The 144,179-nt window shown below is 37.6% G+C and overlaps 1 protein-coding gene across 1 annotated transcript; it reads left to right on the top strand.

Annotated features, from left to right (window-relative positions):
* Positions 1–45,980: 45,980 nt before the first annotated feature.
* TFAP2D (transcription factor AP-2 delta) lies at positions 45,981–122,024 on the top strand. Its single transcript, XM_027838298.1, has 8 exons — positions 45,981–46,019; positions 47,136–47,633; positions 51,020–51,080; positions 63,296–63,461; positions 63,655–63,773; positions 89,395–89,536; positions 99,064–99,177; positions 121,805–122,024. Exons 1-8 carry the CDS (start codon positions 45,981–45,983, stop codon positions 122,022–122,024), a joined length of 1,359 nt encoding a protein of 452 aa, XP_027694099.1.
* The last annotated feature ends 22,155 nt before the right edge of the window (positions 122,025–144,179 follow it).

Raw genomic sequence — 144,179 nt, 5'->3', positions numbered from 1 at the left:
ATTATGGTAATTTAAGGTACTAAAAGTATTAGTGGGCAATTAGAAAAAATGAATATGAATAATTCATAGAAACATGGAAAAACATTATGACCCAATGAGTGACTATTACGTCAGATTTAAGTTCCAGTAATAAGCTTGTAATGTTATATATAAAAGAACTTGCTCCTCTATGGTATATTTTAAGTAAAAAATAAACAAAAAAGATGTTTATCTGCACACATATGTGGATATCTATGTGATTTTTTTGTTTGTTTGTTAAATGTTGAATAACAGATGTACTTCACAGATATACCCATATGTATATGAATACATATAACACACCCACACATATGCCTACCTGTTGTATCTCTGAACTTTGTGAGTCTTCATTCAGAAGACAGCTACTTGTGAGGCTACATAATGTCGACCTCATATGTTTTCAGTGTATAATAGCCTTGTATCCAATAAGCTATGGGAAGAACCAATCCTGCTTTTCCCCTTTTGACCAATTGTAATGTCCACAGACCCCAAGGCATACATCTACAAGAAAGACAAAAGATAGAATCTCATTTTCTCACCAATCAAAGCATGTCAAAAACAGAGACTCAGAAGTGAAGAGCAAAATATAATACCCCAAGAAGTAGTTTCCCAAGGTATAAAAGCACAAAATTCATCTTGCATGTTATACTTCCTATAAGTACATCATACTTTGTACAGTGGAAGATACAGAGCAGAAAATGTGCACTTGGGAAATTGAATGTAAACATGAATTGGGGAAAAGGGTCAAGAACAGCCACTTTTCATAACTTGTGGGCAGATGTTACTGAAATAAAGTAAAGAAAGAATACCTAAGTGTGTGACATTTTCATTTCCACACTGACAGGGAATACATTTTTCACTGTGCTAAGATTCAGTAGGAGGACGTGACTGATTGACTCCACTCACCTTGACCAAGGCAGAGCAGAAAGCATGCTCAAATATGTTCTTAGAGACTCTTGTCACTAATACACATGTGAAGTTATATCAAATGAAGAAAGATGACCAAAAGTATGATGGACATACTGACTGTCACTCTATAATTAAGGATTCCAATGACAGCAATAAATTCATGCAATGTACAGGGAAATGAACAAAGCAGATTATGAAAACATGAACATGTAGGTGATACTGTATTTAAGTTAATATATGAGTTGTCCAGGTGTCCTAGTGGAGTTTTAAGCTTTAATAATGTCAGAAGTATAAATGCCACAAACATACAAACATACAAAGTTATTTAAAAAAATAAACTGCTTATATATTTTTATTAAATTTAACATAACCATCATCTTGTGGCATACAGTGCTTTAGTCAATTTTCAAACTTTGTAAATCTTCCATCAGTAACTTCATTCAGTAACTGAAAGAATTGCACTTATGATTCTAACCTTAAGCTCATCCAAAGGATTAGGTTTTGATGCATAAAAGACAGCTTTGACATAAGCCCAGAAGAACAAGTCTACTGAATATAGATCAGGTGACTGAAGTGGCCAAGTAGGAAGACCTTGTCTACCTATCTAGTGGGCTGAGAAAGTATAATCCAGAAATTGCACACACAGAATACATAATGACAAGGTACCAACTCTTCTCAAAATTAAAATTAAGGATTCAAGACTTGGAGAAAATAAATAAGTATAAAAGAAATTTTAAAAATTAAAGTTTCAAATGACACTCTTTTTAAGTTTGTCACACTAATACTTTGGAAGTTATTAAAGGTTAAAACTTCACTAAGACTTTGAAGTTGGAATTAATAATCAGTAGACAATGGAAGTGAACTGCTTGGACAATCACTTTACCTTTCAGGTGATGTTTTGTTGTTGCTTCATCCTGAACATTTATTTTTCTTATTCCCTTTTCTAATGCTTGTTTATATATGTATACCTATACTTTTAAATGGAAGTCAAAATAAAATTTGTATATATGAAAAGAAAATAGATTTTGCATCATTTGTAACAGTATCCATAACTGCCATTGTTATATTTTGATGGATAGCAAGAACTTCCCTCTATGAATGTTAATATATAATCCTATGCTTGGGAGACACATTAGATTTCATCTAAGTGAACTGCCTAGTCAGTGTATGAATCCATTCTATAAGATCTCTAGTGAGTAGTCATTCAGTCTGAACCTGAATACTTCTAGTTTCAGGAAACTCACTACCTTATTAGGGAGTCCATTTCATTATAGGAGGTCTCTTCCTATTAAGAAGTTCTTCCTAGGGATGAATTTTAAATTCAGAACCTAAAATGACTGTTCAAAGAACTGAAGATAATACCTACTTAAAACAAAGGAATTATCAGCTATTTAGAAACATATGAAAGACAGCTCCAAATTACTAATAAAAGATCGATACTAATCAAGAAAACTCTGAGACTTCAGCTTATGCATAGCAAAATGCCAGTATGACAAATGATGGGAGTAGTCAATGATAGTAGTCACAGAAACACAGGCACAGAAATAAACTATTGATGGAGCTCTGAATTTGTCCAACCATTCTGGAAAAAAAAAATTCACATTATGCAAAAAAATTACTCACATGTCCATACTATTAGATCCAGACGTCTCACTACTAGGAATATACCCCCAGGAGGTCAAAAAACAAAGAAAGATCTCATATACACTAAAATATTCATAACAGGTTTTTTTTAGGTAACAAAGAACTAGAAACAAATATAATCTCATCAACTGGAAGAATGACAAAACAATTTGAGGTGCATAAATGCAATGAAATATTACTATGCAATAAGAACCAATGAATTTTAATAACATAGAGAATCATGGGAAGACTTATCAGAACCAGAACCAGGAAAATAATATGCGCACTATCTACAGCAATGTAAATGAGTAAAAAACCCCAACTGAATAAGGTGTAATTATAATGACCAAAAAGCTTGGCCCAAAAGAAGAGTTGACAAAATATACTTCCCTTCCTTCTTTTCAGAGATGGGGACTTACATGACAAGGAAAATTACCTACACTGTCAAACTCCATGATGTGTTGATTGATTTTGCTGAACTGTTTTTTTTTTCCTCTTTTCTTTCTTTATTCTTTGTTACAAGGGGTGGCTTCAGAATATGGGAGATAAGTATTCAGAAATGGAGGTGATATAAAAATAAAATATGAATAAAATGTGTAAAAGAAAAAGAAAAAAGTTTCATATTTAAGGTTTTTAGGTAATCATATCACATCATTGATTCATTTTGAACTTACAATTAAAATCTTAATATATATTTTCCATATTAACTGCTATCTAACCAATTTTCACCAGCCATAGACATGCATTTGATTTATTGAGCTCCAAGGCACACTTAACACTGATAATTCACTGGATTAGATTTAATCTATCTTTCCTTCTAATTCACCCAGATTTTCTGATGCATAATTCTTATATCCATTGTATTATCTGTCCAATCCAACTGCAGTCATCCACAAATTTGCTAAGTATGCAATGGGGACAGGCATATGGACCAGACCTTTAATTTCACTGGTATAGGGAATTATCAGGTAAGGGGACTTCCTCTACTAAGTGCACTTGCACCTGTTCTGCAATTTACAGCCTTAAAGAGAAGCCTAGAGCACTGAAAGGTTAAGTGATTTGCACAGGGTCACATAGCCAGTATGTGTTGGAGGTGGACATAAATGAAGGTCTTTTCAGCTTTAAGACCATGCTTCCTCTCATGCAATATGTCTCATATAAAAATATTGAACAGAATAGACTTGAGAACCAAGTCGTGTGGAATGCCACTAGAGTCCTCTCTCCAGGTCAACCCATAATGACCATTTTTAAGATCACTGGATCATAAATTATTTCATTTGCTATCTTGAACTTCAAGTGAAGAAAATATTTCCATCAATTTAAAATGACAACTTTTCTGCCTTCATAGTCTTAGATTGTTGACTGGTCACTGAGAAATTAAATGACTTACCTGGGATCTCAAAGCCAGAATATGTCAATGATAGGTCTTAAATCCAGCTTTTCTTAACTCTGAGGACAACTTTCAATAGGGCCATGCTGTCTGTCAAAAATATTGTGATTATAAGTATTTAATGTATTTTGTAATTATAATAATTACATTATAGTATGTTTCTTCAATAATTCAAGGATCTAACTCTTGAGTAAATAGTTGAATAAATTTCCTGGGTTACCTAGTTTTATGAATAAACTTAGAGTACCTAATATACTGCTTGGTATATAGTAGGTGCTTATCAAATATTTGTTGATTTTTTTAATGAGCTACTAGATGGATATAATCAGGATAAGGACAAAAATCTACAAAATAACAGCATTGTAAGGACAAACAACTTTGAAAGACAAGAATTCTGATCAATGTAATGACCAACCACAATTACAGAGGACTGATGATAAGGCATGCTGCCTGTCACCCAATAAAGAGGTGATAGACTCAGGGTACAGAATGAGAGATATATTTTTGGACATGGCCAGTGCAAGAATTTGTTATGCTTGGCTATGCATATTTGTTATAAAGATTTTCCTTTTTCTTTATTTTTCCCATGAGGTTAGGGGAGAGGTTAGAGATAAAAAGAAAAAAGAGATCTTTGTTAATTGAAAAAAAAATTTTTTTAAATATAAGTAAAATGAGCTACTGGACAGGCTGAAGATGGGAAGTCCATCATTTGGTGGCTAACTTTCTTTTGATAAGCCTATTGGAACTTAGCTTGACTGGTTCTCAGATAACAGTTTACTTTTTTTTTTTAATGAAATGACCCAACTTCTTTATTCCCCAATGCCTAGGTTGTAGGTAATAATGTGTAAATTATTATAGGGAAGACAACTGAGACCAGGAATGTACTTGAAGCCTTCCTAGCTTATCAGAATCTGCTAGAGTTTGTATGTGACTGGCATAGACTCTGAAAACCCAGGATGACCTTCATCCACACCGTAGAAGAATTTTAGCACAAGTTAAATCTATGTATGACTATAATATAATGGCATTTTTCTGCCAGGCACAAACTAGCCTTTACTCACTCTTTACTGTGCAAAGGAGAACTTACCACATTAGGGCTGATTTCTTTACCTGTTTCCTGAGATTGCTATTATACATATACATTATACACATATGTCACATACATTCTGAAATTATTATTATACACATATTACATACATTACACGAAGATAATATATTGTTTTAATTGTGCATTGAGAAGCCTGGAGATTACAGCTAAAGCAATGGGAAAAAAATAAATTCAAAACTTTAACTACACCCCAGATTTTAGAGCATTAGAGAAAGGAAGCATCTCATTATTTAACATAAGTAAACTCAAAACTAAGGAAAATGCAATCATTATTTTTTCGAAGGGGGAAAAAAGTTTGGTCACCTTCTGATGATTTCTTAGCCTGAAGGGAAGCTTCTGAATATAAGCTTCTGGAGCGACAGTAGAGAATTGAAGTTCAGCAGAGCCAGGAGGGACTCTGCAATATAAAGAGAGTGAATATAAAAAGACCTGTGAAATTAGCTCATAATGCAGTGGGCCAAATGCTCATGTCTTCAGGTGAGATGTTACATTAGGGCTGCTAAAGCAAAACTCTGGTGCTCTGTTTATATTGTGAGTTGCTCATTGAGATTTTCAGAAAATGGAAACCTATCTTGCTAACTTCTCATTTGCTATTTGTGTTATTCTAATCCTCCTACTTACTGATGCCATGTTTATGTTTACTGTTAAGTAAATCTGGAAGGAAGAAAGACTAGGAGACACAGAGTTAAAGGGTCTGGATTCTAGTGTAAGTTCTGCCATTATCACTTTGGACAAATCATTTTGCATTTCTGGAGTCAGTCAACAGGCACTTATTAAGCACCTGCTATGTACTAGGCACTGTGTATTGTTTCCTCATGACTGTTCAGACTGGCTTGTAAAAGTCAATTGTTAATTTTTCAGTGTGAACATTTATACCTTTTTTGTTGTTGTTCAGTCATTTCAGTCATGTATGACTCTTCATAACCTCATTTGGGGTTTTCTTGGCAGAGATACCAGAGTGGTTTGCCATTTCCTTCTCCAACTCATTTTACAGATGAGAAAAGTGAGGCAAACAGGATTAAATGACTTGCCCAGGGTCACACAGCTAGTAAGTATCTGAGGCCGGATTTGAACCCAGGTTCTTCTGACTCCAGAGCCAGTGCTCTATCCACTGCATCACCTAGTTACCCCCAGATTTTACAATTACATGTCTAGTCTTTTCCCAACATACCACAAGGCCCCTCTAAATATAAGAAAGTTGAACTTGATGATCTCTAAAGGACCCTCTCAACTCCAATAGTCTAAACACTATTTCAGTATTATTCCCTCAGCCCCATGATGTGATGGGAATAAAAGTTCATTTCTTCAGTGGGATCATAGGTCACAATGTTCAAGGGACTTCAGATCCATCTATCCTGACATCTAATTCAACCCTCTCATTTTATAAATGAGGATATAGAGGCCCAAGGTTAATTGAAGTGAGGTGAAGTGAGGTGAGGCGAATTGCCTAAGGTCACATTTAAGTCATAAGCACCAAAGGTATGGCACCTTTGATGAAAGGAGAATGAAATAGAGAAAGAGAGAAGAGAGAGAGGGAGAGAAAGAGAATATCTTCATTTTTCATTCCTTTCCTTCTTAGCATAATTCGCTTACTTGTGTTTAAAGGGAAAATTGTGGTGCAGGGAAGAGAGTGTTGAACTTACAGTCAGGAAGACAAGAGTTTAAATCCTTCCTCAGACACTTGCCAGCTATGTGATCCTGGGAAAGTCACTTAAAACTCTCTATCTGTTTCCAAATATGTAAAACAGAGGTAATCACAGCACCTACCTCATGGGATTGCTATGAGGATCAGATGAGGTAACATATGTAAAGTGTTTTGAAAACTTTAAGGTATAAATGCTAGTTGTTATTATTATCTCCTCCGGTAGAATGAATGTATACTAGAATTTCAGTGTCTACTCTATCCCCATACTACTGCTTAAATGGAACCATGGTCTAGGGGAAGAGGGGATTCACAATGTTACTCTCTTTGAAAAAAATGTTCTTTATTGCCTACCAAATTATGCCCACACTACCCAGCCTGGCACTCAAAACCTTTCTTAGTATGGCCACAAAACGACTTTCTTGCCTGCTCTCCTTCCCTCACCTATTCTACATCCTTCTATACTCCAGACAAACTGAATTATTCACCATTCTCAGGACATGTCCTGCACTTCGATGCTCTCCTGTCTCTGTGCTTTTATTAATGTTTTTTTTCCCTTCTGCCTCAAATGACATCTTGCTACCTGAGAAAATCTTCCTCATTTTCAAGGCCCAAATCAAAGCCCCTCTCCTTCATGAAGCTTTCCCTGATTATCCCCAATTAGATGGGATTGTTCTCCCTCAAAGCAATACACTATCACTACTCTTGTTACATCGTATCCTGTCTTGTACTCTCAATAATTGTGTATCCCTTTAATACTAAATCTTAAGCTCAAGGACAATAGTCTGTGCCATTCATCTCTATATCTTTCCCACTCACTCACCCCCTTAAGACCCAGCACATGATCCTGCCCTTAACACCTGCTTCAAAGATTTCTGACTTCGCTGGTGAGGTAATTCCCTCCCAGACCCAGAGCTCAGTCCCTGGTCACTATGAGTTTCTGGTGATGGAAAATTCCATCTACAGACAATCTGATGATGAGTCTCTCTAAACTTAGCTGGGTTAGTCCTTGATGATACTCAGGCAGACTATCATATTTGAAAACCATCCAGCTTGGTAGAAAGTACCAGGGTTGGCATTCTACTAGCAAAGTCTTGGGGAACCAAGGTTTATCACTACACCATAATGAGACATCAGAGGAAAACTTGGTACAACATGTTGTATTTGCAATAAATATTTGCTGAATTGAACTGTTTGTTGCAATATGCATGGGTCCCAAAAGCTTTTCCTTGAAACAAATATCCATCTTCTTAATATTAATGTTTGGGAGGGGATATTGTATGGCTGTAAGTTAGGAATACCATCATCTCCACAGAACTACAGGTTATTCAAACGGAATGAAGAAACCCATAGTTAATAGCACTTTCATGGTAGAAGAAATCTGTAAAGGAAGAAGGTGTCCATTGATTGAGGAATGAACAGCTTATGACATATACATCTAATAGGATATTCCAGAACCATAAGAAATGACAAACAATTCAGAGAAACTTGGAAAGGTGTGAGTGAGCTAATACAGAGTAAATTAGGCAGAACCAACAGAACAATAGCCATGATTTTTTGTAAAGGAAAACACAATAAAAATCTGGTCTCAGATCAATGCAATGACCAACATTGACTCCAGAGGACAGGGGATAAAATAAACCTGCTTCTCTGAGTTAGAGAGGTAGGAAATTTCAGCTATAGAGGAATAAAAGGTATGAGTAAGATCATTGGAGGTAACACCCATATTGAAGAGATCACAGATCCACTGAAGAGCTGATATACTCTCAACTCTTTGTGTAACTATTACATGGCTATAACAATATAATTTACCTCTAAATCTTGCGCATTTATGTGCATGTATGAGCATATGTATATGTATGTGTGTATGTGTATGTACACATATACAGAAGACAAAATGTATGTATATATATATAGACAAATAGAATAACTTCCAGATAGTTTATATCCTCTTTCCACTTTCTTTTTCCATTATACCATGCTGTCTCTTCATAATATCTTTAAGAGGATTTGACTTTGGAAAAAAAAATAACCTTCTCAAATGTGAACAATGACAACCAAAAAATTCATTACTGTATTTATTTGTAACAGAGGCAATACAGAGGAGTGGAAAGAGTATCAGATGTATAGTCAGAAAGATTACAGAGATGCCACCCTCAATGTGTCCAGTCTCATTAAATCTCAGAAACTAAGCAAGACCAAACTTTTTAGTATTTAGATAGGAGATTGTCTGGGAATACTGGGTGCTGCAACCTTTTTTGTGGGGAGAGAGAGTAACTAAGTGCCATATTACTTAGAACAGTGGCCTTGGAGTCAGGAAGGATTGATTTTGAATTCTGCCTAAGACTCTGTGACTCTGGGAAAGTCTTTTAACTTCTCCATAGCTCAGCTTCCACATTTATAAAATGAGTGAGTTGAACTCTATGGTTTCTAAGGCCCCTTCCAATTCTATATCTATGAGCTGTGATCCTGTGCAGACTTGGGTTCGAATCCTACTTCAGACATTTACTATCTCTATGACACTGAGCAATTCACTTGACCTCTCAGAGCCTCAGTATCTCCATCTGTAAAATAGGGACAACAATAGCACACATTGTTGTGAGAAGAAAATAACTTGATGTACATAAGGTGCCTTGCAAGCCTCAAAGCACTTAAATGCTTAAAAAATGTTCCTACACAATATCTTCTCAATGAATTTTAGCCATCAGAGAACATAGAAGTGAGCAGAGTTCTAAAGGAAATATAATAAAGAAGGGTCTTCAGAAGTATCTTACTGAAGGAAGGAGAACAAGAAATGATATCCCAGATCATTTTCAACCGTAGTAGGTATGACAAAGGCCAGAACCCTCATGACAACATCAGCCTCTTCCGAAGGTAAATAGTGGGCACCGTGACCTGCAGAAGCCAAAGTAAGGATTATCTCTTCTCCCTCCTATACATTTTGCTGAATTTTTATCCCTCCCTTTCTCCTCCCCCCTCAAAAAAGTGTTGTCCTTTTTCCTACAATGAATGGCACACAATAATCTGCTTGCTTCTATGGAATGGTAATTCTTTGACAAACTCTTGTTGAAGCTAGGAATTGTGGTGCTCGGTTAAGGTGAACAAGGCCCACAGAACTCCTTGGTTGTCATATTGGCTTCGACATTGTAAAAGAGTTTTCTAGATCTGGTATAAACCTCAGCCTTCTTCTTCTTTTTTGTTTCTAATCTCAGAAACAATAATGTGTTCCTGCAAACACTGAAGGAGATTAAAAGCTGTTGGGATCATATTTACAATATTAAAAGCACAATGAGTGCCCCTGTCAATGACATGTAAATTACCAAGTCATAATTCAACTTCAGTCAGCTTTGCAGATGAATTGCAGGAACTAAATTCTGTTATCGCTTAGAAATCTGATCATCCAGCAGCTTGTAAGAAATCAGCTTTAATCCTCTTTTAAATGTCATTCAACAGGTTTTCTGCTGCACAGGAGATGCAAATGAAGTTTCCTTATTACATCCTTTCTGATTCATTTTCCTTCCACCGGACATCCTTAGAAATAATTTAAGCTTGGACTATGAAAAATTGTAGCAATACCGAATAACGCATGTTTAAAGCATATCGTTTCTGCAGTTAGCAAATCACTTCTGAGTCTCTATTCAAAAGCAGGGATCATTGTTAGACATAAGTAAAAGTGAACCAAGAAATGGTTCTGACAATATCATGCCTCCACATCAGCTCATGCACAGATATTTCATTATCAATTCAAGATGGGGAAAAACTCTAAGCATGGCTTGCATTATTCACACAGAGCCAGATTTTCTCATAATCATATGGTCATGACAGGAGATACACTATTTGGATGCTATATAGGTAGACCAATGTTCTTTCACTGGAAAGAAGAGAAAAAAAAAACACTGAAGCTCTGGTTACAAGATAGTTAAGAGATAGATAATTTGGAATATGCTAGTCCAAAAGGTTATAAGAAGTGTATCTATCAAATCTGTAGAAGACACTAAGCCAGGAAGCATAACTAACATGTTGCAGACTGGAATCGTAATCAAAGACAACTACCAGTAACTGGTGGGATGATGGCTCAAATCTAACAAGGTGAAATTTAACAGGGATAAATGAAAAACCCTGTACTTAAGCTCAATGTGTTATGATGGAAAGAACACTAGATTTAGAATCAGAGGTCTTGGGTTTGAATCCATCCTCTGCCACCTTGCCTATGAGACCTTAAATCATTTCACTTTTAAGTAGTTTCCACATATATAACTTGGAGGTTCAGGTAGATGACTTCTAAGTTACCTTCTAAATCTATGATTCAGTCTTCCTATGATCCTCAACTGCACAAGGGGAGATTTGGCTTAATAGTAACTAAGATTTGAGGGTTTTAATTAACTATAACATCAACATATATTAGCAGTATATTATAGCTATCCCAAAGGTTAAAGCAATCTTCCAATTAATAGAAGGACACTGTCCAGATCAAGGGGGAATAATTAATACTAATCATAACTAGTACTTACATAGCATTTTAAAGTTTATAAAGTTCTTTTCACCTATTACCTAATTTGATCCTCACAATAACCCTGTGATGTAGGTGCTATTACTATCCTTATTTTACTGATGGGGAAAGTAACACAGAGGGAGTTTAGTGACTTGCCCAGGGTCACAGCTAATGAGTTATCTGAGGAAAGATTCAAACCTAGATCCACCTGGTTCCAAGTCCGGCACTCAATTAAGTTATACTGCCTTCCTCTAAATCGGTCTGTAACATTTTATTTTGTTCTGGAGCACAACATAATTAGAGACATTGGAGCAAGTAAATGGTACTGAAGAAGATATCTAGGGGTACATAGAAACATTGCACCTTATAAATGAAAGGGAACATAAAAAGGAATATAATATGGTGGAGTAAGCATTGGATTAAGATGCAGGAGTTCCTAATCTTTTTGTTTGTTCCATGGACCCCTTTCATTATCTGGTAAAGCCTATGAACCTTTTCTCAAAATAGTGTTTGTGAATATAAAAAATAAAATTAATAAGGTTACAAAGGATATAAACTATACTGGAATACAGTCATCAATGTTGTGTTTAACAACAAATTCATAAACCACAGGCTAAGAACACATGTTTTAGAGACAGAATACCTGGATTGAGGAGGGACAGGAGAGCTAAACTTCTCACCAGAAATGTAACCTTGGTCAAGTCACTTGACATCTCTTAGTCTCAATTAATTGATTTAGAGGGAGCAGAAAATAAATTATTTTTAAAGGTTGAATCCAGTTGCTTCATTTTATAGATAAGGAAACCAAGGCAGAGATTAAGTGACACGCCCAATGTCACACTGTGAATTAGTGACAGAATCTGTACCAAAACCCATGTTCCCTTGACTCCTGATCAAATTTCCTTTACACTATAACTCATTGACCTCATAGGATAAGGGTAGTGTCAAAACACATCATATGAAAATCAATGCAAGGAACTGGAGCTAGATGACCTGGCTGAAAAAAAGAAGACTCAGTTGGGACGTGATAGTTGCCTTTACATATTACTACTTTTGTGTAACCCTAAGATTATGATCCTGTAGTTGGTAGTTGCAAGAGCATATTTTGACTCAGCATAAATGAAAATTTTCCAATAATTAAAACCATCCAAAAGGAAACGAGCTATCTTGGGAAAATGAGATCCTCATCCCCTGGAAGTATTCAAGAAAAGTTGTCTGAGCATCCTCAAGGGATGCTTAAGAGGACAGTATTGCATATGTTATTAGAGACTGGTCTCAATAGACCGTAAGGCACTTTCCAACCATTTTAATTTTAGGTGCCAATGTTCTATACTGCTTTTTTCTGTGAAAGAGAAAAAAAACTTATATGAAACCATGGAAAATCTATGTCTGTTAAAATTATTAAGAAATACACATCTTGAAAAGAAGGCAAATGGAATCATATTTGAACTTATTCATATCATCAAACTTCACAAATTAGACACTTTCAAAGGAGAGAAAATGCAACAAGTTGTATTTTTGAAAGCCACTGTATAGTCTTTTGAGAAGGCAGTTAGGTGAAACAGAGGATAGAGTGCTGGGACTGAAATCAGGAGACCCTGAATTCAAATCAGACCCCAGACACTTACTAGCTGTGTAACCCTGAGCAAAGCATTTAACTTTGTTTGCCTTAGTTTACTCACCTGTAAAATGAGCTGGAGAAGCAACTGCAAAACCACTCCAATATCTTCATCAAGAAAACCCCAAAAAGGGACATGAAGAGTTGGATACAACTGAAAAAGACTAAACAACAACAACAATAAAGATAAAACATTCACAGACCTATGGTATGTGTATGTAGCAGAAGTTAAAAATAAAACAAGGGAAGTATAGATGAAGCATTATGTTAGTTCAATGAAGAAAATAAAACATCATGAATGGAATAGCAGTTGATCTGTGCCTTGATGGATTGGACAATTGAGTTTAAGGACTAGGACAGATGAAATTAGGGAATTCTAGGTAAATGATATGAACAAAAACATGTAGATCTTAAAGTATAGTATAGTGGGAGGGTCATGGGATTTTAGAACTATAAGGGACATAAGTGGTCTATTAGTCTAGCCTCCCCATTTTACTGATGGGGAAATTGCCACCCTGAGAAGGGAAGTAACTCCCACCAGCTGAAAAGTGACAGGACTTGAATTTGAGCTTAGTCATTTGGTGACAAATAGTGCTCTTTCCAGGCCTCATCTTAGATACAGGAAACCCATATTCAAGCTCCAACTCTGAAACTCATTGTGAAGTTCTGGTCTTCCAAGTATTTTACCTCTCAAAACCTTGGTCTTCTCATTTGTAAAACAGAGATGGTAGTACTTTGAGTTTCTACATAATTGTGTGTGTGTGTGTGTGTGTGTGTGTATGTGTGTGGCAAAAGAGCCTTACATGATTATATCCTTCTGATATTCAATATTACTCCACTGTATCCTTAATCTGTTCCCTCCCTTATTGCCATTAATAGCACTTCCATCTGCTCCCATCCCTTGCTTGGTTGTCATGAATAAATGGATCAGAAAGTATTTTCTAATACAGAAAAAATGATCACTGAGAGCTAAATATTACAAATAACTCCTCTGAATCACTGGGCATCTCTATGGTTTGTATTACCCTGCCCAATCACCATCCCTTTCTCAGTATGACTTCAATAACTTGTATCCTAATCTTGAGTGAGAATAAAATGGGTAAGGAAATATTGATGATATTTATCTCTTACCTTCTGCAAAGGAATTTTTGTGGGGAAGGGTTATATAAACAATTATATGACTCTTTAATCATGGATGAATCAGTAAACCATTTAGTATTCTGAACAATTCTCTAAAGTGACAAGGTACAAAGAAGCTGCATTTGGTAGAGGCAGTTTCATTTACCTGGGAATTCCCCATATCAGTGAAAACACAGATTTAGTCATCATCATTATCATCATTATCACCATCTCATGAAAGAAAAAAAGAGCACTTTTGGACAATGTAGTAGAATGATTGAAGTAAAGGAGAGAAATATTTTTAGGATTTCTTCCAAAATAGTATTTAGTCCAAATGACTTAATATATGCTACTAATTGAACTATTTAATACAACAAGCACTTCTTAATCACCTACTATGTAAAAAAAATATTATAAAGATTAAATACTGTGGTCAGGTTGTATACATACCAGGAATCCATATGTGGTTTAAAATTAGGAAAATTATGAACTTTATTAACCATTTTAATAACAAAACCAACAAAAATACTATGATTATATCAACAAATTCTAAAAACACTTTTGACAAAATACAATACCTATTTCTATTTAAGAAAAAAACTACAAAAAGGAATAAATGGACTTTTCTTTATAATGTTAAATAGTATATATCTAAAACCAAGAGCTATATAATATATAATGGAGATAAACTAGAATCCTTTACAATAAAATTGGGGGTAAAAAAGGATATTCATCCATAGTCACAGTCTGTTGACTACACAACAATACTAGAAACTCAGGTTTTAGCAATAAAACAAGAAAAAGTAATTCAGGAAATAAGCATAGATGAAGAAGAAGCAAAATTATCAGTTTTTGCAGTTGACATGATAGTATACTAAAAGAGTCTTAATGAGTCAACTAAAAATTTATGGAAACTAACTTTTGAGGATATAAAATAAATTCACACAAATCATCAGCATTCCCATAAATATGAATAAAACAGCAGGACGAAATAGAGAGAAAAATTATATTTAAAATTAATATAGAATATTTGAAATGCTTCAGAGCTACCTTCTAAGATACACACAAGAACAATATAAATATAACTACAAACAATTCTTTACATAAATAAAGATAGATCTAAATAACTGGAAAAATCTTAATTGTTCATGAGTAGGATGAGCCAATATAACAAAATGACAATACTACCTAAATTAATTTGTTTATTCAAAGATATACCAATTGACTACCAATGGATTACTTTATCAAACTAGAAAAAGTAATAACAATATTCACATGAGAGGGGATCAATAATCTCAAGACAAATAATAAAAAAATTTCAAATAAGGAGATCTAGCAGTACCAAATCTAGACTTAATCTACAAAATACTAATTATCAAACAATTTGGTACTAGTTAAAAAATAGAAATCAATCAGTGGAACAGATTATGCACATTGTATATACAATATACAAAGGCAAAAGTATCTATTAACATAGTATTCAGAAAACACAAAGAGCCCAGGTCCCCAGATAAGAACATCTATTTGACAAAACCTGCTATGAAAATTGGACATCGGAGTGGAATAAAGTAGATTTAGGCCAATGCTATACATCTTATATAGAGATAATCTTCAAATGGGTACATGACCTAGTTAAAAAAGGTCACAGAGTAAACAAATTAAAGAAACCTGGGGGGAAATACCTATGAGATCTATGGATAGAAGAAAAGTTCATGACCAAACAGGGACTAAGTAAAATCATAAAAGATAAAATGGATAATTTTGGTTACACAAAATTAACCTTTTGCACAAATTCAATAAATCTAAGATTAAAGGGATAATAATTAACTGAGAAAATCTTTGAGGTAAGTTTCTCTGATAATGGTCTCATTTCCAAGGACTTGACTCAACTGTTTAAGAATAAGAGCTATTTCCCAATTAATAAATCATCTAAAGATAAAAGGCAGTTGTCAAGTGAAGAAATCAGTTATTTATAGCCATATGAACAAATGCTTCAGATCACTACTAATTGGAAAAAAATAAAAATTAACACAGTTCTGAGATTCTACCTCAAACTCATCAAATTGGGGGAAATGACAAAAAAAATAAAAAGATACACGCTGGAGGGACTGTGGGAAAACAGGCATATTGGTGAACTTTTAAGGGACCCATGAGTGGGCATAACCATTCTGGAAAGACTTTTGGAATTATACCCCCAAAAAAGTCATTAAGCAGTGCATGCCCTTTGACTCAGCTATGCCACCACTAGGCATGAAATCAAAAAAGGAAATGTCATTTATGTACAAAATTATTTGTAGCAACTCTTTTTGTGGCTACAAAAAAAAAATAGAAACTAAAAGGATGTCTCCATCAACTGAGAAGTGACTGAATAAGTTGTGGTATATGAATATGAGAGAATGCTATTGTGTTGTAAGAAATGATGAAACAGATTATTTCAAAGAGACGTAGTCTAGGAACTGATACAGAGCAAAGGGAGCAGAACAAGAAGAACAATTTATACTTTACAATACAATACAGTTTATTAAGCACCTACTTTATGCCAGGTACTTTGCCAAGCACTTGGGACAGAAATAAGAGAAAGACAAAGATCCCTCAAGGAACTTACAATGTAATGGAGGAAGACAGCATAGAAAAAGAATATGGGAAGAGGAGAGAGTGAGGGCTGCCAGGCATTACCTGGCACAGAGGGACATCTTGTTCTGTGTAGTTGAAACCAAGTAGAGCTGCAAATGAGAAGAGGAGTGAGCTGCAAAGTTCAGGTTCTGCCCTCTATCCTTCTAGCCCTCCAATCAGAGGGGAGAGGTGGCTGTGGGAAGTAGGAAAGTGTTGAATATTCAAGATTGAGTTAGCAGCATGTGATGAGATGTGAAGTGGCCAGCTTATCCTGGGACATGCATCTTGTTCTGTGGAGTTGAAATAAAGCAGGATTGCATATGGAAAATAGGAGAGTGACATCATAAACACAATTTTGAAGATTTTAATAAGCTGATGAGAATGAAATTAGTAGAGACAGAACAGTTTATACAATAAAAGCAACACCGTAAAGACAAATAACTTTGAAATAAGAGCTATGATCAATGCAATAAACATTCATGATTCTAGAGAACTGCTGATGAAACATACTGTCTACCTTTTGACAGTTTTGATAAATTTAGGATACAGAATGAGGCATACACATACACATGTATATGCACATATAAGGGTTGCTGTATACATAACAAAGCCAATGAGGGAATTTGTCTTGCTTAACTATGAATATTTGTATAGATTTTGTTTTTCTTTTATTTTTATCAATGTGATGTGGGTTGGGAGGGAGATAAAATAGATTTCTGTTTATTAAAAAAACAAATGGGGCAGCTAGGTGGCGCAGTGGATAGAGCACCAGCCCTGAAGTCGGGAGGACCTCAGTTCAAATCCAGCCTCAGACCATACACTTGACACTTACTAGCTGTGTGACCCGGGGCAAGTCACTTAACCCCAATTGTCTAAGAACAAAATAAATAATTAAATAAATAAAGGAGAGGTGGGGTGTTATGAATATGAAATGTTGCGTGCATTTTGAGATGAGGTCATCGTATTATTAGTTTTACTTAATTGCTTTACTTTGTTACAAGAGACCTCTCACAGACAGTAATCTGAAAATATTTGCACTCTAAAAACAAAACATGTCAATAAAACTTTTTTTTGAAATCACCTACTATGCAGCAATACTGTAATAATATGAGATTTATAGCAAAAATGACATTCTAAAGGTTTTATGGTTTTCTGCCAAAAGCAAATAAATTTGTATAGTTTTGGTTTAGAAGATTCTTTAAAAATTCTCACTGCCAATTAGCTCAGTTAAAACATAGGGCTAATGAGACCTAAGTCACAAGCTTGATGTCCATAAGAACCAGTTTGTTTCTCACTTAGAAAGTCTTTTACAAACCATACAGTGCCCCACTCAACCTAACCATTTCATAAAAGCGGGAGTCGATCGCAAAGGGAACTGTGCAAAAGAAAGCAAATAATTCAGGGCAAAACCATCTTTGATACTAGAAAAACAAATAGCAAGTTCATATCCTACTGCTGGAGGTCAGAAGTACAAATGGAAAAGAGCACTGGAAAGGAGGAAGAAGAGTAGAGTTAAAATCCAAGTTAAGTTGGGCCTCTTACATCTTATGTAACCTTGTGAACAGCACTTAACCTATCTGAGACTGTTTCCTCTTCTGTAAAAATGAGGAGTTCGATTAGATAACTTCTAATATTCCTCTTAGCTCTAAGACTACATGTATATGTGACATGTTTATTAATCACAGAATGTTATAACTGGAAAGAACCTTAGAGATAAAGTCTAAACCCCCCACTGTATTAATCAGGAAAGTGGGGCCCAGAAATGAAGTGACTTAAACAGAGTCACAGAGTAGTAAGTGATAGAACCAGAATTCAAATACAGGTTTTGGGTCTATAAGTTCAGTGCTCCTTCTACTACACCAAAAAAGGACGGGACATTATTTTAGAATGTTAGTCAGTATATCATCTTTTAGTATAATCTCACTTTAATTACTTTTTTTGAGTCAATTGGGGTTAAGTGATTTGCCCATGGTCACATAGCTAGTCTGAGGCTTGATTTAAAATCTGATCCTCTTGAAGAGCTGATACTCTATCCACTGCCCTTTTAATTACTTTTTAACAAACATTTTTTTAATATGAATTTCAAATTCTCTCCCTCCCTCCTGACATTCCCCCATCTATTTGGCATACAATGTGACACCAATTATGCATGTGTAGTCATGCAAAACCTATTTTCATATTGTTCATATTGGGGAAAAAACTTAAATAAAGTGAAAAAAATACGCTTCAATCAATACTCAGTTCATCAGTTCTCTCCCTGAAGGAGGACATCACTTTTCATCATAGATCTTTTGGAAATGTCTTAGGTCAACGTCTTGATAATAATAGCTAAGTCTTTCATAGTTGATCATCATTACAATAGTGTTGTTACTATGTACAATGTTCTCCTGGCTCTGCTCATTTCATTTTGTATGAGTTCATGTAAGTCTTACTAGTTTTTGGAAACCATCCGGCTCATCACTTCTTAGAGTACAATAGTATTCAATCACAGTCACATATCACAACTTGTTCAGTTATTCTCCAGTTGATGGGCATCCACCCAATTCCTAATTCTTTGCTGATGTGAATTTTTTTGTACAAGTAGGTCCTTTTCTTATCTCTTTGGGATACAGACCTAGTAATGGTATTGCTGAGTCAAAAAATATGCATAATTTTAAATCCCTTTGGGCATAATTCCAAATAGTTCTCCAAAATGATTGGACCAGTTCACAACTGCACCAAAAGTGTATTTTTCCACATCCCTTCCAGTATTTGTCATTTTCCTTCTCTGTCAACCAATATTAGTCAATCTCATAGATATGAGGTGGTACCTCAAAGTTGTTTTAATTTGCATTTCTCTAATCAATAATGATTTAGATCATTTTTTCTGTATGGATAGCTGTAATTTCTTCTTCTGAAAATTGCCTATTCATATCTTTTGACCATATGTTGATTGGGAAATGGCTCTTATTTTTATAAATTTGACTTAATTTCCTATATATTTTCCTTTATCAGAAAAAAAACTTACTGTAAATTTATTTTTAGCAGTTTACTATTTTTCTTTTAATTTGGTTGCATTTGTTTTGTTTGCACAAAACCTGTTTAATTTCATGTAACCAAAATTATCCATTTTGCTTCTCATGATTCTCTCTACTTTTTTTTGGTCATAAACTTTTGTCTTATCCATGGATCTGATAGGAAAACTTTTCAATGCTTCACAATTTACTTACAATAACACTGTTATTATAACAAAGCTATTACTCTTTGCAGATGATATGATGATATACTTAGAGAATCCTAGAGGATCAAGCAAAAAATTACTTGAAATAATAAATAACTTTGGCAAAGCTGCAGGATATAAAATAAAAACATATAAATCATCAACATTTCTATATATTACCAACAAAGCCCAACAGCAAAAGATAGAAAGAGAAATTCCATTTAAACTTACTGTAGACATTATAAAATATTTAGGAGTCTACCTCCCAAAACAAACCCAGGAACTATATGAACACAATTACAAAACACTTTTCACACAAATAAAGTCAGATCTAAATAACTGGAAAAACATCAGTTGCTCATGGGTAGGCCAAGTTAATATAATAAAAATGACAATTCTACCTAAGCTAATTTACTTATTCAGTGCCCTACCAATTAAACTACCAAAAATTACTTTAGAGTTAGAAAAAATAATAAGAAGATTCATTTGGAAGAGCAAAAAGTCCAGAATATCAAGGGAACTAATGGAAAGAAATGCAGGGTAAGGTGACCTAGGCATTCCAGATCTTAAATTGTATTATAAAGCAGCAATCATCAAAACTGCTTGGTACTGGCTAAAAAATATAGTGGTGGATTGGTGGAATAGATTAAGTATGCAAGACACAGTAATCAATGACTACAGTAATCTACTATTTGATAAACCCAAAGACCCCAGCTTCTGGGATAAGAACCCACTCTTTGACAAAAACTGCTGGGAAAACTGAAAAAGAGTATGGCAGAAACTAGACTTAGATCTAAATCTCACACCATATACCAAACTAAAGTCAAAATGGGTTCATGATTTAAATATAAAGGTTGATACTGTAAGCAAACTGGGAGAGCAAGGAATAGTTTACTTATCAGATTTATGGAGAACGGAAGAATTCATGACCAAACAGGAGACAGAGAACATTATGAAAAGCAAAATGGATAACTCTGATTACATTCAGTTGAAAAGCTTTTGCACAAACAAAGCCAATGCAACCAAGATTAGAAGGAAAGTAGAAATTTGGGAAAGAATTTTTACAACCAGTGTCTCTGATAAGGACCTCATTTCTAAAATATATAGAAAATTAAGTCAAATTTATAAGAATACAAGTCATTCCCCAATTGATAAATGGTCAAAGGATATAAACAGGCAGTTCTCAGTTGAAGAAATTAAAGCCATGAATAGTCATATGAAAAAATGCTCTAAATCACTCTTAATTAGAGAAATGCAAATCAAAGCAACTCTGAGGTACCACATCACACCTATCAGATTGGCCAACATGACAAAACAGGAAAATGATAAATGTTGGAGAAGATGTGGGAAAATTGGAACACTAATGCATTATGGGTGGAGTTGTGAAATGATCCAACCACTTTTGAGAGCAATTTGGAACTATGCCCAAAGGGCTATTAAAATGTGTATACCCTTTGACCCAGCAATAGCAGTTCTTGGGCTATATCCCAAAGAGATCATACAAATGGGAAAAGGACCCACATATACAAAAATATTTATAGCAGCTCTTTTTGTGGTAGCAAAGAATTGGAAATTGAGAGGATGCCCATCAATTGGGGAATGGCTGAACAAGTTGTGGTATATGAATGTAATGGAATACTATTGTGCTATAAGAAATGATGAACAGGCTGACTTCAGAAAAATCTAGAAAGACTTGTATGATCTGATGCTGAGTGAAGTGAGCAGAACCAGGAGAATGTTGTACACAATAACAGCTATGTTGTGCAATGACTAATATTGATAAACTAAACCCTTCTCAGAAATACAAGGATCTAAGACATCTCCAAAGGCCTCGTGATGGAAAATGCTGTCCACAAAGAAGAAAGAACTATGGAGTTTGAACGTACATCAAAGCATACTATTTGCTGTTTTTTTTCTTCTGTTGTGTTTTGTTTCCTCTTTCTGGTGGTTCCTCCTATTGGTTCTAATTCTTACTTACAACATCACTAATGTGAAAATATGTTTAATAGGAATGTATATGTATAGCCTGTATCAGATTGCTCACTGTCTTGGGGAGGGAGGTGGAGAGGAAGGGGGAGAAAAATTTTAAGCAAAAAAGCTTATGGAAATGATTGTTGATAATTCAAAATAAATTAATAAAAAAGACATACAGTCTAAATCATTTACCCATTTTGACCTTATTTGGTTAACAATGTGAGATGTTGGTCTATACCTAGTTTCTGCCAAACTGCTTTCCAGCTTTCTGGGAAGTTTCTGTCAAATGATAAGTTCTTGCTCCCAAAGCTTGGATCTTTGGGTTTATCAAGCCCTGGATTATTATGGTTATTTACTACTGTATATTGTGTACTTAATCTATGCCATTCATTCACCATTCTATTTCTTAGCCAGTACTAGATGTTTTGATGATTACTTCTTTGTAATATAATTTGAAATCTGATACAACTAAGCCACCTTTGTTTACATTTTTTTCATTGATTCCCTTGATATTCTTGAACTTTTACTCTTCCATATTAATTTTGCAATTTTTCCCTAGCTCCATAAAATAATTATTTGGTATTTGATTGGTTTGGTATTGAATAAGTAAATTAATTTAGGTAGAATTGTCAGTTTTTTACATTGGCTCAGCCTACCCATGAGCAATTGATATTTCTCCAATTATGTAGAACTGTGTTTATTTGTGTGAAAAATGTTTTGTAATTGTGTTCAAATGATCCCTGGGTTTGTCTTGGCAGGTAAATTCCCAAGTATTTTATATTGTCCACAGTTATTTTAAATGGAATTTCCTATTTTAAATTTTTTTGCTGTGTTTTTTGTTGGTAATATGTAGAAATGCTGATTATTTATGTGGGTCTACTTTATATCCTACAATTTTGCTAAAATTATTAACTGTTCCAACTATTTTTAGTCAATTCCCTAGAATTTTTTTAAGTAAATGATTATGTGGTCTGCAAAGAATGATAGTTTTGTTTTCTCATTGCTTATTTTTATTCCTTTGATTTCTTTTTCTTTTCCTATTGCTATAGCTACAATTTCTAATATAATAGTGAATAATAATGGTGATAATGGACATTCTTGCTTCACCCTGATCTTATTGAGAAGGCTTCTAGTTTATTCCCAATTACAGAAAATGCTTGCTCTTGGTTTTAGATAGATATGACTCATCATTTTAAGAAAGACTCAATTTTTCCTATCCTTTCTACTGTAATTTTTAAAAGGAGAATTGTCAAAGTTTTTTCTGCATTTATTCATGGAATCATATAATTTTTGTGGTTTTTTATTATTGATATAGATAATTATATGCATAGTTCTCCAAACATTAAACCATCCTGGCATTCCTAGTACAAAGCCCACCTGGTTATAGTGTATGGTCTTTGTGGTATATTGCTGCAATCTTCTTGTTAGTATTTTGTTTAAAATTTTTGCACTGATATTTATTAAGGAAATTGACCTATAATTTTCTTTTTCTGTTTTTGCTTTCCCTGGTTTAAGTATCAAAACCATATTTGTGTCATAAAAGGAATTTTATAGAACTACTTTACGTGTTTTTCCCAGATAGTTTATATAGTACTAGAATTAATTGTTCCTTAAATATTTAGTAGGATTCACTTATAAATCCATCTGGCCCTGATGATCTTTTTTCCTTAGGGAGCCCATTTCTGGCTTGTTCAATTTCTTTGTCCAAGATAAGGTATTTAAGTATTCTATTTCTTCTTTTGTTAATCTGGGCACTCACTTTAATTACAAAAGAATCCTAGCAGTCACAATTATACAACTACTTTAGCCATCATCTCACTATATATTAACTAATTAAGATATTTTTATCATCTCTAAGATGAATCATTTTTTCGTGAAGATAATTCAGCTTCTCCACAGGGAAGTAATTTTCTGCATTCTCTCTCTGTCTCTATCTTTGTCTCTCTGTCCTTCTATACACATAAATGTGTATATTATATATTTCATTATATTTTTGAGCAAGAGAAACATTAAGTGAAAGGAATTTTGTCTAGCAGCTAAAGTTTATCTTGATATGTTATGCCAATAGTGCATCACCCCTTTTCAAACAATCCTATGTGTAAATGTTGATTTTTAGGGGCATCAAAAGGCCACTGTTGTCCAGAAATATCTCTTATAAAGGCCTGTCATTATTCTTGAAATTCCTACATTAGACACTTTTTTGGACTTTCAATAAAGCCTATATTAAATACTTAATATATGCCAGAGACTCTTTTGGGCAATGGGGACATAAAAAGAAAATCAAAAGTTTATGTCCTCAAGAAACTTATATTATAGAAAATCTATAAAGCAGATACAAGGTAAACTTAGAGGGAGAAGCATTAACAACTCTAAGGGCCAAGAAAGTGTGTTAAGGCTCATTTAAAAAAAATTTATCTGGTCTGATAATTGACTATATATGTTTGTTGTTCAAGGATAGGCCTAGCTAAGTTAAGAGTTTATCAACACGTTAACTTCAGAGAGCTAGTTGTTTTTGAACCAAAGCAACTACCAAAATAAAAAAAAAAACTAAGTAATTAGAAAGGATGCAGTCTATATAGTTGGAGGATATACCCATATTCTCAAAAGTGCAGATCTAGGAAGTATATCAGAGTATGTTATGCTCAAATGGTCCTGTTTAATGGTCATTGATTCAGAAGCTCCCTCCAACAATGTAAATTGCAACCCATCTATGCCTGCCCATCTCTGTGACCATTTTCCATTTCCTCTCTTGCGTTAGGCATAAAGAGTACATCTAACGCATAGAAAGCTTTCCTTACTTTATTTTAACATCACAAGAATGCCAATGTAACACTTTGACTGTCCAAATGTTATCCCTCATTTTTGCCACATCTTCTCTTCCAATTATAAAATTCCTTGATGATGTGTTTTAATTGTTTTCTTCACTTCCTCATTGGTCATATGTTGTAGCCTGTAATCAAACTAAAACACAAACCATATGCAACTCTATTGTCCCTTATGTAATAGTCATTTTTAATTCTTTGGAAACAGTTGTATCGTGTAACTTATTGCCATATAACAACAAAAGTAGAATGTTGGTTTAAAAAAAAATAGACCTTTGCTTTTGTGGGAAACTTAGGTGTCAGTAAAGGAGTGTTTCAATTTCCCAAAGGAAATCTAGACCTTTCTCCTCCTCCTGTTCAATTTTGGGTGCAACTCATTGTTCATTTGTAGTTTCTGATCCATAGACAACTAGGTAGCTCAGTGGATAGAATGCCAGGCTGGGAGTCAGGAAGACCTGAGTTCAGTTCTGGCCTCAGACACTTACTAGCTGTGTGACCCTGGGCAAGTCACTCAATCCTGTTTACCTTATCTATAAAATGAGCTGGAGAAGAAAATAGCAAAGTACTCCAGTATCTTTGCCAAGAAAACCCCAAATGGGGTCACAAAGAGTCAGACATGATTGAAATGACTGAACAACAAAAAGTCTCTGTTCCAGATATACACACTAATGCTCAAACTCTATCTGTTCTCCATCCAATGAATATTGAAATTTGGGCAATATATATTATCATTGTTTTTATCCTCCAAATGTTAGTAAATACCAAAGAGACCAAATTCCTTTGATTGATTTCAGATATCTTTTCATTGGTTCTGCAGTTTGCTGGGGCTTAATACAGTCAGCCCATTGTCATCTACAAACAAGAACGTATGGAGAATCTCACTATCCACTAAGAATCTCACTTTGATATGGATTTTACACTGTATCTTCTTCATTAAACTTAATCAAACACTTTTGGTGAGCCATACCAGTATCAAGCAGTCATTGAACAATGTGATTTCTGTTATTGCATATTTTAAAGGATTTTGAATGATTTTGAGGTACAGATGGAAGTTACCTTGTTGTTAAAAAAAAAAGCTTATAAGATGACATTTTACTTTACCAAATCAAAGATTTTCATGATCAACAAATAAGCACAATGAGACCTTATATTCTCTACATCTTCCAGTTGATTTTCAAATCATAAAGTGTGATTCATCATTGGACATGAATTGTTAAAATCTACTTTTTCCCTACAAACAAGGTTATATTGGTAAATATTTAACAACCAGCTCTCCTCTCCCTTTAAATATGTATGTAAAACATATTTTTAAGTTAAATTGCATCATTACCATCTTCTCCATTACTTTCTTATGTCTAGAAAATCAACAAAACAATAAATCAAATCCTGATTTGTAATGTTTACCAATTACCAAGGTAAAAATGCTCACACTGAAAATTTAACAATCAGCTCTTAAGAGTTATTATGAGCTGGTGCTAGCACAACCCTGCCTTCAAAGTATCTTCATAAAGGATGTCCTCAGTTAGTGAAGAGATGACTCATAAAGATTTTGTATAGTGGAGAGAGTATACATACAAGTCAATAGTTATTGATATTCTCTCAATCACCTTTTTTGATATTATTAAATGTGACCAGGGAATCAAAGCCCACTTGCATAAGATTTACCTCATTAGTGAAGGTTAATTACTTGAATTTGCATGGGGAACAAAGTTGGAGAGAATTTGGAGAAAGGAAAATCCTGATCTTCTGGCTTCTAGTTTCAAGAGATCAGACATATGATTCCTGATTCTGTTCAGGGCAAGGTCTCTGAAGGGACAGAGAACTCTAGGAAGATGTTAATAGGTAGAGGGGCCAGGCTTCAATCATGTCCCTTTCCCATAGAACTCTCTCTCTCTCTTTCTTTCTCTCTCTCTCTCTCTCTCTCTCTCTCTCTCTCTCTCTGTCTCTGTCTCTCTGCCTCTCTCTCTTTCTCTCAATCTCTCATGATTTTTTGCAAATCTTCATTCTGTAGTCTTCTTTTTATCCTCCTTTTCATCCTTCAATGTCCTTGGGATGATTTTGCTTAGTTGGGTATCTTGCCAAGCTTTCTTTAAACTAATTTTACCCTCCACTGCTTCTCTCTGTTTTATGAGACAATAATTCTCATAATCTTCTGTCATTCATGTTAATAGCTTTTATAAATGAGTTTACATTCAAATCCAATGTTGCTTTTCACAATCATATCTCTCCATTTGGTAAATGTAAGACTTTTTTCCAACTGAAGAACTATCTGGGAACTTTTGGTCTCCTTTGACAATTACTTTATATTAGCTAAATTTCTAGAATTATTTCTAAATCAGCTGTCTGTGTACAGAAGAAGAAGACGATGACGATGATGACAATGAAGACAAGGAGGAGAAAAGGAGGGGGAAAGAGAAGGATAAGAACAAAATGATTAGACAGATTAATTGACATGGAATTAAAACAACTTTAAAAGCAAAAACAGAGAAGTGAGCAAAAGAAGTGACACTGACAATGACTAGAATAATTTTGTCTGAAAGTACAATTATAATAGCTAACATGTATATAGAGTTCCAAGGTTTGCAAAGTGTTTTATATATAGGTAGATACTAAAAAAGTATACTAGGCATGTGAAATACATTAAATGAATAGGAAAACCATGATTGTAAAATAAATAAATTATACTTAAATATCTTATAATTCTATGTATTTTATCTTATGAAATTAGAACATAATTCTGAGAAGGGTTGCATAAGTTTCACCAGACTATCAAAGGGATCCATGACACAAGAAGTTTAAAAGTTCTGTTCTAGAAATAATTATGGGAGAGTGACATAATGAGAAACCCTAGGGCACCTGGGGGCAACATAAAACTTTGAGGCACCTGAGGGAGATTGTTGAAGAAAAGAAAAAACAACCGGAGAACAAAATACATCAAGAGGAGAGCTTGAGAAGCAACCAGTAACTCTCACTATATTAAAATTGTATCTATAAATAGCCAGTTTTCCTTTATTAAGTGCTTTCTCCAACTATTATATGATTTAGAATAGTATTGTCCTAGACCAAGAAGAATACCTGGCCAATTCCTTTGATTTTAAAAGCAATGAGACCCAAGAAAGTAGAATAGTCCTTGGGGCTTGGTATCTGTTATATCTAAATACCTATGTATGTTTTACTCAGACTCTAAATCTTCATCTATGTCTCCTCTTTGTTAGTGGTACTGAGTACCTTGCATGCTGATGAATAGATGAAAAAATCATCCAGGATACTATATGGCACATGCTATATATCTGTTTTATACAGTAATGGCATTCTTTGCCCTAAATTCTGTTTTCAGAGTTTGCAAATATGTTTCAAATGTAACAGACAGAATATATTAGCAAAAAGTGTTTAGCATATCAGGAACTTTCTCAAAATAATTGTTAAAAATACAAATGAGATGTAAATGTAGTATATTTTTGTATGCAACAGATGATATTAAACAGCCCTGTAGATAACTTCCCCCAAAATGTCTCTGCCCATATTTGCCAATGTTTTAGGAGTAACACACCTGATGGCAAGAAACAGCCTTAGCCTAAAAATCCAATTGAATATGTGTTATAGGTTATATTTTTATCTTTTCCCCCTTTATTGGTTGCCCAAAGATTAATTTATTTTAGCAAAGCCTAATTTTTCTAATTTCTGAGACTATAGACATCTATGATCATCCTTTTATAAGGATTGTAAGACAAGGTAACTACAAGGTAAAATGAAAATCTTCCTTATTTAGGAGGTTCCTAAATTGTCAGGATAACTTGAAAATGACCAGGTACAAACAAGATTCACCAAACTTGACTTTGGCCTTGTGCTTGTGGTTTGATATACTATGACCTGAATTTCTGCCCTAATGTAACTCTCTTATCTAGTTATCATCCAAGCAGTCCCAGGGGCAGTTTAGGTTTTTGCTTTGAATGTGAGAACCATTACCTTCTTTAGAACAAAAAAAAAAGCACAAGATTTCCTGGGGAAAAAAAAAAGGCTCTGTGTAAAGGGCAAGGTGAGATGATAACCATGTGTTCTCATACAAAAATAAAAGAAGAAAGGCAAGAAACAATCATTTAATAAGCACTTACTGTGTGTCAGGCACTATGATAAGCACTGAACAAATATTATCTCTTTCAATCCTGACAACAACCCTGAAATCCCATTTTATAGCTGATGAAACTGAGACAGACAAAGTTAAGTAGCTTGTCCAGGTCACAAAGCTACTAAGTTCCTGAGGCCAGATTTCAATTCAAGTCTTTTATGCCTCCAGTCTCAGTGCTCTATCCAATACACCACCAAGTTGCCTAAAATACAAGCATGATTAAATAAATATGTAAAAGGAGAGATGGATCAATGGAGAATTGATTGCATGTTATTTTCTTTAGCACTGATCAAAGGTTATTATGCTTCAAGGCCTAGCAAAAGTCCCACCCCCATCACTGAATTCAACTCTACAAACATATTAAGTACCTATTGTTATGTGCAAAGCACCAGGGACAGAAAGAAGAATAAGACAGAATCTCTGCTCTTGAAGTGGTTATAGTCTAATAGGACATAAAAGACACATATATAAATGACAACAAGACAACATAAAGCATGCTAAGTGTATAGAAGAAGCCCAAGGAAAATCATATAAGCCCTGAAGAGAGAGGCCATATTAAATTAAGAGGATCAGGAAAAGCTTCATGAAAGAGGTGACAATAAGACTGGGCTGTGAATTATGAGCAAAAGAAAGAGCAAGGAGAGGGAAATAAATGCATGAATTTTGCCCCAACTCTTTCCATTGGCTTACCAGGAGAGCTCTTTATTTTGACTTATCAATAGGGCTTTTTACTTTCACCATGAGTTTTGGCATCTAATTCACAAATTATTTTCTATGGATCATTCTTGCCTACCTGACCACATTGCAAGTTACTCAGAGACCAAGAAACACATCTTAAACAGCTTTCTCACATTCCACATTAGTTAGTACAGTGTTGGACACAAAAATAGAGACTTTAAAAATTAAAGAAAACTAAAATGAATTCATAAGATTGAAAAGACTAAACCCTAGTGTAAATGGAGCCTAATACTAGAAAATGAAATAGTAGGATCTGTCATTTTGTTTTTTTAGTAATTATTCTCTTCAATCTTTCAGATACCTAAGAACTCAATTTAGTGGTATAAGCTAGCTATAGTGGTATTTAGTGCTGCTGCATAGTTCAATAGTCAATCCATGTGTGGCTTGGGGAAATTATATTTTACTGAACAATTCTGGCTAATGCTTCAAAAATTAAAGTGTCCATGATTTTCCCCCCCATAATTCCTTTATGACTTAGTTGATGGTCTTCAGGAGTCACTAATGCTGAAAAGTGAATTATATCATTGTGGTAGGAGATTGTTTGGCACATCTGTGACTTCATCTTGTCAATATTTTTGGTGGCTGCATCAGGTGTGCCTTTCATATCTGTGGTGCTGGTACCCTCCTGTCAGCCCTGTTGGAGTCTTTTCCTGCTCGTTCCGGCCTACCAATTTTCCTCTCGACAACAATCCCCTCCCCTCAATTTTACATATCAGAAAGGACTTGGAAAATGAGGAGGAACTGACTCAGGGCTGGTCCTTTAAAGGAGGTTATTTGAATGTTTTGAGATATAAAATATCCAGATGAGTGAAAACAAGAGTTAGAAATTTTACCCCAATTCTTGCATCCCTTGAGAGAATGCTGAGCTGGTTTTAGAGGAGGAGGAGGAAGAGGAAGAAGCAGGAAGCAAGAAGAAAAAGAAGTGGAGGAGGAGGGGACTAGTGTTTTATTGTCACCTTGTACCCTTTTAAATTGATTGTGTTAATCTCTTATTAAGTAAAGTTGGTTTTGATTGAATTTTATAATCAATGAATGCCTAGTTACATTTTAACCCTCAAACCTGAAATTGCTGGATTATCCCAAATTTTTTTTTACCAACCTGGTGATGAGTTTCTCTGAACTTAGCCAGGTTAAGCAGTTTCCCTAAATTCACATATCTAAGTGTCTAAGGCAGAATTTGAAATAGGTCTTCCCGACTTCAAGTCTAGTGCTCTATCCAGTGGTGCTACCTAGCTCTCTGTAATATAGTGATATGATTCAGTTCCTCCAGTGGATAACAATATCACAACTAAAATTCTAACAACTTAATTATAAACTAAGTTAATAATTGGCATTTAAACTGTGGGATTCTTAGCACTTCTTGCCTCCTTTTCCACCACTCTGCCACCATCACTAGAGAAATGGAAAAGAATCATACAGAACTGGAGATCATTTTGTATTTTTCTTGGGTTTCATGGATTGTGATGGCCAAATAAAACAAAACCAAGTGTCCACCCTACAGGGTAGTGAACATCTCTATACCTAAAAGAAGACCCAGTCTATTGCTATGACCAGACTTGAAATTTCTCCACCATTATAAAACCTTCAACAGCTTGAGTTCTGCTGCCCTAACTTTCAAGAACCACAGCATAGTAGGACTTTATGAAATCTTGTTTTGTGAAATTGACAGTCTTAGATAGTAATTTATTGGTTTCACTATTTCTCACAGATTCCCTTAGTCAATTCCATCAAAAGGACTGACAAAAATAAAAAGCAAAACATCACTTTCAAATTCCCACACACATTTTTAAAACAAATACATTGAATTCCATCTTGTTCATGAGTATCACAAATTATGGCAAGAATTGTCCCAATTGAAAAAGTTTTATTTGTTTGTTTCTCAAATGTTTATTGAATTCATCAAACTAACCCCATCAAAAAGAAACTTCTTGCAATGGATCATTTAACTAATCAATATTTCTTGAGTTTTCATTACACACAAAGCAATATTCTAGAAACAATAGAGGATACAGTCAAGATCCCTGCCCTCCAGAAGTTTGCTATCTAGTTAGGAGTGATTCTGAAGATCACCTGGCAGGATAAGATAGCAGACACTGAGGTCCTTTCTTGAACTAAACTGCAAAGCATTCAAATTCTACTGCAGAGAGTGCAGCTCTGATGGATTGGCCTCATTGGTCAAATGCCAAATGTATGCTTGCCTCAAAGACTATTTTATGGAGAACATACACAGAGCAAGTGCTCATATGGTGATCAGTAAAAGTGATATAAGGACACTCTCAAGGCCTGTCTTAAGAACTTTGAAATTGTTGCATGATGTGGGAGACATTGGCACAGGACCATCCAGCATGGCATGCCCTCAGCAGAGAAGGTGCTGTGCTCTATGAGCAAAGCAGAATTGAAGTAGATAAAAGAAACTCAAGATGCACAAATTTAGAGAATCCACCACAAATGTTCATACAGACTATTTGTGCCCAACCTGTAGTAGAGCATTCTGAGCTCATATTGATCCAATCAGCCAGTCAGACATACTGTAACTTGACTCTAACATAGTGATGTCATTTTGGCCCTCTTCAAGAATGAAGGACAACCATACATGCATATCTAGTTAGGCATGGACTAAATTATCTCTAAAAAGCTCTTTCAGTTTTAGCTCCTTAAGACATGTACATAAACAATTACAGTACAAAGCAAAAGATGATAAATACCATAGGAACACGTCAGACAATAAGTATTCAGAAGAGAGAGAAATGCTCAGGGGTCATGTAACTAGATGCTGTTGCTACAAAGGAAGAGTATCAAAAGGAAATGAGAATGATACTGCAATTAAATCCTTTGAAAAAATGTATCATAGACCTTCATATAGACTGTCTTTGACTGAACTATTTGGAAGAGCATATCCTAGTGAAGTACAAAACAAAACAAAACTAACCCTTTAAAAAAAAAAGCACTTTCCTTATTACTCAAGGATCAAAAAACCCAAAAATAATAAAAATGCAGGCAGAAGTAGGGAAATCAAGATTTCCATTCATTCTTTCTTTATTTGTACCTTAAAAGATTCTTTGATATTTTTATACCTGCAGCCATCATCCAGTGTGTGTGTGTGTGTGTGTGTGTGTGTGTGTTAACCTCCCTCTGGACACTTGGGATATTAATATTATTCCCTGTAACAATCAGCAGTAGAAATAAGGCATTTACGTAAATACTGCAAATTAGATTAAACTGCAGTTCTGATGTAACCCTGTGACATACAGTTTCAAGTGAATTAAATGAAATGTACAAGTATTTAATGACTAATCCTTTTAGGTATTTTAATGCCCAAATGAAGATTTATTGAGGAGAAAAGAAAAGCATATGCAGTTTTCCATTAGAGCCTGCCTGCAGGCGGAGGATTGAGCAGATTGGCTTTTTTTAATTAATATTTCAGTTCTTTGTGTTTTGGCGGGCCAGTTACACGTGGCTACTTGGTACTGAATGGACAGCTCCTTTTAGTTCAGACTGTTTGCTAGGTGAGAGCAGGCTGCAGAGGGCAAAATTAGACCAAGAAGGAAGGGGACAAGGGTGAGGAATAAGAAAGGACAAATGAGGCACAAGTGTCCACTCCCTTGGCCCCACACAGCCATCAGTTTTCCTCCTCCAGAAATTAACCTACTGATCTTTATTGAGGGAATTAGTCAAACTAGCAGCCTGCTCAATTCAGTCACAGAAGAGGAGGAGAAAGCTTGTCAGATTCTCCCTCCCTCCCTTGGGCTTACTACAAACAACTTTCCTAATGCTGGGGGGGAGACCTTTGAAGATGAGAAAGGTATGTAAGCCTACATTTTAGGAATCCCTCCTGCAGATCAGTGAGTCCTAAACTAATGAAACCTTTAGGACCACTCTGTTTTTAATGTTATGAATCTTTTTCATTCTATAGTTACACAGACACTATAGATATGTGTATATGTATGTATGAATACACATGCAAGCATGTGTACACATGCATGTGCATGCACACACACATTTTGTTTGATCAAACAGCCAAAAGTATCAGTGGACTTCTAAAAAGCTTTATTTCTACTTAATGCATTTGCATAGGGCCTTCCAGCATTTGTAACTTAATTGTGAAGTTAGTTTTGATCTAAGAAGTAGGCATAAGGGATAACTGGACACCTGGCCCTAAAATATTCTATTTAGAGTGGTTGCAAATGCTAAGTAGTTATTTTAGGGATCTGAAAATGTCAATTTCACTGGGGCATTTTCTACACTACTCTTAAGTCCTAAATACTGATTTATTTCAGGATATTTTCAAGGGAAAGTTCTAGGCATATATTAAATGAAGTACATGTTTATCCCCTCCGCGGTATTTGAATTTAGATATTGTCCCCTCAGTAAAGAAAAACTCAAGCTACAGATGGTCTGAACTGCCATTTATTGCCCTTACAACATTGCAGAAGATCTGAAACTGATAATAGTTAAATGACCAGTTTCTCACCCTGGACAAGGAGAAAAAATTAGCAAGTCAGAAATCTTGATAATGGTGACAAAACACAGGTGTTCCTTTTCTCCCTCATCTCTTCACTGTAACTTGAATCAATGACTTTCTAGCACAACTCTACTTGAGTAAGAATTGGAAGTTTTAATGTTTCATTAAGGACCATAAAGATTATGGCATCACAGGATATGGGTGAAACCCTGCAGTGAGTCATTCTATTTATATATTAACTTTCTCTCTCTCTCTCTCTCTCTCTCTCTCTCTCTCTCTCTCTCTCTCTAATGCCTAGTCTAGTAAACATCTCTCTTTAGGCTCTGGCCCTGAGAAATGTCTAACCTACCTATAGAGAGTTAGACTTTGTGATTCCATCAGAAATCCAATTATTTAAAAGTATTTCAATTATTGTTCCACCTAGCCCTCCCCCAGATCATTGAAATAGGTTGAAACAAAATTAATATCTTTGTATCCTAAAAATGAAACATGACATTCAACCTATTTTAGTGTGAGAGACTCTATATGCCACTATTTTAATGAATTCTTCCTTTTGAACCTTACTAGATAATAGTTTTATTTCTCCATAAGGGCTATATAAGAGACTTGATTCCACATTGTCTGAGAATAGTTGATGTACCTTCATTCTGTCAATCAGAAGAAAGAAGGAGGAGAAAATATGATCCCACCAAGTATATAGAAATTACAGGTCATTCTTTGAACCTTGGGTGATTGAGCATCTTATACTCATGTAGGGTCATGAAGCAAGTATTTCCCCCAGGCTGTAGGATTTGGAGCTGAAGGAATCTTTAGAATTCACCTATTCCAGCCTTCTCATTTTACAGAAAACTGAATCACAAAGAGGTAAGACATCTTACCCATACAAGTAATAAGTAACACAGTTTTTTTTTAAATTGTCAGGTCTGCTGACTCCCAATCCAGTGTTCTTCCAATTACACCATGCTGCCTCTCTTGCATTTCATTCCTGCCTTTCTATTTGCTGCTTATGTGTGTTCCCTTTCCTGAGGTGCTACTGGCCTTGTCAATGCAAATAATTTTTAAAACAATAACTTCCCCTATCCCATCCATCAGGTCCCCAGATAAGTCAAGTAAAGGTTATCCTTCACCCTCTCCCTCCTTGACCCGCAACAAAAATTGGGGGAAAAAACTTGAATGTATTGGGTAAGACACCTCCATCTGAGTTGTGTTCAGGGCTCCATCTCTTTCTAAATTGTAAATTAATTCTTTTCAGTAAGAGATCCAATCTTAATACTGTTTCAAGGTGGGCCTCCTATATTTAACTAGAGAAAGAAGTTGCTCATTCTAACAGCTTATGCATAAATATATGAAGAGTAGATTGTGTTCAATCATGCTGTAATATTTATTGGAATATCTGCATTTATTATAGATAATTCTAATATAAGGTACATCTTTAATACATCAGAGCCTACAGATGTTTCCAGTTTCCTGTATCAGAGAGGTACCAGCACTAGATACTGTCTCAAATACAAAGGAGACAGGGAAAGTCTTTTTTTTTCACATCTAAGAAATGCCTGGGAGGGAGATACGCCTCCACACCTCTGTTCTTAAAACAATGACCCTGTATGGTCCATTCTCTGACCTCCACATGTTTCTAAGGTAAACCCAATTTGAAAAGAGTCTAAAAGGCAAGTGGAGGTTCTCTTGAGGGTGCCTGTTTTATTTCTTCAGCTCCATCTCTCAGAGGAAGTGCTTCTATAGTGAGTAGATAGAGATTTTTTCCATGGAGTTGGAAAGCAGAGAAGAAACTCATAGAAATAATAATCATAACAAAAACAATTAGTATTTATGCTTTAACATTTGCAAAGCACTTTATAAATGTTATTTCATTTAATCCAAGCAACCACCCTGGGAGGTAAGTGTTATTATTATCCTCATTATGTAGATAGAGATTAAGTGGCTTTCAAAGGGTCACATAGGCAGCAGGTTTGAGGAAGACTTTGAACTCAGGTCTTTCACTGATTGTAGGTCCAACTGTATTAACTGAGCCACCTAGTTAACTCTGAAGGGCAATGGAGTTGTGGAATGGGGGGAAGGCATTAGGTGATGGAGCTGTTTCTGGAATTCTATCCCCTTTGGCATACTCTGGAGAGGAAAAAAATGAGGGAGAGAGGGAATGTCAGACACTCACTAATTTTGAGTGGTACCAAAATGAGAGATAGTGGACACATAAAATGAGAGAAAGAGCCAGCCTAAGTTAAAGAAGAAAGCAGTGGGTTTGGAGGTCCTTGACATGGAGATCTGCAGAAATACATGTGGCAAAGGAAAGAAAGAGAGAGCAAGCTAGCAGTAGAAAGCTGCCATGAGGTAATTGCTCCATGCTCACCATGAAGCACTTTTCTTAATGGTTCTTAAGGCTGATGATGATTAGAGGGAGTCTACCAGCTCTGGATTAAACCTCAGGAAACAATAATAACAAAGATGATGACAACAACAACAATAATAACAATAAAAATAAAAAGTGATATTCATCTGGAGATGAGCTTGTTGGCCGCCAATAGTACAACTGGGACCAAATTGTTGGCCTGCTGAAAGGGCCTTCACTATCAGATGATATGTAAGCAAGGGACAAAGTAGAACAGACAACTGCACTGGGAGTCTGGAGAACTAGTTTCTGGTCCTGAATCTGCCACTAATTGACTCCATGATCCTGGTCAAGTCATTTCACTTGAGTCTTGGTTTTTTCACAAGCCAAACAGGATTGAACTAGATGGTGTCTAAGGCCTCTTCCATTTCTAGCATTGTATAATTCTTTGGTGGGGGGACAAGTAGGGAATATTTTGGCAGAGAAGGGGAAATAAATGAGGTGTGAGATATGATGGGGTATTAGGTAAATCAAAATAAAAAAGAATGGTTTCAAAAAGATTTAGTGTATTCAGAGACATTCTAGATAGCAGACAGAGCAGGTGAGACCTGGAAAAAAAAAAGGTTAAAATGGATGAGCCAAAAAATTTCAAAACACAACTATTCAAGGGTAAGAAAGACAGACTTGAGGTCTAAATAGCATTCATGAAGAGTGAAGATTGGACAAGATTACATAATGAAGTCAAGAGAGTGTAAAAGAAAATACCAGTGCAGCCAAGTTGAAGAATGAAAGGGCAATTGCACCAGAGACTAAGATAAATAAAATAATAGGATATTGTACCAGTACACAAGGAAGAAGAGGTCAATGAAAAAATAAAGGGAGCCTTTGAGAGGCTACTGAGATAATTGACTGGAGAGTCGAGAAAAGAATTTTAAATGTCTATATCTATTTATATAGATACGTATTTGAAACATTGGTTGATCCCTCCCCCAGGTCTCCAAAGAAAGAACAAAAGAGATTTAGAGACAGGACAAGTCTTAAAGACTACATCAAGACCCTAATTACAGTGGCAAGCTGTTCTAGGAGTGAACTAAAGAGAAAAGTTTCTAAAGACAGACAAAATTCACACATGCACCCTCCATTGGTCACCTGAGAAGCTTCCAGATGTCCTGGAGAAGAAAAAAAAAGATGAAGGGAATATGGGAGGAGATAATTTGGTCCATCTGATCTAAAGCTCAGTTCAAGATAAGGAAGGAACTCCATTACCAGAGGGCAAGGACAGTCACAAGGGAAACCAGTTATATACCTGGGGCAGACTGAGACACACAGGATAGAGTAAGGGGAGGAGAAAGGAGTGTGTATGTGTGTGTGTAAAGCATGGGATGGGGGCTTGGAAACATCGGTCTAATGTAGTTAAATACACTTGAAATAATAAAACAAACCTCTCTTAACTAAAGGGGGGAGGAGGGGAGAGTGCTTCAACCTTATCACTTTCCAAAAGGAAGGTAATTACAACCCAGGACTTGTGAAGCAAGTGGTTTTCAATAGTTCTGTCAAATTAACCATGTGCTTCCAACCCCAAGATCACAAGTTTGATCCCCAGAAGGACCAGTGAGTTTCTTTCTGGACCTCCAGCTACAGTCTTCACCCTTAACTCCACCAACTTTCATACACACATGCATGTATGTATACACACAGTCTTAATTCAATCCATTGCCTTGGCTGGTGTGAGTTCAAAGCTCACCTCTTGGTGAAGGGGACCTTAGCTTAGAAATCAACTAAATCCAACCTTTCCCTTTTACAGATAAGGAAACAGAAGACTAGAGGACTTTGTGAGGCAGCATAGAACACTGGATTTCCAGTCAGGGCTCAAGTTGAAATCCTGTCTCAGATATTTACTATCTGCTTGACCTTGGGCCACAGTTCCTTCACTTGCAAATGGGAGAGGGAGGAGAAAAGAGTGGACTAGATGGACTCTGAGATCCTTTCCAGTTCTAGGTCTACATATGATCCTAAGATCTATGACCCTATGACGAATGACTTTCTCAAAAGTCCTAAGGAGAAAAGCTAGAATTTGATCCCAAAGTCTGCACTGACACCCCCCCACACTTAGTGTTCCAAAGAATCCTACATTCTAGTTTTCTCTAATATAAAAGCAGGGGTGGGGGGATGCTATCTTAGTCACCTATGTGTCCTTCAGTGTCTACCATTGTGTTTTGCACATAGTAGGCTTTTAATAAATCTCTATCTTGTTGAATTCCTCCCCTCCACTGACCATCCAGGAGGTGCAAAGAAAGATTTCTTTAGAACTAGGGCAATTAAAACCCAACCCACTAAAGCCTCATCAAATACAGATCTGACCATGAAAGAAAGAGGGTCACAGGGATAAGGCTATGAAGCTACTTGCTTTCCTCTTTATAGTCATGCCCTGGAAGCAAAAAGGGAGATGAGGCCTGGACCCAGGAGGCTGGATTTGTATAAATATTAAGGGAAAGAACTGTGAGAGTCCAGATGGGTCTTAGAGCTAGGCTTGGGAGAAAGAGACTCTTCTGAGGTGTAAATCACCAGAAAGAGAAGGAGGCCTGTTAAGTTTTGGGGGAGACAGGGGAGAAGGGGAGAGAGAGAGAGAGAGAGAGAGAGAGAGAGAGAGAGAGAGAGAGAGAGAGAGAGAGAGAGAGAGAGAGAGAGAGAGGTCAACTAGAGGGCAGAAAGAGGAGAAAGAACTCATTTGTGCAGAGTTTTCTCAGGACCAGGGGATGAACTAGCTGACCTCCCTATGCCCAAGGATCTTCCAGGAGGGCAAATCACTGAAAGAAGGCATAGTGGAAGGAGAAAGAGAATTGTGAGTGCAAAGTGTTTATTTGCAGACAGATGCCGACAGAATTGTTCCATGGAGAAACAACACCCAAGAACCGGGCTAGCCCAATGGGGTTGGATTTCTGGAAACTGGTTACAGGGCCTCACAGTCGGAGTCTTTCTTTTAGCCCACATCTTCCCATCTCCCAGTTAAGCCAGCATGAGGAGTGCACGTGCTAGCTGGAAGGGGAAAGAGGTTGGCCACCAGCCCTCTGGGTCTTCCCAACACCCATGCAGACCTGCCACAGAGCCAGGCCCTCTTCTGAGCTAGGCCTGCCGGCCCCCTTTAGTACCAACCAACTTTGCTCTGGCACCGAAGGCTTAGAATGGACTTCGGAGCCTAAAAGTTCTAGTTATCAAAGAAATTATTTCAGACACGAGCCTGCCGCCCCCATTTAATTTTCTGCTAATATATTCGTAGCTCTTTTTAATTGGTTGCAAATGCATTTTCTTTGAACCATTACCGAACCCGTGTTCCCTCTCTGCTGCAGCGATAACGCGGAATACAGATCTAAGTTAGGCTTCTGACAGCCAGGCTGAAAGCAGCATTGGACAGAGCAGGCATGCTTTTTGGAGGGGGAGGCAGTGGAAAAAGAAAGGAGACAGGAACTTTAAAAAATCAATGACAACTCTTAAACAGAAATGACTGGAAAGTCTGTCAGAAATGTTAATTTGTACTAAATACCCTAAAGCTCTTATTTAAAAAAAAAAGGGGGGCGTCTACGTTCTTCCATTAGCAATTAGGTGATGCTCTGTTACCCCACAAACTTCTTCGTCAGCTGCAGAAGAATTGGGATGGGGAGTAAGACGACGGGGAGGGTCACATTACCAATGGGAGATGGATCGTTAACATCCCTTCCACCAGGTGAGCATCTTCGAAAGGGACGCCATCAGCCTTTGCTTAAAGTTCCCAGTCTGTTAGAAGAGCGCCGCACATTTCCCCAGACCAGGCCGTACACACTGAGCACATAAACGTCCACACTTCCTCCTACTCCAAATGCCCTGGCCCAGATAACCTCGTTAACTTCTAGTTCTCTAGCCCAAGTTTACAGATAGATTCCTCGAGCTTACAGCAAATTTCCTGTTTTAAGTAAGATTCAGATATTAGTGTATTCGACCCTGGCAACTATCCTGAATTGAGGAGGAGGTTTAGCTGCAAGCAAAAGGGTTCGGACTGAGGTTGGGTTGGGGGTGAGTAGGGGTTGGAGGAAAAGACGCTGCATGCCTACCTAATTTCCTGAAGGTTAACTTAGAAAAGTGGGGACAATGAGTTCCCACTCTTGGAAGAATGCTGAGAGCTGTTTGGGAACTTTGGGGAACTCACATTAAGCCTAGTTGAGGGAGTGGAGAAAGAAAGCGCTGCCTTGGAATCATCAAAGGTAATGTTCCATGATTCTTGGATATTATGGTAGCTAAGGCAAGTGGGAGGGAAAACACTTCTCTCATTGTGACCCCAGAAACAAACTCCTGCTTCTTCACTACCATTTCTTCCTAAGGATTTACCAACCGGTTGTTATTTCTCTCCTCTAATCTCCTGTTTTGTTTGCATCTCCCCGGCTGGACTCTGGACTTTCAGCCTGATTTTGTATTTATTTGGGCAAATGATCCAACTCTCTTGCCTAACCATAAACTCCTTGAGGGCAGGGAGTGTGGATTACTCACCTCAGGAGCTGTCCCAGTGCCTACCACAGTGTTCTTGCACATAATAGATACTCAATAAATTTTGGAATTAGCATGACTCTTTCTGTATAACTGCTTTAGTATAAATAGTTCCTTCAATGATTTGTTAGTTTTGTATACCTGTATTTACTTTACAATATCTGAATGGATTGTGAGATGTGTTCCAGGGTATACACACATTGATGAGATTAGAGATCTACTGAAAAACATACTTATTTACATAATGTGAAGAGAAGAAAAAAAGGTGCTGGAGAAATGTGTTTAGGATCCTATTTGGTATTCCTGTTCCTCATCTGATTATGTGAATATGAAACATCTATGGCTAATATCCTGAAGCTTATATTTCTAAGGTCTCACTGGTCTCCTAAAGATGGTTTTTTTTTCTCTCTTATTGATTAAACTCATGTGTTTAAGCCTGCCTAGGTGACCACACATTAACCCAAATACATTAAATTTTCACAAATGACATAGACTCCTGTAAAGTGAAGGTACACATGAAAATCATCCAAGAGTTTCAAAAGGAATTCTGAGAAATATTTTATTCTTTTCTTTGGATATTTCAGAGGAGGGTGTAAAGATTGGTATGGAGAGGTGGGGGGTTGTTTGTTTTTCCAGTACTATCCAAATAATTACCTCTGTTCTCTACTTCATCTTGCATGCTTCACATAACCACTGTCTGGATGAAACATGTGGGTTTAAACCAAGATGGAAAATATTTGGAGAAGGAAAAGTGCCTCCAGTAACTAGGAGGTGGGGGGAAAAAGCATGCCTAATGGAAATGACTTGAAAGAAGCAAAATGTATCAGTTTGGATTGTACAGCTACCCCTGAACAGAGGTGGCAGACATTTTTCTAATAAGAAAGATATGAATATCTTTAAGACAGCATTATGTCCATCTAAAATGGTTTAGCTATGATCCTTCCTGGAAGGAAGTGTGTGAAATGGGCAAAGGACTGCAGCCTTCCAGCTTTCTCCAAGGTACCTTCTAGCATCAAATCCTATGATTCCCCAGGTGATCAAAACCAGTTGCCTACCAGCTCCATTGACTAAGAGATCTGAAAGTTCTTCCAATAACCTAAGCAACCTCAGCTCTTAGGGGAGCTACCCACCCTAGGGAGGTGCTGGTAACAGATCATCTCAGGCTAGGAGGATCTCCAGCCCAGCTCTTACCACCCCTTCAAAAAACCACCAGCCACAGCACAGGAGCCATTGCTTCTGAATTAGCCAGAGGTTAGCCAAGAAGGGTAGAATGTCTGGAGGGGTTATTATCCTTGGGGCAGGAAGGCTATCGAATGATTTACCTAGTGAATTCAATTACTCCACGTGTTCCCTCCCATCTGTGTGGCCAATCTCTCACAGGGAGTGGGGAAGAGAAATAGGAATTAACTGCTGAAAAGACAGGCCTTTAGATTAATTAATAAGTGCAGCCCAGATTGACTCAGGCTATTAAGTGGGAGGGGGGGCCTGAAAGACATACACGCAACTGTCTAGATGCTTTTTGGGGGGGACGGGGAGGGAGACCTAAACAAACATAACGACAGATGGAAAGGAGAACTGACCAGTATGTGCATATGGCATGGCTGATTTCCTCAACTTTGCTTCAGACAGAAACAGCTTTTTTTTTGGTCGGTGTGGAATGGGGAGGGAGGAGTTGTTGGTGATTAGATCCTGTTTCCTCTCAGTTTCGACGTCCTTTCTATCCTTCTGGAGCTGGCCAGGAAGACGGGGGCAGGTGAGGGAAGTGATGTGTAACAGTGCAAATGAATTGTGGGTGACCTAGCAAAAGGAAGTCCTTATATAACTGTGGCCCCGATTTCGGTTATAGCTTCAAGATCTCCCGGTCCTTCAAGCCTTCCTCCCTGCTTCCCATTCTCAAAGAATGAATCCAAGTCATTGTTTGTATTCATTTACCTTTAGGTACTCCCAGGACCCCGGGTTATTCTCCATCCTCTTTTGTAAACTAAAGGGCTCCAGACTCAGTCAAAAGAGAAAGGGGGTCTTAAGGAAAAAGTCAAAAGCCAATGAAGACTATTTGCCTGCCTATCTGAGCACTCATTCTAAAAGGTCCCTCTCCCCAAATTATGCCAATGGAGGGAGTTTGACTTTATTTTTGTTTCCCATGATTCAGACAAAAATCTTGAAGATGAGGACTTAATCCCAAGGGTATCAGTAAAAGGTCTGGTTCCTTAACAGAAGACAAGTATTCAATGTGAGAATATAAACATGTAGTAGGTGCTTAGTTCTTGAAATAAATTGAATTTGATTGAATCAAATAAATTGAATCTAGTCAAAAGAACTCCATCCTTCTCAGTTTCTTTGTTATAAGGCCTGGAAGTCTTTCAATACCAAAGGATTATATTGTAGTGTAAATAGTACTAGACTGAGACACAGAAAACTTGTGTTCTAGTATTTCAGTAAAGGTGTGGTCATTGCTAAATCACTTCATTTCCTCTTTTGCAAAATGAGGAGAGTTGGACTAAAGATTTCTTAAGGGGTTTCCCCATTTAAAGTGCTATATGCTAGGGGTAAGATAGTTTCCTGAGGCCTTCAGTGGCAGTAAGTCTGAGGGGCAGCCTAATGTAGTGTCTTGGGTCTGGTATCAAGAAGCCCTGGATTTGAATCACCTCTTTAGACAGGTACTAGCTATGTGACCCTAGAGTCAACCTGTCTGAGTAGCTTCATCATCTGTTAAATGAAAACATTTGTAACAGCTATCACTCAGTATTTGTTAAGAAAATTGAAAAAGACAATGAGTATAAAATTCTTTATACATTTGAGGTATAATTATGTTTCAGCCATAAAAATGAAGGTGAGTCTAGGAAAAGGGTATACTTTGGATTAATCTGATGGCTCCCATAAAGCTCCCTGAGGGAAAGGATTATATTGTGTTTCTCTTTGAATTTTCAGCACTGACCACAAATTAGACTTTTACTAAGTGTTTGTTGAATATAATAACATTAACTATCTAGAGATTTATCTTCATACACCCTAGAAAAGATTAAAAGCCAAGATGCCAAATAACTTATCTAGTTATAGTTCTTTCTACCTTTGGAGAGGAGAATAAGTTGACCAGAACATCTCCTTTAGATGGTTTCAATGTGCTCAGAATTCTTTTGGATATTATTGGACAAGAACCTTCACAGAATCCGTTATGTTATTTATTTATTCCTTTGCCTGATGGCTTTGAGTAAGGTATTCATGTGACAACCAAATGTAATCAGCAGAAGAGCTCGGAACCACTCCTGGAGTATAATCAGGCCCTGGCAAACAAAGGCTCCTTTGCAGATATTTCAGAAATCATCTGATCACTGTCTAGCCCATAATCCTCACCACCACCACCCCCATTCAGTTATTCAGTCCCCCCTTTCTTTTTTGAAAAATGTTCTTCAATCTTCATTCCTTTTAAAAAAGATAACCACACACACACACACACACACACACACACACACACACACACACTTCTCTATCTTTATTAGGCCAAAATGAAGTGCAGTGGGGACCGGGAGAGGGAAGGGAAGGAAAAACTCTGCCATGATAAGAGGTAGCAAGTGTTTGCTGCTGACCCCTGTGCATGGCTGGATAATCGCAGTTTTCCATTTCAGACAATGCATTTCAATTCTTGCCGTGTGCCTTTGTCCATCTGTATAAAGAAAGGAGTGCTGAGTGACAGCTCTGGTTAGCCTGCATGAACAGATACCAATAAACCCTCCCAACCTGGACCTTAAAAAAAAAAAAAAGCCACATGCCTCCTAGCCCGCGGCTTATTATTAAGACACCTTCACAGCTTAAACACTTAAAAGCAAACCAAATTAAATGGCAATTAAGAGAGTGCTAAACCCTTTCATATCTACCAGATTAGAATTTGGAGATAAACAGCTTTTATCAGTTAAACTAGGGCTGGAGAGGCAAAGGGAACTAGTTCTCAGTATATAGCATGGATGTATTTCTCCTATGACGGTCCCTTTCCCCAGCCCCCACTCCTCAGGGGTGCCAGATAACTCAGTGGAAGAGAAGTTGGGGGGAAGAGAAGCAGAGTTTTGAATGAAGTGTAGCTCCAGTGTTGTTTGAAAATAAATAAATCCATCTAGAAGATGGATGTGGACGTGTATTATCTCCTCCTTGCCCCCTCTTTGAAAAATGTAACTTCCAGCAGCTTAAAGGTTATTTTGGTTAATGGTATTCACACACCGTGTGTCAGCGCTAAATGGTCTCCACGAACCCCCCAATTCATCGATATTTCAAAAAAGACAAAAAAAGGAGAACACAAAAGAAAGGGAGAAAATGGGTTGGGTGGGGAGTGGAAGACGTTTTACCTAAATTCAGGCTCTTGTCATATGTCTCTATTCTGCTTGTATTAAATATATATAGAAAGATAGATCTCACGGTTACACTATTTCTTTATGACGAGAACTTGGGACTGTCCATCAGGGCTATTTATTTTAAAAGCTTCCTCAAAGTGTAAGCCACTGTACCACGTTGCCTTTCAAAAGGGGGGAAACCACCCAAATTCGATGTAAATAAGGAAATGCCAACATTGTCTCCACTTAGGCAGAGCCAGCCACCCCAAAGTGTGTTATATTGGTTTGGGTGCAGTTCGGAAAAGGGAGCTTTCCAGCTTCCAAGGAGTATAACCAATCGGAACGAACACTTACCTATGTAAAAGGACGCTTTAATTAATATATATATATATGTACTTCTATCTCTAATATTCACGTCTGTGGGCTAGATCTCTATCTTCACAATAAAATGTGTGCAAATTCTCTTCGCAGAGATGAGTCCCCACCATAGACTGTATAGAAAAGCATGATAAAGGTTGGAAAAAATGGATAAAAATGTTGAAAGAACCTACAGTTCCTTATTAGGCGAAGATACAATATTTATTCCTTGTCTCCTGGGATAAATCTCTTCTGCCTATTGTCCTCCCAGTACTCAGTGCTGATGCTTAATTTTCAAAACTTCTATATTACCAAGGGACCTACGACATCAGCCAAAGAAATACTCAGCAAGTACAAAATCTGTTCCAGGGAGCTGCTTTTGTGCAGAGGGAAAATTTTGTTCCTACAGGTTTTTAAGTGGGTACAAGGCAAGGAGATATCTGATCCGGGCAAAGCCATTACAATTTAGATCTCTATCTATAGATCATTTTTTTTTCCTTTAAAAAATTGGAAAATACAAGAAGTTTGGATTTTTTTCCTGATTCTTTTTTGGAGGGGGAAATTGCATCGTAAGCTTTCGGAGAAACCCAACATGTCAACTACCTTTCCGGGACTAGTCCATGATGCCGAGGTATTATTACTTTTTTTTCCCCTCCTTTTGCGCGCGTGTGTGTGGCGGCTGCGGCGGGCGGTGGCAGCGGTGGTGGCAGCTTCCCCTGTCTCTAATCTATATTGGACCGTTAAGTTTAATTATAATCTGGCTTTGGGGGGACTTAAAGAAGGAAAGGGGAGAAAGTTCGTTATGACATCTGTCGCCAAGAAGGGCAACTCAAGGACACGTTAAGAAACAGTTGCCATAATGAGAAGGAAGGGGAAAAAATAATCCTAATAATAAAAGAACGGGGAGGGGGGGTGGAGGAGAACAAGATATAGAAAGATAACGGATAGCCAGGAAGGCAAAGTAAAAGGACTGGGGGGGGGGGGGGGGGGCGGTAGGTGGACAAGGGGTGGGAAGAACGATCCCCTTTGGAATGGGTTTTTCAAGTAGGGGGAGACAGAAACAGGGGGACTGATTTTCTCCCCCACCGCCCAAAAAAAGGCATAGAAAGTTAAGCGTTTTGCATAGATTTTTTTTTAAAGGTATATACACAAACGGTGATTTTTTAGTACCACTAGCCAAATGGCCTTGGGAGGCTCTGGGAGGATTTTTGTCTTTGACTCTGGTCCGGGAAGGTGAGCTGCTGGATAGATCAGGTCTATTGGAGCGGGCCAACCTTTCTTGCCGAGGCCATAGAACTCAGGAGGAATGGACTTGTTCCAGACTCCCGACTTTGCTGCGCTCCAGGCGGAGCGCGTTTAGAAGGGGCTGCGCGCGTGTCACCCGCACCTATATAGAGTGCGGTGTGTGTATGTGTCTGTGTGTGTATGTGTCTGTGTCTGTGTGGTGTGTGTGTGTGTGTGTGTGTGTGTGAGTGTGTGTGTGTGTGTGTGTGTGTGTTTCCCTCTCAACTGAGGACGTGGCCGCCCACCCCCAGTTCTCCAGCTTTCATGAGTTCGATGGCACAGTCGCCTTGCCCTAGCTCTCCCCCTAATCGTTGGCTAGGTGGCTATATAGATATCTCTCTAGCTCCATAATTACATCTAGATTTAGATGGTTGGAGAGCGGGGCTAAGGGAGAGTTGCGCTTTGGTTGAAAATGACAAACCTCAAGTTTTTTTGCTCTCCTTTTTCCCCCTCTTCCTTCCAGATACGTCACGACGGATCAAACAGCTACCGTTTGATGCAGCTCGGGTGTCTGGAGTCCGTAGCCAATTCCACTGTCGCCTATTCCTCCTCCTCTCCTCTAACTTACTCCACCACTGGCACTGAGTTTGCTTCCCCGTACTTCTCCACTAACCACCAGTACACCCCGCTCCACCACCAATCCTTTCACTACGAGTTCCAGCACAGTCACCCGGCTGTGAACCCCGACGCCTACTCTCTGAATTCGCTCCACCACTCGCAACAGTACTATCAGCAGATCCACCACGGGGAGCCCACCGATTTTATTAATCTGCACAATGCTCGGGCGCTCAAGTCCTCTTGCTTGGACGAGCAGAGGAGAGAGCTGGGCTGCCTCGATGCTTACCGCCGCCACGACCTGTCTCTTATGAGCCATGGATCCCAGTATGGGATGCATCCAGATCAAAGACTCCTGCCAGGACCCAGCCTGGGGCTGGCCGCCTCGGGAGCAGACGATTTGCAGGTAAATACGCATGCAGAGGATTTTTCTTTCCCCTCCCCCCCTCACTCCCCCCCTCTCCCTACTCCCCCACCCCCCCCACCGCCCCTTGATCCCTCTCTCTCTCTCTCTCTCTCTCTCTCTCTCTCTCTCTCTCTCTCTCCCTCTCTCTCTCTCTCTCTTTCTCTCTCTCCCTCCCTACACACACACACACTTAATGAAACTTTTATCCAAACAATTCTAAAAGAAATGAGCCCTTCCAGTCATCCTCATTGAACCAAGAAATTTCACCTGAATTTGTGTCCAATTAACTGTGGCCTCTCCTTCAGTATGAATAGGATGTATTTGTGAACCTGCATTTACTCAGAAGCAGGGGTAGAGAGGATCAAAAGGTCTCTCTTACCTTCCTCCAACAATAAACACACAAAGCAAAACTAGATTAATCTACGGCCATCCAAGCCCCAATGCCTTTCTCTGCGTGTGTATCTGTGTGTGTGTGTATGTGTATGTGTGTGTGTATCTTACAGTAGTTTCTGAAAGCCTTGAGATTTATTTGGAGACTCTAGCATTCTCTGAAAAATACGGTCCAGAAAACAGTATGTGTGTTCTACTGTGACCCTCAGCTCTGTTGAAACTTTGGTCAAACCATAAACTGCTCTGAAAACTCAAATTTCACAAACGATATTATAAGACACTGGACTTTTTAAAAAAAAAAAAGTATCACACTAGAACCCTCCACAAGTTTGTCTACCTATAACCATTCTCTCTATCCAGACAGGGAAAAAGGACTGCTTACCTCGACTAGATGCATAATTATTGGTTTTGCTTTTTTCTAGGTAGATACCAGTTTCAATTCAGATATAATGATATGTCTAATTAAAAAAATATTTGACCATTGACCATCACTCTATTTGACCATTCTTCCCTTTTTTCTTTTATTCACACTTATATAGTACATGATACACTGTATATCCATTTGGACGCATGTCACCTATCTATCTATCTATCTATCTATCTATCTATCTATGTATCTATCTATCTATGAAATACATGAACACATTAAACCACTCAACAAAAAGAAAACTACAGTTTCAACATCCTTTAGTGGATACAACTGCTCTCTCTTTTTAAAACAACTGATTTGTTTCTTTCATCCTCACAAAGCTCTCCAAGGTTTCCATATTCACTCTATGGGCTAAGAGTGTAAGAACAGAATTTTGGAGACGTAGGAGATCCCTTGTTACGCACAGAAAAGCTTTTCCCCTCATTTACCTCTGAGCAAGGGAGTATTTTAAAATTAAAGAAAAAGCCCTTGCTGTCATAACAAAAGAATGTTAGCCCTAGGATCAGCACAGAGGAGAAAAGATTTGGCTTCATAAACCTTGACTTTCTACATTTAAATTCACTAAATAATTTTATACGCTCAGGGCATTTTTTTTTTTTTTTTTTTTTTTACATTTTCCACAAGGATCCCCTTATGTCACGGGGAGAAAAAAAAAAATCTGCCATTCAATGCTTAGCTCAACTAAAACCTATTTACTTCTTTTTATAACCACGTCTGCTGCTGATTTTTTTGTATCTGTACAAATTTTTTTTCTGTGAGAGGCACAAAGCCTGGCATTTTTCAAAAGAGGGGATTAGAACATTTGCAAGCACCAGACAAAGAGCGAATCCTGTGCAAAAGGACACCATAGTTTATCCAATTTTCGACTTAGTGCCATTCAACTGGTCATTTATGCAATGTCATCCGACCAAACAACATGTTTTATTGGGGGGGGGGGAGTTTGTAAAGCAGAGGGATCCAGATTCATTTATTCTAAGAAAATAAACATCTTAAAAGGCTCTGCTGGAGAGATTCTATACCTTATTACCTTGTACATTTCGTACACTTGGACTTGTCCTCCCCCCACCCCACCTCCTTTATTATATTCTTAATCTCCCTTCACTCATTTCTACTCCAACTGGAGCAAACACAGAGATACTAAAAGAAGCATAACCTATATTTCCCTGTTCCCATGGAAGCACGTTTGTGCAATCTGTCTCCTTCCTTCCACCCTCTTGGACTTTGTTGACAGAATGGAAAGAGAGGGAGAAAAAGAGTCATAGCTACTTTTAAAAAGAGAAAGGGGGGGGAGACCCAGTCTCTCTCTCTCTCTCTCTCTCTCTCTCTTTAATTCTTCCTTTTTAAAACGTTCATCAGCATATGCCTCATTTCAAATGCAACAAATGTAAATATACTTTTCCCTGAACAGAATTTTAAGTGAAAGTCCAATAGTTTGCAGGGCGGTTTAAGTCTGCCTAACAGATGCAAACAGTCTTGGGGCTTCAGTTCCATCTTTGAGTCCCCTAAAAAGATTTGCTATGGCCAACAAAGGAAACTGTCACACCTTTTCCCATCACCGCTTTAATTTATGCTCAGTCTCCAAGTTTTTTTTTTCATATTGATTTGATAATCACTTTAAGGCAGAACATTTAAAATAAGAAAGAGCTCGGCAGTGGGTTGAAAAGGGGGTCTTACAGGCTTGCTTCAATATGGTGAAAATGGGAAGGCAAAGAGGGAGCCAGGACTGTAAAGGTTGTTTTGTAAAGTGGGTTTTTATTATGCACCGACTCTCTCCGCATTTACTTAACTCTTCACGGGCTGTTGGGTAGGTTAACACCCTTCAAGGCCTCTTTCATGTCCAATACCTCGTTTGTTTGTAAAGGAAAATGAGCTTTTAACACATTTCCATTGAGCAAAAGTTTTTATTTTATTCTGAACCTAAAATGAGGGGGGGGACCCCTTTCCTCATTCCCAACGCAAAAGGTTTCTCAATCAGGAAGGGATCCCAGACAAATGGGCAGCTCTGGAGCATGTGTCTGTGCCTTCTTCCAGAGACACACTTCTGTTGCCTCTCAGGGTTTTCCTGCCTCTGGGGCAACAGAACCAATATGCTCTGAATGATCTGCAAATGATATTGTCCTTTGAGCCCCCCAATATGGGTGTGTATCATTAGGACTTAGCATTGCCTGTGTCATTTGTCGAATTCAGTAGGTGCTTAATATGCACGTTAGTAGGTGTCTGTGTACGTGATGTATGCATAGCTAGGGCATTCAAATAAAAGAGTACTCAGTGTTGAGATAAAGGGAGGCATTGTTCTTACAAGGCTTAGCTTACATAGAATCATAAAATGCATTCCTTAAGATTTAAAGAATTGTCAGGTCATTTCCCCCTTTTTAAAACATGTTTGCTGACACTCATGATTTTGCTACTCTTTTGCTGCTACTGTTAAATGTTGCTGTTAAATGTTCTCCCCTCCTCTAGGAGGGGGGAGAATGCTGATTAGTGGGGGCTGACAAACCAGTTGTGATATCTATTTGTGTCTGTATTTGATTTCTTTCTTTGTTTCTTTATTTCTTTCTTTTTCAAGGGATCAGTGGATGCCCAGTGCGGGCTCGTTCTCAATGGCCAAGGTGGGGTGATAAGAAGAGGTAAGGACAAGTCACTCTTTCATGATCGCCAGTCAATTATTTTCAAGTGGCTCTTTTAATCATATTAAATTGTTTATTTTTAAGAAAAGAATCCCACTCTGTTTCTCATTGTTTCAGAGACCAGAAGCCCCCACTCACCCAGAGGAACTAACATTTTAAAATTCTCCCATGTATTTCTTTTAAATTTTTTATTTTATTCAATCAACAAAAATCCTTCTTCTCTCCCTTCCACCCCAATAGTCCTTTCCAACTTGAGAAAACAAAACAAAACTCCTGTTACTAACATGTATAATTAAGCAAGACAAATTTCCACATTGGCCATGTCCAAAAAAAAGAAAAAAGTATGTCTCATTCTGCACTTAATCCTTCACCTCCCTATCAGGAGGTGAGTACACTCCCATAGATTTCAGCTGCTCTCCCTCTCTGCAACTAACAGACAAAATGCAATCTGCAGGAGGAGCATGAAGACTAAGACTGGAAAGGGTGGGGTGGTAATAGAGAAACCAGCCATGATGTCCTAATGGTTTGCCAAAAATGCATGTCACAATGACAAAAATCGAAGTTCAAGGCGAAAAAACTTCTCACACCCTCCGCCCCTCTGAAATACCACCTCCCCAAGCAGAATTTCGGGTTTCATTTAGTCCCAAATGTGCCAGCCACCGCCTGTAAGATTTCAAGCAATGGTGTTAAGTTGAAGCTTTGAGAGTTTGTACAAAAGGTGTCCAGGAAAGCTGCAGGGGAGGGTAATAAAACGCCAATATTGTAACTGCCCCTATTTTCCTAAATGTTCTGAACATTTCTTTCCTTAAGGGAGGGAGAAAGGGAGGAGGGGGTGGTGTTAACTGTACCGGATAAAGCTTTCTTGTTCCCATCTGTTAACAAAAACATCTGAATCCAGAGTTACTCAGCTCAGAAAGGAATGGGGTGATGGAAGGAGAGAGAAAAAGGTGTAGGATTGAATGTGCCCTTTATACACTGTTATGTGTTCATATCTCTCCATCACAACAAAGGGGAGCTATATAAACCTAAGACTCTTAGGATTTGATAGTCAAAGATCATAGCTGACTGTACTTGTGGTTTGAGCTTATTCTCCCAATGATATGAATAACCCAAGCCACAAATCAGGCAAGGGGGACCAGCTGTTATCCCAACTTCATAAGAATTAATAAGACGTAGTCTATTCACCAAGGCTAATTCCACGTCGTGTTGCAGATCTCTTTAGTAAACCGAATTGCTAATATGTGCTGGCTATGGCAAAAACTAAGTCATTTCTCCAACTGCCATTAAATGTACTTAAGTCACTTACTAACCCTTTAATGCTAGTTGAAAGCCTGGGTACTTTTTGTGAAAGGGAAATGAATTGGTAGAAATAAGTAGAGCCTTCAGTGTTTGAAATACAGGCAGCATAGCCCGAGTAGGCTAACACCAAGTAAGAAATTTGGAAATTCAGATAGGTCTACACATCGTTAGCAAGGATAATTTCTTTTTAAAACATATAGTGGTCACTAAGCAGAAGGTATGAGGATAAGAGGAGAAAGGAGCAGGATGTCAGCATTTAAACACTAATTTGTTAGCTAGGCAAACTCTCCTACCTACATAGTAGTGCATAAACCTGAAAAAGGCCTGAGTATAAAGACAATTTAAAGATATGTGTACACATCCGTAGAACCTAAGGAAAAGCCCTAGGAATTAGCGACAGGTAAAGTGTTATGAATGAGACCAATTGGGACTGCATCATTAAAGGTAAGACAGGCAGTTCAGAGAGACAACCGGCTTGTGGAGGGTGCAGATGGTGCTGAAGGACAGCGCCACTAATTAGACTCCTGCACTCTTTTCCTTGGAGGACTTTTTGTCTTTGCTAGTATAGTATTTAAGTTTCCTTCTCTACATTTTTTTCTAAAATTCATTTTAAAATGCTTTAAATGGAGTCGTTATGAGAGAGTTCAACTCCTGTAATAGCTCAGGAAAGTTAAGGGAAAGAAAAAGTGAGGAAAAGAATTAGGAAATATACTGGAAAGGGTGAGGGGAAAGGATGTGAGACAGTTCTATTAGTTTGGATTCCGTAAGTTTAAATTTAGGAGGTCATCTTCGTACTAGAGAATTTGGTGTTTGGAGCAGAGAAACTGAGCGCTGGCTCCTAAAGCTGTATGTAGAGAAAATGGTTTTCATAGGTGTGTAATTGTTTCTCTCTGGTTAGAATATGGTACTGTTAATTACACCTGATAAAGGATGTCAAGTCTGAGATTACGAACCCCAGTCTGACACTCGAGAAAACACTTCAGTCGTTAGCAAAGAGGGGGGAGGGAAATACATTAGGGTTCCTATATTGACTAAGATTCATCTCCCAGTTGAGAAGATTCCGAGCTTTCGGTTTTCTCCTAGACAATTTATTCCATCTCTGAAGCTCTGGTTAAGGCGTTCTGACTACTGCTATAACCGATTGTTGCCAGGGTGCGTGCGTGAGAGCATCTGTGTTTTCCTTAAGAGTGATCAAGGTTTTCGAGGATTTAAAAACTGGTCGCAAAAGAAATCAGCTCCAAGAAAAGGAACTTTTCCTGCCTCATTCAGCTACAACCACTAGTTTCACCGCAAAGTTAGTGCAACTCTTAAAGCCATACCTTTAAGTCTAAAATGCGGAAAGATATGATACAAACATTTTTCCTGTTTTCTGAAAGAAAGAAAAAGCAGCCCTTTCCTCCTGTCACTAAGGCGCTGCAGGAGCGCTCCATGCCAAGCATTAGGTTAACTTTTTTTTTCTTCTTGTAGATCAGGTGACAGATGCTAACTACAAAGTGGGGGAGACACTCCAGGATTTGGGGATAATTCATATTTAAATTGCTCTTACTTTTTCATTACATACTTTCGTGTTACTTTCCACGTGTAATCCAAGGGTGACATAAATTCGGGCTGCGTAAAAATGCGCAACTTTCTCCTGATTCGTTCTTGTCTCCCATGAAGTTCCCCCAGATCATCTGACACTCTTCTTCTTTTCTAAATTAAAGGAATAATAATTTTTTAAAAAACCCTAGATTTCTTTTCAGAAGACATGAAATATAATTTGATTCTCGAAGTTCTAACCATGGACCTATCGTTCCTGTAAAAGCTCCAGGTGCCATTTCTCTGTTCATCTGGTTCAGCAATTGTACTTAGTTTTCCTTTCAGTGTCTGTGTTTTCTTGTGTGTGTGTGTATGTGTGTGTTATCTCTGTCTCTCTCTAAATGTCTTTTTCTACCTCTTTCTTTGTCCGTCTCTGCCTTTATCTCTCTGCATCTATCTCTGTGTCTCTGTCTGTGATCTGTTGTCTTTGTCTCTCTGACTCTGTCTCTGCTTGTGTCTTTTTCTCTTTTTGTCTCTGTGTTTGTCTCTCTCTTTCTCTGTCTGTCTCTGTGTCTCTGTGTGTGCCTCTCTGTCTCTCTCTGTCTCTCTCTCTGTCTCTCTTTCTCTCTCTCTCCTTTCTCTGTTCTCCAAGAAAAGAATGACATTTCAGGGTCTAGCTGATACACGGGGCAATTAGTTTGTGTTTGCCTTTAATAAGGGTCGGAAAGTAAAAGAATGTACAAGGAGACAGAGGCAGTAGCGAGGTAATTACTATCTAGATAAAATATTTGCCACCGAATCTGATGCAGCTATCCCTGTGCTATCACTTTCAGTTAATGGTGTGCAAGATTTCGCCCGGAGCTCCGCCATTCTAACCATCACAACCAATAATCTTTACTTTACCGGGGCGCTCTCGTATCGATAGCTTCTCTAGCCTCGGGCGCCTGCTTTGATATGTTAATATTTCTGAGTACCAAACTCTGCAGAGATCATATTAATGTTGTACATACAGAGTGGGGCTTTGCCTTAGTTGAATATTCAGATTCCCAGTTTCAAAAGACAGCTCTTGAAGAAATGAAGCTCCTATTTACAGGAGTCGTCTGTGTTTTTAATCATTAAAAAAAATTCAAGCCTTTTTTTTTCCTCCAAGAATCCTCTCGGTTACTCCCTTTCTTTTCTTTGTTAGAAAGTCGCACCTTTCATCCCCCAGTAGACGCATTTAATAATAAAGGAACTATAATAATCCTAACACTAACTGTAGTGATCTTGATGGGTTCTTTTATTTGAATAGTAGGGTAAGGGATCCGCCTTAGTTGGGGACTTCTTGACTGAAATGGAGGTGGGGGGGAATTAATCTTACCTATAAATATTTGAATTTTTAAAGGCAACATGATGACATTTGGCCCATGTATCTCTTTATAAAACTCAGCTGTCAAAATCCAAAAAAAAAAAGAGGAGGTGGGGGTGGGGAAAGAGCTCTTGTTTCACTTTGTGATCCTTCTGCCTTCCTGCCCCAGGCTAATTTCAGAAGCTTAAATACCGCTATAGCCTCTGGGCCACGAAGAGAGAGGGCCCAGGCTACCGGCAATAGCTCTTTCTCGATTGCCCTTGGCAACATAAAATACAAACTACTTTGAATCAAAACATTTTTGGGGAATTAATATGATCTGAACTCTGCACGTTTTAAGAGCTCTTGAGTTTGTCAAATCGCTTAGAGGTGACTGACATGCCAAGGCTGAGGCGTTAATGCTCCGGTACAAACATTGTCAGATCTCATTTAATTAAAAAAAAACCCTTTCTTAAAAGCAGTTCAACATCAGTCGCCAAAAGTCTGCCAGTAACGTCGTGTGGCCCAGGCTGCTAGCCTCCTCTGCTCTTCTTAGGGCGTTAACTAGTGAAGCTAGGGAGGATGGGGGTTGGGGGCGGTGCATAGGTTCTTACTTTCTAAAACCCCTCTAGTTCTGCTCTTAGAAAGCTCTAACCTATGCAACTCCAGGCCGGGCGGAGGGGATAGGTGAAGCTTTTACATACCCTGCGACGTAGGTGGGGAGGAAAGTGCAAAAAAGAAGGGAAATAAACCTTTCCTTTCTTTTTCATTTGCAATTTGTATCCCCAGAAATCAGTCAGACAGCGAAAAGCATCTCTGCAGTAAGTTCCCAGCACAGAGTTAAATAACTGCCTTCCAACTAACAGAATAAAGGACACGATGGAACGACAGACAACTGTATCTAGTTTAGAAATCCATAGGGATGGTTGCTCTTTTCTAAGGCGCCTAATATACGTGATTCAATGGTTCCAATATTCTCTGTTTACTATCTCTTTATCATACGAATAAACTCATTGTGTGTGAGTGACCTTGGGCCATTCACTTCTTTCTCTAGGCCTGTTTTCACACTCCCCATGTAAGTAGGTTGGATTAGATGGTCCCTAAATTCCTTTCCTGTTCTGAAATTCTATGGCTAATTCTTGCCAGTCTCTTCCCGCTCAATTTCCCTGCACAACAAAAAGCTTCACACCCCTACGTATGCCTAGAGCATGGGCTTGGTGGGCTAAGGTGTGCTGGCCCTCCCAAGCTCGGTGCACGCCTCGGCTTTCACCAATTGCACTATGGACCACATGTTCTCCATTTTGGAGTGGCTTCCAAAGGGTGGGGAGAGTTCAATAACATCAACTACGCACCCCGCCCGGTAGAGTTGGAGACAATCTTCCATTTCTGTTTCCCTTCTTTTGTTATGCCTTTACTCTTCCTCTCTAGCTAGGAGGAGCCGGCTTGCAGGCAAACACACAGAGCTCTCCTAATCCAGTAATAACTGCATTTGCGCACCCGTTGCAAAGTAGCGCAATTAAAGCCGCTGTCGCCTTATCAAGGGTCCATTGGAAACCAATTAAATCCCCCAATTGCTCTTTCATTACAATTAATAAATGCTGCGGTTTCGGGGGGGGTGGCTGTGTGTGTGTTTGTGTGTGTGTTTGTGTATGTGTGTGCGTGCGTGTGTGTGTGCGGGCGCGCGCGCGCGCGCGCGTAGGAAGGAAAGGTTAGTGGGAGAGGGGGAGAGAGTACGGGGCTGGAGGGAAAGAGAAACAGGGAAGAAGCTCATTTGGAGACCCAGCTCATACAGCTGAACCTCCTGCAAATCCAACTGTATAACAAACAGGGACAGGAAACTCCAGTAATCGCTTACACATTTTTAATGTGTCAGAGAAAACGAGCGATCACTGGAGATGAAGGGGGGGTGGGGGGAGGCGAAAATCCCTGCCGTTTGTATTTCTTTCATTTGAATTGTAAACATCTGTTTGGCTGTAAGGCGAACAGAACATTTATTTTGCTCTCAAGATTTTCTCTAATTATGTCAACACCGACGCCACCGCGGCACAGACTGTTGGGAGTGGGGAGCTTTTTCTTTGCAAATGCTACACGGAGACCCAAGCTTGCTGGAGCTTCGAAGGAAATATTGATCTTATCTTGGAAAGGGCGATGAATGGGGCTATTTGTTGGGGAGTTTTCCTTAGAGGTAGAGAGAACTGAGACGTGCGTAGCTCAGGGGCAGCTTCAGGAGAACTGGAATCCCACTCCTGTAAGGGAAGAGAAGACTGCAGTTTCCTGAACCCTAATTGTTGTGGGGAGGGGAGATTTACAGGACAGGATCAACAAGATCAACTCTGGGGCCAAAGATCCAGAAGGTGGGACTGAGGCCGAGGTAGAGACTGAGGAAGACAGGGCACCACAGCTGGAATGTAGCGCAGAACGTATCTGGCAATACATTCAGCCCGATCCTAGCCTCAATTTGTATTCCCCACACTCCTCTGAAGGGGCATCCTCCAAATACCTTATCTATACTCCTCTACAGATTCCTAGCTTACAGCCCTAGATATCTAGCTTTTCCATTTCAAAGGCTCAGTCACAGTGCTTGTAGACACCAAACCCCATCTCCCCTAAAGCTCCCCTAAAGTCTCTTCCAGCCTCCAGGGTATTAAGTGGGCCCATAGGGATCTTAATTCTGGCGGTAGTGTCGCATCTTCGAAACTTAGTTCCTTAGTCCAGGTCTTCCCTTATCTATTGGAAAGGCTGTAGTGTGTGTATTTCAACTGAGCAAGCAGGGTCAAGGAGATATTTATAGAACTGAACTAGTTTAAGGGGAGGAGAAAGTGAGACGGTGTTAATGGGGTGGGACTCACCACAAGATTTGAATACTTTGCTCTTTTTTAAAGCTATACTTGAGAGTCTGTAATGTGGTTGTAATTATCCAGGGACTATCTGGTGAACAATCGAGCTGATCCTTACTTACAAAGTACACAGTGAAAAGAATACTGGACTTGGAGTCAGGAGATTTGGGTCAGAATCTTAACTTTGACGCCATTTGTAAGATACTAAACTAGTAGCTAGTTCATAATCTCTGGGTCAGAGCTTTCTCATCTGAAAAATGAGAGTTGGAAGAGATTATTTTTTTATGATTCTTTTCAGTATGAAATCAGCCCCTCTTAGCTTCTTTCCATTTCTTATAAATGGAAATAATCCACTATCTCACAGGATTGCAAGTAAAGCACTTTACAAATATTAAAACACTGAATAAATGTGAATAGTTGCATACCACTTTACACCTGACAATGCTTTCCTTGAAACTAATCGGGGACTGTGTAGTAGGTAATGCAAATCCTATTTATATATGAGGAAACTGAGTCTCTGGAAGTTTAAATGACATGCTTGACTAGAAATCAGCAGAGACAGAATGAAAAGCACTTCTAATTACAAGTTCAAGTGATCTTTCCTGTGGCCTATACCACTTTGCCTCTCCTATGTAGTGGGACATTTGAAATACATAGTCTCCAAGTTCCCTTCCATCGATAAATCTATGATCTCCTGCTCCCTGTCTATGTTTAAGTTCACTATATATCAAGTTTCTCACTGTTGTTTATTAGAGAATGCAATGTGATCCATTATATGTCTATATGTGGTCTTTTTAGAAGAAGCAGTGTGGAGTAGTGTGCATGGAGAGCTGGACTCAAAGCCAGAAAATCATTGGTTCAGATGCTACTTCTAAAATATTGGCTTGTCACCCTGAGCAATTCACTTAACCTTTCAGCACTCTATGACTCTAAATTGCAGACACCAATGCCAAGCTGAAGTAATAGAGGGAATTTCCTTACCTTGGAGTTGCCTATAATAATGAATTCACAGGTCCAGTCCCTATTAATTATGTTTTAAGGAAGAATTATTGTATATACCCAGAGTATAATTATTTCCATCAAGAAACTCAGCTACATATACTGCTGATGAGGCAGGATTTGTGAATTGTGTTAGGTATGTAAGCACTAGTCTGCAAATCATCGCTTTAGACTCCCTTTCAGGAAGGACTCCTCCCACCCCAGGTGTTCCAGATATTAACAAGCCTTAAGAAAAGCTTTTTTTTTTTTAAGGAAACCAACAAGCTATTTTCTTCTAGCACCCTAAAAATCGCTGGAAGGGGAGATTTCAGATTCTCTATGTTGCTGCAAACTCTACAAGTTGCCAAATCTTCAGTGGGGGTAGGAGAGATCCCCAAAGACTGCAAGAGTGCCAAGTATCAAAGCAACAGGAATTCCCTTTAAAGATGCTGAGACATTAAAAAAAATAAAATAAAAGAAGCTCAAGTTGATGCTAATCCTGAATACAAAGTAAATCCTCAGGCAATATATGTGTGTGTGTAAAAGTATAATCTTAACACATATATACGGCCCATACAGCCCGCCCAATAAGTACTAGCTTACAATGAAGTAGAATGTAAGCTCCTACAGGGCTGGAACTGTTTTTGTCTTTCATCTTCAGGACCTAACACAGTGGCTGGCATGTGACAGATACTTAATAAATACTTGCTGAGCTAAATTAAATTGAACTAATAGTAGGCAAACTCATGTTGTCACTGCATCCTTGTTAGGGAATAGGTAAATACACATTATAGAGATATGTGAAATGTTAGCTTTTACAAGCCTAGGAACACATCCAAGTATTAGGATTTTATTTAATAGAGTTCAGGCTGCCTAATAAGACAAATTTCCAGTAGAAATATGCACGCACACACACACACTTATTTTTCTTCATGTGTAAGGATAGGCAAGAGAACTATTTGACTCTCCCAAAATTATACTAATAATCCACAGAAATTTGGAGGAAATGTTTGAAACTTAAATTTCCTTTTCTTAAATGGTAGCTGGGCAAGTTTCATAGAAATTTACCTTCCCTCAACCTACATTAAACTTAAAAGGAGCAGTCTCGTTATTAGTTGTGTTCACATCTCTGTACATACATGCATGCTTGAAAGAGAATGAAGAAGGATGTATATATAATATATAATACCATAATACTTTCCTGTATATATAATATATAATACTATAATACTTTCCTGTATATGCACTTAGGCTGTGTTTCCATTGATGTGTATAATTGTATGACTCATGTAAATCGATTTACAAATTTTAAAGCATTATGTAATTGTCAGGTATTGCTATTATAATGATATGGAGGAGAAGAGAGAAGAGGAGAGGAAAAAGAAAAAAAGAAAGTAGGAAGGGAAGAGAGGAGAAAGGAGAGAGAAGAAAGGAAAGACGGGAGAGGGAAGTTGAGGGGAGGGAAATGGAAGAGATAAGGGTGAGACAGAAAAGAGGAGGAAAAAGTAGACAAGGGGAGGCAAGGGAGAAAGACAGACAAAGGCAGATTATATTTGTGTTTTTAGGATGATTAGATTTTTAAAACTGGAAGACTGCTCCATTTAACAACTAAATACTCATATCCAAGGATGATTATAAAGAAGATGCCACAGAATGAATTTAATTTCCTTTCTTTTCATTTTGACTCTTCCTAGAGTCACTTAAAAAATTAACCCCATAAAATGCATTTATTATTGTTTTATACAGGCAGGATTGGGTGGGGGTGCAGAGTAAAGACTCAAAGAACAAGTTTCTCTCCCAGGAATTTTGGAACAATTTCCCTTCTTTTCCTTTGTAGGGAAAGGACTGAAGATTTTTTAAAGGCAAAGGAGCAGATAAAATATCACTATATTATTCCTAATCTTTGATTCTAAATTAGTCTTTGAATCAAAGACATCTAAGCTTGGAAACTAAGGTCAGATCTCCATATATGATCCCAAAACAGGATTCATAGGTCCATTTCTTTTAAGTGGAAACCACTGTTTTTAGGCCTGAAGAGGATGTTGTGGTCGGTCCCAATGGCACATCTTTAGACCCTCTGCATCCAGTCGGCCTTCTCTACAGCCATTCTCCCAGTCCTCATCCCTAAGGATTCCTTAAGCTCCATCCTTTACTAGGAAGCTTCTTGCTGCGAGCACCTGAGAGGAAGAACAGGGCCCAGAATATTCTTGTCTGAATCCTTGAAAATACAGTCTTTAAGAGCTCCGGGATTTGATCTGTCACTGTCAATACGATTTCTCTGCCCTAGGTTGGGGCAATTCACTTGTCTAGAAGCCTCTTCTCAGGCTCTTTTCCCACATGCTCAACCACCTACAAATCTAATCCTTACATCCTCATTTACTTACTCATGCGTATTATTGGGAAGGGTTGGGAAGAGAGAGACTCACGGTAGTGGAAAGAACCCAGTATTTGGAGTTAGAGAGCTCTGTTTCAAATGCCAGCCCCGACTCTTATTATTTCTGACCTCAGATAAGTCATGTAAACTTTCTGGGCTTCAGTTTCTTCTTCCGTAAATTGAGGGAGTTGAACTGACTGACATCTAAGGGCTCTCTTTCAGCCATAAATCTGTTATCTTTGCTATCCTTTGCAATGCTTCTCTACTTCCTATCTGGTCCCTCCTCCCTTCCTCCTGTTCATCTGGGAAAAATGGTTGTAGTGTGCTAAGAACCTCATTGACCCCTGAAACCAAACACTTAGTCAGGATCTTACATGCAGAATTCGAATCTGAGAAGGAATCCCTAAACTCTGATCTCAGGTGATAATGTTTCGTTTCGGAAATTTGTGATTAGAATAACCAAGGATCCCAGCAATGGTCCGAGCACTCCGAATTTTTTTTTTCTTTGCTAGCCCCACCTTCACCTTAACCTTTCAACGACGGGTGGGAGATGAGGACAGGGTTGTAATGGTAAGACCAAACGGCTTTGCCCCCTCACACAGTCTGCTGGGCGTTTTTCAGGGACTAGGGATTGCGGTCCGTGGCCAGGGAAAAACTAATCTAAAGAGCAGGTTTTGTGAACCTTGAACGAAATTGGGTTCGAATCCAAGGAGATTCCTTGGACAGAGTTTAGAATTAGTTACTGCAGTCTCTCTCTTATACTTGCTACCACCAAGTGTGTGTGTGTGTGTGTGTGTGTCTGTGTGTGTCTGTGTGTGTGTGTGTGTGTGTGTGTGTGTCTGTGAATGTGTGTGTGCGCCCGCGCGCGCTAGCCAGCTTGCAAATAGATTTGCAGAGTTTTGATGAGCGTTGTGCCTGGAAATGAGCAATTGGTTCCTTAACAGAACTTTAGCCTCAAAGAAGACCGTGGAAGGTGGGTCAGTGACCCAGCTAGCGTTTATTAAGCTCCTACTATATGGGAGGTACATACTAAGTGCTGGGAATACAAAGAAAAGCAAAAACAAAAGAAAAAATGCTGCTTTCAAGGAAGAGAGTAATAAACATTTATGTAAAGCTTACTCTGTCAGGCTCTTTTATGAATATTATTTCATTTGAGCCTCACAACAACCCTCTCAGGTATGTGCTATTGTTATTTCCATTTTATAGCTGAGGAAACTGAAGTTAAGTGACTTGCCCTGGGTTACACAACTAGTAAGCTTCTGAGATGATTTGAACTCAAGTCTTCTTTGTTACCAAGGGAATCCACTGAGCCATCAGCTACCTCAAGGAAGCATATAGCCTAGTGAGAGAGACAACATGAAAAGAACGATTTAGAATCAAAGTATATACAAGATACATGGGGGGGGGGGGGGCTAGTCTCAGATGGAAGTCACTAAGATTAAAGATGACTGAGAAAGGTTTCTTAACTAAGGTAGGACTTTAGCTGACACTTGAAGGAAGTCAAATAAGCCAGGAGGCAATGAGGGTGAAAATGCTCAGAACTGGGAGATGGTATGTCTCTTGGAGGAACAACAAAGATGAAGTGCAGTAAGGTGTGCACTTACTCATTATCTAGTCATGAATGGAGAGCTAAGATTAACTGGTGTAATGTTGGGGTTTTCATTTTAAAAAATAGAAATTTTTTGCAAGTATAGGATGAGAGAAATGAGTTCTTTCCAATCTGTTGGGTTCTCCTTGGGACGTTTATGTTGTTAAAAATGAACAATGTAACTTGCAGCTATGACCTCCACTGTGCCTAACAAAAAATCTACATGTCATTCATGTGCTCTTCACTTTGTCACTAATTCGTGGATATCTTTTTTTTTCTTTCTTTCTTTCCAAGGTGGCACTTGTGTGGTTAACCCCACAGATTTATTTTGCTCTGTCCCTGGTCGCTTGTCACTACTGAGTTCCACTTCCAAATACAAAGTAACCATAGCAGAGGTCAAGAGGCGCCTCTCACCTCCTGAATGCCTCAATGCTTCCCTCCTGGGAGGTATTTTGAGAAGGTAAGACAAAGTTATTTGGTGGCTCTTTTGTGGTATTCAGGGTCTTCAGTCCTATCTGTCCACTCTACACCTCCACTTTAGGGACACCTGCTGAATGAGATTCCTTCCTAGGTGAAATTATTTGTGATCAGTTCTTTCTGTGGATTAACTCAGGTGAGTTTCCAAATACTAGTTTTGTTTTGTTTCCCGACAGAGCAAAATCCAAGAATGGGGGACGATGCTTGAGAGAAAAGCTGGACAGGCTGGGCTTGAATCTGCCAGCGGGGAGAAGGAAAGCAGCCAATGTCACTCTCCTAACTTCCTTAGTAGAAGGTAGGATTTTTGGTCCTAAAAGTCAATGGGGTTCTCTAGAGGGATGGTGGCTGACATTTTTTTTGGTAACATGTTATTATACATTTGTGCATCTTTTTGTTTTTTTTTACTGTCAGTTAAGTACCATTTAATTCTGTATCCCATTGTCTTTTAACTGTGATTGAGGTGGGTTTCCCATTTGGGACTAATGTTTCCTTTCAGTCAGTGAGAGGCTGGGAGTGAGGGGGAAGAAAGAAGACATTAGAGGCCAGTATATAGTGAGCTCTCTAAATAATTCATTTGGTTATAGATTTATCATTATTTATTTGATAGCTCAGATAAAACTGATTTTAATTAATTTTCATTACAAGTAAGCAATTCGTTTGATAAAAGTAATGCCTTCTAAAGGATTATCAGATGCATTGTAGAAAGATTTTTCTTAAATTTTAGTAGTCATCTCTTCCTACACAGTTGAATTTTATGACATTATGGAAGTTTAAAGGGAAATAAACAAGTGTTAAATTAATAGAATTCAGTAATAGAATCATAGAATCTCATCTGCCAAATCATTCAGTACCCTGAGATACAATTTGTTGAGGCCTGGTGACTTGAAATCATTGAAGGCATTTAGGAACTTTCTTACTATCACTTTACTTGGGTTTCAATTACCCACTATTTTTATTCTATCTTTTCCAATCCAAAGATCTTCATTCTTGGCAGAGAAAGCAGAAGCAAATAATAATAATAATAATAATAATAATTAATAATAATAATAATGTAGTTTCTCCCTCATTCCATCACCCAATAACTATCCTAGCCCTTCTGGGCAGCAATCTTTTATCTTCTGTTATCTTCATCTTCCTATGGAGGCAGAAAGAAAACTTATTTTCTACTTATTACCTTGATCTATTCCCTTCTCATAAAAATCATTGAGACCATTAGAAACAAACAAAAAAAGCATCTTACTTTTGGTGCTGTTTTGGAGTTTTAAAGAACAAAGTTACCACAATATATAATACTCTTGGTCTATGTTGCATTCTAGAAAAATTACCAAAAATGTATAAGATATAATAGTGGAACAGGTCTTTTCCCCAAACCTAATGTGAATTAATTCTTTTTTCTGTCTTTATATGTTAAGTAGCTATTGAGTCTTCCTATCGGTAAATGGTGAAAACATCCAAATCAATTGTTCACATTTTTTTTTTACTGTTAGCACACAAAATTCACTTTTTAATGGCACCTGAGCTTCTTTGGAATGACAATGAGCAATACTGATCATATTATGTAAAAAGAAACTATTGGGGAACAACTGTGATTCACATTTCTTTGGTGATTTCGCTATTAGGATATTTTACTATGAGGAACATACCCACTGGTATGTTCAGGGATGATGTTTTGTGTAAGTGTATATATACTGACACTGAAATGGTAAAGGTTACTCCTATGCAAGATGAATTAGGGGTAAAAATTAAGGGAAAAGGACAGAAACAGGCCCTCTTCTTGTTGCCATCCATGACACACTGCCTAGCCACTCTTAGACATGAAAGGATATTCCACACAAATATGTGTATATGTGTATATGTGTATATAAGTGCTCTCTCTATATGTATATATACACATATATACAAATACATGTACATATATATTGCATAAATATGGCACCAAAATATTCTTTAATACTGTGTTTATGAAGTATTGGACCATATCATCCCAAACCAAATTAAAGTTCAGACTTTTGCCTTTGTCACCCTCCCATCTTCCATTTCAAGATACTTCACGTTTCATACTTAGGTTCCTATTTTGGGTCCTGGCTCAAGATTTATTCTTTATTTAGTTATTTGTCAAACAAGTCTTAGGTGTTAAACCTGAGGGTAGTGCTCTTCATGGGGCATCATTCAAATGAGGAACTTCATGATGCAAAAAGGTGAATACATGATGGTAGACTGTCAGGTACCATGTATACCAGGATTGTGGAGGAGATATTTGATGACAAGGGGATCTTTTTTTATTCTTCCCATCATGCCCCACAAGTGGCCACCTATTTTTAAAGCCAGCACTTTATGCTTTCTATGGACCATTTTAGGAAAATGGGAATGGTCTAACATTTGAAGAGCAAGGAGATGACAAGTAAAAATAGGCTAAAATTTGATAATAGATTAGGGGGGAAATCCTCTTTCACCGTTGTTGACTACACTCTTGTGGAATCTTTTTTTAATCCCTGGATTGGGGTTCAGTTGATAGTGACAGCTGGTTGTTTCTTTCCAGGTGAAGAAGCTGCCCCTCCTTCTACCTTATGTTTCTTGCTGTTTTTCAGTCACTTTCAGTCATGTCCCACTCTTTATGACCCCATTTGGGGTTTTCTTGGCAAAGAAAACCAGTGGAGTGAGTTGACATTTCCTTCTCCAGCTCCTTTTACAGATGAGGAAACTGAGTCAAACAGGTTTAAATGACTTGCCCAGGGTCACACAGCTAGTAAGTGTTTGAAACTGGATTTGAACTCAGATCTTCATGACTCCAGGCCCAGCGATCTATCCACTGCAGCACCTACCTGTCCAACTTAATGCTTACAGTATTTAAATTCCTACATATGACTTTAGATATGTACAATAATAGTTGAATGGATATGATTTATTGATCTTCTAAAAAGTTGGAACTGCCATCCTCCTCCTGTTATGTGACTGAGACCTATGTCCTTTCTGAGGTGACAACAGGCCTAAATCAGGTATCTTTAAATTGTGTCTGTTTGATTTCAATCCATTTAAAACTTTCATACTTATTACCTATTTTCAGATGCACCTTTTGAGTGCAAAAGACATCCAAAGACATAATGTCTAGAGATGTAGCTGTTGCAATTATCTTGACTTGCTTATGATTATATCTCTTTAAAATCATAGTGTCTAAAAAATTCAAAGGAATAGTGAGATCAATAATGAGACTGGCACTGCTTGGATATTTCTCTGATAATGACCAGGATCTACACCTGTCCAAATTTAGAAAGATGCCAAAATTCAAGATGTGAGAATATTATTTGTTTAAGGCCTGGATGGTTCCATTATAATTTATAGATAACAGCTGTTATGCACTTGTTTTGGGCTTGACTTATAGTATGGGTTTTACTACTCAAGATACCAACTTTCTCTTAACTTCTGAAAACCCAATTTTAACAGCATTGGGGGCAATACTGTTTTTTTCTTTTGCAAGGATGCTATTAAGTGATCGATTAGCATAGTTTCTCAAAAGCATTCATTATCCTTTTTTTTTAAAACACTTTGTCTTAGAGAAAACAACACTCATTATAAATGGAGTGCTCCACATATATCTTTCCCTCCTGGCTTTTGCCCAGTTTGGGGCAAGGGAAGCACTACCTGGTAGTCAATAGATAGTAAATAACCCAAGTTTTTGATATTATTTAAAAGAAGTGAGAGTTATTATGTATGTTGTGAATACTCAGTTTCATACTTCCTTCTAGCTCTGACCATTTGCTAATTTGAGCTTTTCAGTTTCAGTTCCGAACCAAAATGTTCCCTGGCCCCGTCTTTAGCACTATGCTTTTTGTCCCTCCATATATAGTGAACTCATCTCCCCCTTCCATAAGTAAAATTTTGCTACATTTTTATTATCCTTGCTATTGTGGAAGAACTGGATTATAATATTTGTGCATGGATAATAAGAATAAACTTTATATGGTAAAGTAGGAGAGCTCATCTATGTGCATGAGACACTATTCGATCTAATTAAACTAAATCCATAGAATAGCAAAGTACTCTATAATACAAATTCATTAATAACAAAATTTTTATCACTTTACTCACCATATAAGAAGCAGGGTACCATAGTGGAGAGAGTAAGGAAGAGGAGTTCAAGCTCCACCTCTGGCACACAATAACTGCGTGACCCTGGGCAAGTCACTTACCTTCTTAGTGCCCAGACAACTCTTTAAGAATAAAAATTGCAAAAAGGATGTTCACCTGCATTGATGAAGGGAATTCTCTTAGTGAAGGATGCTCTACAAATGAAATCACACATTTTGTCCAAATCCTTCTTTCCCCCAATCCAAAACCCGATTCATAAGAACTTGGTTTTAATCTATTAGAGTAGTGCAGATCCAATTAGGAAATCTATTGTTGGAAGAGCAATTTCCTGATATATAGAAGATTGGCAAGTGTGTGAAAACAACAACTAATTGTGAACTGGTACTCAAGCATGATAGATCCCCACTTCCGTATGATGTAAAATATTCCTAGAACCTTTCTAGTTGCTGAGATAATAATTAGCTTTACTTTAATGTTTTTCAGCTTTCACACTTGCTGTAAATTTTCTGTCAGATAAGTAAATATACTTTTAATGTGTCTATTAAGTGGGATTCTTTATCACTAAGTTCTATTTTATTGGTATTCCTATCAAGTAGTAATATATTTTCCAGTAGTGATTGTTTCCTAAAGTACTTTTAAGTGCTCAGAAAGTTCTTTTAAATCGCTTTTGAGTGCATTAAAATAATTCACACTATCTCTATAAGTTTTGATAGATTTTGATAGTTTTAAGTTTTGATAGATTAAACTGCACTAAGATTTTTGGGACACCCTGTATAGAATTACTGCACTTCCTAAGCCATCATAAACACTACAAGTCCAAAGGCTGTGTTTTTATATCTACCTAATACTTAGTACGATGATCAACAAATATTTTTATCTGATTCTGTTCAATGTCTGCGTTTGTTAAATTCAATTGAATTTGGGTTCTAATTTATTCCTCACTTAGCTTAAATCTGTACATATACCCTAACACATATACATATATAATTAATAATAATGATGGCATGTGTGTTTGTTTAAGATTTGCAAAGTACTTTACATATATTTAATTTGATCCTTGCCTTGTTAGGTAGCTATTATTTTCCCTATTTTATAGATGAGAAACCTGAGGCCAATAGAAGTTGTAAGTTACCCAGGGTCACACCACTAATATGCACCTGAAGCAGTATTTGAACTCAGTACTTTCTGATGTGCACTATCCACTGTTCCACCAAGCTGCCCAAACATGTGGTTTAAAAGGGGGAAAAATCTGTAAAAACTGCTTAGTAGATTTTGGTAATAGGGTTGTTTTTGTCTAGGTAATGCAAAATAACTAGTTTAACTTATTTAATGAAATTGTCAAGTTATTTGATGCAATTGATGAAATAGACTAGATAGCTTAGTAGATAACATCAATGGGTCGAGGCAGAGAGAGTAATCAATTAGTAAATTAAAAGGCATGTATTAAGTAGCTATTGTCTGACACTGTGCTAAACTCTGCATCCTAGTACTACTGTCATCTGAATACTCTTCTAATACTATGCCCTACAGTGGTCTCCCCACCCCACCCCTATCGATAAACTGATTCTATCTTGCAAATAGTGTTTAAATACTTTTAATTACTGGAACAGGGCAGATAGAACTTTTTTTTTTTTTTTTGATGAGGCAATGGGGGTTAGTTAAGTGACTTGCTCAGGGCCACACAGCTAGTAAGTGTTAAATGTCTGAAGCCACATTTGAACTCAGGTCCTCCTGACTGCAAGGCCAGGGCTCTATTTACTGCACCACCTAGCTGCCCCTGCAGAGAACACTTTTACTGAATGTCCTTCTATAAACCTGAAACTACTATCATTTGGCCTCTTTCCTCCTCCATCACATTCCACTGACTCACCCCTTTCAAGCTGGAGACTGAAACATCACAAATTGTAGTGCCAGACTCAAAATTAAGGCCAGAGAGCAATCACAAAGATAGAGAGATAGAAGTAACATAGATATGGCTAAGATATTGGCAGAGCTCAAAATTCAAACTTCAGGAAAGTTTTAATTATTTTTTAAGGGAATAGGGAAGAGATTGGAGAAGTACTTGATTCTATCACTTGAGCAGAACTCATCAGAGTCTTTAGCCTGAATCCCTCAAGAAACCTGACTATCTATGGGGATCAGGCTTTACTTAGCAATCCCTCCCAACCCAAATAACTTGTGTCTCCTCTCCATCCCTGATAAGATTCAAAGCATCTAGATGATGTCTAGGCTCTGATAGCGGTATAGTAGTGTCCATGTAGTGTAGTTCTGCTCTATCAGTGTCTGTAATCACCACCTCTGACTTGATATAGTAGAAAAAGCACCCAAATTTAGATTCAGGGGACCTGCATTCAATTTCCTGTTTTTCCTCTTACTAGCTGTGTGACCTTAAGAAACTCACTTAACAACTTTGGGTTTCAGTTTCCTCTTCTGTTAAAAAAAAAAAAAAGAATTAGACTAGATGACTTCTGAGATGCCTTTCAGCTTCAAATCTGTGATCCTATGACCTGTGGTTTCTAATATGATGTCCTTTTTTGAGTTGGTGGTTTTTAGAAAGGTGAGGAATTCACAACCAGGAATTCTACTCTGTAGCTCTCCCCTTCCCAAACACCTTTGTTTACCAGAATATACATACATAGACACTGAGACAAATTAAGTGAACTCCACAAGAGTGTTTGAAAGAGAATCCTCTTCCTGAGTCCCAGCCTCCTGGGAAGTATCCAGGATTGTGCTAGAATCAATTCCAACTAGCCGTAGTTGTTAAATTTTAAATGTGAGGATGTATACCTGGGAAATCAACAAATGCTACAGATTAGGTCATCAATTATTGTTTTTTTGAATGTCTCAACTTAAACAAATGGTGTAGAAAATATTAATAATGCAGATTAAATTTTAAAAAATTATACCCCCTGAGAGTCTATCGTTAAACATTTATCAGCATAGCCCTGAAAGTATATGTCTGTATTTATAATGACTTTTTTTTTAATCAAAGGTCAGACACATTGGTCAACTCAGTGATTCCTTAGACTAAGGACCAAATCCCCCATCCCTAGGATGTGAATGAAAGTATACCCTTTAATGCATTGCCATGCCCACCCCTCCCAATTTTTGAAGCATAAAATTCTACCGACTACAATCTTTCTTTCAAAAGAATGCAACATGTTTTGTTCACTCAGCTTTCAGTTGAGTCTGAATCTTCGTGACTCCGTTTGAGTTTTTCTTGGCAAAGATACTGGAGTGGTTTGCGTTTCCTTTTCCAGCTCATTTTACAGATGAGGAAACTGAGGCAAACAGGGTGAAGCAACTTGCCCAGGGTCACACAGCTAGGAAGTGTCTGAAGCCAGATTTGAACTCAGATCCTCCTGACTCCAGGCCTGGCACTCTATCCACTGCACCACGTAGCTGCCCCACTTCTGGATTACTTCAATGCAATACAACAAGCCATTATGAAGTGCCTATTTTGTACAAAGAATTGTGCTAAGTGCTAGAGATGAAAAATATTAAAATTTAGTGGGTACTTGCCCTTTGGGAATAAAAGTCAAAAGGAGAAAACAGACCTGTGTTCAAATAAGTATTACTTAAGGTAGGAAGGGATGAAAGAGATGTCCAAAGTTCTATAACAAAAATTTGAGAGCCAATCAACATGAATTTATTAAGTCCCTATTCTGAGTCAGGCACTGAGCTAAGTGTCACATATACAATAACAAATATGAAATAGTTCATGCCTTCAACGAGTTTATATTTTATCAGGGAAGAGAACATGTATTCATATAAAATATATGGAAAATATATACAAAATAAATGAGTGGTAACTTTGGGGCACAAGCATGGTAGTGGTTGGGAGAAGGTTTAAGAAAGGTTTCCTATTGGGAATCGGTGCGTGAAATGAGCTTGAGAAAGAAGAGGTCATTTTTCATCTAGGGTGAGGGTGGAATGGTGGTCAGGGAAAGCTTCTTGGAGGAAGTAGCAACTGACAGGCATTACCGGTATTTACTTTAAAATACCATTTCTAGATGACAGCATATTAGCATTTCTGGGTTGCAGAATTTGATCAAGGGAAAAACTAGAGGGAGAGGAAGAGGCTAGTGCTTGAGATATAATCTCTGCCTTTATTCTGGATCACACTTTATCATCAGGAAACCCAGGAGAGCTTTAGATAGCTTTTTGCTCCTGCCAGAAAAAGGCTGTCTAGGTAAGCAGGCTGCTTTGTTCAATGGGCCTCTCCAGGTCTGCATTCTGTCAGTAAGTCCCAGCCACTGTCCCTTTCAATCAAGCAAAGTGTCTCAGTCAGTTCTCAGACTTCCAGGGGAGAGAAAGCAGTCATTCATCCGTGTTTGCTCTGCTTTAGAAGCTTTACCCATTAAGTTGAGTTTTAGGTTATTCAAGGAGAAAAGGAAATGACTTCAAACCTTTTCTCCCTCCTCCAGATCAGAAATTAGATAGATTCTGAATTAAACCAGGCAGGACATTTATGTTTATGTTTTTTGGGTTTTTTTGTTTTTGTTTTTTTTTTTGGTGAGGCAATTGGGGTTAAGTGACTTGCCCAGAGTCACACAGCTATTAAGTGTCAAGTGTCTGAGGTCAGATTTGAACTCAGGTCCTCCTGACTCCAGGGCCCAGGCCCTATCCATTTCACCACCTAGCTGCCCCACATTTATGTTTATGCAAACTAATAGTTATAGGTGTCACTGGTCTGAACATTTTAATAATAATAGCTGATGTCTCATATAGCACTTTAAGGTTTGAAAATGCTTATTATTGTAAAATTATCTTAAAATTATTTTTGAAATGCTTATTATTTTAAAAACTATCTCATTTGAACCTCACAATAACTCTATGAGAGAAGTATAACAGATAATCACTATTCCCATTTTACAGGTAAAGAAATTAAGTCTCAGAAAGGTTAAATGATTCAGCTAAAAAAAGCATCAGACTTTAAACAGAGGTCTTCCTGCCTCCAGTTTCAACATTTTATCTACTCCCCCCAGGCTACCCCTCTAAATGTCACTCATTGATTGAATGTGGCCTTTATTATTTCCATAAAATCTCCTTTAAAAAGATAACTAGTAACAGATTTAAAAGAAAATTGTTTGACATAAAATTGAGTTTATTTTTTAATTGTCCTCTTCTTCCTCCCAGATTTCTAGAGGTTAAAAAAATGACTTTACTGTAAGTTTTATGTTGAAAATATCACAGCTATCAATAACAAGAGAAAAATATATAATATTAATAGCCTATAAATTCAAGTAGAAATGAGGACCACTAAACAATGCATGAGAATTCTGCAGGCCAAATAATGACATAGAAGACCTCATGTTAACATCACCTATGTTTCATTTTTTTTTTTAATTTTGTTAAATAGTTCCCAATTACATTTTATTCTAGTTTGGGCTCAAGTGCTAAACACCATGATGAGGCCCATGGGCCTGGTATTTGACACCTCTGTTATATGTGACTAGTATTCCACATGCTGATGATGTTTTTCTCCCTTGCACTGATGAGTTCATAAGCAATCCATCCTTTGGGGTGCCACAATCAATCAGTCAACAAGTATTAATTGGCCATTACATGACCCACACCGTGGTAGGTGATACAGGTATGAGATCAGCAGTAAAACAGAGCCTTTCCTCAGTTGGCTTATTAGGAGCTTAATGGGGATCACATATATTTAAAGTAATGAATACAAGGTAGATTTTGCAGGGAAGGCACTAGCATTTGAGGGAATCGGGAAAAGCTTTCCATAGCAGGAAATGTGTGAGCTGACCTAATAAGGCAACTAAGGATTCTAATAGGTGGAGATAAGGAGGAAGTACATGAAAGATGCAGCATGGTGGGTAAGGAACAGGAAGTAGGCCAGTGCAACTGGACAGTAGAGTTACTGATATCAAGAAAAGTATACAAAGACTAGAAAGGTAGAAAGTGGTCAGATTATAAAGAACTTTGAATACTCCAGGCTTGTGTTTAGGATGACTTGGCAGCTAATGAGGAATCTAAGTGGTATAGACTAGGACAGAGAGCTCTGTACCTACCTTCAGGAAGATCTGAATTCAAATCTGGCCTCAGGTACTTCCTAGTTATATGACCCTGGGCAATCAACTTGTATCAGCTTCATTTTTCTAATTTGTAAAATGGGGACAATACCTACCACCGACGGCGGTTGTAAGGATAAAATGAGATAATATTTGTAAAGCAATGCACTCCACGAATGTTAGCTACTAAAATTAATGAGATTTTGGGCGTGCTACAAATCCTACTGTCCAAAAATCTCAACTCCCCACACTCCCATTTTCCAGTTTCTGAAGCTCTTATCTTAATTAAGTTAACATATTAAAATGAAAGCTTTGTGTATGTAGGGGGTAAGTAAAACAGAGGACCATTGTCACTATTAACCCATTCAGTGTAGGGTTATCCCTTCTACAGTGAAACTTTCCTCATCACGGTTTATATATATATATAATGTGTGTGTGTATGTATATATGTATATGTATGTATATATGTGTATATATATATGTGTGTGTGTGTATATATGTATGTATATATGTATATTTCTCAAGTCAACATAAGAAATTAAATGGGGATTTTGGGGGAGTTTTGTAGAAGCCACAGGCAATACATGAAGGCCAGTAGATGACACAGAAAAAGTTTAGAAACACAGAAATGCATAAAATATATGTATAGCATCATATAACATCAACATATTTTATCTTTAAATACCATAATTCAGACTTCTATGGTATGAAGGGAGGGCCAACAATTTTTAAGCAGATTTTCCAGATTGAGGGCGCTGAGCCCCTAAACCCGTCGATGTGGAAGGGATAATTGTGATTAGTTTTTCACTTTAGCAGGTTTTTTTGCTGAGAGAATGGAATGAGTTGATAATTATTTATTGGGGGCAGGAGAGCATGCTGCCCAGGATGAAAGACTTGAATGATGCACCTGGCATTATGGGTGGGGGCTCTCTGAGAAGCACTAAGGGCCTTAGAAAGGGGAGGACGATGAACTTTATTTAAATTGCCTGGAGCCAGCTTTCCCTGGGGGAAAAGAGCTATCCTAATTCTCCTACTAAGGAATCTTTGACCGGGGACTACTTTTTTTTTATTTGTTTCCTAGGAGACAGCTATGTCTGTGCTTGCTTAAGAGCAGGCCTAGGTGCTGATCTCTGGAGTGCGCAGGAACCTGTCACAATCATTGTTTAAACAGTCCCATTCTCTTCTTGCTTTGATGCAAGACTACTTAAGATCATAGCACTAACGCTGAAAAGGACCTTGATAGCCATCTAGAGAAACTCATTTTATGAAAGAGGCAACTGAAGGGGGGGGGTGTGAAAAAACTTGTCCAAGGTAGGTCATAAGCATCAGACGTGAGATTTGAACACAAGTCTTCCCCGTACTGCCACCGCATCTGGTAGAGTCTGTTACACATTTCCCAGCACATTCCTCTATTCCTCTATAAATTTCGCTTGAACTCAGCAAGTGTAGAAGGATCAGGAAGTGAAGTCATCACCAGATTGGAGGCCTGGTGAAAGTAGGCAGATTACAACAATTGGAACTTGTATTTGCATAGCTATTTGAGGTTTGTAAAATGCTTTGTATCAATTCTCTCATTTGAGCCTTTCAGTATCTCTGTATTTAGTGCAAAATGGGGTGGGTACTTGCCTTCGGGGCTTCAGGGAGCATCCCTCTTCTCCTTGTTCCAAGGCAAAGCCATGTTAAGATCTGTTTCTCTGTCCAGGCAGAGTGAAAAGTGTAGCATCACAAGAACAGCACTGACTCTGCAGTTAGAGGACCTGTGTTCATCTCCAGACCAAAAAAGAAATGATTTTTATTACCAATAATAATCCTGTTAATATTAACAGAGATAAAGCAATTTACCATTTACAAAATGATATTCTCAATTCTGAAGTAGGTCATGAAAATATGCTGCTAGGTAGCATAATGGATAGAGTACTGGGCCTGGAGTCAGGAAGACACATCTTCCTGAGTTCAAATCCAGCCTCAGACACTTATTAGCTGTGTGACCCTGGGCAAGTCACTTAACCCTGTTTGCTTCAGTTTCCTCATCCGTAAAGTGAGCTGGAGAAGGAAATGGGAAACGACTCCAATATCTTTGTCAAGAAAACCCCAAAATGGGGTCATGAAGAGTCAAAAATACCAAACAACAACAGCAAAAGTGAAAATCTGAACATTTCTTTATTACATAATAAGAAAACAACTTAGAGATGTTAGAAGATTCACCCAAGCTCATACACCTTGCTTGTACAAGAATCAAGGCTAAAATCTAGGTCATCTGACTCCTTATCTACCCTTGATTCATTGGAGTATAATGGCTTTTTGAACAGGGTGAAAATTGAGTGACTCTGACTCAATGATCTTATCATGATGTTTTACCCGCATAAAATGCTTTACTAATATTATCATAAAATATATTTTCACAATGCCCTCGAGAGATTATGTCAGTTTTATTATGGACATAAATAGATGCTATTTTGTAGCATCCTGCAGTTACCCTCTTCATTTGTTTTCTCTCTTCTCTGCTTCCCACCACCCCTCCAAATACCATTTTCTTTATTGTTTTGTTCTTTTTATGGATTAAGGGATTGAAAGGGCTATAAGTATATGGCAGAGAGAAAGGTCTCAAAAATCAGATCCTAACTTCAATTTTCAGTCTTATACTTTGCAGTCAGGCTGGACTACATGTCAAACTGAGTTGCATACAGCAACTCTCCTACATCTTCTTATCTAGCATAACTCATGCCTATAACCTTCCACAAATTCTCCATAGGGAACTCCCATAAAATTGGGAGTCTTCCTCTAGGTCTTTTGACATTTGGTGAGTAAAAGAACAGTATTTGGTTTGTTCATCAATATATTGCTGCCTGCATTTTCTGTTTGCATGTTTTAGCTCATTATGAATTCATGAGCTTATCTGACATCTTACCTCCATGAATTACTTTACTCTTTTTTTGTGGGGGGGGGGGAAGGGGGATCCATTTCTACAATTTCACTGGTATAGGATGTTTCCTTTGAAAAAATACTCTCTATTATTGATCATCTACTGAGATAAGACCTGTAGTCTTAGCAAGTTGTCTGGGGCATTGAGAGGTTAAATGACCTACCCATGATCACACAGTTTGTGTTTATATATAGATAATTTTATAAGCTAATATTTACAAAGTCCTTTAATGTTTGCAAAGTGTTTTACCTGTATTATCTCATTTTATCTTTATAATGACTTTATGAGGGAGTTTGTTACGATTATCCCGTTTTTCAGATGATGAGACTCAAGTTTAATCACTTGCTCAGGGTCAATCAGCAAGTATTAATATTAAGTGTTTACTCTATGACAGGATCATATAGCTACCAAATGTCTGATGAAGGAATTGAACTCCAGTTTTAATGACTCTAAGTCCTGCTACATCACCTAGCTGTCTGAGGTGGAATCTGGAGGTGATCCTGACTCCAAAGCCTTTCTCCATCTGTCCTACTACATTACATCTTTATACTTTAGCATTATTTACACTAGTCTTCATAATGCTTTCATCTCTGTCAATACCACCTTCTTCTCTTAAAATCTACCTCATCCATGACTCCAGTCAGATTTAGTCTTTCCAACCTTCAAACTCCCATGGTATGTGCCTGTATAGTATTTAACCACATTCTATGTTATAGTATAGTTTTTTAATGTACAAATATAGAGGTTCCTCAGGACAGCTAGGTGGTGCTGTGAATAGAGGTCAAGAAAACCTGTCTCAAATCCACTCTCAAACATTTACTGTACGACCCTGAGAAACTCACTTAACCCTGTTTGCCTCAGTTCCCTTATCCTTAAAATGAGCTGGAGAAGGAAATGGAAAGTCATTCCAGTATCTTTGCCAAGAAAAACCCAAATGGGGCCTCAAAGAGTCAGACACAATTGAAACAACTGAAGAGACAAAAAAAAAAAAGTGCCTCAGGGGCAGAAACCATATTTTATATATCTTTGTTTCTCCAACAGCACTTTGCAGATAATAGTTGTTCAATAAATGAGCAGTTATTAAATCCTTTCCTTTTAATCTATAAGAAAAAAAACTTGTTTAATATATTTCAATTTGTGTGCCTAGGAATACCATTCCTCTTAGACCAGAAGTGGGCAAAGCATAATTGCATTACAGTTTTTTTTTCCTGAAAACTCATTTTATCACATAATACTTTGCTTGGCTGATTTGTTTCTTCTGGGGGAGTAAAGTGGGATAAAAACTTTGTGGCATTTTAGTGATGCTAATAATGAGTAGGGCACAGGCTGACAACAGTGGATAATCCTTAATTTTTGTCAAATAAATCAGCGTTCATAGAATCATAGATCTAAAGGCAGAAGGAATCTGGCAAGCTCTCTAGTCTGCTTCCTCATGATATAGTTGAAGAAACTAATTGAAGAAAGGTTAAATCACTTGTCCAAGATCATATGGATAGTGTCAAAGATGCTATTTGAACCCTTGTCCTCTGACCCCAGTGTCAGTATTCTTTCCATCGTGCCCCACTGAGGGAGTAGAGAAGTGAGAGAATGAGGTAATTGTGGTTAAGTGGTTTGCCCAGGGTCACACAGCTACTAAGTATCTAAGGCCAGATTTGAACTCAAGTCCTCCTGACTTTAGGGTCAATGCTTTATTCACTTTGCCTTCTAGCTGCCCAGAATGAATGTCTTTAAAACCCTGCTTCTAAACACCAGAGTACCTGAGGCACAAAGATAAATGTATATAAGATCATTTAACACATTAGTAATACACCAAGAACTAATGCATTTAACACTATTGTTCCTAGAATATTGCCCACCATTGAAAGCTATTGAGTTAGTTACTATAAAATACTCTAAAACCACATATTTTCTTTACTTTCCTGGGGACAAAGACGATTATATTTTCCTTAATTTTCTTCATTCACAGTTTATGCTTCAACAAATCTACTTTCTAAACAGATTTGATGTTGTTGTTCAGTCATTTTCAGTCATGTTTGACTCTTTGTGATCTCATTCGGGGCATTCTTGGCAAAGATACTAGAGTGGTTTGCCATTTCTTTCTCTAATTCATTTTACAGATAAAGAAACTGAGGCAAACCAGACCAATTGACTTGCCCAAGGTCACACAGCTAGTAAGTGTCTGAGTCCAGATCTGCACTCAGGAAGATAGCCTTCCTGACTCTAGGCCCAGCCGTTTATCCAATGCACCACCTAGCTGCTTAAACAGATTTAGGTATCGCTTTTCTCAATTTTTGAAATGTTTAGATTTACCAGAGAAATCTTAGACAAAAGTGTTTTAATTCCTCTCGTCCAATAATTAGGTAGCACAGTGGATGGAGTTCTGAGCCTAGAGTCAAAAAACCTTAGTTCAAATCTTGCCTCAGGCACTTGCTTAGAGTGTGTGACCCTGGGCAAAGCATTCAACCTGTCTCAGCCTCCTTTTTCTCTTTTGTAACAATGAGGATAATGTGATTATGATTATCCTCATGAATCTGAAATAAACATAATGAAAATAAATATGATAAGTATGTTTATTTTAGTAGCATAAAAATAAACATGATACTTTATTTTTATAGCATAAAAATAAATATTATATAGCACCTGCCTCCCAGGGTTGTAAGGACATATTTAGATGATATTTGAGAAGTGCTTTGCAAAATCTTAAAGTATGATATAAATGCTAGCTGCTATTATGCTATTTATTATTATTATCATCTCTAACTAAACAGCAATATAAATCAATCAATTCCACATTCTTATGCTTGTATCAAAGACTTAAGATTATAATCAAATCTCTGAACCAAATAGGAGGAAAGTATGCTTATATTGCTTATTACTAACATTTCTTTTCACATTCCATGTCTGTCAGTTCCTTTCTAAATTTTTACCCTGCTTTTGGGCCTCAGAAACATAGCATATTAAGCGAAGGCCAGTAGTTCCTAAATTCTGGTTCTAGATCTGAAACTCAATTTCCTTAACTTTGTATTACTCAAAGACAAGGGTCATGAGAGTCGTCTAAAACTGCTGAGAATTAAATCAAAAAAATTTTAAGAACACTCTTTTTCACTTAGGAGGAACTGAAACATAATGAGATTGAAGTGATCTTTGAAGATTGATAACTATTGCAATGGTAAATGCAAGGAGATTGGAGAACCCTCTTCGCTAAATACATTTAATAAAGTAGGATCCATTCTTATGTTCCTGAGGTGAATCTGATATAATTTTAAGAGAAGGCAAAGGATCAGATAATCTCAGAGTCTCCCAAGAAGCTGTCCTTGGCCCTATGCTATTTAACATTTTTATTGATGATTTGGACAGAGGTATAGATGATGTTCCTATCAAATTAGCTGATAACACAAAGTTGAAAAGGTTAGTTAATACAGTGCATATCATAGCAAGATAAAAAAAGATCTCAACAGGCTCAAATGTTGGGCTAAATGAAATGAGCTTAAATTCAACAGGGATAAATGTAAATCTTCAGTCAGGTCTACTTTTTCATAACCCTAGTTGGGGTTTTCTTGGCAAAGATGCTGTAGTGGTTTGCCATTTCCTTCTCCAACTTATTTTACAGATAAGGAAACTAAGGCAAACAGGGTTAAGTGACTTGCCTAGGGTCACATAGCCAGTAAGTGTCTGAGGCCAGATTTGAACTCAGGAAGATGAGTCTTCCTGACTCCACACCCACTGCTCCACTACAGAATGTATGTCTTACACTAGTGTTAAAAATCAACTTCACAAGAGGCAGCTAGGTGGCGCAGTGGATAGAGCACTGGCCTTGGATTCAGGAGGACTTGAGTTCAAATCCGGCCTGACACACATAACACTTACTAGCTGTGTGACCCTGGGCAAGTCATTTAACACCATTGCCTAGCCAAAAAAAAAAAAAAAGTAAAAAGTAAAAAAATAAATAAAAATCAACTTCATCAATACAAAATGGAAGAATCAGGTGCCTAAATAGGAATTAGTGTGAAAACAGTCTGGAAGTCTTAGTGGACTGCAAGCTCCATATAAATCACAAACATGATCCTCATCCAATGGATATAGTATCATATTAATGGAGGTAAACCCTCCATCATTGCAGGTAGCAATTCTCCTTCACCTTCTGATCCAGCATAACTCTTGTCCATAGGGAGTTCACAAAAGGGCCTTCCTCTAGGTGTTTTGGTATTAGATGGTACCAACATAATATTTGGTTTGTCCATTGATATAAGACAAATCTACCTCTTTTTCTGGTCATGCATCTCTTTGATGATGTCTTTTATGCCACTTCTTGAGGATAAATTGTCATTAGTAACTTGCTGCAGCATATTTACAACCACAATACATTTTTATTTACTGTCCTTTAGGTGATTCACAATTTTGAATCTTTAAAAGATATTTGTAGTCATAGAGCATCCCAGGAGAAGATTAGTATCAATAAAATGAGGTTTGGTTTCAAGGGGAAGCTAGGGATTATTGAAATAACTGCTTAATTTCCTAAATGAGACCTACCCTCTTTCTTTCTATTTAATTCTGAGCCTAAGTTATCATCTATCTGCAATCTATCTATGTACTGAAGAACCAATTCAGTGGACCGTCCATCCAACTGCATGTTATAGTCTGTATTCTGGGGTCGTTAGGAATCTCTTTTAGAAGTCTCTGTGGCCTTCTACAGCTTAATGCAATCCACACAAAGTCATTTGCAACCAGGAGTATTTGAAGGTCCTTACCATTTATAGGAAACCAATTTGGACTCTGTGTTGAACATCCGCTATGACATTGACATATGGTGGTGCGGCAAACAAAGAAGGTAATGCAATCTTAGTCTGTTAGGACGGGAAGAGTATCCAGAATAAAGAATATAATGGTCTCACTATACTTAGCTTTGGTCAAAATACATATGGAGTTTTGTGTTTGGTTCAGAGAACTGCAGTTCAGGAAAGACATTGACAAGTTGGAGAAGTAGGTGACCCAAGATTTTGAAGGGCCTTGATAGAATGTCATATGAGAAACTAAGGAAGAAGCTAGGGAGTTTTAGACTGGAGGAGAGAAGACACAACTGATTTCAAGTATTTGAAGGTCTTACATGAAAGCAGAGTTAGGCTTTCTGGATTCATTCCCAGAGGATAGAACCAGGAGTAGTAGGCAGCTGTTGTACAGAGTTAGATTCAGGCTCAATGTAAGAGAAAACTTGCTAACAGAGCTATATTAAAGTGGAATGGGTTCCCTCAGGGGTCAGTCCTCATTAGGAATCTTTAAGCAAAAGCTGAATGACTACTTGAAGATGGGAGATGGTTTTTGTTAGGGTACGAGTTGAAATAAATGGTCTTAGAGGTCCCTTCTAACTCTTAGACTAAGTTTCTATGAACAAAACTATTCAAATTAACCTCTAAAATATTTCTTAAATGCTTGGAAGTACGAATAGCTATTGTTTCAGTAAATAATATACTAATCTAGCTTAGATAAATATAGTTCTGTAAAGCACTTTACTGTAACCGATTTGATTATATTAATTTTCCTATATAGTGATATAGTCTTTATAGAAGCTTTCTGGTTTAGAGACATATTGTCCTTATGCCCACAACGTCAATGTTAAAGTGAGGTTTTTACACATTCTACATATTGTCATTTTTATATAATTCATTCAAGATGATAACCCATCAAGGGTAAGAATTTACTTAGAATTCTGCTTTCTGACTGCACACCCCAGGAACAATTGGTTACATACATATGAATTGTTATTTCCCACCTAGGTCCTTGAAAAATCAAGGTCATGAACATGTGATTTTTAGAACAAACTCGAGAAATGAACTCGAAAATTTTAAGCACATATTAATTTGTACTAATTCTCTTTGGTAGCAGTGAAAAATTGCTAAAGCTGTCTTTATGAAGTAACATCATTACTATGACAATTGTTAATTGTCCTGCAATTGTTGCTATAGAGATACTCTCATAGGGTCATAGAATCATAGAATTGGAAGAGACCTGAGGGTCATCTAGTCAAACTTCCTCTTTTTACAGATGAAGAAACTGAGGACTGATTTGGTTAAGTGATTTGTCTAAGGTCATACAGATGGCAATTAATGGGGCCTTCCAACGTATAAAAGTTTGGTTAAGAATCACTCAACCAAGTCGTTTTTTCCAGTACTTAGTATGAAGTATAAAAACAATACCCCTTCTTTAAAAAAAACAAAACAAAACCTAAATGACTAAAATTTTGACAAACAAATAAAATTGTTGTAATTTAGTCTGTGAAAGAATATAAAGATCTGTGATCTCGGGACAATTATTTATCATTAGTTCCATTTTCTTACCTCTATTTCCTTCCATTCAATCTAATTATAGTATCTTAGATATCTTACTATTATCTTGCTTATCTTGCTATATCTTAATTTCTAATTAAAATGAGAAATCTTAATTATTACACGCAATCATTCATCCTGATTCTTTACATTGGATTCTAGGTTATACAATAAGAAGGCCTGTAGCTCCAGAAAGGGGATAAAATTTTCTGTCTTATGCCTTTCCACATAGTTTACATTGACTGAGATTCTGCCCATCCGGCACACAGAATCCATTAAGATAATGTAAATAATGCTCTTTGAAAATCTTTGAGTGCTGCGTAAATGTCAGCTATTATTGAAAGGCAGGGTAGTATAGTGTCTAGAGTCCTAGAACAGGCAGTCAGGTGCTATAGTGGATACAGTGCTGTCCTAGAGTCAGGAAGATTCTTCTTCCTGAGTACAAATCTGGCCTCAGACACTTACTAGCTGTGTGACCCTGGGCAAGTCACTTAACCCTGTTTGCCCCAGTTTCCTCATCTGGAGAAGGAAATGACAAATCACTCCAGTATCTTTGCCAAGAAAACCCCAAATAGGGTCAAAAAGAGTCAGACATAACTAAACAACAAAGAGTCCTAGAATTGTATCCAAGAGACATGAATTGGAGTCTCCATCTCAGCCACTTACCAGCTCTAAAACCAAGACACTTAACCTTAGGGGCTGAGTCCTCATCCCTAAAATGAGGATAAATTATACTTACACTACCTGCCTCACAGGTTTTGAGAAAAATGCTCTGCAAAACTTGTTCAGTTGATTCAATCATGTCTGATTCTTCATGTCCCCATTTGGGGTTTTCTTGGCAAAAATACTGGAGTGGTTTGTCATTTCCTTCTCAGGCTAATTTTACTGATAAGGAAATTGAGGCAAACAGGGTTAAGTGATTTGCCCAGGATCACACAGATAGTAAGTGTCTGAGGCTATATTTGAACTCAGGAAGAGAAGTCTTCTTGCCTCCAGACCCAGCACTCTATCCACTGCATCACCTACCTATCCCTTATGCAAAGCTTAGAGTGCTTACAAAATATTAATCACTCACCTGAAATCACTGACATCTGTAGCTGCTGAAAATTTTTTCCCTAAGCTTCCTCCATTGTCATTTAGGAAAGACCTGAACTTGCAGTTAATTTTGGCCAAAAGAATAAGTAGCCTCGCATATCCATTCATTCTGCCTCCCAAATGCTAGTATCTGAAATAGGTAAAAAGGAAATAAATTGAGTTGTGTATTGTATCAATGGGAGATATTAGAAAGTGAGATGACTTATCATCAGGCAGAGTTTTTTCCCAGCAACATGTACTAATAGTCTTTCCTAATATGTGGGAGTGAAACTCCACTTCATCCCTTCCAAACTAGTCTATGAATCCAAACTTATTTCCTTGAGCATATATAAAGGGAAGCATTCTCTTCTCTCTATGCAAATAAGCAGGTTTTCCTTCTTAGGAAGAAGCTAGATGGCACAGTGGATAGAGTGCTGGGCCTGGAATCAGGAAGACCTAAGTTCATATCCAGCTTCAAACAGTAGCTGTGTAACCCTGAGCAAGTCACTTAACCCGCCTGCCTCAGTTTTCTAAACTGTAAAATGGGAATAATAATAACACCTAAATCTCAGGATTGTTTTAAGGATTCAATGAGACAGGCTTGGCACATTGTAGACACTTAATAAATACTTGTTTCATTCATTCCTCCTTTATTACTATTTATTCTTTACCCAGAAGGCAATGAACTCAGCTAATTTTGTCCCATGATATGAGATTATGAAATAACTAGCGTACAAGTTCTCCACATTATCAAGCAAGTCACCTCTTCTAGCACCTTTTTCAATTTGCTTCTCACCTTAGAAGGACTGTTTTCTAAATCTGTGGGTCAGTCTTTTAAAAATTGACAGCAATGGCTTAATCATATCTTTATCTTAAATATCATGGATTATTTTCATTCATTCGTTCGTTCATTCATCCATCTATCCCTCCTTCCTTCTTTTTTTCCCTCCCTCCCTCCATTCATTCCTGGGTCCTTATACCCAAAGCTTATGCGGCTTGATATACACATTCTAACTACATATCAGTGTGTCTTCACTTGCCATTCCATTTCAAGCAGCATTGCTGAACATCCTATAACAATGTTATCTCACAAGCACAGAAAGCAGTAAACATAATTGGGGGAGGGAAGGATCTGGCTGTCAGTGTAAATGTAAATAGCAGCTGTTCTGTTCAAACTGTTTTAAGAGCCACCGCACGGTGAGATTGTTGCATAAAATAGACCAGATCTCCAGGAAGCAGATTTTAGCATGAAATTTAATAAAAATGCTGCTATCCTCCTGTTTGCGCCATTTTTCTTCTCTCACTATTAAACAAATCAGGATAGGGACAAACAGTAGAGAAAAATCTAATAGTCCTACTGCACCACCACCTCTAAACACCTTTAAGTATTTGTTTTCATGTGACTAATACAATATGTAGCTATGCATATGGGAATAGTTGAACTCATTATTGAAGTATTAATGCAATAATACAATGCTAATGGAGCTGACCCAAAGACCAATCTGAGACTTGAAGTCCACATAAGGGCAATTTGCCTTCTAGGTTAAATAAGATCAGCATTTTAGAGTTGGTTGGGACCTCAGACATTATGTGATCAAAACCCCTCATTTTATAGATAAGGAAAAGAGGCCTGGAGATGCTAAGTCACATAAGTACTAAATGGCAGAACCTGAATTTGAATCCAGTCTCTCACTCCAAATTCAGCACCCTTTCCACTGTTTGGCATGGCCAGTCAGTCAACAGTAAGCACCTACTAGGTTAGGGCTGCTAGGTGGCACAGTGGATAGATTGTTGGGCCTGGAGTTAGGAAGACCTGAGTTCAAATCTAGCCTCAGAGACTTACTAGCTGTGTGACCTTGGGCAAGTCACTTAACCCTGTTTGCCTGTTTCCTTGTCTGCACAATGAGCTGGAGAAGGAAATGTCAAACCACTCCAGTTTCTCTGCCAAATGGGGTCACAAACAGTCAGACAGAGCAGAAACGACTGAACAACCATAACACTGTTTCCGCACTGTGCTGAATGCTGAGCATACCAAGAAAGGGAAAAAGAACCTGCTCTGCACTCAAGCAGCTTATTGTCTAATGAGGGAGACAGCATACTAAGAACTCCATATAAACAAGCTATATATAGAATGGTTGGAAATAAACTCATAGGCAAGGCATTAGCATTAAGGGAGATGGAGAACGCTTCTTGTAGAAGGAGGGATTTTAGCTGGGATTTAAAGGAAGCCAGGAGGCAGAAATGAGGAGAGTGTACAGAAGGCACGGGGGACAACTACTGAAAATGCCTGGAGTCAGGAGATGGAGTGACTTGCTTGAAGAAACAAGGAGGACAATGTAACTGGATCGAAGAGTTTGTGAAAGGGAGTAAAGTATAAGAAGATTAGAAAGGTAGGAAAGGCCAAGGTTATGAAGAGATTTAAAAGCCAAGCAGAGGATTTGCTATTTGATCCTGGAAGTAATAGGGAGCCACTGAGGTTTGTTGAACGGGGGAAGGGATGATGTGCTCAGACCTACGCTTTAGGAAGATCAGTTTGACAGTTGAGTGGAGGATACTCAAGAAAGGATTGAATGCCTTAGAACTGTGGAGAGCCTAAGAAAGATTTTTAGTCTGTGACTGTGGCTTTTGGTGACCTTGCCATGTATATCTCTTCCTCTTGTCCTCTCTTCCAAGCTGCCAATCATCTTGGCTCACACTAAGTTAGCCCCTTTCCAATGGCCCCACACAAGAGTAATCTTGTTTTATGTCACTGCCCAGAAGCAATGGCTACCCACACACAGATTCTAATCGTGCTTGATAGTGACCTTGTATTATTTCTTCTACCAGGTATAGTCTAATACATTTTAATTCCAAAACAATGTTACAAGATTCTAGGGAAAGTATCTTTATATAAATATATCAAAATGGAAGTTTTATCACAAAGTTTAAGCATCACAGATTAATTTGTTGTAGGTAATTCCACTTTGCCATATCACCCTTTTAGGTAAAATTGTGGGAGGAGGGATATTTCACTTAACAGGTATGTTATTTATTACCTCTAAAGACCTGCTGACGATTCCCAATGTGAAAGAACAATTAGCAAAGCCACAAATTAGGGCCCATTTACTATCGTGATTTCCATTTATTTGCTTATATTCAATTTATTTTTTTTGCCACATTGAAGTCACTGTGTGTCAGTAAATGATAACTTGTGTGAATTTGTATAAACAGGCTTAAGTTTTATCCTCAAGTTTTGCCTCAGGGAGTTAAGTTCATTTGCAATTTCACATACTTAAACATCAAATCTTAATTAAAAACAGAACGAAATATTAAGCTAGAATGATTGTTGTTCTTAGTACAATGATAAAGAAAATGCAAATTCACAAATTTTCATTTTTTGCTGTAGGCATTAGCCATACAAGGTACAAATATGATGTAGCAATAATAATAATTTACAAAATTTTTCCTCACAAGAGGGTTGTGAGATATTATTTCCATTTTATGTATGGGTAAACCAAGGCTCAGGAAGGTGAAGTGATGAGTTTCACACACTAGTTTCAGAGACAATTCTTGAATCCACATCCTCTGACTAAATCCAGTTCAAGTTCCACATGAATTAATAAGGGACTTAAGTGTTGATATTTCTTACAGCTATTTTGAATGCACAGCAGAAAAAAAAATTTAAATTGAGCTAAAATCACAAGGAAATTATTTTTAAAATGTTAAGACTTGAGCTGTAGAAAAGGAAATGAGATAATCAAGGACATTTAAAGGGAAAAATCTACTTCCAAATTATCTTTTCTTGGATCCTAATTTGTTTTCTCATTTGGTGTTTTCTGTAATTAACTTCATCATTCTGCATAGAAATTTATCAAATACTACTCATCTCAGTCTGAAACTGTGAGATTTGGGTTTGGTTGTTCATTTGTTTATGAAGTTTGTTCCAAAATTTGTTTTAAAACATTCATTCCTCTGTAATATCTCTCACCTGTCCTATCCTATACCTCCTCTGATTTCTATTTGTATTATTAGGTGTTCTCTATTTCATCCCTGAAACTACTCTTTGTTTCAATTTGTCTTTATGGCAAGAAGTAGTAATAAAAAAAAAAAATCCATCGTGTGAGATGGTCACCCAACAATTGACTTGTTTACATGTTGTTGATTAGATTTGGTTGTTAGTCATATTACAGCTATTTGCTTTTCTTAATAATCAAATCTAGTAAATCATGCGATTATACTGAAGACCTCGCAAGCCCACAGTGATACCATCTTCTTTCCTAACTCTTTTAACCCAAACTCTCTGTAGTAATTTTTTCTTATTATATGGTTAGTTATCTTTTCATGTGATTGTCAATCACCAACAAGCATTTGTAGATACTAAGCTTCTTGTGGTCAAGGATGGTGATACTTGTATCACCCATAGTGCCAAGTACTGTATCTTATACATAGCAGCCACTGGTTGGTGATTATTCACCTACATTACCAGAAATGGTTCATTTGATCATATCTTAGAAACATGATCTCTGTTTTCCAGTAGTGTTCCCTTATAATCATATTGTATTTTTTTGACATTCCATTCTTAACTTATTTTTAAAAAGAAGAATTTTATATTCTTATTACTTTAGGTTTGTAATGAACTCAATAAAAACTTTCATAGTTCATTGAAGCTTTCTTGAAAGCAAAACGACTATATACATATATACATGTAATTAAGTCATGTTCTTTCTTTAATGATGTAATATCATCATATTGAAAATAATTTCAATTATTATACTTTCCAAAATGCACCAAATCCTTCCAAAAGTCCTTTGGCACATTTATCAAACTATATGTTGATATCACTTGGAAATATTAACTGTTTGGGAGTCTTAGGGGGAAGGTGAGGTTCAAGATGAACTTAAATGGAATGCAAGTAAAGTAACCAATCTGTAGGCCCTCTTCCCAGAATATTCACATGTTGAGCTTCTGATGAGTATAGCAGGAAAGTAATCTGGTCCAGTGGCTAGAACCTTTGATGAGAAATTGAGAATTATGGCTTCTATTCCTGGCTCTTTTACCAGTTTGCTGAGTAATTAGGCAAATAAGACAACTAGACAGTGTGGTGGTTAGAGCTCTGGGCCTGGAATCAGAAAGATCTGAGTTCAAATCCTGCCTCAGACACTTGTAGTTATGTGACCCTGGGCAAATCACTTAACCTCAGTTTCCTCATTTGTAAATTGAGGATAATAATAATACCTATTTTCCAGGAGTGCTATGAGGATCAATTGAGATAAGAATTGTAAAGTACTTAACACATAGCAAGTATTGTTTAAATGTTAGCTATTATTATTATTATTAAATTAGAATATAATATCTCCCCCTCCTCCCATAAAGGATTTATGGGAATGAATGGGAGAATGCCCACCTCGGCATACCTCAAGATGCATAATTTTTTTAAAAATACATATAAGATACTTCTGTTGAGAATTTATACGAGGATTAATTTTTTTTTTTTTCTGTTAACAGGAGAAGCTTTACATTTGGCTCGGGATTTTGGCTACACTTGTGAAACAGAGTTTCCAGCCAAGGCAGTAGGAGAACATCTTGCCAGACAGCATATGGAACAGAAAGAACAGACAGCAAGGAAAAAGATGATTCTAGCTACAAAGTAAGTCAAATGGGGGGAGACACCTGGCATTTTCATAGTCAGTATTTTAGTGTATTTGAATAAGGGAAAACACGCTAGGGATACATCAACTATTTTGAAAGAGATCTTTGTGGGATCAAGTGGAGGCTGAAAAGCAGCATTCGAGCATAAAAGACAGGAAAAATAAAAGGAAAAATGTCCCCTTGACAACATGGACAATAGAGCAGCGTTATTAACTGCCTTCAGTGAGCTGTGGAACCACCATTACCATTGATAGGAATTTCAGGAAAGATGGTTCCTAAACATGCAGGAAGTGTTGAAGAAAGGGATTTTAGGAGAACTGAATTCTGATAATTATGCCACTGATTCAGAATCATTCTTTAATAAATGCTGATGTGATTCTCAAAGATTTTTGAAGGTGATCAGGACCCAGAAGCATTGTGGTAAAATGGAAAAAGCATCACACTAGAAGTCAAGTCAACAAGCATTTATTAAGCACCTACAATGTGCTGAACACTGTGGTAAATACTGCAGATATAAAGGCAAAAAAAAAAAAACAGCCTGTTTTCAAGCAGCTTGCAGTTTAATGGGGGAGATAATGTGCCAACAACTAGGCAGCTAGGTGGCCCATTGGATAGATTGCTAGACCTGAATTCAGGAAAATCTTAGTTTAAATCCTGCTTCAGGCACTTACTGTCTCTGCCTTAGTTTTTTCATTGGCAGAATGGAGATCACCATAATATCAACTTCCCAGGGTTGTTTTAAGGATAAAATGAGATGACATTTGTAAAGCTCTTTGCAAACCTTAAAATATTATATACCAGCAAGATGCAGTTAAGGTAAATTGGAGGTAATCAACAAAGGGAACAGGATTAGTGGTTTTGCCATTAATTAGTTACATGACCTGGGACAAAATGCATAATTGCTATAGATCTCTACTTCTTCACCTGCAAAATAGAATGGATAATAACTATTCTACCAGCCTCAAGAAAAGGGTTAATAGAAGGCAGCTAGGTGGCACAGTGGATAGAGCACTGGCCCTGGAGTCAGGAGGACCTGAGTTCAAATCTGACCTCAGACACATACCACTCACTAGCTGTGTGACTCTGGGAAAGTCACTTACCCCCAATAGCCTCAAAAAAAAAGATTAAAAAAAAAAGAAAGTTAATAGACGTGAAGACACTTGGAGGAAAATGTATTCTACAAAGGTAAGATATTGTAATTTGACTCCCCTTTTCCAAGGTAGAATGAAAAATATTTTGAAAGTAAAAGTTCCAATCAATGGAGGACAATTCATTGAGTGACATACTGGGAGAGCCAAGAGTGTTATTGACAATTAGAGAATAAGAAGATGTAAACATAAGCCTTACAGGTTCAGGCCCTCCTCTTGCCATTTTGAAATATGGTGGTGCCATCTATGGGTATTCAATAACATGCAAACAAATGTCCTGCTTTACATTTGACTAAATGTCACCGTGACTGAACTAGGATTTACAAATGAGTTTCTCTAGTTTGAAATGAAAGAAAGAAAATATAAAAATGAATATGAGTTGCTTAATAACTTCTGATGTGTACACACATTTGGTCTAGATTTATATTAAGCTTTAATATGCTTTTGAATACAGATATTGTCACTCATTTAAAATAGTTTGGATCTGTGATGTAGATGAAAATGTTGGCCCTCAAATAGAATTATAATTCTTCCTCCAATAAAACAGCTGGTTTTAAATAGCTATAAGGACAGTTATAAGAGTGATTCTGAAGGTTTGACCATTATAATAAAAGAAAAGAAACTCAGAGTCACTTTAAAGGAGACAATTTTTAAAGATCACCTGGTTTTACTGATGAGAAAAGAGAGGCCCGGAAAGTTTAAATAGCTTGTGTAAATTCACAGAGCTAGTAAGAAGCAGAGCCAGCATCTGAGTCAAGATCTCTTGCATTCAAACTGTGTGTTTTTTCTCCTTCTCTTGACTGGTATATGTGATGTTTAAAAGCATGGTGCTGTTTGGAAGGAGGATCTGTTGTTGATTGTACCACACAGGTTAGGTCAACAGAATAAAATTTTCATCTAACCAAATTGCCATCTCATCTCAGAGAGAAGCAAAGAGAAAGCAGGGGCCAAAAGATAGAAGATGAGGAATGGGAGTGAGAGAAATGATTATTAATAACCAATGATCGGGAGAGATCCAAAGTTCCTCCTTTTTCTAATGTCCTCGTTTCAAGGCTCAGCCTCTGCAGGACAGGACTGATGATAGCAGATAGGATTAACATTCTCCTCAATCTAGGTATTGCTAATCCACCCAACCTTATAAGGAATTTAATCTAAGGTGAAACTCCAGCCCATTGTCTTCTGTTCAGGCTTGGGTAGGGGATGTAGATCTTTTGTCTAGATTTCCTCAAGTTAGGGGTAATTTGGAAGTAAATGGCATGACCAAAATTATATCTCCCAGCCCCTCATTAGAATAAATCCAACTCTCATTGTAATAATACTTCTTTCTCAACAATCAGAGTCTATTGCTGCCCTCAGGATCACCCACCTTCAAAGGTCATACAAGCTTTGAATGGGTTCCATGAGGGGTCTTTGACATTCAAGAGTGTTACTGACCCATTTTATTGATGATATGCTAGCATTATTCATAAAATGATAAATTATCCAGAAATTATGTCTCAAATTTTTTAAACATCACATGACCAAAGGGAAATAGGAAGAGGTTGATAGGCACTGGAAAAAAAAAAGAAATGAGAAATGACAGAAAGGAAGAAGGAAGATATAATATCTGGGCTTATATTGTTGGGACAAAATTATTGTTGTTGAAGCTTCTGAAAATGTGCCAAAGGAAAAGACTTAAACTATTCCTTAGCAAAGATCCATTAAATGATTTGAATATTGAATAACTCCACCACCCCTTGCATTAAATCTGCTTCATTCCTTTTCTCATAAAAAAAAAAATCTATCTCTTCCTATCTTCCCCAGTCTAGAAATACAGAAGCTATTCAAGGGCTGATCTACTGATCAATCTGGCAGCTTTGACTTGCTCCATTTCTTACCTGAGCTGGTTCACCCTTCTGTAGGCAACCTGGTACTCCCCTCAACCTGCTCCCAAGGGCTTCCCATATTAATGCAAAACTTAGTATGGATATGCAGTTAGCCTACTCCATGAAAGCTTAGAACTCCCAAACTCAAGCAATCCACCATTCTCAGCCTCTCCAATAGCTAGGTTTACAGGTGTGTGCCACCACATAGTCCACCACCATGCCTGGTTTTCTCTCCTTTTTAAACTATCTTTCTGGTCTTCTACTTAGAGGAATCATTAGATACTACATCTCAGCTTCCTCCAGGAACTAACAATGTATGCAAGTGATTTGAATACTCATAATATCACCAGAAAAAAAAATAGCAGACACTGTTATCCTACGTTCAAGAGGAAAGGGCACAACGTATATAAGTGGTTTACTAAAGATCCTAAAAGGAAATCACTGATCAAGCTAGACAGAAAAATCTAGATCCAACACCCACTCTCATGTAAAATCCATTGTACCTACTTCCCTTCCAATAGAGTTTTAAAAAATAATCTGGAGCAGAATCAAAGTCACCCAGGAGTAAGATGGTCTATGAAATATTATACCTGCTAATGTCTGGTGCCTCCTAACTCTTATTCTAGGGGTACCATCAGGAGGTATTCTCTAAACTAAGGCTACTTATCAACCCACAGGACCCCTGTGAAAGGATAGGGGGTGACTTTATAACTGTCTTTTTCCTACAAGATGTTCCAATTCTAAAAAAATTGGTGGGGAAAAAGTGTTATGAGTACTCTGCCAATCCATTTGACTTCTTTCCTTCTTAATGTGACCATCTGCATCACCTTGGAGTTGATCAGAACTTCTAAGAGGAATTAAAAGTGATTTATTACCTAGAATTGCTCAAAATCTCAAGGTAAACCAGATAAAATAATGAAAACATTATGATAATCCCAAGTTGAAAGAAACTCTCCCTGATTTTACATTTAGTGCCATCCTGGGATAGTCCCAGAACCCAAGAATTATATATACCCAAGTGTTCACAGATACAGGCCTGCAATAGGATAGCCCAGTTAGGGTTGCTCTGTATCCAAATGGTCTGTAGGTACTTGGAGTGTAGCCAATTGACTGGATTCCAGATTTCATCATTACATTGGTGGGCATTAGATATCCCATTCCAACAGTTGAATTAAACTGAAAACACAAAACTTTGAGCAACAGAGTTTTGCTATTGTAAAGCCCCTCCATGGATTCTCCTAGTCCTAGGAATTCTGTGACTTCTTTCATAAGTCATTGATCTTTTTCAGATTTTAACTTCTAAGTGAACTTTCATGATCACTGAATATTGGATTTTTAGCATTATGACCTATCACATCATTACAAAAGTTTACACTAAATTATGCAAATAATTATTTGGTGATATTAGCATACAAGGAAATTTATTTGTACTAGAAGCCATAAAGAGGGGAGAGGTGGTAATATTAAATTATTAGGCACCTTGCATATAGCCTATTTAAAGTAAAATCCAGATAGGGTAGTGTATCTCCGTGTGTATACATATACATGCATATATAGAGATAAAAATATGTATGTATATATGTAGTAAAAAGTTATTTTATTTACATTTTATAGTTGCTTACTTCATATTATATATTAAGATAGAGATAACTAGTCTGGGAAACAGCTCCATAGCCAATGAATTTTTTTTTTGTGATGATTATTTAACATTTCTTTAGGGCCAATAAAGCATTGAGAACTTGATGTTTACATAGCCCTGCCCAAAATTTAGAATGACCTAGACATTTTAAAGATGAAAAGGGAACATGGTTTAGAGTTTGAAGGAAGGTCAGAGGTCATTTAGCCCATCTCTATTTTACAGATTAAGAAATTGATGCCCAGTGAGGTAAAATGATTTACTCAAAGTCACACAGGTAGTAGTGGCAGAGATGTGATTTGAACTCTGGTCCTGGGACTATAATCCATGATGCTTTGATACTATTGTATCTGCACTACACATGGCCCTGTTAATTCCAACACACAGAATCAAAGAATCTGAGCAATGGGGCTAAAAAAAAAACAATTAAACAGCTAGCCTCCTCTTATGCAAATAGCCTCCAGATACTTAGTTGCCTGGACTTGTGCTAAAGGAAAGGAGGATGGGCCACCAGTGCTAATCTTCTCAAAATATGTGACACAAAACAGAGCAAAGGGCTAAACAGGAGGGAGAGGCCTAATTCCACTTGGGTAGAACATCTGAAATGAGTGCGGCGTATTAGTGACCCACAGCTTCACAGGGTACTTCCCAATTTGGCTCAATCTCTACTGAAGAACTATGCAAACTGCTCTTTTATTCTAAGCACTTTAATCAGTTTAGGAAAGATGAATCACTTTGTATATGGATAGATTTTTTTATGTACATAAGAGGAAGGGAGAGTTGGACAACTTCATGATAAAGAGTCCTTGAGTCCATTGAGGTTGATAAGAAAGTCATTATAGGATAAGTAGATGTGGAAGAAGATAAGGGAAGTTGCTCTTGATGAACTGGCAAAGAAGTTCAGGGTGAGCTTACTGAAGATAGAGATGTCTAACAGTAGGAAGATAGATAGATATAGATATAGATAGATATAGAAAGAGACATAAATATAGATATAATTTTAGTTGTTCTTGGGCTCTAGTAAATGACCTTCAGTTTCCAAATATAGTGTAAGCTATAGTAAGCTCTGGTTTAATTAAATATGTAAGAGCACATACTTTACGGTCTTCAATCCCAATCTAGGTTTGATTTTTTTCTTAAGAGGAAGTTTTAATTTGGATATCATAACTTAGAATTTGAAGAAGGCTTTGCAAAGTTCTTTTCTTATCCATTTAGAAAGGTACATGCAAATTCCTGTAGACCACAATGATAAAAAAACAAAGGTATGAAGGTCCACATATAAGATCTGAGCCTATATTGTTGGGATAAAATTGACACTGCCAAAGTTTCTGAATACTGCTGGAGGAAAGGACCTAAATTATTCCTCAGTAAAGATCCATTGAATGGTTTATCTCTTGTTGTCCCCCAACCCTATCCGGGTTCCTTCCTTCTCTCATTTTTAAATAACCTCAGGTCTCTTATTTACAGGAAATATTACAAACCAAGTCTCATTTTCTCCTGGGAATTAAGCATGTGCTTAATGCTCACATTCTAGAGTAGAAGGGAAATAGTCACAGGTCATCCACTCAATATATACAATCAATATAAATTACATAATACAATTAACATAAATACATAATAAATTTATGAATGTATAAAAGTAACATGCGGTTTTTGCAATATATGAATGCATAATATTCATAGACCCAGCACGTGTTCTCTGAAACACTGTTACGAGTAGTTTTCAAAGTCCCTCAAAGGTAGAAACTGGATGTTTTGCCAATTCACATACTCAAAGCTGAACTCAGGGGTTTTTGAAATTCAGCAGTTATCTCACCTGTGTTTGTAAGACTGGGGTATTTGAATCTAAAGGACCATTTCCCAAATTCATTGGCTTGCAGATTTAACTACTGATTTGCATTGGTAGCAGATTGGATCACATATTTATTTTTCACCTCAGTGAATAGCAGATTCAGTTTTATACAGTTATATTGCCAAGTATATGATTGTATTTAAGGCCCATCGATTTGTGCAGTTAGTCTTGTATTTCCATTTTGTTTCCAGTGTGTTGTTGATGAAATAAATATTTTGGTGTAATTAAAACACATTTTAGGAGGGAAATAGAAGCTGAGTTGTTGTTGTTGTTTTTTTTAATTCTAAAAATTCTCCTAAGAAAGCATTTGTATACCAAGTTGCATGGGAACTCAATTTAAATTATGTCTCTGCATGAAGACGTAACTGTGTGGGAGGGGCAGGAATGGCCTCCTCTCCATTTAGGGCACTGTGATTTTGCTCTTATAGCAAAGTAAAGTGGAGTAATTAAATTGTACTCATGGTCCTTCATTAAATGACAGCATGGTATCAAGGACCAAAGGAACAGATCAAATTTTCAATTCAAACATCAAGTAGGAACCAGCTCAAAGATGTGTTAGTTACGTAATCTTAAGACTTTGCCTGGAATGTTTTTGTCCATAAAGACAGAGTTACAAACAGTAACATTTAAATTTGCAATTCCTCAAAGATCATCTTTATCCACAATATTTCACAATGGAATGTTTCATCTAGCAAAAAAAGAGGAATTTCACAAAAATAAATCTCACAGCATTACAAATTTTCCTAATTAGCAGTGATTCTTTAAATACTATAGTAAGGTCAAGTTAAATTCCTAAGGTAGTTGTTGTGTAATCAAGGAAAGAAAAGGACATAGTTCAATAGATTAAGTATGTAAATAAGGCATCAAAAGTGGCATTCAAGGTGGTGTAGTAGATAAGAGTGCCGGGGCTAGAGGCAGGAAGACATGAATTCAAATTTGACCCCAGACACTTACCGCATCCCCCAAAACACCTTTAAGTATTTGTTCTCATCTGACTAATATAATATGTAGCTATGCATATGGGAATAATTGAACTTACTATTGAAATATTAATACAATAATACAATACTAATGGAGCTACTATGTGACACAAAAGACCAATATAAGACTTGAAGTGCACATGAGTTATAAGGGCAATTTGCCTTCTAGGTTAAATAAGATCAGCATTTTAGAGTTGGTTGGGACCTCAGACATCATGTAAATTCATTTTATAGATAAGGAAAAGAGGCCTGCATGCCCAGTCAGTCAACAGTAAGCACTTACTAGGTTAGGACAACTAGGTGGCACAGTGGATAGAGTGCTGGGCCTGCAGTTAGGAAGACCTGAGTTCAAATCTAGTTTCAGAGACTTTCTAGCTGTGTGACCTTGGTCAAGTCACTTAACCCTGTTTGCCTCAGTTTCCTCTTTTTGTAAAATGAGCTGAAGAAGGAAATGTCAAACCACTTTAGTATCTTTGCCAAGAAAACCCCAAATGGGGCCACAAAGAGTGGGACATGACTGAAAATGGCTGAGCAAGAGCTAGTACATTCCAGCTTCTTGTGTATCATGTATAAATTTTTTAGAGTTATCAGTTGATGAGCTCTCTTTACGAGGTTTTTCCAAAATATTCCTTTCATAAAAGACCTTGAGATCTGAAGGCAATAAAATCAGAACTTAAAAGAAAGCTTGCAGATTAAAAAAAGGAATTTGACTGAAGGTTTGTATTACTAGGCTATAAAATGTCCACTTGCCTTTCTGGCACTGATCCCCAGGAATGGGACATTGTTGCTTTCTGGAAGTTTGCATTAGTAGCCTGAAAGATGACAGTATAAGTTTTGAGGGTCAGATTTTTCATTTTCATAGTAGTTCTCTGTTGCTTGGGGGCTAATTTCTTTTTGGCCATGGGTTTGAGGACATGCAATAATCGTTTAACTGGATGAATCAGCATATACAAAACAATTGGAAAAAAATTTAAATCTTTGTAATATTCCAAGAAGTTAAAATTCTACCTTGTCAATAAAAACAAGGTAGGGACTTAATTTAAAACTGGGATCTACCAAGGAAAATAACTATCTCCATTTCTAGGAAATGTGAATTTAGAAATGAAAATGTAGCATGCTAACCAGACATGTGGCAAGGGAAACATTTTTTAAAAGATGAGATCTCACTTCCTTTACAGCAGATAAGAACTAATTTTTCCATTTCTCCTCCCTATATTTACCACCACCACAACTGCCCCCGAAGGGAAATGGAGTGAAGATTCTGTGAGCTTGTCCCAAATCTAAATGCTGTTACTGACTATAGTATGTAAAGGTGTTGATTATACCCAGGTTCTTTATCTGTAAAGTATATCACAAAAGTTCTTCTAGGGAATGTCAGCTTAAAAGAATGCAATAAGGGACTTGGTCTATTTTTTTTAACCTCACAAGAAAATATTTGCACTTAATGACATTCAGAAACTGGTTAGCCCCTTGATACATGAATAAAAATATTGTTTCACTTTAAAATGGTGAGTTTAATTTACAACAATATCCAGGTCTACACAGCAGCACTTGCTTATAGTGATTTGTCTTGTTCTTCAATTACCTTATATGATGTACAGTATTGGCCAAAACTGTCAATACTGTTAATTGCATCACAGTTCACAAATCCATATATTTTGGTGTTTTCCAATTGTATTGGTGATAGAGTCTAACAGTGTACTAGACCTAATTATTACCATAATCATAAGTCACATCAGCCTTGAGGCTAGAGAATAAGTTTTAGTTCATAGACACAGCTTAGATTTGTTGTAAACTGAATATCAATATAGCAATGATTTTTTTTTTTGGAAAAAAAAATGGAATTCATTCTTTGTATACTAGAGGCCAGACTTTATACTTAGTATTCCATTGAGCAAGATGTGATAGCACACGTATGAAAAGCAAAGAATTCATAGAATTAATGTGATGTTTATGTGAGCATCTAAATCACTTGGGCTCAGACAGGTAAATTAAAGCCCTTTCACTGGAGTCTAATTTCCAATTTGTGCTCTTTTTGTTTTAGACAAATTTGTAAAGAATTCCAGGACCTTTTGAGCCAAGATAGATCACCACTTGGATCATCCAGACCTACTCCAATATTAGACCTCGATATCCAGAGACATTTAACACACTTCAGGTATGATCTTATTTTCGTTTCCATTGGAGTAACAATGTTGATGCAATTAGATGTTCTACAGGTGTCTTTCTAAATTGTTAATTGCCTTTTACTAACCCATCAAATTGTCTTCTGCTATTGATGATAAAATAAAGGTAATCCCATTTTACTAAGTACTTTGTCTTTGGATATACCACTTGTTTATTGACATGATGTCTACATTAAAAAAATCTCATTTGTCCAAGATTGAATTGGGAAGGTAACTAATAAGATAATACATTTTAGATGGAAAAGTGAAAATCACTTCTTTCTAGACTTTAGCACAGTTGATGATGATGATGTTTATGAAAGTTAATGTAAAAATTTGAAAGAACATTTAGCACCTTTCTATTCATGTTCTCAGATCATTTAACAAACTCTCTCCATTTTGCTGTTGTCGTTGAGAAATGATGAACAGAGCAGCCCTCTGACTTCAGTTAAGTCATAGTCTTACAGGATATTTAAGACCCCAGGACTCTAACAATAATTTCATTATTGTCACTCATACACAAAAAGCCATAATGCATTCACGTATCATGTATCAGAGAAAACGGATGTATCAGAGGGTATTAGATTAGACACCAAAAATAATTTCCTGACAATTAGATTCTATAGACCTTAATATGGTTTATTGGAAAATTTTTAATTTCCTTGTGTTAAGATTCATATGGAAAAGTAAAATAGAATTCTCTTTTTTTCCCCCATTTATCAATTTGGGTGAGTTCCAGTCTTGCAGATAGTGGATGATTTTGAATTCTCAAGGCAATTTCCAAGGTTAACAAACTTTATATTATAGTGGTTCTTACCAACTGACAGAAGAGCTGCTCCAAAAAGACATTGCTTTTACAATTGTCTTTTGATAAAATTAATGGTGAAGACTTATAACATATTTTATCAAGAAAACTTTCCATCCTGCATAGTAACCTATGAAGTAGGTGAGCAATATATCCCATTTTGTAAAATGAAAGATACTAGGATTTAATTTCCCCATACCAAGCAGCAGTATGCAGAGATGGAGCAATAAGTTAGAATCTTCCACAAGAGGTGATGTGATTTAATGGAAAGAGCACCAGGCTTGGTTGTAGGAGACCTGAGTTCAAGCTCAGTTCCACCATTTGCTGGTTCTGTGACCTAGTATGATGCACTTACCTTCTTTGAGTTTCACTTTCCTCATTTACAAAGTGGAGGTAATGGTGCTTTCACTACCTTGTGAAGGAAACACTTTGTTTGCTTCAAAGCACTATGTAAACAAATCAAGCTATTGCTATTATTATTAGCATTTACCAATGTGTCACATAGTTGATAATGCTTCTTATGATATTTATTAGACTGCAAAATTTAGCCTTGGGGACTGAAATTATTTTTTAAATTCCATCAAGAAATCAAGAGAAGATAGAAACACAATATTGGTTCTGACAACTAATAAGATAAACACCAGTGATGAACATTCATGAGATTATAGATTAAGAGCTTGAAGTGAGCCTAGAGATCATGTAGTCCAATTCCCTCATTCAACAAATAAGAAAATTGAGGCCCAAAAAGGTTAAATATCTGGCATAGGTAACACTCTTCTGATCAGAGGCAAAGCCAGGATTTGAACCCATAGTCTCTGACTATAAAGCTACTTCTGTCTCCGTTGGCCAATTCACTGTGGTGGTTTTGAGATAGCTGATGGAACCACAAATAGCCATTGACTAATATCCATTACCAGACTATATTTAGGTTAGTTGAAATTCAAGCTGGATATGCATTTTGCTTTCACATTCATGACAGACATTTTACACAAATTATAATTGACAAATTTCAAAAGTGTAATGGAAGAATTTTGAAATTAAGCTGTGGAGTCATGCATACAACATGACCTTGAAGAGTGCTGCAGAATTTGGAAGCCATGTGTCACATGTTTGTCCCTGCTGCTGCCAGTCGGAAGACTGGGTTCCTTCAATCATATGAGCTATAATGCTATCATTAGACGAGCAACATTTTGTCAGACTGAATTAGGGAGCTCTTGGAAAGAATAACTGATTGGTTAAACACAATAGCATCTTGTTCAGTATAAACTTGTTCAGAACTGTTACAAGAAATTGACATTTCATTCTTGTCCTTATGTATTATTAGATATCTCCTGAAAAAATACTCTAATAAAGAGGCATATGGTGCAAAGAATAGAGAACTGGTCAAGTCTTGTCTTTGACACATTCTGGCTGTGTGAACTTGAGCAATTCACCTGACCTCAGCATCCCCAGGCAACTCTCTAAGACTCCATGTAGCAGCGCAGGTGCTAGGCTTCTTCTTTTTAATTTAATTTTTTTTAACGGTTTGATCTCCCTTTCTCACTCAGGCTGGAAGTGCAGAGGCTACTCATGAGCACAAACCCCTCTGATAAGTAGAGAAGCTTTGATTTGCTCCGTTTCTTACCTGGGCCAATTCATCCCTTCTTAGGCTACATGGTCTCTCCCACCCTTCCCTACCCCCTTACCCCTGGCTCTCCCAGGGGCTCATTATATTAATGCCAAACTTAGTGTCAAACATTCAATTGACCAAGTGCACTGCAGCTCAGAACTCTTGGCCTCAAGATAGTTACCAATGTCAGTCTCCCTGGCAGCAGGAATTACAGATTTGGGCCTCAGCTTTCTGGAACTAATCTTCTTTAATAAAGGAAATCATCTCATCTGGGAGTCCTCTCTACCAATGAAATCACAAGTCAGTTCCCATTCCTCCCCCACCCCACCCCTAACCCCCCACCCCACCCCTTAGTAGCTATGAAATTTCCAGACGAACAAATATCATTGTTTTAAGGGAAAATTTTATGTTTTAAAAAACTTTAGCACTGAAATTCATTCTATTTTGGACAGTAGTGTAAAAAGGAAAGGTTCTGAGGTTCACGTGTTGCTGAAAATTTAGACAAAGAGGGCAGCTAGGTGCCAGGCCTGGAGTCAAGAAGACTCAACTTTCTGATTTCAAATATGGCCTCAGACACTCACTAGCTGTGTGACCCTGGGCAAGTCACTTAATCCTGTTTGCCTCAGTTTCCTCATCTGTAAAATATGCTGGTGAAAAAAATGGCAAAACACTCCAGTATCTTTGCCAAGAAAACTTCAAAGGGTCATAGAGAGTCAGATATGACTGAACAATAACATCACAGTTAGGTGATACTGATCATCAACTTTTTTTTTTAATAAAATAAACTTGAGGATTAAGAAAATCAAGGAATTAATGGAATAAGCAGTTTTTATCATTGTGTCCTAGATCAATAATAATAATAATAATCTCATTTTTTCAGAGTCTATTTTTCTGTGAGTTTTCTTAGGATATAGGGAAGAAAGAAGAATGGAAAGCTCAGTGAAAAGAGGTCTAAAACAACATGAATCCAAGCTTGTCCTTTATTCAAGCAGTAGCTCCTCAGATGAACTTTCCAGTAACTGCTTCTTCATTTTGATTACTGAGGCCTTAGAAGTAGGTGATACGATTACAGATTTAGAGCTGGTAGGGTCCTTAGTGATCAAGTCCAACAATCCCATCTTATAGATAAGTAAACTGAGACTTGGAGAGCATATGACCTGCCCAAGATCACATAGACAGTGACAGAGCCAGGATTTGAACCCAAGAGCAGATCACTTTCTACCACACCACACTGTCTTCATTTGGATTTGTTTTGTTGTTCAGTTGTTTTTCATTCATGTCTGACTCTTTATGACCTCGTTTGGGGTTTTCTTGCAAAGATACTGGAGTGATTTGTTATTTCCTTCTCCAGCTTATTTTACAGATGAGGAAACTAAGGCAAATAAGGTTAAGTGACTTGTCCAAGGTCACATAGCTAGTAAGTGTCTGAGGCCAGATTTGAATTCAGGTCTTCTTACTTCCGGCCCAGTGCTCTAGCCGCTGCACCACCTAGCTGACCGAGATTTGTTTACCTAGGACATTTTTCAAATCAGAGAGGCTAGTATTTTGAATGGTTCTAAAGGAGAAAGAGTTTAGTAGTAGTGATATTGCAATGGGAATAGGGAAAGAGGATAGGGAATAAAAGGACCTGTGATTTTATTGGTGTAAGGAACTTCCAGACAAGGAAATTTCTTCCAACTATAAGCTGCAGAGCAGTAATTAATGCACATTGATAAGTAATCATAGGATCATAGATCTAGAGGTTGAAGGGACCTGAGTGGACATTGGGTCTGGGTCCAGCCCTCTCATTGTACAGATGAGGAAAATGAGACTGAGAGAAGTTTTAAGTGACTTACCAGGGGTCATAGGCAGGACTTGAACCCAGGCTTTCCTGAATCCAAAGCTAGTTCTTTATTCACTACAGCATTCTGTTTCTTTTGTTCTTCCCTTCTCTCTCTCTCTCTCTCTCTGTCTTTCTCTCTGTCACTCTGTCTCTCTTTCAATCTCTCTCTGTACCTTTCTCTCTCTGTCTCTGTCTCTCTCTTGCTCACACACACACACACACACACATACACACACACGTTGTCCCAAAAGGCTTAGTGCAGTTTAAAACTTTGTTAACAAGCATTTATTAAACACATGCTATCCATGTCCCAGGCACTATACTACACACACACACCCCCCAGATATACGTTAACATAGTAAGAGATGATATTTATATAATGTGATATTATAGAGGATAGGGACTAGACTTTTGAATTCATTGGTATAGGGGACTCCCAGAAGAGGGAAGTCCCTCTACTGGCAGCTATTCTGTAACTTATAATCTTAGAGAGTTGTCTGGGTCACTGAGAAATGACTTGGCCAGGGTCTTATAGGCAGCAGGTGTCAGAAACAGAACCTAGCTTTGAAACTGATTCTCTACCTAATTATTCCATGCTGTTTCAATGTCATAGTATATAGTAGATGCCATCATAATGATTTTAATATGATAATAGGTGACATTTAGATAGGACTTAATAGCATTTATATAGAGCTGTAATGTTTGTAAATCACTTTACACAAATTATCTCATTTGATCATCACAACCATCCTGGGAAGCAGTCTCATGACATCACCGACCTGGAGTTAGAAGGAATCTTAGCAGTCATTTAGTCAACTCCCACCTTTTATATCTAAGGAAACTGAGGCCCAGAGAATTGAAGTGACTTGCCCAATATCATACAGGTATGAAGAAGCAAATCTAGGATTTGAATCCAGTTTCTCTGCCTCCGTATCTTAGGGTCTTTTCCACTGTACCAGGAAAAAATATCATTATTCTAATTTTACAAATGAGGAAACTGATATTTTATTTACCCAAAGCCATGCAACTAGATGGTACAAGGGATAGAGCATTGGATCTGGAGTTAGGAAGGCCTGAGTTTAAATATGAACTTGATACTTATTAGCTGTGTGATGCTAGATGAGTTACTTAACCTCTGTCTGTCTCAGTTTCCTCAACCAGAAAATAAGGATAATAATGGTACCTTCATCACAGGGCTTTTGTGAGGATCAAATGCAATAGTGTTTGTTTTTTTAATGCAATAGTATTTGAAGATCATTTAGCACAGTGTCTGGTACATAATAGATGTTTAATAAATGCTCATATCCTTCTGTAGCTGTTTCCATGAAGCTAGTAAATAACACCACCAATATAACAATCCAGATATTCTAATTCCAAATCCAGGGCTTAGATCACTACATGCTGTGGTTTCACAGCTTAAGAAAGATTGGGTCTGACAAGCCACCAATATTACTTTCAATTGGGCATGCCAGTTGCCATCACAGGGTGCTAACAGAAATAACATGTATCTCAGTGAACCCCTGATGATCCACAGATTACACAAAAAGCTGTTTATCTCAATCAAAATGACAAGAAACAGACATTCATTATTTATAATTTGCTGAGCATGGTCAAAAAACACATATTGCTCTCCAAAATGCAGCAGATCACATCTACCCAAAAAGGAAACTGACTGGATTGAAATATGCAGAAAATGTCATAGGTTCCGAAATCTCAGAAACAATAGAACATATTAGATGAAGAGAATACTGAACACCAAAAACAGAACAGACACACAGAGGTAACATATAGCCTTTATTTTCTGACAATAGCTTTTGAAAATTCCATAAAATCATTACAATTATTCCCTTACCGCCCCCTCCATTTTTTCTCCAGTCTCCTGCAGAGGAGTTGACTGAGAAACTACATGGTCTCTCCCACCCTCCCCTACCCCCTTACCTCTGGCTCTCCCAGGGGCTCATTATATTAATGCCAAACTTAGTGTCAAACATTCAATTGACCAAGTGCACTGCAGCTCAGAACTCTTGGCCTCAAGATAGTTACCAATGTCAGTCTCCCTGGCAGCAGGAATTAAGGAAGAGGACATTGAGTTGGACTGGGATCTTGGAAAATCTGGGTTTGAATGATGCCTTAGACCCTGGCTAGCTGTGTGACACTGAGCAGATTACTTGATCTTCCTGAGCCTTAGTTTTCTCATCTGAAAAATGAGGTTAATAATAACATTCAACCTCATAGGATTGTTTTGAAGATGAGATAAGGTGATATGGGTAAAGTGCTTTGCCAACTTTTGAGTTCTATATACATGTGAGCAATTATTGTTATGGTTCATATTACTAAAACTGAAGTTTATATAGTGTCCCAAAAAGTCTTAGTATAGTGTTAAGACACTAGAGATCAAAACTATTTTTAGTAGATAACTACTAAACTTTTACTTAAACTACTATTAAAACTTGTAGGAGAGCAAAATTACTTTTAAAACTAGTTTTAAGCTACTAGAAATTAAAATTAGACTAAAACTTTTGGGACATCTTTTATAGCACTTTAAGGCAGCATGTTGAGTAGCCAGGTGGCACAGTGGATAGAGCACTGGGCTTGGAATCCAAGACTTATTTTCATGGGTTCAAACTGGCCTCCAACACTTACTAGCTATATGACTCTGGGCAAGTCACTCAACCCTGTTTCCCTTAATTCTTTATCTGTAAAACAAGCTGGAGAAAGAAATGTCAAACTGCTCCAGTATCTTTGTCAAGATGACTCCCAAATGGGGTCACAAAGAGTCAGACAGGACTGAAACAACTGAACAAGAACAACAAAAAGGTTTGTGAAACAATTTACATACATCAAACCATTTATTTGCTACAAACAATCCTGGAAGTTCCAGGCTATAGGCAATATTATTCCCACTCTACAGGTGAGAAATAGAGGTTCAATGTTGATGAACAGGTTACCCAAGGTCACTCAGCTAGTGTCAGAGGTCTAAATTGTATCCAAGTCTTCTTGGATCAAGGACCAACAGTGAATATGCCTGCTTGACACTAGAATAAACTATGAGAAATTCATGAAAACATACCTTCCCTTCTTCACTTTAGGTGGAATAGCTATACTCTGAAACCTTTCTGCACTTACAGTCCCAGACCTGTACAACTTTTGATGCTTAATAGGGGAGGAGTGGGGTAGAGGGTAGATGTGCTCAATTCCTCTTTTTAAATAAACGAAGTTAGTGGTTCCATACTTTCAACATCTAAAAGGGAAAAAGGCTTTCCTTTAACTAAGTCATCTTTCAGAACTAAGGAATACTCACTCTCCCAAACAACTTGACTGGCTGCCAAACAAGGAAGATGTATCTACCATCCTCATTTAAAAGTGAGGGTAGTAGTACCTTTCTAAGAAACTTGCAGTGGGCTCTAAGTGGACCCCCTCCTTTCTTAGAGTGCTTTGTACCTTCCTTACACATTTCTCACCCTCTCATTTGTATTTTAGTTATTTGTATACAAGTATTACCTCCCTTATTAGCTTGGAGATCTTTCAGAGTTGGAGAAAGTGTCTTCATTTTATCTGAATCTCTAGTCAGCTTGGCTAGCGAATAGATAGCTTGACTCAAAGTCAGGAAGACCTGGGTTGAAGTCCTGCCTCTGATTCATGCTGGCTGTGACCCTGGACAACTCATTTAACTTCTCAGAGCTCTAGGCAGCTCTTTCAAACTGTTGTAGAAAAGCTGATAACCTATGTTGATAGAGGTTGTTACCTGACCTGGGAATTCCTTATACATACCATTGAAATCATAGCTCCAGTCCCAATTCCTCTCTCTAATGCCCATGGGTTATATTGAATACAAGAATGAATTTAAAGTAGGAAGACAGTGGCTCACATCTTATCTCTGACATGTACTAGATGTAAGACTAGAGATAAGACACATCAATCAATCATTCAACAGTTAGTCTTTATTAAGCACCTACTATGTGCTGGGCACTCTGCAGACAAGTATAAAAAAAATAATACCTGCTCACAATGAGCTTATGTTGAAATGGGACAGATAGCCAGTATGTATAAAATAGGTAAGGCACAAATAAAAGTTAATAAATACAAGGTAGCTTGGGCACAAGACCACTAAGATTTGGAGAGATCAGGAAATGCTTCATGCTTCCAGGAAATTCTCTAAGCCTCCAAGTTAAAGACCAGTTGCTTATTAGCTTCAGTGAAGAGAATTTCTATACTTGGAAGGTCTCTTTGTGGATGAAATCACAGATCCAGATAAACACCTCACCTTCCCCCCCCACCAAAAAAAAAAAAAAAACAAAACCTTCCAGTGCTTACCCTAGTGCCTTGCACAAATGGATGCTTGGTAAATATTTATTGAATGAATGAGTGATGGAAGCTCCTTGAAAACACTGACTATTTGACTTTGTCTTTGTAGGCCTAGCATCCAGCATTTTGCCTGGTACATAGTAGATACTTAAATCCTTGTTGGTTGATTGTTTCATTGATTGATTGAACAGGGGGAAAAATCACTATCACCATTCCTGGTAGTCCCTTTTAGGGTGATATCATTATAAGAATATAGTGGCAGAAGGAATGGCATCTTTACGATGGCCCAATGCCCCTTCAAAACAGAAATGGGCTAATGGCTTAGCACCTTTATTAAGTGCTTTCTAGGTTCTAACTCAGTTCTTAACCACACTGAATGATAAAACTGTGTCAGTGTTGCATTGGGCTCCATATTGAGCATCACCAGATTCCAGTCCACCCTGAGGAACATATTCTGAGAAGGGACCTAGAGGCTTCACCAGACTACCAAGGGGATCCATGATGCAAAAAAGGTCAAGAACCCCACACTCTAAGATGATAGGTTAGAGATGAGTTGATAAGTTATACTGATAGGGGGAGTTTCCACATCAGGGGTGTCCTATATAAGCTTGGACCCCCAAAATGAAATAACCTGGACTTTAAGAAAGAAAAATAATTAAAGGTTATGAAAATCTCCCTATCTTAGGCCCGATGAGAAAACTTTTTTCCTTGTTTAAAAAATAAATAAAAGGCCTAAAAGTGATCATTTTATCCAAATACAAAAATAAGATCATTCCCCCCCCAAAAAATAAAGTAAAAAATATGACTGTTGTTAGTCAGACTTACAGCCAATGGTCATCTGAGAGAGGAATATTTTGTCAATAAGAATAAGGAAAACTTCCCACCTTTAAATGACATCTTAACACAAAGAATATGATGAGAATGAATGCATGGCAGTAAGTCAAGAATATTGAGTGACTACTACATTCATGAGATGCAGCAGGGGCTAGGGAAAATGCAACAGAAATAAGGTATCCCCTCAATGTAACCCCCCTTTATTGGTTTTGATTTGTGAGGTCAACCTTCAAGAGGCTCTTTCAACTCAAAAGACCTAAACCTGATGGCAGCTTTGACCAACTCCAGGCTACAAACCTAAACCTGTAAAATGTTGCCATATTTCACACCTTGTTATAACAAGACATATGAAATTTTTATTTTATGAAACATATAAAGTAGGCACAGAGTTGGCTAATAATTCTTTTACATAATTTTAGTGTTTCCTCCACCTCCACAAGTAAAGGTACTTAGAGGGGCAGTTTAGTACGCAGGGCAAATACTGCCTGGAAGTCTGGAAAGCCAGGCCTAATCACTCTACAAGCACTTATTAAGTGCCTACTACGGACCAGGCTCTGTGCTAAATTCTGAGGATACATCCAAAATTAAATTATTCCAGCCCTCAGGGAGCCTATATTCTATCAGGGAAAATATTGTGAATTGGGGGAAATAGCACTGTCTCTTGAGTCAAAACACAGAGTTCATATCCCAGTTCTGCCCTTTCATCTGTCTGAACCTCAGTTTTTCCCTCTGTAAAATGAGTTGTAACAATCTCTAGAAGTGATTAAACTCTTTTATTTCTTCATTTCTTAAAGTATTTTGAAGGTGTCTCTTCTATGTCTTTCTTACCTTTGTGACCACGAATATTTTCATTTTAAAAAGACAAAAATCTTCTAAAAATGATAACCAGTAACAGACATCTGAGCAGAGATGCTCAGGTGTGAGGAACCTATGGCCTTGAGGCCACATGTGGCCGTCTATGTCCTCAAGCATGGCCCTTTGACTGAATCCAAACTTCACAGAACAAAAATCCCCTTAATAAAAAGATTTGTTCTGTAAAACTTGGACTCAATCAAAAGGTCACACCTGAAGACCTGAAAAGCAACATATGGCCTTGAGGACGAAGGTTCCCCACCCCATCAGCTAGATTTTCATAATGAAAATACAGAGCTCTTTTTTTTTCAATGGCATTTGGGCATTCTACAAGTGTAAACAAGGACAACAATTTTCCTGCACCATTCCTGCTGCTGAAGGAAGTAATCAACATCATTATCATTATATATGGTCATCAGCATCAGAATAATCTAGCAATTATATAGTGATTTAAGGTTTACAATTTATATAAATTATCTGATTAATTGCTCACCACTCCCCTCAAAATGAGGGAGGACTTCTTTCCATGCATATATAAAATAAACATTAAAATTAAATCTATAAAGTAAAAAAAAGAAAAGAAAAGATACTATCCTTGAATTGAAATGAACAAATATTTATTAGACATAGAGATAGTAACCAGCTCGTGATTTCATTGACATAGGGAACCACCACATGAGGAAACTCTCTTTACCAATGCAATGTGACACCTTTTCTGAATTTTTAGTCTTAGAATGTTGCCTTTATCAATCAATTTATTTGTATTTTTGAGAATACAGAGATTAAAAAAGACATAGCTCTCAGGTAGTTTAAAATCTACTGGGGTAATAAGATGTCTTTAAAAATAAGAATAATACAAGGCAGAATATGAAAATGGTAAAGGGGAAAGAGGTCTAGACAAAGTTTAATACAAAATTATGAGAATGACACAATTACCTTCAGCTGCAAGGAACATGGAAGGTTTCAAGGAGGTACTAGACCTTTAAGGAACAGAATAATTTCAAGAGGTGACAATGTGGGTTGAATCTGTCCTAGTCAAATGCACAGACATGGTAGAGGACAGAATGAGTTCAGGAAGTAGTCTATTTTCACTTGAACAGAGAGAACATGAAATGAAACAAAATGAAATAAAAGTCTGAAGGTAGATGGAGACAGATTTTGGAAATCCTTGAAGGCCAGGCTAAGGAATTTGCATTTGATATTGTAGGCAATGGACTGCTGATGAACATTTTTGAGTAGGTTGGCAATCCAATGATGCTTAGGGATTAGGAAGATTGCTTTATTAGCTCTATCATAAATGTATTAGAGAAGTGAAAGTCTAGAAGCAGGAAGATCAGGGAGGAAACTATTGTTATGGACATGAACAAGTGTGTTAGTGGTGTAAGTAGAGAGCAGGAGATAACTACAAGCTATACAGTTATCCCTTCCATATCACAGGGTAGGAGTACAGTGCCCCTGCCATCTGCATAAAATTTTTGGGTCCTCCCTTGATACCAGAGGAGTTCAAATTTTTTTCTTTTTCTTTTATGGGATGTTTACAGTACCTCATTGTAAAATTTGGGTTAAGCATTTGGTCACAGGCTCTGTGCTGGCCTTCATGCATCATCTGTGGCTTCTGCAAAACTCCCTAAATATTCCCGTTTAATGTCTTGTTCCAACCTACAACATATCGAAACTGCAATGGGCAAAGTCTCAATGTGGAAGGGATAACTGTATATTGGGGAAAGAATAAATAATACTTGAAAGCTGGTTTGATGAAGTGGTCAGAGGAAGAGAGAAGAATAAGAAATTACACCAAAGATTTGGGACTAGGTGACTGACATCAAAAAATAGGGAATTTGAGAGGAAGAAGAAGGCTTTGGTAGAAAAATGATGAGCTCCATTTTAAATGTGTTGAGCTCCAGGTTGTAGAGGGATATCCAAGTAAAGAAGTCCAATAAACAGGCAGGAGAGAGCAAAGGAGCTCTGGATAATGATTAGGGGTGAAACTATAGATTGGTTCTTGTTTTTTTTTTTTGAAAAATGTACTCTATTTTCAATTCACAGAATTAAACAAGCATTTCCATAACATGGTACAATAAATAAGATGATTGCACATAAAACTGCAAATCTACCATGTACAACTTGCTATTCCCTCCAAATATACAACAAAGTTATCATGTAAATTTGGTTTTGCTTTTCTTTTTCCCTCCCCTCCTCCCTATGTTAGAGATAGCTACCATTAGACACAAATAGTTATATATATATATATATATATATATATAATATACATATATGTGTGTGTGTATATATATATGTAAAATTATTCTATACACACTTCTTTCTATCAGTTCTTTCTCTGGATGCAGATAGTGTCTTTCTTCATATGTGCTCTATTTTTAATTTGTGTATTTATAATAGTCAAAATGACTAAATTGTGAGTCAAGTACATAGAGATAATAATTGAAGCCGAGGGAGTAGATGAGATCACCAAAAGAAGGTATATATAGTTAAGGAGTAGGCCAAGGACAATGTTTCAGTGAATAACTTCACTCAGTAGGCAAGATTTAACTGATGAAAAGAGTCATGGAGAAGCAGTCCCTCAGAGAGGAGAACAGGTAGAAAATCATACTATTATGGAAGCTGAGGGGGTAGGGATTATCATGGAGGTAAGGGTGGTCAACAGTAGGTCACTTTCTTCAGAAAGTCGAAGAGGACAAAAATTAAAAAAAGGCCATTTGATATGGCAAGTAAAAGATCATGGGAGTGTCTGGTAGGGAAAGGCTCCTAACAGAATCAGATTGGGTCAGAGAATAGGTTCTATGTATAGGACCTAAATTTGAGGACTATTAATTCTTAAGATTCTGTTGCTTCATTGTAAAATCAGAACTCACAAGTCAGGGATAGTAGGCCAGTAACTGGAAAGGAGCTTTAAGTTAACCTTCTTTATCTTCCCTGGTTTAATAAAATAATTGTATTACTTACCTAATTAAATAAGAAAGGACCTCATAGGATCATAGATTCTGGGCTCTTTGGTGGGGGAGAGGGTGCAGGGAGAGAGTGCCATAGAGGGAAAAGTACTGGTAAGGAGGCAGAATGGGCTAGGAAACCTGGTTTAAATTGGCATTGATGAGAACAGATTTATTAGCCGTCATTTTGACTCTGATCACTAAAGCCCCATACCTAAATGATATGGACATGTGTAAAGGGGATAGAGTACTGGCTTTGAAGTCAGTGTATTTGGTTCAAATCTCACTGCTGATACTCACTGTTTCCTTGGTCGAGTCAATTAATGTTCCTGGCTCTCAGCTTCCTATCTGTACGATGAGAAGTTAGACTTGGTGGATGAAGCAAGGGAGCTGGGATTTGAACCCATTTCCTCTAACTTTCAATCTAGCATGTTTTCTGCTAGCTACACCACGCTGCCTCCTTGCATTGGCTATAGGAATGTACGTAGACACGACCGCTACTTCAGGAATGGAAAGGAAAAAACTGCCCCTATGGGAGAGGGAAACTGATTATGCAGCTTTAAGTGTGCATAGAGTATACTCACTCTGGGGTGAGCATTACCACTGGGGAAGAGCTAGGGGCTAGGTCTTGAAGGAACAGTTTCCAAGTCTGTAAAATTAAGGTGTTGGATTTCACTAGATGGCCTCTGAGGTCCTCTCTATCTCTAAATCTTTGGCTCTATCAATTTCATTACACGCTGCGTTTTATAATAAGTCAAAGTTGCAACTTTGGAATTGTGAAATCTGTTGTTGTTCGGTTGTTTTTCATTCAGGTCTGACTCTTCATGGCCCCATTTGGGGTTTTCTTGGCAGATACTGGAGTGGTTTGCCATTTCCTTCTCCAGCTCATTTTACAGATGAGAAAACTGAGAGTTAAGTGACTCACCCAGGGTCACACAGCTAGTAAGTGTCTGAGGTTAAATTTGAACTCACGAAGAAGAGTCTTCCTGACTCCAGGCCTGGCACTCTAAACACTCCACCACCTAGCTGTCCTCATAGAAATCTATAAGCATTACTTGACCCATTTTTTATTTTTGCCCTGCTTTTCTCCCTTCCTCTACCCAATCTACCAGCATAGGCTGTGATAAGGCTGGGGGAGTAGCAAGGAAGGAGAGCAGATCTTTTTACTCTTTTCCACAGGACAGAGAAAGTGTCTTGCTAACTTCTCTCTAAGTGCTGTGCATCTTTCCAGAAACGAGAGGCCTAAACAAATCCCTGTGCCATTGGTTCTAAAAGAGTTGGTCTCGTAGGAGCTGCTGTGTGCCCCCCCCACTCCACCCAGGCATTTCCAAGGCACCTGCCACAGCTTCCTTTCTTTACACTGTTGCATTGTTTCATCAGTTTTTCTTCTTCTTCTTCCCCTTGTATTTACTCCATCTATACAGGTGACAAGGTTCATCACCCAGGTGGTTTGTTCTTAAAGATAAAAATCAGTCACCAAAGTGACCAAGTTGCTTGTTTCAATGGGCTTACCAATGTAACATCCACATACAGACCATGTATAGAATAGAGACAGCTGTTCCCAGCCTCTACAAGGGATCATTTTTTTTTTAAAGTTCTTTTTCAAATATTTAAAAATAGACTTGCTTTCCTTGGATCCAAAGTGAAAGTAAAAGTACTGTTGTCTAATGGATAGTACACTAATCATTCAAATTGGGTATTACCCAATGTAGTACTTATACAGTTTCAAAGTACTTTATAAATGAAGACAATTTACAAAGTGGCTGGATCTCCTGAATGCAAAGCCAAAGGCTTTTTTACTACAGAAAGTATAGTCACAGATTCTCTTAGCAACTTAAATTTCTGTGTGTCTATTTACCTACACATAATACCTGCTGATGAAAGGCATTCTGAAACTAAATATACTTTATCTACTTTGTACCATTATGAAAAAAGTCCAAAGTCTTATGACTATTACTTTAATCAATTTAACTGATCCAAAAGGGGTTAGAAATCCATTTCACACACAAAAAAGTAAAATGCCTTAAGGGTAATAAAAGAAAAAAAAGACAAGAGTGCATGGTTGCATAGTAATTTAGATAAAAGCTCCTGGTTTAGTCACTTCCCTCTGACATCCTTCTCACCTACAGCTTAGGAAAAGGTTCACTCTGCCCTCCTGCAACAACACAGAAATTAGGAGGTACCCCCTTGATTCTAGAATAGGTTCTAACTATCCCTGAACAGGTCAGTGAAGCACAGGATAGAGAGTGTTTAGGGAATCAAAATTAAATGGATAAGTACCATAATAGTTATAAAAGTAATGACTAAAGGAAAAAAAGACTCATGTTAAATGTAAATCATATTTTCTATAAAATTAACAGATGTCATAAAGTATGGTTCATCTGGAGTTTCTCAGCAGGTGATTTTATTGCTTTCCATAATTTGTCAGAGCTTTCCTACTCCTTGGTGTGACATTAATAATAAGAAAATGAAATCAATGAGCTGGAATTCAGAGGCACAGAGAGAGAACAGAAAAGAAAATTAGGGGCAATGCTTTTGTGTATTAAAAGCAAAAAGCAAATTTTCCTTCTAGACTTGACTAACCTTAAACCTTGTTTAGTTTAACCAAATCCCACAAATTTGTCCATGTAGAATTATGGATTTTTCTGTCTATATGCCTTGGTCTGTTGCTGTTATTTGGTCGTGTCCAACTCTTCATGACCTCATTTGGGGTTTTCTTGGCAAACATAATAGAGTAGTTTGCCATTTCCTTCTCTAGCTCATCTTACAGATGAGGAAACTGAGGCAAACATTAAGTGAGTTGGCCAGGGACACACAGCTAGTAAGTGTCTGAGGCTAGATTTGAACTCAGGAAGATGAGTCTTCCTGACTCCAGGCCCACTCTACCTACTGTGCTGCCTAGCTGCCCATATGCCTTGTTCTACAACTGTTTTTATCAGTCTCATCATTCACCAGAGCTACAAACAAAATAGTGTCTTCTTTGTGCTACTCATCTGTCTTTGGGTTAGTCTACCCCTTTCTCTGGATCTCAGCTTTTAACCTGGGTTGAGAAGGACAGTAATCTATTTATTTTTACTTATATGTTTTGTGGATTTCTATGTCAAACTCTACATCCCAGGTTGGTCCCCAAGCCTTTCCACCCCAACACAATCAAGATATAAAACTGCTTTTATTATTAGTCCATAAAATTAAGGGGCAGTGGCTAATCTCTGAGGTCTCTTCTAGCTCTAAATCTATGATTCTAGAAAGGCAAACCAACCATATTAAAATTATTTGGGAATTTTCTACTGTTTAATAAGATCATTTATGATATGTATGCATACTTATGTATATACATTTGAATATGTATAGCTGTATTTATAAATATATAGTACATAGTAAATACAAATGTACATATACTGACAGTTCTAGCTCTATGTAAATTTGCATTATAAAAATTTGAGTTTATATAAAAAACTGTGAAAAAAATCTGAATTCCCCCCCAAAAAAAAACTGTTTACTTTACTGTTCAGTACTGTGCTCGTGCTCTCTCTCTCTCTCTCTGCTTCTGCCCCTCAACTAGGTACTCTGCAACTTCCCACCCCACCCCACAAAAAAAAATTTAAAACTCCCTATAAGTGAAAGCAGAAGACCAAACTAAGGAAAAGATTGTCTCCCCCAGAGTTGGGGGCTCTGAGAGAGGAAACTTTTGCCCCACTGTGCTCACTTGGCTACCTGTCAAGACCCTGGGGGTCTGTCTCCCCTCGGGCTGAGCTTGGGTGTCTGTTCCCCCAGCCCTCATGTGTTCCTCTTCCTGCTTTTATTCTCTGTACAAGGTTCTCACGTATCCTTGAACCATGTACCAACCTCCTTCCCCCCTCCCTCTTTCTCTTCCGCCCATGTTTGAGGGAAAATTTGCATTTGGTGAAAATGCTTTAAGTAGAGGTCTATAGAACAGCCCACTTACATGAAGTGAGAATTGTTGGGAGAGAGATAGACAGACAGACAGACAGAGACACAGAGTCAGAGATAGACAAAGAGATAGAGAGACAGAGATACTGAGAAAAGAGAGAGATAGAGAGAAGAGAGACAGAGAGAATGTGAGACAGAGACACAGACATAGAAAGACAGAGAAAGATCTGGAAGGGAACTAAGAGGCCATCTTATTTAACTCCCTTATTTTTACAAATGAGAAAACTGAGTTCCAGAGATACAGATGTTTAAGTAACTTGCTCAAGGTCACTGAGGTAGTATATATCGGAGTTGGACATGAGATTATCTGTACTGATATTCACCTCAATCCATGTGAATATTTGAGAACTGATTTTGTTGTGAAAGTTAGAAGATATCTATACAAGTTAATCTCTGTCTAAGACTATAATTCTCTTCCCTTGTTTCAGTATATTTAGTTTTGTTTAATTTTAGACAGAGATGACACAAAAGATCTCATGTGTCCAATATGCTCATATGTGGTTTCCTCCCCTATAAAATGAGGAGAACTTATGATTTCTAAGGTCCTTTCCAGCTTGAGATCTGTGACCTTGACTCCAGGCATGGAGCTCTATCCACTACACCATATCTTTCCACCATTGCATATTATCATCCCACTAAGCCCTGCTTAGCAATGCAACCACATAATTCACTTCCCCTTGATAACTTCATGATGATGATGATGATGATGATTTCCAAATGTGATAATTTCCCAAATTATCAAGGTAAATCACCTAACAGAAACTGAAACCTTCACTGTACCTGGACCTGGGCTTGAAGCTCAAGTCCTGCGAGAGCTAGCCCTCTGCTAACATAGCCTTGCAGAAACCAGAATCACCTTCAGGCCCAACGAGGCATCAGAGCAGATGACATTAGTAGCTAAGAAGACAAAATTAGCCAAATTCATATAACACTGTATTTCAAAATCAACTGCTTTGGAAGAAAGAGGCAGCGTGGCATAAAGGGTAAAGAGCTGGCCTCAGAGCCAGGATGACCCTTCAACAAGAATGTTATTTATGTGTTAGAAGTGAGACTTGAACCCAGGTTGTCCTGACTCTGAGGACAGCTCTCTATCCAATATTATACATTGTTTCTAATAGAATCAGAGACTAAAGTTAATAAAGACAGCACTGAGTAAAAGATACCTAACTTTAGGGAAAATAAAATAAAAATTTGAATAAGATGAAAGTCCTTGAAATTTAGTACTCCATCATCAGAATGGGAAAAGATCACCTTGATGGTGATGATGATGATGATGATGACAGTTAACATTTATATGGCACTTACTCTGTGCCAGGTACTGTACTCAGTGCTTTAGAATTTTTATCATATTCGATTCTCACAACAACCCTGGGAGGAAGTTGCTATTATTATACTCAGTTTTTACAAATGAAGAAACAGAGGCAGACAGTGGTTAAGTGACTTACCTAGGTCACACAGTTGGTAAGGGTTTGAGGTTGGATTTGAACTCAAGGCTTCCTGACTGCAGTCCTTGTGCTATATGTGTGCCACCTAGAGGGAAATAAAAATCACCATAATAGCAAAAGAGGCAACTTGATGCACTGACAAGAGTGCTGAATTTCGAGATAAGAATACCTGATTTCAAAGCCTGCTTCAGACACTCAATTAGTTGCACAGCCCTGGCCAAGTCATTTAAACTCCCTCTGCCTCATTTGTAAAATGAGGATATTAATAGCACCTACCTCAGAAAGTTGTTGTGAGGATCAAATGAAACAACATATGTAAAAGGGCTTTGCCAAGCTTAAAGTGCTATATGCCACCATCACCCAACATCCTCTCTTGAATGAATGCATAAATGAATGAAAAACATTTATTAAACACCATGCACCAGGCCCTTTGCTAGTGCACTGGGCTTACAAACAGAAAATCAAAAGTCTCTGTCCTCAAGGAGCTTATGTTCTAATAATCAGGGGTTCTTAAATTGGGGTCCATGGACTTTGAAGGAATCTGTGGATAGATTTCAGAGGGGTCTGTGAATTTAGATGAGAAAATAATCACATTCACTTATCTTTTACTTAAATATAGCATTGCCTTTAATTATTTAGAAAACATTATTTGAGAAGGGATCCATTTTTTCATCAGACCACCAACATAAAAAGGCTTAAAACCTCTGTAATCGAGCCAGACAACACATATAGAGAGAGGAGTGATGGTCAGGAAGGGTGTTTTGGTTTGGGAAGTCGCAGAGGTGGTGAATGCAGCTATAGAACAATCAATTCACTTGTACTTCCAAGTAGTGGTGGTATTGATTGCTTACTGTTCCACGGCTAGAAGAAGAAAGAGGGATGTGGAGGAAGAGGAAGAGGAGGAGGAGGAGGAAGAGGGGAAATAAAAATGACTACAGCAGCACTTCTTAAACTGTGGGTGGGGTCATGGAAAAATTTGGCGATAATAAAAGGTTTCTGAATGTACAACGACCAAAAATTAATTAAAGATCAAATGTGCAACGAATCTGAGGTGTTTCTGGCAACAATTGCTTGTGTTGCATCTTGCAACTTCACTGAAGCCTTGGTTCTGAACACAAATCATGAACACAAAAACACTTTGCACTGTGCATACCCTGAAGGTTCCCCACCCCTGGCTCATGCACCCCTCAGGTCATGCAACACCACTAATGCTGCAGAAACAAGTTTAAGAAGCCCTGGTCTAGAAGGTAGCATGTTGATTTGGGGTTGAATTCGATGTTGAGAACCAGATCAAAATCTGAGGGTGGAACCAGAACAGCACATCATGAAGTTTCTTCCTTTGAAGCTCATGACAGCTGACTAATCTATTTGGTATCTAGGTTCACCACTTACTATATTAGGGATTCTTCACTCACTACCTCAACCTGGAAATGTGGTTGTAAACAGTTCCCTCACATTCTGAAGGGCATGTCTGTTCAGCTCTGAATGACTCCAGGGGGCAAAGCTATGGATGTATTCCAACTAGTTAGTATTTCACTAACATTGGCTCTGTGCAACCCCAAATATCTAACCATCTTGTTTTCTGAAAAAATGAAAATAACACAGCTATGGCATCCTTGCTTTCTGATAAAGCGAGGTTATACAGGTATGTATGTGTGGAATAAGCATGTTCTACAATAGATTCAGAGAAGGCCTGAAACAAAGACTGCCACCTATTTGGTATGTGTTTGTGTCTGGGTCTTGGAGATGGGATGGATTCCAAAAGGTGTCCTGACCAAAAATATCTTATCTACGACACTTAAAATTCCTAACTTAAGGGCTTCTCCTTAAAAAATTGTTCTAAAATTATTTCAGGGGAAAGTAGTAACAGGCTAGCTAGCTAACATATTAGAAAGGGGCTAGCCAGGGGTGGGGAAGCTGAGGCCACATATGGCCTCAAGGTTGCAGGTTCCTCACCCCTGGGCTACACTATCTCATTAAAACCACTACAATTCACTGTGACTTAGCAGATAAATCATGCCCCAGAGCACAAATCAGGTAAGGAGGTTATATCCATATCAATCAACGATCAATCAGGAGAAATGGAGAACAAGAATTTATTTTGTTGTTGTTCAGTCCTGTCCAACTCTATGTGACTCCATTTGGGGTCGTTAAAGATCCTGGAGTGGTTTGCCATTTCCTTCTCCAGCTCATTTTTACAGATGAAGAAACTGAGGCAAACAGGGTTAAGTGACTTGCCCAGGTTCACACAGCTAGTAAATATCTGAAGCCAGATTTGAGTTCAGGAAAAGGAGTCTTCAAGATTCTAAGCCTGGCAGTCTATCCACTGTGCCACCTAGCTGTTCAAGAATTTTTTAAGCATCTACCATATACTAGGCAATGGGCTAAGAGCTTTACAAATATTATCTCATTTAATCCCTACAACAACCCTGGCAGGTAGGTGCTATTATCCTTATTTAACTTTGAAGGAAACTGAGGCAGGCAAAGTGACTTGCCAGGGTCACAAAGCAAGCATTTGAGGCCTAATTGAACATAGATCTTCCTGCCTTCAGGCCCATTTCTCTCCTTGTACCAACTAGTTTCCTCAGTGCTCAACAAGTAGTATTAAGCACTTAGTCTGTGCCAGGCCCGGTGCCAAGCATCAGGGATACAAAGAAAGGCAGAAACAGGGCCTCTGTCCTCAAGGACCTTACATTTGAATGGAGAGCTGGTAAGATATTACAACAGAAAGCCTGAAACAGCCAAAGAGAGGGGAGTAGGAGTTGAAGTACAGAAATGACCAGGAAAAAGTAGGCAAATGAATAAAGAAAGAATGAGTATCAAAGAGAGAAGTTACCAATTTTACTATTTGGCCTAGAGTCCAAATAACCAAACCTGGGAATCAGCTATAGAAGTAGTGGACGGGCCCTTCAGTTCTACCATCTACTATGTGAAAATGGATCAGAATATACAATGTCTCTGTGTTTCAGGTTCCTAAATGGAAAAAAGTATCCAACATAAATGAGGAATAGGTTCCCCACCATGCACACACACGTACATACATACATATGTGCACATGTATACATATTGTTGTTGTTGAGTCGTTTTTCAGTCATATCTGACTCTTCATGACCCCATTTGGGGTTTTTGTGGCAAAGATACTGGAGTGGTTTGCCATTTCCTTCTCCAGCTCATTTTACAGATGAAGAAACTAAGGCAAACAGGGTTGAATGACTTGCCCAGGGTCACACGGTTAATGAGTGTCTGAGACTGGATTTGAACTCATAAAGAGCAGTCTTCCTAATTCCCTACCCAGTCCTCTATCCACTACTTCACCTAGCTGCCCCATATATACATATACATCGGTTTAAATATCTATATCTATATAAAATACATCTATATTTATATATTTATGTTTGTACACACACACACACACACACAACCATATATGCATCCATATACTCCAGTGAATCTGTGCTCTTCTCAGTGTGGGTATTCCCTTTACCGTGGCAGGTTGCAATGTATCTATACTTTAACCAGTATGATTTTTGTCTTATGATTCCATAAATTTCCCATAATTTATTATGGGAACCATAATAATAGTTTTAATTTGCAACTATTATGTGTGTGTTGTGTGTATATATATATATATTATATATAATATATACATACACATATATATAATATATTATACAGAGGAGCTCAAGGTACTGTCCAAATTTAAGAGACAGTTTTCACTTTTTCCATGTGTAAGAAGATTTTTTTGTTAGTTTCTTCTCAAATGAAAAAGAGATAAATATGTAGCTGGATAAATACTGCATTTTTATGTCAAATGCAGCTGGCCTCTTATTTTCTAAATAGATCATAAGCTTCTCAAGAACAGAGTGTGTATCTTAGACCTTTTCTATTTACTACAGTCTCTAACAGAATGCTAAAAAAAAAAACAAATAAAATGATCAATAAATACTTATTGACTTGGATATGTTAAATTGAAAAGAGGGACCTACTGTCCACTATACTGATCCAAAATCCTTACACCTTACCTCCTCTTCCCTTCTTTTCATTTCTAGCTTGATCACTCATGGCTTTGGGACTCCAGCAATATGTGCAGCCCTAAGCACTTTCCAAACTGTCCTTAGTGAAATGCTGAACTACTTGGAAAAACACACGGCACACAAAAACGGTGGAGCAGCGGATTCTGGCCAAGGACATGCCAACTCGGAGAAAGCCCCCCTGCGGAAAACTTCAGAGGCTGCCGTGAAAGAGGGCAAAACAGAAAAGACAGACTAGCTACATCAAACAGAATCTATTTCCAGAGAGTCTTGCTGCTGATATTTTTTTCTAATATATATATCATTGAGGGTGACTAATCTTCAGTGGACCAAATCTCTTCCCTCCCTTATCCCTCTGAAAAAAAAAAAAAGGAAATGAAACAAAAAAAGGACAAAACAAAACAAAAAAAAACAACAAAAAAAGGAAAACAGCAGTGTAATCGTGTGATGAAATTGTCACCTTTTTTTATTTTATGTTGCGATAAACTCCTTTTGTGCACGTATTTTATTGTTCCAAATTATCCTCATCACAGTTTTAAGCACTTCTGGACTTTGGAGAGGCAACACATGCTTTTTCAGAAGCTAACTGATGCACTTTCTCAACCAAACGTGTAGTTAGGGATCAGGAAGCATGTCCAAAATGGGAACCACCACCAGCTTTTACGGCTCCAGCAGTTCTCTTGACTTTAACCTTGTAACAAAAGAGTGCCTCTTTCCACTAAACAAACCAAGCCAGCAATCAATCCATCAATAAATGTTTTGGAAACCTGAAAAAGGAAAGTCATGATGTTTTCTGTCCTGTGTAATAATAGCACATCTTCTGAAAGTGTGGTCACCTCCAGCAATCAGTGCCTTGGTGGTATTTTTAAAATTCCAGAGATCTAGGTCCCTTTTACCTCTTGCCCCAAAGTCAGGTTGAGTTTCCAATAGCTTAACATAAGAATCACACAACATAACACTGAAGTGAGAAGGAGCCTGTCTCTGCCACTATTCACACCTAACAAGTCAAGAAAATGACCCACAATTAGTAGGTTTGGGGTAAAAGATAAGGATAAGGTAAACTCTTTATACCCAAGAGTTAATATACAATGAAGTGTAAAGTTGTAGCATCCCCTTTTCTGGAAGTATTCAGAAATGTGAAAGGCAATAAAGGAGCATACAGAAACAACTGCTAAGAGATAGAGGAATGCAGGTGAAAGAATTGACCTCTGAACATCCCTTGGAACCCAGTAACTTAAGATCATACAATGAAGATGAGAGCTCATCTCTTTCTAACCTTTGCCCTTCTGTGTCTATCCTAATTATCTGAGTTCCAACATTGCATCAAAGCTTTCATGGGAACAAAAATATTCAGGTCGATGTTCAGAAAAATGAAAAACACAATGATTAGAGAGACCTTTTGCTTTTAAGATGCTTCCTTTTTTCCCCCATAGCTTGTTCCTAAATCTTCATTATACTTTAATTAAAACAAACAAAAAACCCAGAACTCAGAACATGTTCCTCAGTCAACTCTACACCAAAAGGCATTGGCAGGATCTGTCAGCTAATACAAAGAAAGTCTGGCCTAGATAAGACTAGGTTTTGGTTTTTGTTTTTTTTGAAACATCTGATTGATAATATATTAGCCCTTCTGCTGTGAACATTTTGTAGACTTCCAGTATAATGAGCATGGAGGACTTCTTTATGTCAACAAATACATGTATCTATTTCAGTGCATCCAGAATATACATTTAAAAAAAAGTTTAGCCTGAATGCTCACTTCCCTTAAGGACATCTTTTAAGTGGTATAATAATAACTTACATTTAAACAACTCTTTAAGGTTACAAAGCACTTGCTATATCTCACTTGATTTTCTCAACAATCTTGTCAGGTAGGTAATAAAAGTATTATAGCCATTTTAAAGATGAAGAAATAGAGTCAGAGAGGTTAAGTGACTTACCTCTGCTATTTAATTAAGGTAAGCTTACAAAGGGAACATTTGATCTTAGCCAAAAATAAAGCATAGATGCAGATATCAGAAGACAAATGTATACTTAATAGAAAAGAAAAAAAGACTTGGAAACATAAATTAATTGACTGTGAGACTCAGAGAGATCCATTTTACCAAGGGTAGATAGCTAGTTAGTGACACAGGCAAGGCTCAAATTTGGGAGAGGGGAACAAGCATTCCATTAAGCACTTACTAAGTGCCAGGCACTGTGCTAATTGATTCACAAATATCAGAGCTTATGATTTCAAGGTCAGAGCCCTTTCCATTCTACTATGCCCAAAGCCCATGCTCCCTCCAAAAGTTCATGCTCTGTTACTACACCCATGGTTCTTGCTATAATCTAGGAAGAAACTGATTGGCATTTTTAACATCAGGGACACACACTGATATTCCTCAAAGCCATTTAGCCCTTTACAATTCAAGTCTTGCATTGAAAATAGACCACACAACCAAATGAAACTTTACATTTCCCAGTTGTCCAAAGGGCCACACAAAGGAGAAGTCTGAAATACAGAAATGGTAAAACAAATTTTGTGTGACTCCACTATGTATCATTCTATCTTGTTCTTTTCCCCATCCTCACTCCCACCTTTTTCTTTAATTTTGTGGCTTGCAAAAGTAGTTATGGCTTTAAAAAGAATTGATTATTTTTCCAACTAAATTTAAAAAAAAGTCAAATATATTCTACTGCAGCCCCAAATTTCAATCCAAGGGTAAATACTGTCATTTTTTCCCATGTAGAAAAGGCATTACAAGAATTTACAATTCCCACATGAAGCAAAAATGATAAATGATTCAGTGTAATAAATGACTATAAAAATACACGTATAATGTAGATTACTAAGTATTGCTATATACTTTAATTTCTCCTTGCTAGCTCTGTTAAAATTTTATATTATAACATTTCATATGCATTTGATATGATAAATACAAAGCAAATGTCTAATAGGTATATCTTGTGTCAAAAAATCCACCAATTATATATTAACAGACAACAGATTAATAGATTATACCTGTGTTGGCACATTCTGTCTAATGTTTGCTTTAGTGAACTTTCAGGTTGCTGCTCCTATCATATCTTAGCACATCAAAAGACTAAAAAAGTATTAGCCTTAGGTACAAGAGAGTAAATATAAATACAGGTCTACCTGCCAGATATTTTCACTGAAAGTCTCTAATAAGGACAGGAGCTGTCAATTACCTCCACAAACCAGCAGGACATGTTGTTTGATGAATTTGGGCCATGATGTTTTTAGTCATTCATTTTTTTATTATCACATTTTAGTAATAATTTTTATTATATTCTCACCCTACTACAACCAAAGGATTCTTTAACTCTGTAAGTTTTTAGAGATTTGATATATCTGACCTGCTTATTCCATTATATATATTTTTTTATTTTGTTAATTAAGGAAATATTGTAGCACATTGATTTCGAGTAGACAGGTAGACCAACAAAAAGAAATACACACACAAACACAAATATACACACAGCAGCAGAAGTAAAGGAACAGACTCTGGCACTAGGCTACAAATGTATATTTAATAGAAAAAGAAGATGAATTAGAAACACAAATTAAAGTTCTACTTGTAGCTACATTGGACAGTTTTTTAAACATTTTATTAAGTAACATAAATGTTAAGAAAGTATTCCCAATGTCCATTATCATTTGCCTATCAAAAAGATGTCTAATCATATTTACATGAACTTAATATAGAAATATGAATATCACTTCATTTAAATTTCTTATTTCCAAGGTCAAGAAATATTCATTAGTTACATGCCTATATGTAGCAATATCTATGGTGTTGGCTTATTCTAAGAATACTTCAGTACTCATTTTAGAAATCACTGTCCCAGCTATCTGCATTGACTTATTTTGACATGTTTGGTGAAGGAAAAGCAAACCCAAACTTTTAAATTACAAAATATTTATTTGTTCTTAGTTGGGAAAGAGCAAAGGTCTAGAAAGAGGACCAGTCTACACACCTCCCATCCTTTCAAATGCCTTAAAAAAAATGAAGACAATTTCGCCTGGCATCCTGATTCCTTTTCCTCTTTGCTTCTCCTTTAGGAATAGATTTTCTTCACCAGCCTAGACTGGGGCTTTTGTCTCATAAGCAGCGGTAAGATTTCTGCTCATGGTTTGAAACTGACTGTTTGTCACCTGGATATTTGAAGGTCAAATGGTCATGTACATTTGTATCAATAATAATCATTATTATGAATAATTGAATTAATAAAATAATGTTTCCCCAAATTCTTTCCTCCCATTTATTGACTCTTAAGAATCTTTTGAGATTAAAAAAAAATCCTGAAGTATATTCAACAGATTCAACATTTGCCAATTTGTCTTTCCTTTGTATTTGCTTAAATTTTTTATTGATAAAATTAATTCCTAGAACCCTCAAGGTGCCATATTTACTATCAAGTTCACCTACAGATGATAAAACTAGTTACCTCTTCCACAGAGAAAAAAACTATACACATATACACATAGATCTGTGTGTATATAAACACACATACACATATGAGTGTGTATATATATATATTATATACCTATATGTATATCTATATTCATGTAGATTTGTTTAAGACTAGGTCTCCTTAGATCACCCAAGATGAAGTGCAGGGGTTACTCATGGTGCTAATCCCATTGCTGATTGGAATAGAAGCTTTGACTTGCTCCATTTCTGACCTAGGCCCATTTAGCACTCCTTAGGCAACCTGGTGGCACTCCTCCCCCACCCCACTCCTGTCCCCAAAGTCTCACCATATTGATGCCAAACTTAGTATGACTATCCAATAAGTTTAGCTCAGTGCTTCTTAGAAGTCCCAAGCTCAATATATCTCCAGCCTCAAGTCTCAGACATGACTAGTATGACTATTTTTAAAATAGGTTTTGTCAGATGTGATTGATGCTTAATAATTTGATCTAGCCAAACATAGAGAATTTCAGGGCTTGCTTAGAACTTAGGCAAACTATTTTTATCTAGAAATCACTTCTTGGCTTTTCCCATAATTTCGCTTCTCTGGAACAGAAAATATTTTGATTGTATCTCAACTCCTTACCACTGATTACAAAGTGAAATTCACAAGACCAAGATATTAATGAAAATGAGGAAGCAATAAACCAAAAAAGAAAAAGTAGAGAATATTGAAATAAAATTTGTATTGCCAGACAATGATTATTTCAAACTGGAGTCAGGTTATTTCATATTTCAGATTAGCATTATGATCATGACTTTTCTGGGACTCTCTCTTGCACATTAAGAGTCCTATGCTTTATTAGAAAATCTATGAGTGTTTTTTAAGGCTTACTGTGAGAAAGTAAGAAGTAGCAGGATGAATTTTCCTATATCGACATAGAAAATCTTTAGAAGTTTGATTCCCAGTGTGTAAGTCCTTTGAATAAATTACTAAACAATGGCTATACACATACACACACATTCACATATATATATATGTATGTGTACATACACACACATACACACACGTATATATAATGTTGTTCATCCCTTGTTTTCAAAGAGGATCAGTGACATCATGGAGCGGTCTTGACTTGAGTGTTAAGTGAGGCAGAGTTGCACAAGGTCATCAGCCTCACTTTCTTCAGAGTCATTGAAGTCCAGTGGTAAGACAAGAGTCAAGATGACTGGAGATGGCCTGGGATGCAGTGGATAACCTTGGCTCTTTGATATCTAAGCAAGCTCTAAGCACTTCATAGCACTTTCCCCAGCTGCCTTCATGGCTATTGATGAGAACAAATTGTTCTCATCCTCCCATTATGCTGGGAAAAGTCTTCACATGTTTCACATGCACATCCCCCTAACTCACTGATGAGTTCGAGATCTAATAGTTATCCTCAACCCAGTTTAGCCCATCTGCTAAGACAGTTTTACTGGAGTGTGGCCTCTGTGCAAGTTTCTTGGACTTTCAGGTGAGAGTTGAGTAAAAGTTTGGACACCAAAGGTGGATAAGCAGCCCTGAAAAGGGTTTGGCAAGCCCTCACACCAAAGTCTTCCCTTAATATCACACACACACACACACACACACACACACACACACACACACCCATATCCACATAATTGGAGAATAAAAAAGATTATGGAGCTCCTAGTCTATAGACTAAAAACCATCTTTCTTTAGAGATTTTGTCAAACAAGATTTTTCTATGTTCAAGCTGGTTATTTCATCACAGGGAGCTTCAAGGATCTCTACTCACTTGACAATTGCAGATTATTAATTCTCTGTAACTTAGTTGCCTTTAGACCAAGGTACTGACATGAGGGGCTTGCATCTAGTCACATATAAGACAAGCATATGACAGAGGCAGGATGTGAAACCAGTTCTCCCTAACTGTAAGACAAGACTGATACCCGCTCTACTCCTACTATTCAATAAGATATAGATAACTAAATCTGCAAATGTACTAACTGAAATGAGTGTAAATGTGCTTACTGTTCATATTTCTTCCTTTGAATTCTATTCATAAACAGTCAAAAGTCAGCTCTTTTCTAAGCATAATGCCAAAAACTAGTAGCAATTCTTTCTCTTCCTTCCTCCCTTCTTCCTTCCTTCCCTTTCTCTCTCCTTCCTCTCCCCCTTCTTTCTCTCTCACTGTGATTCATTGATAGAGGGTATTCCTTCTAAGGTAATTGCTTCTACTAATTCAGATCAGGGGCTATTCCACAATTCATAGTCTTTAAAGAATTGCTTAGAGCACTGAGGGGTACAAATATCTTCAGCAACCTCTAAATTTCTGCTCTCTGGAATAAACCTTGGTCACCCCCTCTTGTTACAGTTCTACCTAGTAGCAGTAAGACTTCAAATTTAAAATGGCCCTTGGAAAATTTATCCACAGGATCTTTCTGAAAAGAAGGTCCCTGCTTGGATACCTTCCCTCAAAAAAAAAAAAGGTACAGATTACAAAATTACAACCTATATGGAAGACTTTCTGGGAGTATTCTTTTCAGTTTAAACACTCCAAACTCTTGAAATTCTTTTACATTCTTGAAGGAAAAGTGCTATGCTGTATCATACTAAATGCTCAAGTCAGATGAATATCTTACATCAAAATCTTACTCAGGGCACTTATACCTATTTTAAACCTGGACTCATACTGAGTTCCAACCTTTTCAGTTATTTTTCTCTGCCAACCATTCCTTTCCTGCCTTCCCCATCCCCTTACTTTCTGTAAGGCCCAGAAGTACCTGAGTAATTATTGGCAGCCAGTATTCTTTTGACACACTGCTTCCTGACCATATCAAAGAGAGACTCTGGTGGGTAAAAAGTAAATCCTTGATCTTTAAGATCTTTCAAGGGAGAGAATTTGGAACTCAAGGTTTTAAAAATAAATGTTAGAAGTTGTTTTTACATATAATTGGGGGGAAACTAAAATATTAAATTTTTGCATTAATAAAAAAAGAAAAAAGATCTTCCTAATTTAATTAAATTAAAGGTAAAGATTTTTATATCTATAGTATGGTGTGTTTGTGTAAGTATAGGTGTATAATATTTGTATGAGTGTTGTAGGGAAGATATGCATCAATAGGGTTGTCTCTTTGAGAACTGGCCCTCACTTCTTTCCTGCCTATCATGGATCTCAGTTTTTTCATATGTAAAAATTACGCAGCTGGGATAAACAATCTCAAAGATCCCTTGCAGGTCTTAACATTTCACAAGTCCATGATCCCCAAAAGATGAGAGTAAGTATCAAATGCTTCTCCTCCTTGCAATAGTTAACACTTGGATCTTTGATGAAATCTCTTCTGTTGAACCAGCCCCTTCCCACCATAGGACCTTTCTTTTATCTCCAATAGCTTCCTCTCTTTTGACCTCCTTTACTTTTATATGTTCAGATTTCCTCTACCTACCTACCTACCTACCTATCTGTCTGTCTCTCTATCTATATACATATATGCACACATGTATACATATACACACATATATACCTTTTCTTAACCCTGTTTTCCCCTTTCTCCTCTTGTCTTTTCTCCCTTTCCTCCTAAATTCCTTAGAAAGGGTCTCCAATTCAACCTCTTTAATATAATTTTCAACTCCTTCAGTATGACTTTCATGCTCACCATTCTACCAAAACTTTCCAAGGTCACTAATAGCTTTTGACACTATTGATCACTCCTTATTTCTTGATAACTTTGATCCTTTGGATTCAATGAAACTTCCCTCTCTGAGTTTTCCTCTTCCCTCTCTTTTGTTCCTTTTCCATCTTCTTCCTTGGCTCCAACTTCTCCCATTAATTGGAAAATGAATCTTTGTCTCTCCCCACTCCTAATCCTACCCAGTCTTTGCCTTTGGCTCTTTTTTTTTTTTCTGGTTTTTATATTCTCTCCCCTTGGTGTTTTATTCATTTTCAAAGATTCCATTATCAACTTTTTGAAGATAGTGATGGAACCTAAGTTTCCAGCCCACATCACGGTCCTGAGTTCCAGTACCACATTTCCAAATACCAGCTGATCAACTCTACCAAGATGACTTGTTCGTGCATCAAGGTCAACATGTTCCAAACTGAATTCATTGCCTTCTTCCCAACCTCCCTTCCTTCCCTAATCCCCTGTTTCTGGGTCAACATCAATGCAATTAAATTCAACCAACATTTATTACTATCATTCTCTCAGTTACCCAGGTTCAAAACATTAGTGATCTTAAACTCTTCTTTCTTCCTTAAGTACTCTTCCCCCAATTACATTGAATCAGATGCTACACAGTGGGTGAATTGTTTATGAAGATACATTGAAACCCTAATAATTACCTAAATGCTAATTGCCCTGAGGGGATATATAGAATTAATTGGAAGTCTTACCAGTTCTACTCCTGTTGATGGAGCATTAATGATGGACCCCTAAAATGCCCTGAACTTTCCCAGGTCCCTGGAGTTCCCCTGGGGCACCCAGCTCTTCCCAGTTCCTTGCATTGTGGCTTTGACTCTGTCCCAATCTCCAACTCTCTGTTACCTCTAACTTAGCCCAGCCCTTCATTGTCTGTTACCTCCTGGATAGCCCTGTCCACTTCCTAACCCTTAATTCCATTTTAGACTCCTTCTGTTATCTCCCAGTCACCTCAAGCTATTAGCCACACTATAAAAAGCTCAGTCTCCTCTACCAAATTGCTAGAGTCTGGCCCAGTTGTCAGTACAAGTGTCACAAACACTCAGATTCTTAAAATCTGGCCAATAGCTCAGATTCTTAAAATCTTGCCCACCTCAATCTGTGTTTTAATTAACTTATCTCTGACTGAAAGAAGGCAGTTCAGATTCATTCCAGGAAGGACTGGTGTCTTTTGCCTTGAATTTTGGGATTCCCAGCACCCCTAAATCTTCTGTGAGTCCCTGCTGTCTTCCATCTCTAATCTTTTTGGAGAAGGAGGAGGAGGGAGAGGAAGAGGAAAGAGAGGATGAGGAAGGGGAGGAGGAAGGGAAGGAGGAAGAATAAGATGAGAAGTAGTAGAAGGAGGAGGAAGAAAAGAAAGAAAGAAAAAGCAAAGAAGGGAGGAATGGAGGGAGGAAAGAGAAAGAGAGAAGAAGGAAGGAGGGAAGAAAAAGTCATGGAAGCATTTTTTTAAACTCATGGTTGGTTGGTTGTTGTCCTTCATTCTCAAAGAGAACCAAAATGACATCACTATGTTAGAATCAAGTTGTAGTGTGTCCAACTGGCTGATCAGACCAATACAAGATTGGAATGCTCTATCACAAGTGTAGTATAAGTAGTCCATGTGAATATTTGGGGTGGATTCTCTAAATTTGTGCACCTTGAGTTTCTTTTGAGCTATTTCAATTCTGCTTTGCTCACAGAGCACAGCTCCTTCTTGGATGTGAGTACACCACGTTGGGCAGTCCTTTGCCAGTGTCTCTCAAGTCACCCAATCAGTTCCAAAGTTCTTCATACAGACCTTAAGAGTGTCCTTGTGTCGCTTTTTCTGACCACCACGTAAGCACTTGCCTTTTGTGAGTTCTCCATAATATAGACTTTTAGGCAAGCATACATTTGGCGTTTGAATGATGTGACCAGCCTATCAAAGTTGTGTTCTCTATAATAGAGTTTGACTGCTTGGCAATTTAGTTCTAGAAAGGACCTCAGTGTCTGGTAACTTATCCTGCCAGATCTTCACAATCTTCCTAAGACAATTCAAATAGAAGTGATTCAGTTTCCAGGCATGGTGCTGGTATACTGTCCAAGTGTTACAGGCATACAACAATGATGTCAGCACAATGGCTCTGTAGACCTTCAGTTTGGTAATCTGTCTAATACCTCTTCTCTTCCACGATTTCCTTCAGAGCCTCCCATACACTGAGGTAGCTCTGGCAATGCATGAGTCAACCTCATTATCAATGTGTACATATCTGGAAAGTACACTATAAAGGTAAGTGAACTTATCCATAGTATTCAAAACTTCTCCATTTGCTATAATCAATGGCTCCACCTGTGGGTGGAGTGGTGCTGGCTGGTGAGCATTTGTATTTTCTTGGTGTTAGTTGTTAGGTCAAAGTTAACACAAGCAGCAGAGAATCAATCCATTCTTTGTTGCATCTCAGCTTCAGAGGCTGCATTCAGTGCACAATCATCTACAAACAAAAAATCATGCACTAACCCTCCCTCCTCTTTAGTCTTGGCTTGCAGCCTTTTCAAGTTAAATAATTTCCCATCAATGTGGTCTTGACCTTGATGCTGTGTTTGTCCTCACTCAAGGCATCTGACAACATTGCTGAAAACATCATGCTACAAAGCATGGAAGTAAAGGAAATAAAGCTATCACTCTTTGCAGATGATATGATGATATACTTACAGAATCCTGGAGAATATCAAGTAAAAAACTACTTGAAATAATATACAACTTTAGCAAAGTTGCAGGATATAAAATAAACCCACATAAATCATTGGCATTTCTATATATTACTGACAAAACCCAAAAGCAAGAGATAGAAAGGGAAATTCCATTTAAACTTACTGTTGGCATTATAAAATATTTAGGAGTCTACCTGCAAAACAAACCCAGGAACTATATGAACACAATTACAAAACACTTTTCACACAAATAAAGTCAGATCTAAGTAATTGAAAAAACATCAGTTACTCATGGATAGGCCGAACTAATATAATAAAAATAACAATTCTACCTAAGTTAATTTACTTATTCAGTGCCATTCCAATCAAACTACCAAACATTATTTTATAGAGCTAGAAAAAATAATAACAAAACTCATCTGGAAGAACAAAAGGTCCAGAATATCAAGGGAATTAATGAAAAGGCATGCTAGGGAAGGTGATCTAACCATACCAGATCTTAAATTGTATTATAAAGCAGCAATCATCAAAACCACTTGGTACTAGCTAAGAAATAGAGTGGTGGATCAGTGGAATAGGTTAGGCACAGAAGACACAATAGTCAAAATCAAAATGGGTACCAGATTTAGATATAAAGGCTAATAGTATAAGCAAACCAGGGGAGCAAGGAATAGTTTACCTGTCAGATTTATGGAGAATAGAAGAATTTATGACCAAACAAGAGATAGAGAACATTGTGGAATATAAAATGAATAATTTTGATTACATTAAATTGAAAAGTTTTTGCACAAACAAAGCCAATGCAACCAAGATTAAGAGGAAAGCAGAAAACTGGGAAAGAATTTTTATAACCAGTATCTCTGATAAAGGCCTCATTTCAAAAATATATAGAGAATTTGGGTCAAATTTATAAAAATGTAAGTCATTCCCCAATTGATAAATCATCAAAGGATATGAACAGGCAGTTTTCAGAGGAAGAAATTAAAGCTATCTATAGTCATATGAAAAAATGCTCTAAATCACTATTGATTAGAGTAACACAAATCAAAACAACTCTGAAGTACCATATCACACCTATCAAATTGACTAACATGACAAAATAGGAAAATGATAAATGTTGGAGAAGATGTGAAGAAATTAGAATGCTAGTGCATTGTTGGTGGAGTTGTGAACTGATCCAACCATGTTGGAGAGCAATTTGGAACTATGCCCAAAGGGCTACAAAAATGTGCATACCCTTTGACCCAACAATACCACTTTTAGGTCTGTATCCCAAAGAGATCATACAAATGGGGGAAGGACCCACATGTACAAAAATATTTATAGTAGTTCTTTTTGTGGTGGCAAAGAACTAGAAATTGAGGGGATGCGCATCAGTTGGGAAATGGCTGAATAAGTTATGGTATATGAATATAATGGAATACTATTGTGCTATAAGAAATGATGAGCAGGTGCACTTCAGGTGGAAAGACTGATGCTGAGTGAAGTGAGTAGAACCAGGAGAACATTGTACACAGTAACAGCCAAAATGTGCGATGACTAACTTTGACAGACTCATCTCCTCTCAGCAGTGCAAAGATCCAAGACAACTTCAAAGGACTCATGATGGAAAATGCTGTCCACATCCAGAAAAAAAGAACTATATAGTCTGAATGCAGATTGAAGCACACTACTTAACCTCTCTCTCTCTCTCTCTCTCTCTCTCTGTGTGTTTCTTTTTTCTCATGGTTTCTGCCATTGGTTCTAATTCTTCTTCACAATGTGACTAATGTGAAAATGGTTCAATATGAATGTATATGTGGAGCATATATCAAATTGCATGCTGTCTTGGGATGGGGGAGGGAAGAGATGGGGAGAAAATTTGGAACTCAAAATTTTATGGAAATGAATGTTGAAAACTAAAAATAAATAAATAAATATATATATATTTTTAAAGGCTGGAAGCAAGCACACAGCCTTGCTTCACTCAATTGGTGACTGGGAAAACTCATAGAAGATAATAGAAAGACGTTCAGAAGGAAAAACAGTCAAGTACGCATCTTTAAAAATAACATGTTGAATGTATTATATATGTTGTATGTGTGTGTGTGTTATATTTGTAAAAGCAAGTTGTAGTTAACATTTGAATTCTCATATATCATCTGACTTTCTATTCTCCTTTATATATGAGAATATTTTTTTTTTGGTGTTGTTATAAAGAAGACCCCAGACTCAGTTCCAAAGAGTGGTGTCTCAAAGACTTTTAAGAGGTTGAAGTTCGTCCTTTTGATTCTCGAGAAGCAGGCACACCTCCTTTGAAGGGGAGAGTGCACCGAGTACAGAAGTAAGAACAAGCTTTATAGTTAGTATAACTCCTCCCTTCTGTATCAGGATTGGTCCTCATCCTTCTGGATTACAATCTTCCTTATACGCCCTGTTCATAAATTTTATGTACATGTGATCCCCATCCCTTAACATACATTTTGTGCCTAGAATTGTGTTGTCATTCCCCCCACCATGAAGAAGTTAACCTGTCTGTGCTGATTTCTTATCTACTTATGTAGAAACTTAACTCTTGTATTTCTCACAGTGTTCCTTAAAATTAGATTAAAAATAAAATGAATAATTCAGGGAGGCTTGATCTGATTCAAAGTGCAGTGAAACTATATACACAAAGAAAAACTTTTATACACAAAAACTACATCAATGCAAATGGAAAGAACAACAATAATTTTTAAAATTTGAAATTGGGCACTCTACAGTTATAATTTGTCCCAATTTAGTGGCATCAGCCTGGGTCTTCTTTTCTGAGAAGCTTATGGAGCCCTCCTTGATATCTCGTTTCTCTACCACAGCTCAGTCCTGCCTTCTCTTTCTCCTTTTCCTAGTTGTTCCTCAGCTGTTTCACTGAGTTCATTTCCTGACCCTTGGAAACTCTATCTGGTTCTGAGATAGCTCCTCCATTTTATACGAATTTCTTAGAGCATGATCAAGTCTTTCACAGAAGCACTTTGATTGATTCAAGGAGCTCTACAGACCCCATTCACACTTGGTTTTGATAAATTCAATCAATGTAGAATAAGTTCTTACCTAACAAAGGTAATTCCTTTTAAGTGGGTGGAATAATCAATGGAGCCTCCAGGCAAAACTTTCAGTACTTAGTCTTTAATGAATCTTCCTTGAATTGAATGGCTGGTTAGGAGAATAGGGAGTTGAAATAACTCTTTAAATGTCCTGATGAGTCTATAAAGATGTCATATTATTGGGAGTATTGGGAAACAGTGCTTAACTGGCAGTAGACCCGATCTTAGTCCTATCATTCCCTTCCTAGCCAAGCAAAAAGGAAACCCCTTTGGCCCTTCTCTCATCTGACAAATGTTAAGGCTGAGGAAAAGATTTGATTTAACCCATCAGGTATTTATTAAGCATCTACTATGTGCCAGGCATTGTGCTTTGCATTTGGGAACACAGAAACTAAAAATAATTATATAATAATTACTATGCTTTCTTTCTTTCTTTCTTTCTATCTTCCTTCCTTCCTTCTTCCTTCTTTCTTTCAAATTGCTAATTTCCTTAAGGGAGGAAACCCTGAAATGTAAAATTTTGCCACCCAAATTAAAACAGGAATCCAAATAAGTAGATTTCCCCTAAAAAAAAAAAAAAAAAGACCAGCAACTACTCCAAGCTGTGTCATCATCTAACGGATAAAGATATGTTGAAGGACCTGACAATGGTTAGCTTTGAAAAAGTATGGCTAGAGAAGTGATGGGAAATAGGAGAAAGTGAGAATGGTAGACACACATCACCCTTATTTTCAAATAATGAAGTGTTGTTATATGGAAAAGCAATTAGACTCACCGTGTTTGGTCCCAGAGGTTGAAACTAGGACAGACGCTTATAGCTACAGGTAGAAATATTTTGATTCCACGTGAGAAAAAAATCCAAACAATTAGAGTGAACTTTTTCAAGTCATAGTGAGATACCCAACATCGGAGATCTTTAAGCAGAGTTTAGTTCAACATTTCTCATGGTGCTTGGCACATAATGTTAAATAATTGCTTTTCATTCATTCATCCTTTCTTTCTTTCATGTTGTAAAGGAATTTCATTCTTCACTTACCATTAAAATCTAAGGTTCCAACATTCTATATTCCTTTCTCAGAAACCTCAAAGAGATTTCCTTTCAAGATGTGAGATGTGTGTTTGTTAACGAGTTGGTCAATGACAATGTGTATTCTACTGCCCTCTACTGGAATATTGTGAATATCGGATCAACTTGTCTAAGGAATTCTGCAAGAGCGTATGGATCATCTGAGAAGTCACTGTACATTAAGTACAGGCCTTTCATTTGTGGGGCTCTGTATCTACAGTTTAAATCACAATGCTGCATTTTTACATACTAGAAAGCTGTTTGCAGTTTAGCTCATATATTGAGTTGCAAGATAAGAACTAATTACAAAGCTAACGTACACTTTCCTGGAGTTGAAAATAAAACTAGAATAAACAGTAATGTATTCTTTCCCTTCCTGTATCCCACCTTCCCCCACCCTGCCAAAAAAAAAAAAAAACCTCTATGTTTCTGTCTCGTTATATATCTCTATCTCAGGCTGTTTCTCTCTGTCTCTCTTTCTGTGCCTCTGTTTGGCTGTCTCTCTGTCTCTCTGTCTTTCTGTCTCTCTGTCTCTCTGTCTTTCTGTCTTTCTGTCTCTTTCTCTCAGTGCTGGCCTTGGAGTCAAGAAAACCTGGATTCTAGTCCCTTCTCTAACAGATACTGGCTGTAAGATCCTGGGCAAACCGTTTAAACTCTCAGTATGAAAACTCTCTAAAACTATAAGTTGCAGAAAAGATGCTGATATGCATTAGTTAAGGGAGTTTTCACATCCAGGAGTTTCTGCATATATCAGTGAAATCACAGGTCCAGTTACTGTCACTATCCTCAAACTACATAGAAAAATGGAAGCCACACAGTTTACATTTAGTGTTAGGTAAGAAAAGAGAATTGGTGGCTAGTTCCTAGATATAATCTTAAGTAAATAATTGCATGGATCTGTGCCTCAGTTTTCCAGCTGATAAAATGAAAATTCCTTTCTCTCTAGAGAGAAATTCTTGGAGAAAAATGGGGGAACAAATCTAACTCTGGAGTTTCTTAGAATGTAGGATCTCTATATGATTTTACATCATTCTACTTAGATGATAGATTTAGCTTCATGTTTGTGGATATTTTCTATAAAACATGAATGGCTTAAAATTGAGACTGCTTTGTTTAGCCCATGACAGCTATTGGTTTACCATGTGATTTTGGTCTTAATTTTTTAAATTGATGTTTATTCTTTTTATGTCATCTTTATTTCCAAATATATCTCTCCCTACTTCCTTATTCACTGAGCAGTCCTGCAAAACAAAACAAAAACAGAGAGAGAGAGGAAGAGAGAGAAAGAGAGAGAGAGAAAGTTCTGCAAAACTAAGACACACATCAACTAAATCTGACAGGATCCTTACACCCATAACTCCCACACTTCAGCAAAGAAGGGAAAGCCATCATGCTTCCAAATCAATCTTTGCAAATTGCCCCTGTTCTGGAGATAACTTTTCTCAGCAGTACTCATTTCCTCTCCAGTTTGTGGGTCAAATCCCAAGTAGCTTCATTCACTGTTTGGTAAGTTTCCCTCCCCTAATTAAGATGCCTTATTCTCACACAATAACAATAATAAAGCCTTGGAGGAAAGAAAAAAAAAACCCAGCCTGATTTTCAACAAATCTGAGTGGTGATCTAGATAACTGTTGTCTTATAATTTTGTTGTACCTCAAGTCCAGGTAACCACAGGCATATTTCATATAACCTTTCTTCACCCAATTTCCTTGAACATTGCTTGACTTCTCCTTTCTAAGAGGAGCTAACTCCAGTTTTCCCCCTGGTGATTTTTTTTTTTGAAAAAAAAAAACTATCCTGAGACTCAAAGCAAAAAGTAAAGGTGGATAGTTGGCAGCAAAGGGCAATTCTACACCCAGGGTTCCCAGACAGGGAATCTTCAATCTGTCCCTACCTGTATCTCCCTCTAATTCCTTCTCTGTCTCTGTCTCTGTCTCTCTCTGTTTCTATCTCTGTCTGTCTGTCTCTCTTGTCTCTCTCTGTCTCTGTCTCTCTGTCTGTCTCTCTGTCTCTCTCTGTCTCTCTGCCTCTGTCTCTGTCTCTCTTTCTCCCCCCCCACTTCTTTCTTCTCTCCTCCATTTCTCTCAATGTAGATCTTTTTACCTCCATTTTGTGGTAATAGTTCAGAGTGTTTATATTTATTACATTACCATGTAATCTTTTAAGGAAGAGTGACTCATTCAGCTTCCTTAATTTGGGACATGACATTATAGAATCTTAGTTTGTAACTCCTGGCTGGACTGGAAGTAAAGAAATTTCTATGGAAAATCAGGGTTTTTTTACTGATTAGTAATACTCATTTCCTCTACTAGCATCCTTCTTAAATGTCTCATGCTGGCATGGAGGTAACCCTGGGTTCTTGAAGGTTTTGCCAGCTGAGCAGAAGTCCTGGCAGATACTATCAAGCTGGAAAGGTTTCAAATACAGGCCAAGGATGACCTGACTGTTTCTTGTTCACAGAACAAGTTACAGTAGCTAAATACAATATGGTGTGCTATGCTGGGAAGAAAACTGGGTTTATAGTCAGAAAACCTGGCATCAGATATGACTTCTGATGCTTATTAGGTGTGTGATCAAAGACAAATTCTTTAATCATACTGGGCTTCTATTTCGTCTCCATAAAACAAAATGGGTTAAATTATATGACTCCTAAGCTCCATTCCAGCTTGAGAGCTTGAATTTGTTTTTAATAGAGCAATTCTCAAGGGACCTTATCCTTAGAACATTTAAGTAAATAAACATGGGGCACCAGTGAAAGAGGGTAAAGGACAGAAGACACTTTGAAAAGTCTTGGAAAAAACCATCCCACTGAAAAGATTTATCTTTGCCCTTTTTCCCTTTTCCCTTTTTGTCGAAAGGAATTTGGCTCCTTTGTTTACAATTCCCAGAAAAACCTTAAAACTTTTAGATTCTCTCTTTGAAATCTTATTCAAATGAGCTTTCCTTCCTGATCCCAAAAAGAACCTGGCTTCAGTTGTCTGCTTTCCCTTTGAAAAGCAGACTTCCCCCCTTCCAGCTCCCTTCATTATCTAGTCTCATTGTCTGTTCAAATCTCTCAGACATTCCAAATGGAACTCCTACCTGGTCCCTTTTCTTTATCACCTCCCCCTTCAACTGGCCTTGCATTGTGGCTACACCCAATCTCCCTTCCATTGTTTCACCTTCTTATGGCCTTTGGTCACTTCTCACCCTTGATCCTAGCTAGGAAACACGAGGTCTAGGACCCAGGAGTTCTGTTCACCCCAGCTTGCTAGCCACTCATCCGGATCTCCTCAGATCCCTCCTCCCATCACTCCAAACTGCTTGGCCACTCCTAGACCCCTCCCCCAGTCTTTCTGTACTTAAGACTCATCTTTACTCCATTCTGAGGCTGAGCTGTTCTCAAGCCTAGAGGCTGAGGCCCTCATTCCTGCTCATGAAGGAGCGTCACATGGCCTATCCACCTCAGCCCCTACTCAGAGGCTGCTAATTTCTCATGCCCCTAGAGGCTGAGACTCCCATGACCACGGGTGTCACCTGGCCTGACCACCTTAGCCCCCAGCCCCCATTTAAAAGCTGAGCTTTCCCAAGAGGCTGAGACTGCCTCATGCTGCTCTAGCATCACCTGACCACCTTAACCCCCATTTAGATCACTGATGTTTGGGTTCCTTGGGAGTCTGGCCTATATGTTTTATCTTTAATAAACTTTTTCTCTGGCTGGAAGAAGATCTGAGTTGAATTCATTCAGGCCGATTCTGGGCCCCGATCTGGGGCTTTTTCCTGCTATCTTGGGGTACCTCTGTGCATCTAGGAGCACCCCCAAAACCACCTCCTCTTCCCCACCTCTAGCCAATGCTTTTTAAAAAATGAGGAGGGAGATAAGCAAGGAAACATGAATTCCAGCCTCAAACATTGATCTAGAGTGAGCAAGGCCTGGAGGCAAAGTAGAAGTAGAGGAGGTGATACAGGTGATACAGGTGAAAAAGAATGGAGACCCATGATAGGGGAAGGGGTAGGAGTAAGAGGAGAAAACAGGAATGGATGGTATTCTCTAGCAGGTTCCCCACCCTTGCTCTAGGTTCTTACAACTATGTCATTTCCCAATGTGTTACCCTCTCCATGACCAAGTGATTAGGTGGATTATCAAGAGGGCTTCCATTCCAAACCCCTAGTTGAAACTGTAGGCAAAAGAGCTGTAGTATGATTCTCTTCCTTCCAAAATGCAGCAAAGAATCTAGTGATTTTCAGCCAGAAGTAACCTTAATAAAGATATAAGCTAATCTCATTTTACAGATAATGTACCTGAAACCTAGAAAGGGGAAAGGTGTGGTCACATGTAAACAAATTTCAGTGGCAGCCAAGAGGAAAAGCAAAAACATCATTTTATACTAACTTTTCCCTGCTTTCAATTCAATAAACATTTATTAAGTGCCTACTATGTGCCAAGCACTGTGCTAAGAGCTAGATACTGTGCTTAGTGCTTTCCAACTTATGAAACCAGGAGAGGTAGCATTATGTAGTGGCAAGAGCACCAAATTTGGAGCCTGAGACTCTGAGTTCAAATGACAGGTCTGCTACCTACTATTTGTAAGATCTTGGGTGAGTCAATTCATCTTTTCAGATGTCAATTTTCTCATCTGTAAAATATATGTTTTCTTAGGTCCCTTTTAGATTTAAATCTGTGACTGAAAGATGATAGTTATTTTGACTAAGTCATAGTATCATTGGTGCTTCCTCACATAGAGAATAGAATCACAGGATTTTCTCTAAGAAGATCAACTGCTTTGCAATCCATATCTTATTTCATTTATTTTAATTTCCCATTCGATGCCCTGTTTGATTTCCACTCCAGAAAGACATCACACTTCCCCCAGGATAAGCTCATCACCTAAAGTGTCATCCTACTGGAGACAGATTCACCCTCACTTAAGCTACCTCTCCCCTCTAATGGGAGGGCTGGAGGGTGGAGAAAGGAATTCCTCCCAAAGCTTCAGTTTATAGAAGGTGAAGGATTTTCCACCTAGATCATCATTTCTTATCAGCTGCCCAGCTTGGTTTCAACTTCACAAATATCATGCCCTGGTACTGGGTACTCTCTGGCAGCCTCCTCTTCCCTGCCCCCCCACACACACTTTGCAGCTTTCTTTGTGGGTGTATTCTCTTCCCCCATTAGGTCATAAGCTCCTTGAGGGCAGGGATTGTCTTTCTTTTTTTTTATTTATATCTCCAGCACTTAGCACACTGTTTGGCACATAGTAGGCACTTAATAAATATTTATTGACTATTCTACAGATGAAAAAACTGAGACTGAGAGAGAGAGAGACAGATGTAGTATCTAGGTCAAGGTCACTCAACTATTTGATGGCAGAGTCAGATCCAAGTTATTCCTGTACTAGTCCATGCTCATGTCCTCTTTTTCAGAAGAGCCCTAAAATGTGTGAATATCACCCGGCATGAAGTTCTTTAAAAAAATTAAAGTAGCTCAGTGAAAAGACAAGAATAGAAAGGTTCGGCCTGATGTGCTTTCAAACCTTTCTGAATCATAAGTCTCCTTCTGTAAGGACTAGCTTTTATCTGGATGCTACTTTGGGAAAGAATTAATACCCTTATTAAACTAAGAATGTAGCTGTTGTTCAGTAAGTTTTCAGCTGTGTCAGACTCTTCATGACTTCATGTGAGGTTTTCTTGGCAAAGTTACTCAAGCGGTTTGCTATTTCCTTTTCTAACTCATTTTACAGAGAAAACTGAGGTAAACAGGGCTAAGTGACTTTCCCAAGGTCACACAGCTAGTGAGTGTCTGAGGCCGAATATGATCTCAGTTCTTCCTGACTCCAGGTCCAGCACTCTACCCAATGTGCTAACTAGCTGCCTCTAAACTGAGGAATACATAGGACCGTAACATAGAAGTGGAAGGGATCACAGAAACCACCTAGTCCATCCTACTCATTTTATAGATAAAGAAATTGAGACACAGGGAGACTAATAAATAAGGCCCTCTGTTATGTGTGCCTGGAAGTAGGTTATCACCAAACACCCATTTGCTCCCTGGATTAGACCCTCATTGGTATGTCTCCCATTATACAAGGCTTAGTTCTTTTTTTTTTTAAAGAGTGGGGAGGATAGAGAGTTTGGGCCTTAATGATAGGATTACTCCCCTCCCCCCCATGAAATAAAATAAAAAAGGGTCACTGACACATATTTTAAGATCATAAACAAGAAGAGAGGAATATCAGAAGGAAACAGAAGCAAGACAATTTTGGAAGTCATATATTTAATTTATTATATGCTTTATTTTATAAGCATTTATTATATCTCACTCCAACTGCATTCCCTGTTAAACAATAATAATAATAAAACCCCTCACAATACATATAAATAATTCAGCAAGACAAATTGCCTCATTATCCAGATCCAAAAATGTTTGCCTCATCTTCCATTCTCTCTGGCAAGAGGTGAGCGGCATATTTTCTCTTCAGTCATTTGCATTGAACAGAATTCTGAAGTGTTTCAAAGTTGTTTTTCTCTACAATGCTGTCTTTACATAAATCTCTCTAGCTCAGCTTGGTTCACTCATTAGCTTGTAGAGGTCTTTCCAGTGCCCTTTGAAGCTGTCCATTTTGTCAGTTCTTTTGGCATACTATTACATTCATATACACTAATTGTTTAACCAGTCCTCACTAAAGGTGGGAAGCAATAAAGGTGCTCCTTGAGTTTCTAATTTTGACTATTATGAAAAGAGCTTCTATGAATATTGTTCTTCAAATAGATGTTATTCCTCTTTCTTTGACGTCTTTGGGGTATACTCCTAGTAGTGGCATAGCTAGATAATCTGTGATATACTGAAAAGGAAAAGCAAAATACATAATCATGATTCATGGTTTTGTGAAAAAATCCTCTTTTTTTATGCTTTTTGTATATAAAAATGCTCATTATATTTGGTATTTGATAAGTTCAGAATTTTTAAAAATGTAATCTATCCCTCAAGAGTCTCAGAGATAACCAAAGAGTGTATTATGTCGTTTCGCTTGTTTGCCACAGTTCTCATTGCTTTTTATTTCATTGCTGAATTTCAGAATAAATAGAAACCTTTAAACATAAAAAGGGGGGGAAGCTATTCTATTCAGTTGGAAATGTTTATAGCTGACTCATGGGGCACTCTCAGGAAGTAACTGCCTCCTGGCTTTCTTAACAATTTGAAGGACTAGGATTATATCTCTAGAACTGAAAGGGACATTCAAGGTCATTTTGAGCCCAGTCACTTCATCTGCCAGATGAGGAAACTGAGGCCTAGAAAAGTTAAATGACTTGCCCAAGCTTACTCTGGTACTAAGTATATGGCTGAAATCTGCGTCTATGTCTTCATCTCCAAATTCAGGGCCCTTTACACTGAGCCTCCCATGATAAAGTTTTTAAAATGTTTCATTCGGCTCATTTAAATTTCATACAGCTCTATGAAGTAGATTCCACAAGTGGTATCATTCTCATTTCACAGA

The sequence above is a fragment of the Vombatus ursinus genome, unplaced genomic scaffold, assembly GCF_900497805.2.
Source record: "Vombatus ursinus unplaced genomic scaffold, bare-nosed wombat genome assembly UNPS02014826.1, whole genome shotgun sequence".
Taxonomy (NCBI): domain Eukaryota; kingdom Metazoa; phylum Chordata; class Mammalia; order Diprotodontia; family Vombatidae; genus Vombatus; species Vombatus ursinus.
The sequence above is the reverse complement of the archived record's forward strand: the minus strand, read 5'-3'. Positions and strand labels throughout refer to the sequence as shown.

Bases quoted from the DNA above. Each gene is read 5' to 3' on its own strand.
- TFAP2D (XM_027838298.1), top strand. From the start codon at position 45,981: ATGTCAACTACCTTTCCGGGACTAGTCCATGATGCCGAG. The intron at 46,020-47,135 runs GTATTATTACTT...TCTTCCTTCCAG, and splicing joins GACTAGTCCATGATGCCGAG to ATACGTCACGACGGATCAAA. The intron at 89,537-99,063 runs GTAAGTCAAATG...TTTTTGTTTTAG, and splicing joins AAGATGATTCTAGCTACAAA to ACAAATTTGTAAAGAATTCC.